Raw genomic sequence first — 141277 nt, forward strand, 5'->3', positions numbered from 1 at the left:
CTTATATGCTGCTTTTCCCTACCCGAAGGAGGCTCAAAGCGGCTTACAGTCGCCTTCCCTTTCCTCTCCCCACAACAGACACCCTGTGAGGGAGGTGAGGCTGAGAGAGCCCTGAGATTACTGAAGAAGAAGAAGAGTTGGTTCTTATATGCCACTTTTCTCTACCCAAAGGAGTCTCACAATGGCTTACATTCACCTTCCCTTTCTTCTCTCCACAACAGACACCCTGTGAGGTGGGTGAGGCAGAGAGAGCTCTGAGATTCCTGCTCGGTCAGAACAGCTTTATCAGTGCCGTGGCGAGCCCAAAGTCACCCAGCTGGCTGCACATCGGGGAGTGTGGGACCAAACCCAGTTTACCAGATTAGCAGTCTGCACTCCTAACCACTACACCAAGCTGGCTCTCTCTCTAATAAGATGACAGTTATTTTTTGAGAAATAATTTCTTATAATACACTTTCAATGCACTTTAACAGTTGTGGGCAGACTCACAATCCTGTTTCACACAGGAAAGTCCAATTGCAAAAGATCACTGGTATATTGAAAGTGTATTATTCTAAACTTCCTTTTCTACAATACTGTTTTAAGAATTCCTAAGAGAACAAACAGTGTTTCATCAAGGGTCTCCAGCAGGAAATGGTGTTTTTGACTTCCTCCTGCCTTTCCTTGAATAGAAAGGCAGGACGGGGCCGTCTTTCGCTGGAGCTACCTGCTGAATTTTCTGTACGGCCTTTTGGGACACTTAAACAATACCGTACACTCAGTCTCCTGAAAAGCGGAAAAGACCAGGAACGTATTCTCGAGGAAGGACCCCAAGAAAGGAAGAAAGAACAACAGATTGAAGCCAGAAAGATGACCTCGCTGACCCAGCATGGGAGAGCGAACTCTTTTTCCCTCTCTCTGCCTCTGTTTCTCTCCCCCCCAGAGGGAAAGCCACCTTGTTACGCAGAGCTGCTAATCATCTGGCGTCCAGGGTGATTATCTGGGATGGGTCATGTGATTCCGCCCCCCAGCTGCCCCCCCCCCCTCCCTGGACCAGCTTGGCCAATCTGACTCAATCAGATATTCCTGCTCTGACAAGCCAGAGACCTCAGCAAAACATCAGAGCGACCCGGGCAGCACAGAAAGGGAGACGGGGAAAACTCTGCAGCCCCGCTTTTCCGGACCTTCTGCGCGAAGCCGCTACATGACGGGACCCTTCCGGAGAACCCAGGTGGTCCTGACACACAGACGCACCTGCGGACCTAGGAACCTAGACATTCTGGCCTTCTGACCCCAGATTTTCACTGTGACTCAAACGAAGGCCACTGTCTCAGGCTTTCTCCGCTGCTCACTGCTTCTTGAATTCATTGCCCTGCCAAGGAATCCCTGCTCCCCCATCGCAGTGCCCTCCCAAGGAGTCCAGGTGGCTCTCCGAGCCCGGCTTCTAATGAGTGCTGTACTGGCTGCCCCGCCCCGTCCCCCCAACCCAGAGGACCCGTCTCCGGCTCGTGCCACCCGCCTGCCGCGTCCTTTTCTCCGCAGCCTCCGAACCCTCTTTGAAATCTTGGACGACCAACGGAGTGGGACCATCCACATCTCAGAAATCGAGAGCCGCTGGGGTCGCGGGGGCTCCGGCGTGAGCCCCCAGGGAGACAAAGAGAGATGCCAGCTTCCTCCCGGGGTCCTCCAAGCCCTACAGCAAGTGGCCGAGCCCTGCAGGGGCTACTTGAGTTTCCCCCGCTTGGTGGCCGGGTTGAGAATTGCCCTCCTCCGAGCTGAAGAAGAGGAAGAGAAGGCCAGAGGGGGCACCAGTGCCCGGCAGGGGGAAAGCGGACGGAGTTCGTCACAGTCAATGAAGAACTTGAGCCGGATACGTAAGTGACAAGGGAGGCCTTGGCTTGGTGTGAGGGCGGTGACTCTGGGAGGGGTGGAGACAGGATTTCTCAGTTCTCTGAGGAGCCAGGGCATCTTTGGGACATCTTTGGGCTCTGGGTGGGGAAATTCTTAGAGATCTGGGGATGGGGCCTGGAGAGGGCACGGTTTAGGGAAGGGAGGTGCCTCGACCCCGTATAGTACCATAGAGTCTACCTTCCTAAACAGCCATTTTCTCCAGAGGAGACAGATCTGTGTCATCTGGAGATCACTTGTAATTCCAGAAGATCTTCAGGACCTACCTGGAAGTTGCTCCCTCCCCCAGTTTGGTCTTGACAGCTTTGCCTGGGAGAGAACTGAAGTGAAACAGTAGAAGGGATGGAACTCATAGAGAGTACGCAGAAATAGTTTGTGGTTTTGTAAGCTGTCTGGGAAAGAGATTTGCAGCGTTGCTAAATAACCATTGGGGGGGGGAGGCCTGGATGGCTTCCTGTGTCTTTAACAGCCCTTTGCTCTGCAGAAACCAACTGGAGGAAGGGAGAACTTCTGTGGGGGTGAGGGTTGCCAGCTGGCCAGGAATAATGTCCTTTTAATAGACGTTTAATGTGTGCAAATGCTTAGTTGAGGTTTTTCATGGCGTGGAGGTAAACCGTACTATCATCTGCTGCAGATCAAATTGCCATCAGAATGACAGACCAGTTTATAACTTGTCAGGCCTCTGTGTCAGCTATGGCTTTCTGGGGGACTACCTCACTGAGGAATGCTGGTAGGGAAGTCAAGGGCTCCAATGGCTCAAGGGAGAGGTTGTGGCTCCGTGTGCCATACAGAAGGTCCCAGGTTCAATCCCTGGCACCTCCAGTTAAAAAGATCAGGTGAAAGACTTCCGTCACAGACCCTGGGGAGCTATTGCCAGTCTGAGGGGACTATCCTTACTGTGATGGATCAATAGTCTTATTAAGCATGGGGAAGCTTCATGTGTTAATGTGGCTCCTCTTTATGAAAATCTCTCCCTGGGCTGCTAACTTTCTACAGGCAGAGAAACTTGAGTGTCAGGGAGCATTCAAGGAAGACATCAGCTGGAATCTAGATCTGCCTTTTGGTTGCTTCAGTGTATATACATATATATTTAAATGATCAAGGTGCATTTTGCCATGGGGAGTTTTGTTCTTCTTTTTCTATGAGCAGGACCCCGCCAGGCCGACCACTCGGTCAGGGCAGCATAAGGCCAGGGGTTTAGCGCTCCTGACCCCGTCTCCCCAGCCATAGAGACGACCAATCCTCTTAGCCGGCTGCTCTGATCTGCGCTCCCCCTGGTAAGGAGCTTTGGTTAATGGGACAAAGGATAGAGGTGGGGAAGGGGAGACGGATTAGACTGCATAAATAACCATCCGGTCTATCCCTGCAGTCTCTTCCCGTGTGCATTTGCCCCTTCTTCTCTTTCCCTGTCTCTCTCTTGCCCCACGCTTTCGGGTTTTGTCGCTTTTAAAAATTCTGTTTCGTTTCTTGGAGAAGCATACATCCCCAAAGCTTTTAAAAGAGTTCACGGCAAGTAAATAATGACAATAAAGCAAAAACCTGATGCAAAAACCACCCTAAAATGGAGAATTGGAGCAGAGGCTTTAGAGACAAGCTACAGGAAGTGGTTTATGACTTACTAAATGAGCCTCTTGTGGCGCAGAGTGGTAAGGCAACGACATACTGTCTGAAGCTCTCTGCCCATGAGGTTGGGAGTTCGATCCCAGCAGCCGGCTCAAGGTTGACTCAGCCTTCCATCCTTCCAAGATCGGTAAAATGAGTACCCAGCTTGCTGGGGGGTAAACGGTAATGACTGGGGAAGGCACTGGTATTGAGTCTGCCATGAAAACGATAGAGGGCATCACCCCAAGGGTCAGACATGACCCGGTGCTTGCACAGGGGATACCTTTACCTTTACTTACCTGAAATAGAGTTATCAGCTTTAATTGGGAAATCCCTGGAGATTTGGGAGGGCAGTGCCTAGGGAGGGAAGGGACTTCAGCCAGGAATCATGTAATGGGGTCCACCCTCCAAAGCAGCCAATTTCTGGAGGGAAATCATCAAAAACCGCTGTCATGTGGAGATCACTTGCATACAGGGAGATCTTCAGGCCTCACCTGGAGGGTTGGCAACCTTAACCGGAAAACTGATGGTCAGGGGAAGACCACACCGTTGCCCTCTCTCACAAAAGGTGAGCATCATGGTAGTATGTGGAGTTCCACAGTTATCACGATGATGTCAGAGATGTCACTCTTGGAAGAAAGCCACCTTGCTCCCGCATGAAACGGGGTTTTTGATCAGGACTTCAGTGGGAGGACTTGGAAAGGGCAGGAAGATGCATAGAGTAGCAGGTATCTTGCCTCAAGTATCTTGACTCCACACTATATATGGGTGTTATGTGCCATTAATTGGCTCCCGATTTACAACAGTCCCCTGTTCTCTAAAACATCATATTGTGGACAGCCTTTTGTTATGTTCTTGCAGGTATTTGCATACATGCTGTGAAGAATAACAGGACAGGGAAATGAGGTTGATGTTTGATGAGAGAGGACTCCTCCATGGCTCTAACCTCTGGCTTGTTTCACACCTCCTGGTTCTTGGCTTGCTTGCTTGCATGCAAATGTGTGTTTTTGCCTACTGCTCCTTTGGTCTCCTGCCCTGTGGTCCTGACCTGGATACTAATGCGGTTACAGCACTGCCTACCTATTCCTGTTACATGGTCCCAATGTCATTTTACTGCCTGTTGTGTGTTTGCAGCTTATTATTATTTAGTTTTAATATGTGGACAACATGTTCTTCCAACTCAGTGGGAGGAAACCCAGAGACAGAGGGAGAGAGGTAGATTTCATGGAGTGCTAGTTTGTTCTGGTCTCAACCAAAGGCCTGGCAGAAGAGGGATGTTTTGCAGGCTCTGCAGAACTTAGGTAGTTCTGTCAGGGGCAGGGTCTTGACTGGCAGCTCATTCCACAAGGCTGGGGCCATGGCCAAGAAGGCCCTGGCCCTGGTTGAGGCAAGACGTACAAAAGAGTTCTGAAGATACAAGGAAGCCAGCAGCAGAATAAGGGGAAAATATAAGGTAAAGGTATCCCCTGTGCAAGCACCGAGTCATGTCTGACCTTTGGGGTGACGCCCTCCAGCGTTTTCATGGCAGACTCAATACGGGGTGGTTTGCCAGTGCCTTCCCCAGTCATTACCATTTTACCCCCCAGCAAGCTCATTTTACCAACCTCGGAAGGATGGAAGGCTGAGTCAACCTTGAGCCGGCTGCTGGGATCGAACCCCCCAGCCTCATGGTCAGAGCTTCAGACAGCAAGTCAGCTGCCTTACCACCCTGCGCCACAAGAGGCTCCCAGAAAAAATATAAACGTACTTAAAATAGCGGAAGGAGATCAGGGTATAAATCAGCCTTCCTCAACTTTTTTTTACCGTTATGAAACCCCAGAAAGTGGTCATCATGCAGAATAGGGTGGGGAAGCAGAGCCCACCTGTGCCACCCCCCTCTTCCCACCCTCTCCAAGGCATAGCATTGGCCACTTTGGGAGGGAGGGGCAGAAACCTTTCACGAAACCCTGATTGAGAAAGCCTGGTAGAAATAACTAAAACTCTTGTCTGTAGTCCCACACCCAAATAATTGTTGTGTCTATCATTCGGCCTGGTGGATTTACACTCCGGCGCACCTGGTGAAGTCAGCTCTGAGTCACTAAAGCTAATATTGAAATACACCCCGTTAGGCTTGAAGGTACTGCCGGGCTCCTTGTTTATGTCACCAGAACGAGCCGATGCTCAGCCGTGGGAATGAGGGAAAGGCAACATGCTGGACAGAAGCAAGCCTCCTGCAAAATAAGCACCTACCGCCGCCCTCTCCATCGACCTTTTTGTCCGCCCTTCTCCCCTGCACCTGCTGTAGACAGCAGGATTTGCAGGTGAGGCTTTGAATAAGCAGTGGGGGGGGGGCAGGCGGAATGGAGTATTTTCTTCTGCTTAGGTGGTAATTCCGAGGGACAAAGTGAAGCTCCAGGTTGCAGCCTGGCCACCCAAGGTGTGTCTGGTTTCCATTTGAGTGATGCATGAGGGCCCAGCTGGGCGGGCAAATTTCCTTACCTGTGTGAGGTTCATTTGCATGGCCTGCTTGGATATATTTGCATGCGCTGCTCTGTCTGTTTATCATTTCTTATCTCCTTTCTTTGCCAGAGAGCTGGCCTTTTGCGTGTCAGGCCTGTAATCGTCACATCTGCATTCCCAACGGCTGACACGTAGAACCATATTCTTCCCACTTCTAGCTCTGGCAACTTTACAAAATGTTTATTTACACCATTTGTGACAGAAACTATCATTTGGTGATGCTGTATTTTATTTATGCGCTTATTTATCTGTGTATCTGACAGGGTTACACACGGGGAGCATATAATAATAGAACTTGAACATAATGAGGGAGATTTGGTTTTTATAACCCACTTTTCATTACTCAAAGGAGTTCTCAAAGCGACTTGCAGTTGCCTTCGCTTCCTTTCCCCACAACAGACACTCTTTGAGGTAGGTGGGGCTGAGAGTGCTCTGACAGAACTGTTCTGTGAGAGCAGCTTTAACAGGACTGTGGCTGGCCCAAGGTCCCCCAGCTGACTGCACGTGGAGAAGAAGAGAATCAAATATGGCTCTCCAGGTTAGAGGCTGCCACTGCCACTGCTGTAGCCAAGTAGGTATGATTGATTGATTGATTGATTGATTGGCTGATTGATTGATTGATTGATGGTATACCCTCAATATTCAGTCAATCAAATAGTCCTTTTCAGGATATGGCATCCGAATCTGCCAGATGAATCTAGCAATACAGATGGGTTTACATTCGGACAAGTGACGGAGTGTCCACGCAGGAAGGTTGTGTGCACCTAGTTGAGTGCAAGGAGAGAGGGCTGTGGCTGACGTTTTCCCATCTCTTACCTTGACTGTTGCCAGTTTACGTTCTCTTCTGTAATTATTAGGAAAAGGTTTGTCTCCAGTGTTGCCGACGACTTTCATTCACTGTGCTTAAGTTTAACCAACTATTAAATCCTACTTTTCTTTTAAATGCTGAAATTTCATTTTTAATACCTTGTATATGATATATGATACATGCTGCTGGGTGTTCATGTTGTTTGTTTTTATGGCTGGTATAGCCTTTGGCTTCAACATTATACCTGTACCACACTGATGCACTTTATGGTGCACAGCAGGGCCAACCGCAAGAAAATTGATGTAGCGTCTGATGAAACGTGCACAAGAATTAAAGCTGGTTTTCAAAGGGGCCACTGGACTCAAGTATCTACAAGGCAGTCTTCATATGGTAAGCTTGGCCCATGTTGGTCAACGGCAGAGCCAGCCTAACATCCTTGCAGTTTTTAAGTTACTAATCTGGCAAATGCCGCTTTCTTTGGGAAGGGTGTGGAAAGTGCCGCGGTGAACTCTTTACTTACTTTGGGAGGGCGGGAGGGCTTTTTAAAAAGTGTTGCACTGGTTTTTATTGTTTTAATTAACATTGTAAGCTGATGCACGCTAGCAGGTTTAGGAGAGGCGGCATAAAAGATTAATAATGAACAAATAAATTAAACTTAGACCTTGTTGTGTATGCAGCCCTGCCGAGGTCCAAACTTGGGGTCTGAGGCAGGATGGAGATTCGCAGCTGCTGTTTGGCTCTTGGCTAGATGGCTTCCCCGCAGGGGTCAGTGGATTCAAATGGACTAGCCGCAGCCAACTTGGCCAGCTCATGGTAGGATCCCCCTGGGATCCAGTCGGTTTAAACCATAGCATGTCTAATCACTTACAGTCATGGGTCCATCCATTGTCCTCAAATTGTATGTATGGGGGGTGGGGTTGTTGAGGGGGGGGTTTCATGGAAGTCTTAGTGCTACTTGTATCGTGAGTCTTCACCAATGAAGAGCTGCAACAATTCCCGTGTCTGTGTGTCCTTGACCCACGGATATAACAGACCTTACAGGGAAAACCCCAAAATGTGAGATCACAGGTCAAATGAGTTTGGCATGGGACGAATGGACACCTGGATTGGCAGGCATCTTTAAAGGGAAGAGGAAGGGACTGTAGAGTTCATGGTCAGAAAGCAGCCGGGGGGTGCCGGTCAGGAAAGAAAGATTCAGAAGTGAGTGTTGATTGGCAGCTGCTGCCCCAGCTGGGATCTGTGGAACAGGGAGAATTGGCAGCTCTCGGTGTTGGGCGCCGTGCCATGGGCATCCCTCCATCTGCTGAGCTGGCCCAGAGCGGTCTCATTGTCTGGACAGCTGCCAATTGATCCAGGGCTATCGGCTGGCACCGCACCATCCTGCCCTCTGTAGATTTTGCACATCAGCTGTGACTTGGGTAGCGTTCCTGGGAGATTTCTGCATTGCCCACAGCCTCTTCCTCCCCACAGCTGACCAACCAGTTCGGACACACTTTACTTCCTGCACTCCCCATGTAACGTCTGCTTCTGTAGTTCTGTTTGCAGATTGAAAACTCTGATTAAAAAGCAGGGGAGAAAAGCAGAAGAGAGTTATCAGCCATCATAGGACAGCAATAGGAGCACAGGAGGAAAGAATTTGGAATCACCAGGTATATTGGAGACCAGGGCAGTTATGTTTCGTTAGATATTTATGTCCCACTTTTCTCCCCAGTGATAACTCTGAGCGGTTGATGACATCATCAGCCTGTGTGGTTTAGTGGTTAAGAGTAGCAACCTCTAATCTGGAGAACTGGGTTTGATTCCCCACTCCTCTTCCACATGCAGCCAGCTGGGTGACCTTGGGCTAGCCAGTTCTCTCAGAGCTCTCTTGGCCTTACCTACCTCACAAGGTGTCTGTTCTGAAATCCACTTTGAGACTCCTTTGGGTAGTGAAAAGCAGGGTGCCAAAATAAAAACAGCTCTTCTTTCATGTATTTGTTTATCATGTTTTTATAGCGCTTCTCCGCCCGATCAGGGTTCCCACGGTGGCAAACATAAAAACAACAGCCAGAACCATAAACGTTACTGGGGAGGGGCCAGTTCTCAAGGTTATGAGGCCCTGGGCAGATCATTTCTGGGGGCAAAGCACTCACAAATGAGCAGAGAAATAGCGTGGGGTGGGGTGGGGAAGTGCTAGCGGTTGGTAGAATTTAAATATGCAAGAGCTATTGATGGCAACACTAATAGAAGGAGGCAGCTGAATCTCTGAGGGAGAGAATCCCCAAAATTTTCGTGCCGTGACTTTCCGGAGTCCTTATCTGGCTAGCCTCAGCTGATGGGAGCAACTGAAATGAGGTATCTAAAGGTGACCAGCAGGTATTGTCTGTTTTATCACCAACTACTGAACTCAAATGGACTGATTGTTTTAGTAAAGAATTGTCATTTTGCATAGGTAAAGGTAAAGGTCTCCCCTGTGCAAGCACCGGGTCATGTCTGACCCTTGGGGTGACGCCCTCCAGCGTTTTCATGGTGTTTCGGGGGTTTCTCAATGGTAAAAAAGTTGAGAAAGGTTGACTTAATCATACTTAGCTAACCCCATTACGTTTTGATGGTAAGGTAAAGGTAAGAGTATCCCCTGTGCAAGCACTGGGCCATGTCTGACCCTTGGGGTGACGCCCTCCAGCGTTTTCATGGCAGACTCAATACGGGGTGGTTTGCCAGGGCCTTCCCCAGTCATTACCGTTTACCCCCCAGCAAGCTGGGTACTCATTTTACCGACCTTGGAAGGATGGAAGGCTGAGTCAACCTTGAGCCGGCTGCTGGGATCGAACTCCCGGCCTCATGGGCAGAGCTTTCAGACTGCATGTCTGCTGCCTTACCACTCTGCACCACAAGAGGCTCATGTCATTTTGCATAGTATGGCAAAATTTGGATACTATGACACAGTTTACTAATTTGCCACTAATTTACCTTTTCTATATATCTGTACTCCCGTGATCCTTGTTCCATTTTGTCTGAGGAAGTGTGCATGCACTCGAAAGCTCGCGCCTTGAATAAATCTTTGTTGGCCTTAAAGGTCCCTTTGTACTCAATTTTCATTGTGCTACTGCAGACCCACACGGCGACCCACTTAACCCCTGTGAGGCAGGCTAAGTTGAAAATGTGTCACCCAACTTCCATAGCCGAGTGAGGAGTTGAACCAGAGTCTTCCAGAGGCTCTAACTACTACAACACCCTTTTCTTTCAACGTAAGGAAGAAGATAAAAGCAGCATTTCTCACCGCTGCATTCCAAACAGACCTGCTGAAATTCCCAGTGCTACCTAACTATTAAGAGTACGCAAATCTGCATCCTTCTTTGTGTCTGGCCGCTGCCAGAGAGGAACATCACGTCAGAATTGGCAGAATGGAGAGGCATAGACTCAGGAAAGGGGGAAAGGTCCCCTGGGCCTTTCATTTTCTTTCCTCATGTGCGGTTGGTTCTTCATTAATTCTGTCTCCAGGCCATCAGCAGGGGCGATCAATCTCACGGGATCAGAGCCAAGCCGGGCCTGGTTAATCAATGAGGGCCAGTAATTAGTGGCTTTAATTACAGCATGATTCGTGCAACAAGGAAGAAATCTATGAAGCTGAGGAGCTGAGGTCAGGCCCAGAGAGATGAGAATCTGTGGCAAGCGGGATTTTCGCCCTGCGACTGACCCCCCACTCCTGTGCCTTTGACAGTATAAATAGGAAACGTGGCTGGCAGACAGTAACGAAGCACGTGATGCTGTTCCTTCTTGCTGTTTCTCTCTGAGGCAGGAAAAGCTTCACCCGCTGCCTTTTTGAGGCACTGGGAGCAAGGCCAGGGGAAACCACACAGCTGTTCTGGTCAGGCTGTGGGCAGATGGAGGAGATCTGAGGCTTGGCTCACAATGCTGCGTTTTCCCGCCAAAAGTATTTGCGGGGAGAGTGGTCATGTCCCTGTTCTTTGTCCCATCCCTAGTATTACAACATGACCTTTCTGACACTGTGGGTGGGTGTTAAGTGCTGTCACTTCCAAACTATGACGACCCTGGGAACCAGTGAGTTCCAAAATGGATTCTCAAGTCTTGTGAACTTTGGGCTTTTATAAAGTCAACCCAGCATCTCCTGTTGGCTCTTCCTCTTTTCCTGCTGCCTTCAAGAACCCTTGCACTGTTGTCTTTTCCACTGTTGTCTTCTCATGACGTGCCCAGAGTATGATAGCCTCAATTTAGTCATTTTTGCTTGTAGGGAGAGTTCAGGCTTGATTTGGTCAAAAAACCCACCTCTATCTTTTGAGCAGTCCATGGTATCTGTAAAACTCTCATCCGATATTATATTTCAAAGGAATCTTCTTTCTCCTTGTCAGCTTTCTTTGTTGCCCAACTTTTACAGCCATACATAGTAATGGGTAATGCTCTGGCGTGAATTAACTTGAATTTGGTCACCAGGGACACATCCTTACCCTTAAGGATCTTTTAAAAACCCTTCATGGCTGCCCAGTGACACGGAGAAAATTATCTTCTGCTTCTACTCCCCAGAACTTAAGAGATGTCAGCTATATTCATAGCCTGAGAACCTTAACAGCATTTTTAACAAATGGGCAGGTATTTAATGGCTAAAAAGGCATGGAAGATATATGTTTACTGTAATTTGGGGGGGCATTTAGAATGGTCAGCATCCATGTTGACCCAAGGGGAAAGGAAGGGATAGAATTTTTTTAGCATCCTGGTTGTTAGGGTGTGGCTTTTCATATTTGGATTCCCTACCCCCAGGTGACCTAAAAGATATAAGGCATTGTGAAATGTGGAATATTTTGGGATGGGGTGATTTTATAACGACTGGAAGGACTGAGGAAGGTGAAAGGAGCTGTGGCTGTATAGTAGAATATCTCAGATTCCACTGAGCTGAACGCATGGCCTTCTATTGAGCCATCTCACTGGTGTGTCAAGATCAGTATGGGCTACTATGAATGACAACAGCTGTCCAAAATCTCAGTCGGAGGTCTTCCATCATCTCCTCCTTGATTCACATTAAGCGGCTGGGGATCGAATCTGGAATGTTCCGCATGGAAAGCAGGTGTTCTCATTGAAAAGTTGCTTCTGCCTATGTTAACTTTTTGGGATTGAAATTTCAAATCCCATTGGGTTCTGGAAGATGTGTTTCCATTTTGAAAAGATTCTTGTAAATGGACATTCAAGGAAAGACGTTTACAAACATGGTAGATGCGTGTAGCTTTTCATTTTGTTTTGTTTTTTCCCTCAGGAGAATATGATGGGAAAGGAGTCACTCGGTCCCGTAGCATCAACAGCTCTCTCTGCCAAGCTGGGCGACATCGGAGCATCCGGATGCCCAAGGAGCCACGCAGACACACAATTTCCAATGCCATTGAATACGACGTGGTGAGTGCATTTGGAGGAGTATCCCTTAAGGAGCCCCCTGCAGGGAATTGTAGTCCATGGACATCTGGAGGGCCGCAGTTTGACTACCCCTGCCTTAAGGTCAACAAATTGCCAAAATGTTCAGTTCAACCAGGAGGCCCTTACCCTTAGCAGTGACAATAACTTATATTTCCTAATAATGATGTGCAGTATCCTTCCACTCTTGTGCATGGAATGCCTCATATTTCTGCCTGCGTCTCTGCTTTTTCAGCCTCTTCTGAGCTCTGGAAAAGTCATTCCCAGACTAGTTAGAGGTAAAGCCAACCAGATGGGAGGAGCCAAAATGCGGAGAAGGAAGGGTTTACTTCTCCTTCCTCTTCCACGAGAGGAAAGGGGTCTCTTGTCCCTCCTCACTTCAGCCCATTGATCTTCAACCTGTTTTTCTGCATGGATCCTGCAACCTCAGGAATGATAAAGAATCAAGGAAAGGAACATGTGCCTGTTGTCCATGGTTGATAGGAGGCTGCCCAGTATCTCTCAGGAGACTTGAAGTGGAAGAAGGGAGGTATCCATTCAACTAGAGCGTTGCAGTGGTTAAGAGCAGCAGCTTCTAATCTAGAGAGCTGGGTTTGATTCCCCGCTCCTCCACATGCAGCCAGCTGGATGACCTTGGGCCAGTCACAGTCCTCTTAGAGCTCGCTCAGTCCCACCTGCCTCAAAGGGTGCTTATTGTAGGAAGAGGAAGGGAATGGTGTTTGTAAGCCACTTTGGGTAGTGAATACTAAATACTAAAACAAGTTTATTTACTTCCTTTATAGTCTGCTTTTCTTGCTGAGCCTCATGGTGAAATACAATTTTTTAAAAAGTGGAGTCAAAAAGCACAAGGCATCCAGTGAACAATGCAGAAAGGATAGGATTAGAAAACATGAACATAAAAGGGTCTAAAGTTTCCGGGATCTGACAGGATTGGGCTTGCAGTTAGGGGAAAGAGCTCAGTCAAACTACAGGCTCCACCCTCCAAAGCAGCCATTTTGTCAGGGGAACTAATCCCTGGAGTCTGGAGTTGAAATTCTGAGAGGTCTCTAGGCCCTACTGGAAGCTCAGCATCCCTGTTTTATTATGTTTTGCTCTGTGGGCTGACATAGAGGATGGGAGTTATTTCAGCTGGTTCCAAATGGTAGGGGGGAAATGTGGATTGAGAGATGAAAGAAATCTCTAGCCAGGGTCTAGCAGACCTAGTAGGGTTACCGGGACCCCCTGGTGACCGACGGGATGGGGGGGAGACCAGAAACTATGGGACAAGAGAGCTCTGAGACCAAAGGGGTTAATCCCATGGCAAAGTGGACCCTCTGCTTGCTTCTCTCCATTCTCTCAATCTCATTCGGCCAGCCGGAAAGGCAGGGATTAGGGCAGCCATTGTCCAAGGGAACTCAGGCTTTAACATGTATCCCAGGATGCTTTGGGAGGTGCTGAGTTCAGCAAATTGGGGCAAATAGGGAAGGGGGGAACAGTTTCAGACCCAGTGTCCGTTTGCCTCAGGGCAGGGGAGGGCCTGGGAGGGGTCGGGGAAGCAGTTGAGGAGAAAGGTTTTAGCAAGGGCTGACGGAAAAGGGAACAGCGCAACGTGACCGGCCGGAATGAGAAACGAGGAGAGGGGTCTGAAGGAATTTGGGTCAGACGTTTTTGGGGCAGGGCCTGGAAGCCTTTTGGGGGATGCGGAAGTGAAAGAAACGTGAGGAGGCAAGGAAGAGGCCATTGGCGGGCGGTGTGGTAAGGAAGGCATCGGCAGCTGGTCAAAAAGCCCCTTCAGACACCCTCCCTCGGCTGAAGGGTTCCATCAGAGTGGGGGTCCCCTTTGCCGTGTTGGAATGCCGGGCTGGCCCCCGCCTCTTTTCCTCTTGGCGCTGCTGTCCTCCTGCCACCCCAGTGCCTCAATGGCGGTGCAGAAAGGCTACACCATCCTCATCGTCCCTCTGGGGACAGCCCTCGGGAGCCTGGAGGCTCTACGAGTCTTCTTCTGGGTGAGTGATTTTGAGGCATGTGTATTTCACCTCGAGGAAAGAGAGAGGAATGGGAAGGCGATTGTAAGCCGCTTTGAGCCTCCTTCGGGTAGGGAAAAGCGGCATATAAGAACCAACTCTTCTCCTTCTTTAGTAATATCAGGGCTCCCTCAGCCTCACCCACCCCACAGGGTGTCTGTTGTGGGGAGAGGAAAGGGAAGGCGACTGTAAGCCGCTTTGAGCCTCCTTCGGGTAGGGAAAAGCGGCATATAAGAACCAACTCTTCTCCTTCTTTAGTAATATCAGGGCTCCCTCAGCCTCACCCACCCCACAGGGTGTCTGTTGTGGGGAGAGGAAAGGGAAGGCGACTGTAAGCCGCTTTGAGCCTCCTTCGGGTAGGGAAAAGCGGCATATAAGAACCAACTCTTCTCCTTCTTTAGTAATATCAGGGCTCCCTCAGCCTCACCCACCCCACAGGGTGTCTGTTGTGGGGAGAGGAAAGGGAAGGTGACTGTAAGCCGATTTGAGCCTCCTTCGGGTAGGGAAAAGCGGCATATAAGAACCAACTCTTCTCCTTCTTTAGTAATGTCAGGGCTCTCTCAGCCTCACCCACCCCACAGGGTGTCTGTTGTGGGGAGAGGAAAGGGAAGGTGACTGTAAGCCGATTTGAGCCTCCTTCGGGTAGGGAAAAGCGGCATATAAGAACCAACTCTTCTCCTTCTTTAGTAATGTCAGGGCTCTCTCAGCCTCACCCACCCCACAGGGTGTCTGTTGTGGGGAGAGGAAAGGGAAGGTGACTGTAAGCCGATTTGAGCCTCCTTCGGGTAGGGAAAAGCGGCATATAAGAACCAACTCTTCTTCTTCTTTTAGCCATTATCGGGTACGTACGGGCTCTGAGCCACTGGCCTTAGGAGGGAGCCAGCACTTAACTCCCAAGGGAATAGAACTTGCTAACCATTGAGGTCTGTTGCAGGGGCTCTGGTTAGGGTTGCCAGCTCCAGGTTAGGGAATTCCTGGAGACTTCGGGAGTGAAGCAGGGAGGGACCTCAGCGGAGAATAATGCTGTGCAGCTCACCTTCTAATAATAATATTATATATTTTTTTATTTTTAACCGCCCTTCCAAAACAGGGTGGGAAACAACAGTAGAATCATAGAGTTGGAAGGGAACTCCTGGGTCATCTAGTCCAACCCCCTGCACTATGCAGGACACTCACAACCCTATCGCTCATCCACTGTAACCAGCCACCCACTTGAACCTTCACAGAATCAGACTCTCTATCAGATGGCTATCTTGCCTCTGTTTAAAAATCTCCAATGATGGAGAACCCACCACCTCCCGAGGAAGCCTGTTCCACTGAGAAACTGTCAGGGACTTCTTCCGGATGTTTAGACAGAATTTCTTTTGAATTAATTTCATCCCCTTGGTTCTGGTCCGCCCTTCCGTGGCAAGAGAGAAAAACTCTGCTCCATCCTCTACAAGGCAGCCTTTTAGATACTTGAAGATGGTTATCAGATCCCCTCTCAGTCATCTCCTCTAAAAAGACCCACATACCTGTTTAAAACATTGGATGCACACTTTTTTTGGATGCTTTAGGATGCTTTGGGCTGATCCTGTGTTGAGCAGGGAGTTGGACTAGATGGCCTGTGTGGCCCCTTCCAACTCTATGATTCTGTGATTCTGTGATGTAAAATCACTACAGTATACAAATACCCCCCTCTAAAATTTTCAGGCACAGAAGTGCTCTAGCAGGGAGCTGTTCTCCCAACTTCTTCTCCTCCCCCTAGTGGCGAAGCCAACTGTTTGGTGGCCTCAACCATAAGCTCGGTAGATCAGATCCATCTGACAGGCCCTGCGGAACTGATTAAGGTCCGTCAAGGTGCTGATCTCTCCCAGGAGCTAAGCAGCCATATTCTCCAGGGGAAATGATCTCTGACGCCTGGAGATGAGCTATAATTCCAGAGGATTTCCCCTCCCAGGTTCCACCTAGAGGCTGGCATCTCTACCCCTGGACGTGTGTCCAGGCCACAGCTGCTGTTCAGGGAAAGAGCTTAGGGATGCCAACCTCCAGGTGGGACCTTGGGATCCCCAGGAGTGACAGCTCATCTCCAGACTACAGAGATTCCTTTCCATGGTCAAAATCGCTTCTTTGGAGGGGGGAGGCCCTGGCCTCTCCAGGCTCTCCTCCATAATCACTCAATGTTTCCCCCAACCTGGACCTGGTAACCCTTCCCGTCCCCACACTAGGCCAGTGGCCAGGGGATACCTGGCAGCCCTAGAAGGACTTCTCCGTGACGATGCCTTGCTTTGAAATTCTGTTCCAGAGATGCCACCCTGCAGTGATTGCATGCTGCTCTTGCAATAATGTGAGGCATATTTCATTTCGGAAGGGTCTGTGCGTGTGTGAGAAAAGTGCTGTTGCTACTGACTCCTAGTGCTCCTGCAGGGAAGGGGTTCCCCATGGGCACCATCATGCCCAGCAATGCTTCTGGTTAACTATTGATTGGCTGTGCAGATTTTGTAAAATTTTGCTTCAGCAGCAGCTGCCAGCACAGCGCAAGGAACTAGCCCAGGGATTCCCAACCAGGGGTCCGTGGGAGCTCCAGAAGGTGTCCGTGGCCTTCTTCCTCCTGCCTAAATTGACTTGGGCACAAACCAGGGAACTGTCTGCCTCCAGGCAATGTCCCTTCTTTGCTACTCAGACTGTCCTGAAAAGTTGATGTGCTTTGTTTCCGGTCAAGGCATCCCTCACTCATTTAGGAAGCTTCTGCCCATCTTAAAGTTTCAGGGTATTGCAAACTGGGGCTTAACATAGAATCCTAGAATCATAGAGTTGGAAGGGGCCATACAGGCCATCTAGTCCAACTCCCTGCTCAATGCAGGATCAGCCAAAAGCATCCTAAAGCATCCAAGAAAAGTTTGTATCCAACCTTTGCTTGAAGACTGCCAGTGAGGGGCGCTCACCACCTCCTTAGGCAGCCTATTCCACTGCTGAACTACTCTGACTGTGAAAATTTTTTTCCAGAAATCTAGCCTATATCGTTGTACTTGTAGTTTAAACCCATTACTGCGTGTCCTCTCCTCTGAAGCCAACGAAAACAGCATCCTGCCCTCCTCCAAATGACAACCTTTCAAATACTTAAAGATGAATATAATTTTATTTGGCACCGTACATCAATGTTGTGTTTGATTAAAATAAACCCACACAATTTTATAAGCAGTAAATGTGTTGAATGTGAAATGCCCAAGTTCCCACTTTCTACTGTCTTTCTCAGATCCAAAATTTTGACTGAAATTGAATCCAGCTGCACCTTTAAGAACCATAAACTTTTATTATAGGATCATATTGTTATGTCATTAAAGGCCATCTGTATCTGAATCATAGAGTTGGGAGGGGCCATCTAGTCCAACCCCCTGGCCAATGCAGGATCAGCCTATTCCGGGTATAAGCTGTTTTTTATATTCCACCCGAAGGAGTCTCCAAGCGGCTTACGGTCATCTTTCCTTCCTCTCCCCACAACATATACCCTATGTGGAGTGCTCTGTGAGAACAGCTCTAACAGGACTATGACTGGCCCAAGGTCACCCAGCTGGCTGCATGTGGAGGAGCGGGGAATCAAACCCAGCACCTCAGATTAGAAGCTGCCGCTCTTAACCACGACACCATGCTGCATGCAGGCTCAGCGTCTATGTTATGGTCAGCAAGTGCTGTTGTTTCTGGCTTCCTAATCTCAGTAACTATGAACTGAAGAAGGCAAGGGCGGAACAGAGCCCTCTCTACAAATCCGGATTCTCTGCCCTGTCTTGCAGCTGAAGCGGATGCAGGAGCTGGAACGGGAGCGAGATGCTTTGTTGCAAGGCTTGGAGATGGTCAACCAGGTGCGGGACTGGTTCCAGCACCACCTCCTGGAAGCCCAGAGGCGTCAGAAGCAGATGGGGACTGACACAGTGAGTACTGGCCCTGGGAGCAACGTGGAGGAACAGATCTGCCTCTCGTGGAATCTGCGCTTCCTCTGTTTGCTTTTTGGGTGGGGTTTGTCAAGTGCCAAGGGCTTCCCAGGAACCAAAGAGAAGGCCAGTTCTATGTCCCAAGGCCCATCTTCAGCCTGGGCTAATTGCAAAGATCCCTGAGCAACAGCATGACCCACAATTTCAGGAGTGTTTTTGAAGGATGGGCATTTGTTTCCCTTTAAAATGCCAAACTACTAGAGCCTCTTGTGGCGCAGAGTGGTAAGGCAGCAGAAATGCAGTCTGAATGCTCTGCAGCAGGGGTAGTCAACCTGTGGTCCTCCAGATGTCCATGGACTACAATTCCCATGAGCCCCTGCCAGCAAATGCTGGCAGGGGCTCATGGGAATTGTAGTCCATGGACATCTGGAGGACCACAGGTTGACTACCCCTGCTCTGCAGTACCTTCAAGCCTAACGGAGTGTATTTCAATATTAGCTTTAGTGACTCAGAGCTGACTTCACCAGGTGCGCCGGAGTGTAAATACATCAGGCCAATTGATAGACACAACAATGATCTGGGTGAGGGACTACAGACAGAGTTTTAGTTATTTCTACCAGGCTTTCTCATCCAGGGTTTCGTGAAAGGTTTCTGCCCCTCCCTTCCAAAGTGGCCAATGATAGGCCTTGGAGAGGGTGGGAAGGGGAGGGGGTGGCGCAGGTGGGCTCTGCTTCCCCACCCTATTCTGCATGATGACCACTTTCTGGGGTTTCTCAATGGTAAAAAAGTTGAGGAAGGCTGATTTATACCCTGATCTCCTTCCCCTATTTTAAGTATGTTTATATTTTTTCTGGGAGCCTCTTGTGGTAAGGCAGCCGACATGCTGCCTGAAGCTCTGACGAGGCTGGGAGTTTGATCCCAGCAGCCGGCTCAAGGTTGACTCAGCCTTCCATCCTTCCGAGGTCGGTAAAATGAGTACCCAGCTTGGTGCTTGGGGGTAAACGGTAATGACTGGGGAAGGCACTGGCAAACCACCCCGTATTGAGTCTGCCATGAAAACGCTGGAGGGTGTCACCCCAAGGGTCAGACATGACTCTGTGCTTACACAGGGGATACCTTTACCTTTACCTTTAAAAAACCAACAGCACAGCAGGAAGCCGTTTTCCAGGGCCAAAAGACCAGCTAGAACATATAACTGCTTTGTTTGATTTAAATAAACCCATGCAGTTTTGTAGAGCCTCTTGTGGCGCAGAGTGGTAAGGCAGCGATATGCTATCTGAATCTGTCTGCCCATGAGGTTGGGAGTTCAATCCCAGCAGCCGGCTCAAGGTTGACTCAGCCTTCCATCCTTCCGAGGTCGGTAAAATGAGTACCCAGCTTGCTGGGGGGTAAACGGTGATGACTGGGGAAGGCACTGGCAAACCACCCCGTATTGAGTCTGCCAAGAAAACGCTAGAGGGCGTCACCCCAAGGGTCAGACATGACTCGGTGCTTGCACAGGGGATACCTTTACCTTTACCTTATGCAGTTTTGTAAGCAATGAATGTGTTCTATATGAAACACCCAAGCTCCCCCTTTCTATCATCTTCCTCAACCCCAAAACTTTGGCTAGAATTGGATCTGAGTTCTAGATTTCTCTACCTCTGTTTCGCACCTTCACAGAACTATTTTCCAGAATCCTACTCCAACCAAAGCTGCCTGCTGCTCGCTAAGATCCAGGAAGTGAATATGTGCTTGAAAAACTTGCTCACCTCTCCTGGAAAGGTGAGGAGGACTCAGAAAGATATCACCAAAATATGGGAAGAGGGCAAAAAAAGTAGACCTAGAAGACAAAGGTCATCTTAGTGTAGACAGATCCAGGCGGGTAGCTGTGTTGATCTAAAGCAGGGGTAGTCAAACTGTGTCCCTCCAGATGTCCATGGACTACAATTCCCAGGAGCCCCTGCCAGCATTCGCTGGCAGGGGCTCCTGGGAATTGTAGTCCATGGACATCTGAAGGGCCGCAGTTTGACTACCCCTGATCTAAAGCAGCAGAACAGTGGAACAGGCTTCCTCGGGAGGTGGTGGGTTCTCCATCTTTGGCGATAGCCATCTGACAGAGAGCCTGATTCTGTGAAGGTTCAAGGGGGCGGCAGATTACAGTAGATGAGCGATTGGGATGTGAGTGTCCTGCATAGTGCAGGGGGTAGGACTAGATGACCCAGGAGGTCCCTTCCAACTCTGTGATTCTATGACATGGATGCAGAGGGCATCCGTATGGAAGTAACCCATGAGGAGTGGCAAGGAGTCATGGGGATGAGACGAGCCAGAATCAACGTGTTCATGTGCCATTCCAAGGCTGCGTAAGTAGTGCCGAAGGGAGGCTAGGTGCAATGACAGCCCCACCTGTCAAGGTCAGCTCTGAAAGTCCGCTTGACCCGAGCATCTTACGTAAGAACCAGGGTTGGTCAAAGTGATGGACTAGGACAACTGAGGTTCGAATCTCGAACCCTCTGGGAAGCACCCTGAATGATCTGGGCTTATTCCCGTTCAGATAAGTCATTTAGGTTTTCTTCTTCTCTAGCCAGAGGCCCCGCCCAGCGGGTTTGGTGTCCCGCTTTATCCGCCAGGAAAGGAGTTTCACCACCAGGCAGTCCATGTCCTTAAGGAACAGAACCACCTGTTGATCAAGGTAAACACGACCTGGCCTTTCTTTTTATGGAAAAACTGGTAAGTGCTTCATCGCGTTGTTAATAGGCAAGATCAGAACCAGCCCCAAGGGGTCCCATGGGGCTAGCCTGATTGGGAGGCAACCTCTTAGAGCCTTGACCTAGGGCGTCATTTGAAGGAACCAGACTGACCCTCGGAAACGTAGCCCACATTTACCTCTCGTGGTGTCATGGTTAAGAATGGTGGCCTCTAATCTGAATGGCCGAGTTTCATTCTCCACTCCTTCCCCACATGCAGCCAACTGGGTGATCTTGGGCTAGTCACAGTCCTGTTAAACCTGTTCTCACAGAGCAGTCCTGTCAGAGCTTTCCACCAACAGAGCAAGACACCCCGTGAGGTAGGTGAAGCTGAGAGTGCTCTGAGAACTGTGAAGAGCCCAAGGCAGCATGCGGAGAAGTCAGGGATCAAACACCAGATTTGAGGTCACCGCTCTTAACCACTACTAGCTAGCTTTCTGATGTAATATGTTTGGGGTTCAGTCTGGGTGGGCTGAGAGAGGTCAGGAGGGGTTCTCTTGGGACGGGTGGGGCTGTGATGACTCCCAGTGCTCCTGACCACAATCCTTGATGTCTGCCTGGTCCACAGGAAGTGTCTGAGAAAAGCGACCGCATTGCCCAGCTGGAGCAAGAGAAAGCAGCCCTCTGCAAGCAGCTGAAAGAGATCCGGGGCTACCGCCTCCCCAGCCACAAGGAATCCACCTTTATCTGACCATCGAGGTCACTTCCTCCTGGAGCTGAACATGAAGCCCCCACCCCCACTTGATATTTATCAAACACTATCTCCCCTGGCTACGCCTCCTGTGAGGTCATTTCCTCGGCAGAATCTGGGGCCAAAAGGACAATCGGTATTTCTAGCATCTCTTTTCCATGCAAGCAGTTTGCTATCATCATCTCTTTTACGCCAGCGTCCCGTCGCTATACTGGATTTGTGGACAGGGATTTGATTCCCTGTCTTGTGCCCTCCCTCTCCCCCCATCCTAATTTTGCAAGAGCACAAATTGAAATTGTGCATGTTCAGAAAACAAGATATACCTAAAAGAAAACATGTAGAATTGTTCTCAGGTGGCATAGCTGCCTAAACTATTTGGAGGCTGGGCTGAAGATTTTCTCGGACACCGGATTGCTCTGTAGATTTATAACCAGAGGGTATCTGTCCTACTCCTGATCTGCTCAGAATCTGTCCTACTCCTGATCTGCCAACACAGCTAGAAATTTCTCCCAAGCTTGGAAGGGCCTAGAACACCAATTTTAACAGTTTAGGATTTGGTATTAAGGTGTAGAAGACTCTTGGGAGTCCCTTGGACTGCAAGGCGAACGAACCGGTCAGTCCTAGAGGAGATCAGCCCTGCCTGCTCCTTAGAAGGCCAGATCCTGAAGATGAAACTCAAATACTTTGGCCACCTCATGAGAAGGAAGGACTCCCTGGAGAAGAGCCTAATGCTGGGAGCGATTGAGGGCAAAAGAAGATGGGGACGACAGAGAATGAGGTGGCTGGATGGAGTCACTGAAGCAGTAGGTGCAAACTTAAATGGACTCTGGGGAATGGTGGAGGACAGGAAGGCCTGGAGGATCATTGTCCATGGGGTCGCGATGGGTCGGACATGACTTCGCACCTAACAACAACAACATTAAGGTGTAAAATTTGAAACACAGCCACACAATTGCACTCTTGCAGTCTTCCGGGACCCACACCGTGGCATCTCATCGGCTGACATCACTTCCCCCTGTGTCCTTAACTGCACACTGCCCCCTAGAGGTTGTGTGATATTAGTTCCTTCATGCCGCCAAAATAAGACCTTCCTGCAGGGACTACACCTGCCTGTAGACCGCCTCCGTCTAGGCCTCGTCGCTGCTGTTTTTACAGCATTTTTAATAAGCAGCCATTTCAGTCATCTTGTTCTTCAGCCGTGCTTCCAGGCACTGCTGTCAGTCCCATTCTAGTCCAGGGAACGGAAGTTGCCAGAGCATTCTTTGTGCAGGAGCAAGGATACTAGTGCATCTCCATGTTCTCAGGCCGCTCAGCTGGTTTTGAATCCTTTTCCTAGCTGTAGGGGGACATTTCCCTTTTCCGAAGGCCCATTACATCGAGGTGTCCTTTATTCTTCAAAAGTTATGATTTTCTAGGTACGAGTTTGAAAGTCCCTCGATTGGGCTTTAGCTCTTCAAACCTCATACCCTGAAAAGTCTTAGATTTAGGTGGGTCGCCATGTTGGTCTGAAGCAGCAGAACAAAATCTGAGTCCAGCAGTACCTTTAAGACTTTCCAAGTTTTATTCAAAGTGTGCGCTTTCATGTGCAGGCACACTTCCTGCATATGAAAGCGCATACCTTGAATAAAATTTGGTTGGTCCTAAAGGTGCCATTGGACTCAAATTTTGTCCTGAAAAATCTGGTTGGGCTTTTAGGTCAATCTCATTTTTGACCCCAGTGACTCTTTCCGGTTTGGGTTTTCTCTGAAATGGTCATGATCTTCTAGCTGTTTCCACAACAGGCATGAATTAGGGACAGCCTGCCCCTTTTTGGGTTCCATTTGAAATCCATCTGGTAACAAACTGGAAGCAGTTCAGTAAAATTATCAGCTATCAAAAAGAAAAAAATACCAAATGAGCAACTATTTTTGTGACCATGGACAGCGCTGAAAGGCGAGAAGTAGCACCTCTATTGCCAAACAGTATTTTTAGATTTGATCTCTGGTATGGTGTTGAATAAACCTGGGGATTTTCGCTGGATTTTTTTTCCTTTTTATGGATTCCTTCCTTCTCTCGCTAATAGCAGAAACAATCCACTTCCATGAGTCACTGGCTCCCTCTACTGGCTAGCAGGAGCATAACAAGAGGCCCCAACAGTTGAGCATCCTTTATGAAAACTTACAGCAGCCCTTTTCTACCTAGGAGGCAGATTTTTTTTTTAATGTTTAAAAATCTTTCCGTTTCCTCTTCGCTTAGAGCCATAAACAGGAGGTACAGGGTGGGAGGACTCTTCCCAGCCATCATTTATTTAAAAAAAACACATTGCAATACCATTGAGGGGGTCTTCTCAGTTCTACAGTATCATGGTTGGGAAACTCTGCCTTACAGATTAGTAAGATTTATCAAAGAACACCGCCTTGGGAGCTGCAGCCTTCAAAAGTTTAATTCAGCACATTCAAACTTTGGCAGGTTAGACAAATCTGCCTTTAAGGTCTTACAGCCTTTCATTTGTGCTGCACCAGTCTCATAGGGCTACCCTCATTGAAAATGTTAAGAGACACCGAAACTATATGCATTGGGTTGCCAACTCTGTTCCAAAATCCCTGAGGATTTGGGAGAGGGGGCGAGGGGAAGATCTCAGCAGGGCATTTTCGCCAGGGGAACTGATCTCTGTGGTCCAAGGGAGATCAATTGTAATATCAGGCCCCACCTGGAAGTTGGCTGTCTTATATTTTAACTACATGTTCATCTCTTGAGTTTTTCCTCTTCAATTGCACTCGTAGTCCTCCTCCCCATTTGAAAGACTGAGTGCTTAATTCTACTTTTATTCACATAGCAAATGGTTCAAAGCTAAATGCAAGATTAAAGGACAGAGTTATTTACGTGCAATTATTTTAACATACTAACCTCCTTCCAAAGCTCGCCGGCCCTCAACAAAAGAGAAACAATACTTTGGTGCGGTAATGAAAAAAACAAGCATTTCATTTCAGATTTTGACTTTATTAATTGAAATGTGCTTTAAAAAATGTTTGCTTGCCATTAAGAGACATTCACCTTTTAAACTCCAGGGGGAAACAACTTTCTCATATAGCAAAAAGGTAAGGTCAGGAGATAAAAAAATAATTTGTATAAAAGCAGCGAGTTTTAGATCAGTAGGCCAAAGGTACAGATCAGTTTGATTTTCAAGAAACTGGACCAAAAGGATTTACTGGGCGGAGGCTGGGGAGGGCGGTTCCCATGCAAATAAGGCCCAGGTACTCAAGAAGAATACTGTTGTTTAGAATGCCTTGGAGGAACTGAGCTCTGAAATAAATTTTGTTAGTCTTTAACAAAAGTCCCTGAGCACCTGCGTAGTTTTGTCTAGACGACGGTGGTAGATGTTGTCTATTCCCCATTCGTAGCCAAGTTACAGAGATTATTGCTCTCTCTTTGCAGCAGGTGCAAATACACATTTTCACAGGATTCTGGCTGCCAACTACTTTTATACATATAGTAAAAATTCAAGTTCTAAACTGCATCCCCTGCCCGAGACTGGAATTCATTAACCAGTTCTAGAGCATGCGCACACAGGGATCTCTGGAGGTGCCAAAACTCCTGTCTGGCCTTTGGACCTGGCCCATATTGAGAGAAAACTCTTTACCACAATCAAATACCTCCTTGAAGTCGTAAAAATTCTTGATTTTTCTTTTTTTGGGGGGGGGGGGAGTCTACTGTGCATAAAATAGCTCCTCTGAATTCAGAAGCAAAACAGCGGTTCTCCTGGGACATTCAGGATTACAGGTTGAGCAGGACATCTACATTCCAGGCCATTTGCACCCTTGGGGTTGCCAACTCTGGGTTGGGGAAATACCCGGAGACCTTGGGGGTGAAGCTGGGAGTGGGTGGGATCTGGGGCGGGGGGGACCTCAGTGGAGCATATTACTTTAGAGTCCAAAGCAGCTGTTTTCTCCAGGGGAGCTCTCTCGCCTGGAGATGAGCTATAATTCCAGGGGAACTCCAGGGCCCACCTGGGGACTGGCATCCCAACATACCTTAAGAGATTTTTCAGGGTATAAGCTTTTGAGAAGCAAAGCTCCCTTCTTCAGATCTTAGAATTATAGAACCATAGAGTTGGAAGGGGCCATACAGGCCATCTAGTCCAACCCCCTGCTCAACGCAGGATCAGCCCAAAGCATCCTAAAGCATCCAAGAAAAGTGTGTATCCAGCCTTTGCTTGAAGACTGCCAGTGAGGGGGAGCTCACCACCTCCTTAGGCAGCCTATTCCACTGCTGAACTACTCTGACTGTGAAAATTTATTTCCTGATATCTAGCCTATATCGTTGTACTTGTAGTTTAAACCCATTACTTTCTTGTGACAAAGGGAGCCGACTCTTGAAAAGCTTATACTCTGAAATTTTTTTTGTCGCTATTAGACTCAATCTCTCTGTCCCCAAAATCTGTGACTGTGAGAATCTGCTGGTTAATTTACTCCTCTCAGCCCGATGTTCCAGCAAGCAGCTCGGAGCCAAAATTATAAGGCAGCCAACCTGGATTGTTTCACACACACACACATGCACACACGCTCTCCAAATACCTGTGTATTTAATGGAGCTGCAGCCACATGTTCAAAGCGCAATGCTCATTCCTGCCCATCCCCTAATTGTCCATTCAGCAACAAGACAGTTCACTGACTGCATGAGCTGACTCCAAGGAAAATGCGTTCCCCTCGAGGTGAGGCAATGAGACATGAAATTTACCACCGGCAGGCCATTTATACACAAACCACAGAATGAAAGCCGGTGTGCATCCTGAGCCTGCCTTCTTGCAGGATGTGCACGTTTCCAAATGTGCGCCTCATGTGTACCTTCCCTTCTCACTCTTACGATGTCTTGGATCAAGTGGATTCCCACCGGTCTCCCATCCCTTTGCTGACCAGACTGAGGGATGGTGGTACCTTCAGGTCATTTTTAATAGAGGACAGGCAAGTGGCCGCCTTTTCCTTGTACTGTTGACTTTTTTAGAGCGACGTAACTAATTCCCTTAGTAAGGCCTTATTCGGCTTCCTGGCCGACATACGTGCAGGAGGAGGAATCTTCCTCGCCAGCCGAGGCTCCTGGAGGCCACAGAAAGGTGTCTCCCCACCTGCATTGGCTGGCCAAGGAAAGAGGCACCTTGCAGGGAGGCTAAAGGGGGCTCCTGGAGTCACAGGGAGGAGGGGAGGAGTCAAGCAAACAGGCGCGGCTCACGCTGCAGGAATCAAATGACGCTTATGCCGCACACCACGGGCACTGCACTTTCAATGTGCTTTTGCAGCTGGGTTTTCCTGTGCGGAACAGGAAAATCGACTCCTAACATGCATCAAAAGAGTATTATCCAGCATGTGCGGAATAAACACAGACAAAATACATGGAGGATAAGGCAGGTGGGGGTGGGTGAGGTTGCACAAAATACAGCTGGCATTATGCAAGGGGTTCGACTAGAAACCCCTTCCAACTCGATGATTCCAAGCTCAGCTGGTCAGAAAATGGGGAAAGTAATGCTGCAGCTGTGAGTTCAAGTCCTGCAGCTGTCACTGCCCTGCCCTGCCTTGCTCCTGGAGCCACCAACGTTCCAACTGGTTTGCAGAAAAGACCAGCCCCCCAACCCCCAGCAGGACCTTGGACAGCAGAAGAGACAACAGACGGAGGAGAGCAGGCGGTTCTGGTTTGGCTCAAAGTAACAGCAGTTTTATCTCCTCGGCAAAGACGTAAGATCAGTCAGCTGGTTGAGACACCTGGTCCAGACCGGAAAGCAGCTGGAGAGCCGGACAAGAGGGTGGAGCCCTCACTATCTTGCCCGTAGGCCCTCAGTGGCCTGGCCCATCACCACAATTCCGCTCGGAATTCAGGGACTCTCCCCCCCCCCACTTTGCATTTCTGTCAAGCCTACTGGTTTAGCCCGCAATTTGCTGAAATGCCACATTCTCAGGGCCGAGGGCAGCTTCCACCACAAGCGCCCCTCCCCTGTGCTGTAGCACACCTGTCCTCTGAAGCATTACAGCGCTAAACAGGCTACCAGGAAAGGCACCAACACCCTCCACCAGGGGGCGATAACAGCAGCAGCAGCAGTCCCCCCGCTAGTTGAGCCCACCACTTTCCCAGGGACTGCTGGGGGCGCTTCCACTCGGCACCGATACTTCTCCCCGAGCCGGTTGGTGACCACCAGCGTGGCCTCCCGCGAGCAGCAGTCCGAGGTGTAGCTGACCGACTCGGCCGGCCCGTCGGCTTGGTGGGGGACCACGGCCCCTCCCTCCGCCTGCACGGAGCGGACCCCGGCTTTGTCCCAGATGTGCAGAGTGGCCGTCCAGTGGCCTGTGTGACACGGGAGCTGAGGGGGACCGCAGGAGCCGTGTGCCCAAGAGGCGTTGCAGAACGGCCGCGAGAGATTCCGCACCTGAGGGGAAGCAGCAATGAGAAGGCGTTACAAGACATTCCCCAAGCAGAAAGGGAGTGGGGTCCAAAGTTCGGTTGCCAGTCTCCAGGTGGTAGCCGGAGATCTCCTGGGGTTGCAACTGACCTCCGGGTGACAGATCAGTTTCCCCTGGAGAAAATGGCCACTTTGGAATGTGGATTCTGTGGTAGCGAAAGCCAACTTAGTGTCGTGGTTAAGAGTGTCAGACTCTAATCTGGTGAGCCGGGTTGGATTCCCCACTCCTCCTCCATGTGCAGCCAGCTGGATGACCTTGGGTCGGTCACAGTTCTCTTAGAGCTGTCCTTAGAGCAGTTCTCTCAGAGCTCTCTCAGCCCCACCTGCCTCACAGGGGGTCTTGTTGTGAGGAAAGGAAGGAAACGGCAATTATAATCTGCCTTGGTAAACCAGACCCAAGGAGACCATCCTGCAAAGATGGCTTCTTGTCAGTAAAGAACTCTTTCACAATCTCTACAAGTGGTCCTGCACCCGGGGGCCCTCAGTGTGGTGCTCAAGGGACCTGCCAACACCTTTTCTGGTGCTCCCCAGTGATGTCAGAAATGGGCGGGGCACTTGCACAGCTGGGCTTCTGATTGGCTGGGCAAATGTAAAGGCCTCCTATCAAAACTGAGTTTTTGCCTGAATTGTGGAGGAGTTACCGTTAAAGTTCTACAGAGTTTCACTCCCTGGCATTTTGAAGTTGGTTCCGCCTTGGCGAGCAGCCATTTCTTTGCTGTTGCACTGGGATCCTAAAGGGGCCTGCAGGCTCCAAAAGGCTGGAGACCCCAGCTCCCTACTCAGACTTACTGGAGGGGACGGCATCACCAGCAAGTGGATGTGGGCAAAGGTCGGGTCCTCCACCGGGTGCAGAGGTCTGGCTTGCAGGGTTACGGTGATCACCGAACCAGGATCCGCGGCGCTGGGCACGTGGAGAGCGATCTGCCCGGTCGCTGTTTGGTTCAGGCCTAACTGCAGCCTGCGGAGAACAGGAAAGGAAATCACAGAGGGCCATGAGGACGGACAGCGGCAATGCAGGGGTTATGCATGGGGTGGGGTCCTCACCACGCATGCGTCCAGGGTCCTGCTCAGTTCCCATGCATGAGGTACCCAGTTTGGATTGGGACCACAATATGCATAGAAGAGACTTCGGCCTCGTGCTCCTGAGCTGTTTTCCTGATCTGATTGGGTTCCTGAGAGGGTGGGGGTTTGGTCCATTAGGAAGGGCAAAGATCCATTCGAAGCCTGTCTGGTGTGGGTGCAGAGCAATTAACAGCCAATCGGGGCCATGGTTGGCTGAGGAAGCCAAATGGAAGGGGGGGGGGAGTGACAAAGAAGAACCCTGTCCGTTGATTCCAGAAAATCCTTTTTCACTATGTAAGTTTTGCCTCTGAGTGAGCCTCCTCCCATCCCACTGGGGGCTTCCCACCCTCCGCCATTGTGCTTGAGGTCAGGCCACCTCCCCTGAGGCCCCCAACTGGAAAGAAGAGGGGCTGACACCAGGGGTAGTCAACCTGTGGTCCTCCAGATGTCCATGGACTACAATTCTGATGAGCCCTTGCCGCAAACGCTGGCAGGGGCTCATGGGAATTGTAGTCCATGGACATCTGGAGGACCACAGGTTGACTACCCTGGCTTACACCACCCAAATCCTCTTCTTTCCCAGGACTGGCTTCCTCTCCCCCACCCAAGTCCTTCTGTTCCTCCAGGTGCAGTGCCTTCCCTTTTATGGGATGCCCTGGCCCCGCCCCACCTGGCCTATATCCAAAGCGAGGTACAAAAAAAACAGCTCTTCTTCTCCATGCGTGGTGCAACCCCAATCCAAACTGGGCATGCCATGGACCCTGAGGAGACCCCCCAACCGACTGCTACTCAAGGAGCGAACTCCAGAACCAAAGTCTCCTCAGCATTTGAATTGGCAGGTAGGTCATGTCATCATGCAAGAAACGGGCTTCTTCCCAGGCAGGCTGACTCCCCAGGCCTACCTGGAGCTGGAGACGTTCAGAGGGAGCTGGGGGGCGCTGCTCGCTTGCAGACCATACTGCTTGAGTGAGCCCGGATTCGTCAGCTTCCAGGCGATGGAAACCGGCCTCCCTGGGAACACAGGAGTGTCTCTGCTCAGCTAGAACAAACCAGGGTGCAGGAGGTTATAAAACTTTGGCTGGAGCCACAGCTCTCAAAGAGGGAGGGAAGAGCAGGGGTCCCCCAAAGGAGCTCATGGCCACCACAGCGCCTGCCAAGTGTTTTTAGATTGGGAAGTGGGCAGGGCTAGGTGGGGCTTTGGCCCAGCAAGGCTTCTGATTGGCCGTCGGAAATCTGATTGGCTCTGCCAACAGGACACAAGGATCCTCACTGTGGGACTGAGGGCAAACTGTGGCGGCCATTTTGCAGCCGGTTCTGCCTCCTGCAGGAGCCATTTTCCGGCTGCACCCACAATGCTCTGCAAGAATCCCAAAAAAAAGAAGAATGGTTGGGACATCCTGGTTCATGTGAGATCTGCTGTTGGCAGGTCAGTGCTCCAGCTTGCCACACTGTACATTGAAGAGGAATGTGTGCGGATTTTTTTATGTCCGATGTGGGAAGAGTGTGTGAGCCCCTCCCATGCCAGGAAAATTAAGTAGTGTTAGTGTGAGGAGAAAGACCATGAATTACTCCTAGAGTCATTCTTTGATATTTTAATGGGATTTTATTGGGGTTTTAATTATGGACAATTGTAACCTGCCATGAGCTGGTTCCGGGAGTGGTGGGATTATTATTATTAATTATTATTAACAACAACAAATAATAGTACTAGTACTAGTACTAGTACTAGTAGTAGTAGTAGTAGTAGTAGTAGTAGTAGTAGTAGTAGTAGTAGTAGTAGTAGAGAATGAAAGTCAAGAGAGAAAATAGAATAATCAAGCGAAATCCAAAAGGGACTTATTAAAGAAGGTGGGAATATGGATTAATTCAGATCACTTAAGCCCCACCAAGTAGGGAGAGGAAACACACTGAATGATTTTGAGAATGAGAAAGCCTGGGGAGAAGCTGGGCTTAAAATTCCCATCCCCTCCCTCACTTAGGGATCCAGTTCCAGCACCATGTGGAGGTGAGGCACGCTTTATTCCGCTGGCATCCCCCCATCAGGTGTGCCCCCAGGGGTCATGCCAGCACACAGACAGCAAGAGTTTGTGCTTATCAGGAGCCTGGCTGCCATGGAGCCAAACTCCTCAAATCCCACACAGGGCCGAAACCCAAAGGCATGCAGGGAAAGGAGAAATGGACTGAACCCCGTTCCTTCTCCGTTCACCACCCCCTCCCCCCCTTACCTCCAGCAGGGACCCTGCAACCGTGGCCACTTGAGGAGCTGCTCTCTCCACCTTCCTCCCCTCGCTGTCCACACCCTGCAGTATTATGGTGAAGCCGCCCTTGGCCGGCAGGGAGGGTGGCAGCTCGGCCACGAACAGATCCGTCCGGTTGGCGTCTCGCTGCAAGCGTATCTTCCCGAGGCTGCCCGTCTTCCCTGCCAAGTTCACGGCCTCCAGCTGAACCGAGCCAGACTCTGGCGGACTCAGGCCCGTTGCCGTAACAACCAAGTACACAGGAACCCCTGTTTAAAAGGAAGGTGAATGGCGTGTCTGCTGGGGAGGCGCCATCCCTGGGTGTTTGATTCCATGGAGAGCCAGTTTGGTGTAGTGGTTGGGAGTGTGGACGTCTAATCTGGCATGCCAGGTTCGATTCTGCGCTCCCCCACATGCAGCCAGCTGGGTGACCTTGGGCTCGCCACGGCACTGATAAAACTGTTCTGACCGAGCAGGAATATCAGGGCTCTCTCAGCCTCACCCACCCCACAGGGTGTCTGTTGTGGGGAGAGAAATGGGAAGGCGACTGTAAGCCGCTTTGAGCCTCCTTTGGGTAGGGAAAAGAGGCATATAAGAACCAACTCCTCTTCTTCTTCTTCTTCTAAACAGCATGGCCAGATTCCTGCATCCCTCTGAGGCAGCCCCAGTCCCCCGTAACAAAGACTCCGATATAGATCAGGGTTTATACAAATATGACGCTGGCCCAATGCAGCGACACAGACCAGAGCCCGCTCCCCTGCAGGTGAAAGACCCCACCCCATACCTTCTATGGGGCTGCTGTCCATTTTTAAAAGCCCGGGGTGTCGTCCATCCATCTGAACGGCAAAGTAATGCAGGAAGTCCAGGGTGCTCTGACCTGCGAGCAAATGAGGAGAGAGCTGTTAACGCGGACAGGAGACACTCCTTCCATTTAGTTATTTACTCGCCTGATTTTTGTACCATCCCTCCCCGCAAGTGGGATTTACGACAATACGCAAAGATAAAAACACTGTTAAAGCATAGTTAAAAATCCTCCCCCTTTCCCTGCTCTCTTTAGTCTCATCTGCTGGCTAACTGTATTTGATAGTATTCAGGAGGGGCCAAACGGTGGCTCTCCAGAGCAGCCTGTCCAGGCTTAACGTAAGGCAATGGGCAGCTGACACATTTCATGGTGCTGAGGTAAATACCGCCTCCTGGCACTTAACATGCCATTAAACCTCTATCAAAGAGGCATTGCTTTCCTCCCTCCAGGCTTTGGCAGCCGCAGCTTAAGAGGAGACACTCATTTTAAAGATTTCACTCACCCTGGATGTGTACAGAGTAGTTGCCTTTGGAACGAAGCATCAAAGTCCATTCTCCAGGGTGGACAGGGGAGAAAAGGGAGAGTCTGTAGATACTTCCAATGGACTGGATCTCAGCTAAGGGGCCATGAGACACTGTGGAATTCTGGGTGGAACCTGCCGGAAAAGGTCAAACAAGGGCTGGTTTAACTCCTTGGCTAACTATACGAGGATCTGTTCAAAGCTGCCACCATTCCAGTTTTTAGTGAGAGACTCTTAGTCCAGCATGTTTTCGTCCAAGAGGTTCTTGCGGTGTGGCGTAGCAGTTTAGAACATGGGATTTTACTTGGGAGAACCGAGTTTGAGTCCCTTTTCCTCCTCCACATGCAGCCAGCTGGATGATCTGGGGCCATACACAGTTCTCTTAGGGCTTTCTCAGCCTTACCTACCTCCCAGGAGATCTGTTGTGAGGAGCGGAAGGGGAAGGGATTGTAAGCCGCTTCAAGACTCCTTCAGGGCAGTGAAAAGCGGGGTATAAGAACTAGCTCCTCCTCCTCTTATTCTTCCTTCAAAGAGTTTGACAACCATCACTGCCCTCTAAAAAAGCTTGGGCTAAGGTCTGATCTGTGCATCAGTGTGTATGTACAATCTGTTTGAGCCTCTTGTGGTGCAGAGTGGTAATGCAGCAGACATGCAGTCTGAAAGCTCTGCCCATGAGGCTGGGAGTTGGATCCCAGCAGCCGGCTCAAGGTTGACTCAGACTTCCATCCTTCCAAGGTCGGTGAAATGAGTACCCAGCTTGCTGGGGGGTAAACGGTAATGACTGGGGAAGGCACTGGCAAACCACCCCGTATTGAGTCTGCCATGAAAACGCTAGAGGGCGTCACCCCAAGCGTCAGACATGACTCGGTGCATGCACAGGGGATACCTTTACCTTTATCTTACAACAAACAGGCAACCAGAACTCTGGAATCTTAGAGTTGGAAGGGGCCATCCAGGCCATCTAGTCCAACCCCCTGCTCAATGCAGGATCAGCCTAAAGCATCCAGGATAAGGATCTGTCCAGCTGCTGATTGAAGACTGCCAGTGAGGGGGAGCTCCTTTCCTCCATGTTTTCTTCAAAATAATTTTGTGAGGTAGGCCAGGCTGACAGCATGTGAGAGGCCCAAGGTTCTCCATAGTTCCCGTGGTAGTCAATTCTCCATGTACTCCCCTTATCCACCCCCCAGGTTGTCATTATGAGGCTCGGAAAGATCCCCCACATTCCACAAAGAACTCCAGGTGGGGCCTACAGATCGCCCAGAATTAAAACTGATCTGATTTACCAGCAACAGAGACAAGTTCAACCAGAGAAAAAGGCTGCTTTACAGCATTACACTAGAGGTAGGAGCCTGACCCCCAAATCACCAAGAATTTCCCAGGCCAGAGTCAGCAACCCTACCAAGAACTGGCCCCAGCCTCTTACGAAAGAGCTCTGTTGTGTATGTGGACAATTTGATGCTAGCTTGAACCACCATGCAAAGTGAGGGTTTGTAAAAAGAACCAATCAGAGACTTCAATTCTTGGGCTTTATGGACCAATCTGTGGGCTACGTTAAGGGCCAATCAGGGCTCTTGGCGGGCTCCCTAAACTGTATATAAGTCCGTGTTTTTCCCCAGTTGTTGTTTGGTGTTTGATTGGTCTTTGGATTGACTGCGTTTTCGAAGAACTACTGCGTCCGTGTTTGCCGAAGCCAGATTTATTAAACTCAACATATTATTTACGTATATCACACAATTTGGAGCGAGAGGGTGTGAAGGCATCTTCCAAAACCTACTTCCTGGCCCTTCCTCCCACACTCCCCCAGGGGTCAAACAGCCAAAACTATAATCTATAATCTCCTTTTTATAAACTCTATATCAGGGGTAGTCAACCTGTGGTCCTCTGGATGTCCATGGACTACAATTCCCATAAGCCCCTGCCAGAAAACGCTGGCAGGGGCTCATGGGAATTGTAGTCCATGGGCATCCGGAGGACCACAGGTTGACTACCTCTGCTCTATACCATCCATAGTAATGAAATGTCGGTGGGAAAACCCTTAGACCAATGAGATGCCCCCATTTGAGGAAGCTGATGGGAGTGATGGAGTTTTAAACCTGCAGGATCCTGGATGGTGAAGTCCCGAATGGCTCCTTGGAGAGTCATGACCACTTTGTCAACCAAGCTGTCAATCCAAAATGGGTGGACCTCCCGCTTTGCAGCTTGCCTTCTAGTCCTCCTGTGAGAGTCCTCCAGGCTGAAGGTGGCTCCTTTCTGGTGATAGAAGAGGGTCACCTGGAAAGAGACACCCCCCCCCCGGAAAAAAAAGTCAATATGAATCAGTGCATTTACATTTAGGCAACTTTCAATCCTAAAATCATCTTAAAGTTTTCGGGGAGAAACCGTGGCTCCGTGATAGAGCACTGGATCTGCATGCCGAAATTGCTAGATTCGATCCCTGGTATTGAGGATTGCCCGATCTCTCCTGTTCACTAGTGGGGGAATATGGGGATGACTTACTACGAAAAACTTTCTCCCTCCAGGCCAGACAGGAACTAGAGAAAGAGCTAGTCCACAGCAAGTTTGGAAGGACTGAGATCACCGCCATGCAAGTTCCCATCAGTTGGAGTTCTGTGATAGTTCTGTGTGTTTTTCCCACAAAAAAAAACTTTCCTCAGCCAACCTCCAAGAGACACCAGCCCTTTGTGTGGGGCTCAGAAGCACACTGGCGGCGAATGCCACAGGTTCAAGACTGGCACAACAATCTGGAAGCTACCTAGCCACCCTGTTCTGGGTTGAAGGATACATAGTGAGTTGTGGCACACCCGCAAAGAAGCACCTTTATAATGCGGGTTTTGTATGTGTATTTTTTTTGTTTGGCTCTTTATGTAATACCCCAACTCAATCCAAGCCCTCCCCCCCTTTGCAGTGCCCAGGTGCAACTAGAGGTACCAGGAGAGGCAAGGGGGAGTTTGATCTTCCTTTGTATCTCCTCCCCACCATGCCTGGCCACAACCAAACACCTGGTGGAAGAGGTCTTACAGGTCTGTCTTAAAGGTCTTGCAGAACTGATTTTATAGGGCATTTTCAAATTCCAAGTATCCTTTTCCCCTTCTTTACCGAAGATATGCTGGATTCGCCGATGATTTTAGCCACCTGTCGTATGTTCTCATTGTTCGTAAATATGATTTGACCGCCCGAGCTGTGAGCTAGGTCCACGTAGAGGTTGAATCGGTCCGGGGCAAGAGTCTCCCGTTTCACCCGGGACCTGGAGGGATCTTCCGTGATGAGGAAAGTCACCTGAGGTGAGGGAGAGGAAAGAACATGATGTCCTCTTTTGGGAGTTTGTACTCTCGAAGAGAAGTGTTGAGAGGTCTTCTTACAGAAAGATTCATTTTGATTTTTAGACCACCCTCCCAGCAAGCCAATTCAGGGTGGTGTACAGAACTATAGATATAATACAGTACGTGAACAAGTAAAAAATGTAGATTGAAGATTAATTTTAATTTGAAATAGGTATCAACAGATTAAAATAACAGATTAAAAATTAGCAGCGACAACTTCGCCACGATTTCTTTATCATTATGCTCCAAAATCAGGCTGGTCTGGGATTTTACTGATGGAGAGATAAATGGACAATGAATGGGATGGGCAGAGCCATGGACGGTAGCCGAGTAGGTGATAATTTTTGCCCCAACCAAAAGCCCTGCAGAAGAGCTCCGTCTTACAGGATCTGCAGAATTGCCCCAATTCTAGCAGGGCCTGGATGTTCCTTGGCATTTATTAAAAACCAGACGAATGTCTGAAACTCATGTCCCATCGAAAGGAGAATCCTGAGCCAACCTTGCACTTCTGCTCCTGGATAAGGGCTTCCACGCTGTTCTTGAGGTGAGCGTCTTTAGCTGACGCATCGGTAAAGACAAAGATCTCGGAGTACGGGGGTGAGTTCTGGAGGGCCAGCTGGAAACAAGGACAAAGACCTCTCAGTGACACACTGGCCTTGACCACCATGGAATCCAAAGGGACAGGTAAGGGCAAGCTTACTTTTGAGTGCTGTGGAAGCCTCCTTCATTTTCCTAGATGAAACAAGCCTCATACATTGCATGACTCCAGCCTCCCATCTCATAATTTCCACAAGATATACTGATGTTTCAGCTTATTTATAAACACAGACCACAAGGCTAACGACAGGAAGGATAGCCCCTTGCAGCAAAGAGCTGACAGAAAGAATTTTAAAAAGGCAAGAACCAATCTGGTATTTTCCCCTTTGCAGGGGCCTAATATCTACATGGATAGATTCCGGGAGTGAATTTATTGGTCATACCTGGCCCCAGGGAAATGCACTTGGCCTCGGCCAGGGCCATTTCGGTCTTGGCCCCTACCTGGTGGAATGAGCTCCCGGAAAAGCTGCGGGCCCTGCGGGAACTTTCAGTGTTCTGCAGGGCCTGCAAGATGGAGCTCTTCTGCCAGGTCTATGGTTGAGGCCAGCACGCTAAGGAAGATCTGGACACCCCCCCCCCCTTGGATAACTCTCCTGGAGGCTGGAGATCAGTTCTCCCATGTCCACCCCTGGAGGTGTTAATCGGGGGGTGGGGGGGTTAGTCCTTTTTACTTCACCATGTTATATCTGGGATTTTCGTATATGTAACTGTGGATTGTATACTGTTTTTATTGATAATTTTATTGGGGGATTTTTTATGTTTGCAATCTGCCACGAGCCTTGTTGGGAGTGGCAGGCTAAAAATCGAATAAATAAATAAATAAAATTTGTCAAATTAAGACCGGGCTGATAGGAATGTGTGAAGAACGGTGGTCGTAGAAGAGGTATTATTCCCCCTTGATCTTACCCCTTCATTTGGTCCTTCTACGTATATTAAGGACATACGGGTCTTATTTTTTTGAGATTGTGTTTTTAGAAAAAATGGCAGAAATATTATTGATGACAGAGACATCACGATAAATAAAAAGCATCAGTTTTGGCAGGAGCGGAGCCAACTTCCTATATATATATTTGTGCTACATGCTGCCATATTGTACGTGCAGCAGACGGCGTTCTTGAAGAAGGTTTTTCGGATCAGAACAGACCCAACTTCATGGGGAAATCTATTGAATCCTGTTCACGACTTGGATATTTCTGCACTGAATTATTGCATGCCCAGCCCTTGGACTTACGGCTTGACAGTTCTATATTATTATATAGGATAATATAGGGCATCATCTGGACATGGAACTGGGGTTACTGTGGGTGGGCAGGTGGGTGGGAATTTCCTGCAATCTGCAGGGGGTTGGACTAGATGACCCTGGAGGTAGGGGGACCCACACTGGTCATACCTCGAGTGCAGAAAGACACATTTCTGGCTCATCTTTGCCACCCAAAGGGTGGATGGTGTCGAGGAATTCCCAGAACTTTTCTGGGTCACTCGTCTTAAGGATCGGGCCGTAATCTGGAAGCAACAAGAGGAAGACAGAGATCAGAATCAATCCACTCAACAGCATGTCCATCACAAGCAAACTTGTAGCTGGATGTGGGCCCTGACTCAGACTGAGGGCTTGTAGACATTCTCACTTCCCCTGTTTGTCTGTTCCTGACACTCCATTGTTGTTCTCTTTTGTTCCTCATTCATTTTCCTTCCTCTAATAGTCGATTCAATAGTACACTGCTTTTATGTCCAGCATAAAAATGTAAAGGGTGAGATGCCAGACATACCTCTATGTAGTATTAAACTGGCCACTAGGGGGGAGCAAAACACATGAGGAACAGAACACCCCCCCCCCCACACACAAACACACAAACCACCACCAAAGCAACAGGAACACACATGCAAGGAAAATATCCAAACAAACAAACAAATAAATAAAATCCAAATAAATAAATAAATAAAATCCAAATAAATAAATAAAATCCAAATAAATAAATAAAATCCAAATAAATAAATAAAATGATGGATGGATGGATGGATGGATGGATGGATGGATGGATGGATGGATGGATGGATGGATGGATGGATGGATGGATGGATGGATGTGTGGAAAACCACCGGAATCATGTTGACATATGATGGAGTGGTGATAAAGGAAATGATTATAACCTAACTGATAACTGAGTTACTGGAAATTGGCGATAGTTCCACATGGGAGACCAAGATCCGATCTCTTTTTCTATATTAAGAAATGCTGTTTGCTTTGTAACCTTTTACCTGCAATGGAACATAGGGGAATTGGTTTATAGCTATCCTAAGAAATTACGTTTTGACTAAGATTCTAGGTTGCTGTACCTTTACATCCTTGACAGAACAATGTCTGATAGCTTGATTCAAGCGTGTACCAGGAGTTTGTCTAGATAATATGCTCTCTTTAGTATAAGCTTGAAGTGATAAGTGACCCTACGCCAAGCCAGGGGCTCCAGGATTGGCCTGGATACTTTGGGGTAGTCCTGGCGATGACTCTGGAGAATATTTCAGGGGTTTCTCAGTGGTAAAAAATTTGAGAAAGGCGGATGTAGACATGTAAAAATATGTATAACCCTGTATTCTTTGCACAAGTTTTGGATGAACATGAGTTCACAGTGATTTTTGCTTTCTTCTATAGCTAAAAATATTTTTTTTAATCCTAAAAAGGTTTTCCAGTCTGGCATGTATTTGGGTAATGAACGTTAAGCAAAGACCCTTGGCCCAGGGCCAACACACTACTGTCAAAAGCTCTCTCCCTGGCAACTGATCTGTGTGCATTCACACACTCCAACTACTGCTTGATGCTGCAGTCACCCAGTGACAAACAGGCATGTTGAGATTGTTCTCAGCAGACTAACTTTTCTATCCTGCCTTTTTGTGGGTACAATTCGAATTCAAATGTCCTTTAGGATGTGGGAGAACAGGAGGAGGAGGAGGGTGGCAATGGTGCCATTCGAAATTCACAGGGGACACGTCACATGCTGAAACCTTCCCCCCCCCCACTACATCCAGGTGCCTCTCACCAGGGTCATTGAACGGCACTAAGAGGTAGAAATCCGGCTCGTGGAGAGAGCCACGGCGTGAGTCGATGATCTTCCGTGCCTGGGATTTGGCCGCGTTGATCTCTTCTCCCATGCTACCTGTGGTGTCCACAACGAAACTCAGACCTGTGGCCGGACTGATATCCAGTAACCTGGCAACAAAGTCAGAACTGATGGATGCTCTTCTTACCACGCCAAAGACTTTCCCCTCCCCCCTCCCCCAAATTGGCCCCTTGACTGACACCCCCGGCTCCCGATTGGCCCCTTCGAGTTTTTATCACGGACTCGGTCCGCCCCTTTCTCCTCCCATAATGCTGTTACTGAACTATTTTTACCGCTCTGCGGAGCGGTTTACAGATAGTTGAGCTTTTGCTGTTCCCCCTCTGCAAAGTCTTCTTATCTCTGTCTGTGCTCCAGTCCCTGAGCAGTTTCTCTATCAATATTTATTTACTTATGGCAGGAACAAGGTTGGACACACATTCCCTGTTGCTTAAATCTCATACAATGCCTGTCACCTGTCTTGGCAGCAAGCCCTCCTTTTGGATGAGCTGCTGCAACCTATGGAATGTTCATAAACATTCTCTCCTCTCTTGGGAGAAAGTGTCAGCAATAGAACTTTGGCCATCAGTTTCTCTAAGGAAATGGTTAAGCAGTTTTTTTTTTTTAAAGGTCCAACATAGTCTAGGCTGCATTATGCTGACAGGAAGGCAGGAACTGAGCAGGTGGTGGAAACTTAATTTTGGTGCAGGGAGGGAAGAAGAAGAGGAGTAGGTTTTTATATCCCACTTTTCACTACCCCCAAAGAGTCCCAAAGCAGCTTGCAATAACCTTCCCTTCCTCTGTCCACAAAAGACACCCTGTGGGGTAGGTGAGGCTGAGAGAGCTCTGACAGAACTGCTCTGCAAGAACAGCTCTAACAGAACTATGACTTGTTCAAGATCACCCAGCTGCAGGTGGCTGCAGGTGGAGGAGCGGGGAATTAAACCTGACTCTCCAGATTAGATGCCACCGCTCCTAACCGCTATACTAAGCGGGCTGTCACACAGAGGCAAAACAATCAATAGACCCAGAATAGCAGCTTGGGAAGGGAGATGCCAAGGAAGTGGTTGAAGAGAACAGTAGGAAGGGAAGGCTGGGGCAGAAAACTCACACAACTCTTGAGACTAAAGAAAATTTGTTTTCTGGGGAGAGGGAGACTTGCCCGCAAACTTCATGTCGCTTGGGGGCAGGCTGGGGGCCCAAATAAAAAGAGAGGCCCAAGCAAAACGTCAAAACAAGACAGCATTATCCGTCCAGCCTAATTAATCAAGGCTTCCCTAATTCAATCTAGCACACACAGAACCCTGCTTGTCAGCGAGAGGCAGGAGGGCCTTGAAATATTACAGAACACCCTGAGAGGATGCTATTAACTCAGAGCGGGGAAATGTCAGGAGTGTGACCCACGTACGGGAGTAGAACAAAGAGGAGGGGAGGACTCCAGAGCCAAATATTACCTCATGAACTGCTTTTTCCCGATCTCCCGCTGCAGGAATTTCAGGAAGTCTGTCGTGGCCTCCTGGGCCAGCGCAGCGGCTTCGTTGTGCAGATAGTGGTGGGGCGAGAAGAACAAGGAGGAACTATCCTTGTTGATGCCGCCGTGAGGGTCTCTGTGACGGCTGTCGTCAAACTTCCCGCCGTGACTGCACTTCCCTGCGAAAGAGGGAGATTACACAGGAGAGGCGGGAAATGGACTCCGATGGCTTGCTGGGTGATCGTGGGCTAGTCAGTCACTTTCTATCTTAGCCTCACCTTTCCCGCAGGGTTGGCGTGTGACAATAATGAGGGAGGGAAAAGAGTCTGGGTTTCTTAGAGGAAGAACAAGAAAAAAACGGGTAGATGGACAAAACTTTAGAAGCCCTGTCAGAAAGCAAGTTCTGTGAGATGCTCTCCAAGAAAGTCCAAAAACAACAAAAACAGTAACACCTTTTGCTGAATAATATTCTACATAGCTTCAGAGCAGAGTTGCCAGCTGTGGGTTGGGAAATTTCTGGAGATTTTGGAGGTGGGGCCTGGAGAGGGCAGCGGGTTCTGTACAATGCTGTACATCCCACCCTCCAGGGGAACTGATCTCTGTAGTCTGGAGACAAATTGTAATTCCACATCTCCAGTTCCTACTGAGACATTGGCAGAGGAATCCTGTCCTTTCTTTGTAAAGCTGGATCCTGAGAAGAAAATGAACTTTGTGTATGCCCATAGGCCAATAGACGCTGGCTTCCATATGCAAACACCAGAATGTTTGTGGCTGTAACCCTGCTTACAGACAAGCTGTTAGAATGAACATTTCAGTTTTGCAAAATTTGGCTCAGGGGGGGAAGTGCTTCTCTACACTGTGGTAAAACCCTTCTGAACCTTCTGATTTTTCAGATGAGATGACACACGGACAATATAAATATGAAAAACAAACCTACCAAAAGACACAGCCTTCACATCAAAATCAGAGCCATGCCTGACTTTGCCCTGGCAAAAACCTACCTTTTGGTTTTTCAGGCCTGGTGCCATAGTAACCAGTGGTCAAAAGTCCTTTAGTCACAAGGCTCTCTAAGAGGTTTCCTTCACATGTCCAGTAAGAACAGCTGCTGCATGTCTGGATGTCAGCTGTGGGCATAGGAGAGACACAATAAGAGAACAGACACGCCTGGATTCAGCTACCAGACTTGGGCAACGTACACAACTCAGCAAGGGCTTCAGTTCCCCTTCCACCTTTTCCTCGTTTGGCCAATGAACGGTCAGGGCCCCTTCTGGCAAGAAGATTTCAAAATGAACATCTCTTCTTGGACATTATTGGGCTGCACTATGAGCAGGCCGAGGTGTGGTTCCTTTCTCTCTCTCCCTTCCTCCTCCTTCTGCTGCAGGAGGCACTGCGAGGGTACCAGAGTGCAGGTAGCATATGGCATGAATGAACCCTCACACACACAATGTCTAAAAGAATTTCTCATGTTAAGATAGCTAGCATTTCACCCAGAACATGAAAAGTGTCCCTGGTATCAAAAGTTCCGAAATTTCAGCCCAGCAAAACTCTTGCCCCAAAACCAAAATTAAAATAATGTTTCTCTGACCGTTTACGCACTGGAGGTTTCATGCCAGGCTGCAGGCTGGAGTTTTAGTCGTGGCAGGTTGCCCCACCTCTTCCTGCACCCACACGGGGGAGCATTTGGCCAGGTGTACCTCATCTGCCCCCGATTTGTGCTCCTGCACGGGAGCTGGGGCAGTCAAGTTCCCAGTGCGTAAACGGTCTTTGAAGCACACATCCAACCCCTCCCAGAGAAAGTATGCTCAGGAAGGGGCAGGGGGACCAATGGAAGCAGCCAGATCCCTAACGTGGCCGAGTCCATTAAGAAGGGAGAGGAAATGCTGTGGACGCCCTCTGGAGCTCCCACGAGCTCCATGTACCCCTGGCTGGAAACTGCAGGTTTACGTTAATCTGAAGGAACATCTTCTCTCCTATGAATCTGCTTATTCTCCATGATCTCTCAGATCCCACATGATCCCATGTGTAGCCTTTTCTGTGGTGAATCGGCTGAACTGTCTTCATTTCTCTTCCTTTTAAAATCAGATTTTGTACATTTTTTTAAAAAAAAATTGAGCTTACTAGCCATGAACTGAAATATCTAGGAAAGTGCCGACAGTCAGTTACCTCCTGCAATGGACTTGATTTCCCGGCCTGGTCTGAGCAGGTGTGGGTGAATGTGCCGGTGCCCGAGTTCTACCCAGTTGCTGTGGCTATAAAAATCCTGGCCAAAGATAATTAGGCGGGTGAGAATCAAAGCACTTTCATTAACAGAACAAAGCACATCAGGAATGGGCACAGATCACTGCTGTAGATCCTCACTACCATGTAATCTGCTGAAATAAATCAGATCACGGGTAAACAGAAAGAGATAAAATAGAGATTAACAGACGGCAGAGTAAAGCGGTAGAAGGGGCATCCGCTGGCACACAATTCGCTAGCGTTATTTAAGTAGATGCAGTGGGAACACAGAATTCGGTCTTTGAGGGGCTCAAAGCCTCTTTATTATGCAAATAGGGTTTCCTAGGCTCAGAGGCACTGAATGCCTTTTCCCCCATCGCTTAGTAACCGCAAATCAGCAAATATACAGGAGATGAATTGTTCCCAAGTAGCAACAGACCGGTGGGCCTCAGCCCCTCTCACAGTAGAAAACCTCAGGGGAAGGGATAAGTCGAGCAGGTGAGCAGGGGGAAAGATGCACGCAGGAGAATCAGACCTCCTCCCCCCCCCCATCTCTTGTTTGCTGTATTTCCCTTGGGACCATCCACAAAGTTCATCACGATTTTTAAAACCTCTAAGGTAGGCTTTCTCAGCCAGAGTTTCATGAAACGCTGGAGTTTCTTGACAGCCCCAAAAGGATTCCCTGAATGAAATTAAAAACATTTTAATATGTTCTTTTAATTAGTTAAACATCTACTGGATGATATACCGTATATAGTCATGTCCACCTGCTTCCCCCCCCTCCCAAAATGGCCAATGATGGGCCTGGAGACAGTGGGAAGGGGAAGGGCCCCAAGTACGTGTGTCCACAGCTCTGCTTCCCAACCTTATTCCGCACAATCGCACCTGGGGTTTCCTGAAGTCTGATGAATGTTTCAGGGGTTTTCTCAACAGTAAAAAGTTTGTGAAAGGCTGCTTTAAAGCCACATCTGGATCCCACCGTACTTCCAAGGAGCCATGGGCTGCATACATGCCTCAATGTAATGCTTCAATATGGATTTGAGTTGAGTCTTCTAGATCATAGTCAGACACTCTGCCCATGATCTCACACTCCACTGCATTCCTACCCCTCCAAAACCATGAATTTCCATTTACATAGATCTAAACCAGGGGTAGTCAAACTGCAGCCCTCCAGATGTCCATGGACTACAATTCCCATGAGCCCCTGCCAGCAAACGCTGGCAGGGGCTCATGGGAATTGTAGTCCATGGACATCTGGAGGGCCGCAGTTTGACTCCCCCTGATCTAAACCATAGAAGTTTCAGATCAACCCCACTAGGGATGCCAGCCTCCAGGTGGGACCTGGGTATCTCCTGGAATTACAGTGATCAGTTCCTCTGGAGAAAATGACCACTTTATGGTATCACACCCCACTGAAGTCCTTCCCTTTCCTAAACCCTGCAGGCTCCACCCCCAAAGTCTCCAGGTTTTTCCCAACCTGGAGTTGGCAACCCTAAACTCCATGGCTGTATATCATCTTATCTAAGTCATGGATGGTTTCTTAAAGACCAACATAACCCACTCGCCCACCGGGATTGTTTAAAATTATAGAATAATTTACACACATCTAAAAAATATATTCAAGGGACCTGCTCTAATATACTGACCAAAGACTAGGGGAACAAGTTATATAGCCTTCCGTTCAAAAACACACATTTCGCCCAACTTGGGGTTCCCTAACAGCTAGACTGGTGTAGAGCCAGGCTAGAATCTGGTAGACTCAAGTCTGAAACTCCACACTGCCGTGGAAACCTGCAGGGTGGCTTTGAGCCAGTCACACACACTCAGCCTAACCTACCTCACAGGGTTGGTGTGAGGATGAAATGGCAGCGAGAACAATGTCAGCCACTTTGGGTCCCCATGGGGGGGAAAAGAAGAAGCCTAAACGAAGTAAACAACAATAGCTACAGAAACAATAAAAACAACCAGATTCAAGTGGGTAGGCGTGTTGGTCTGAAAGAGCGCAACAAAATAAGAGGCCAATAAGACCCATTTTTGTTGGTTTTAAAAGTGCTATTGGACTCTTATTTTGTTGTAACAATAAAACAAGTAATAAATATAACGTGCAACTTACCTGTAACGTATGCAGCAGCTGCCCCAACTTCTCCCGGGCAATGGCATACTGCTCCGAGCGCACGGCTTGCAGGACCTCCTTGTGCGCCTGCAACAGCCAGGCATTGGCGGAGTGGATGAGCTCTGAATCGAAGTGAAGCACAGGGTCGTCCCGCGTGGTGTTCAGGAAGTCCATGGCGGCATTGGCGTTGGCCACCTGGGCAATCGCCCCTCGAAAGCGCTTGGCGGACACCTTGGGGCCAAAGAAAGCTGCAAAGAGGTCGTCAGCCAGGAGGGTCCTGTCCTAGGTGAGAGAGGGGGAGGGGGGAAACAGGTGAGGGAAGTGTGGCATTCTTAGGCAGAGCCGTGGTTACAGGCTGGATGTCCCAGGCTAATCTGATCTTGCCCAAATTTGAAGCTAAACAGGGTTGATCCTGGTTGGTACTTGGTGGGGAACCCTCCAAGGAAGTCCAGAATCGGCCCACAGAGGCAGGCCACAGTCCCCTGCCTTGAAAAAACACAATCGGCCTGCTGCAAGTGGTCTGAGACTTGACAGCACTTCCTACCACAAACAACAGAGTTGGAAGGAAACACTGCCTGCTGCAATATTCACTGCACTATCCCAAGCGGAACTGGCCCGTTCTAAGCCCACTGAAGGCAGTGCACTGAAGAGGTGGAACTCTGTTTAAGAGTTCCCACCCTCTTCTGGGTCCAGTCCCAAATCTTCAGAAATCACCTAACCTAGAGTTGGCAACCCAAGCCACAGTTTTTCAAGACGGCCACAGTTTAAGTCGGAGTGGAACTACATGTTGCTCTCTTCACAATGGCAACTGGCAGTCACTACTTCTCAGGATCTTGAGAGGGAGCAATTTGCAGGACTCAAAAAAGAAGCAATGGGAGGAAAGGTGCTGAGGAGAGCCATCTCACGGGTGATGTCCTTTTTCGGCAGCTTTCCCACAGTCACCTTTCTCCCAAATGGGATTCCAAATCCGCCTTAATGATGGAAACATGGGCACAGAACCTTCAGCTGAGTCACAAGGAGAAAAGCAGGCCGCTGAGAGAAAGGTGAGGCATGCTTCCTTCTGCTGTTCGTATCTTCTCCCCTGAAGAACTAGCCTTGCCCAGCATTTGCTCGGCAGAGAAACAGGAGCCCCATTTCAAGCTACAGAGGAACCAATGAGATTAGAAAACAGCAGACTACAAATGATTTAAAAATGCTATCCTGCAGTTAACAGAGTCCCTCCGAGCTCATGAACGTATAATGCCACCCGCAGAATTATTAGCATGATGCACTCTGGCTTAGGATCTTAGAATCATAGAGTTGGAGGGGACCTACAGGTTCATCTAGTCCAAATCCCTGCACAATACAGGAACTCACAACTCTGTATGATCGTCAATTTGTTTGCAGCTTTTATATATTCTGGCTGGCCTGCCTTTCTCCTACAAGGAAGTTCCTTGAAGTTAATAGTCCATGGTTCAATTTTTCACTTTTTGTACTTTGTTTACAATTTTCGTATGCTTTCTTTATACTAGTTCATGTCAGCAGTATGTTTATTTCACATATAACTTTAAAAAAAAATGCTTGTAGACGTTTATTCCTTTTGAGCAGGTACCTCTTTTCTTGCTCATCTTTCTTTTGTAGCGAGGTTCCCTTTCTCCCTGGCTTACCGTTTAAGAGACGCAGACCCGTTTCTTCTCACCTTGAAGTCCTCCTCTCGGATGCGCTTCCCCTTGGGATGAGGCCCCTCTGTGAAAAGCCGCAGGGTGACCCTGAGAATGGCCTCCTCGGTCATGTCTTGGTGTGTGAAGGAGCCCCAGGCCAAAGCCATGGTGCGGGACCAGAAGTTGGGGAAGAACCCCTGGACTCCTTGCAGCGGCAAACGCAACAGCGCCAGGGCCCACAGGAGAGCCCAGAAGCTGCCCAGGGCGTGGTCCATATCGGAGACATTTATCTGCACAGAAAACAAAACGGGCATTGGGATCTGGCAACTGCTCGCTGTTTTGCAATGTTTTAGCACAGACCTCTGTCAAAGACTGGCGGGCTCCATTCCAAATTCTTCTGGCACAGGTCTACCTTATCTATGCCCATCAGGCATGCCGAGCACAGAAAGAACAGGATGACCCTTAGTATATTCCTCCATTGGCCTTATTCAGAGCCTATAACAGCACTGGGGACAGGGGCAGATTATTAGCATACAAGAGGAACACGGTAACTATCCCTGAAAAAATTTTGGACAAGCGCGCGCATGTGCACAGTCCTTTCACCGGAGATATCTGTGAAGCTACGTATGAGAAGGAAGCCCGGAGGGCAGAACATTTTGTACCACAGCATTGCGAGTGGGAGAAGCCATTTTGAAGGCTCACGGATATAAAATACTGCCTCCAGACAAATAAAAGAAAGGCCCTCTTTGTTTTGCTTTGTCCCACTAGGGTCGCCAGGCGGGATCTGGAGTTCTCCCAGAATTACAGCAAAGGTTGCCAGCTCTAAGTTGGGAATACTAGGAGATTTGGGGGGTGGAGCCAGTAGGGAGCAGGGAGGGACCTCAGTGGAGGATAATCCTATGGAGGCCGCCCTTCAAAGCAGCCATTTTCTCCAGGGAAACGAATCTCTTTTGTCTGGAGACGATGTGGCCTCCCAGCATAGGTGTTCAAAGGTTGACTGCCTTTGAATGTGGAGGTTCCCTTCAGTCATCATGACTAGTAGCCACTAATGAACCCCACATGCAGCCAGCTGGGTGACCCTGGACTTGCCACTGCACTGATAAAAGTACTCTGACCGAGCAGGATTCCCTCAGCCTCACCCACCTCACAGGGTGTCTGTTATGGGGAGAGGAATGGGAAGGCGACTGTAAGCCGCTTTGAGACTCCTTTGGGTAGGGAAAAGCGGCATATAAGAACCAACTCTTCTTCTTCTTCTTCTAAAAACCAAACAGACAAGTGACTTGCTGGCTGGAAAAGCTCTCTATTAAGACAAGGTTGTGTCTGCCGGAATCTTTTCACCACACTCTTCGGTGTCACATGAGGCAGACTAGCCACCGAACAGTCGAGGATTCATACAGCCCCGCATAATAGCTCTGGGCTTGCCTCTCCCATCCATTGGGTGGTCTTCTTCCTTTCCCTCCCCACAAACCCTGCACGCTGACAGCCGAGCTCTGCCCTTGGCAGTTTCTTAGAACTTGGCTGATGAAGCGGGCAGCTTGGCCAGAAAGATAACAGCTCCGGCATAAACACACACGCCAAAGCGAAAAAACGGCACAGATAAACTGACAATGTGCATTGAGGAAAGCGTGTGGATCGGCTCTGGCACTGCTTCCTCCATGAGAATATGCCCCAGAATGCCCTGCAACTCTGAACATGTCAAGTGCCATCAACTTGCAGTTGACTAACAAAGGAAGTTGGCTCATTGCTTGGCTCTGCACAGCGACCCTAGAATTCCTCAGTGGTCTGCCCTCCAAATACTAACCAGGATTGACTCAGCTTAGCTTCCAAGGTCTAACAAGATGAGCCTAGCTGGGGCCATCCAGGACCTAGTCTGCACACAACAGATAATGCACTTTCAATGCACTTTTGAAGGAGATTTTCTTGTTCCGTGCAGGAAAATCCAGCTGCCAAAGCACATTGAAAGTGCATTATCCTGTGTGTGCAGACTAGGCCCAGGAAAGGGCCCTGCAATTTGGGGTCAGGGAGAGGAGTTCTGGGGTACATTTTCCCTTCACGCCAGCTGTGCCAAAAAGCAGCGGCCGAATGAGGGTCTGGATTCCCGCAGTGCTTCAGGAATGACTGACAAGCTTGAAATGTGCCTCAAAGACTGCTGTCCAGATCCCATCAAGCCAGACGATTCGTTTTTCATTACACTTCTGAACACGTAGTCAGGAAAGCAGAAGAATCGACTCGCTGGGTGAGATCCGAGTCCGTCTCGTCCAGCATTCGGTTTCCAATGGCAACCACAGTGATGCTGCTAAGGACTCCCAAGCTCAGAAGGACGCTGGCGGCTTTCCTCTGTTGGGCTCCATTATGCTCGGGGCTGAGAGGGCCCCTTCCCTTCAGCTTCCCAATCCCATCAATTAGGCCCTCAGAGAAAGCCGTTGGGTACCTTCCCGCTGACAACTGCTTCCTCAAGGAACCTCTTTGTACTGAACTCCCCCCCAACCCCCCCAAAAAAATCTACCCTCGAATGGTAAGGTTCCCACGAGTCACTTGAAGAGTCAATTTTTTTGGCTGAAAAGTACAATACAAACAACAGATTTCCTGTGCAGGGATATACTGCCTTTGTACACGGAGGATCCATTCAGCAAAGAGTTTTAAGAAACGCATGGCTAACTTCCAGATCGTGCCACTAAGGTGTTCCTCAATTACGTATTGTGGGAAGAAGAGTTCCTATGCAAGGGAGGTGTGCCACTGGCAGGTCCCCTCTATTCCGAATTTCCTTTTTATCAGTATCATCAGGTAACCCCAAATTCAAGTAGTACAAAGCTTCCTCCCGCAGAATCCAAAGACTCTTTTCATCCTTTCCTCCCAGAAAAGTACTCTGATAAAAAAAAAGCTAGAGAACCATAAGAATATACAACTTGTGAGAGAAAACCTTTTCTCCACAGAATTTCAGCATTCTTCCCATCCATGCTCTAATACAGTGGTTCTCAACCTTCCTAATGCCACAACCCTTTAATACAGTTCCTCCTGTTGTGGTGACCCCCAACCATAAAATTAGGCAAGTGCTCTTTCACAGAAATTAAACCCAAACTGACCAATGGCATTTTTTCCGGGGTTTCTCGGTTCAGTTCTGCCTCTTGTCCCACCATGCCGATCTCGCTCTTTTCCGCTGCTCCAGACAGCCGAAGGCTCTATCTCGGTCTACCCCGCAAGGCTGTTGTGTGGCACCTGCAGGAGGAGCGGCAACAGTGGCGGCACCCCCCCAGCCAAGCTGCTTGCCCTGCCACAACCCCTGTGAAAGGGTAATTCAACCCCCAAAGGGGTCTTGACCCCCAAGTTGAAAAACACTGCTCTAATACAAGACGTATTAGAGACCATAAGAATATAGACTGAATGGACTGAGGGATCTACTGTTGGTTCTGTACTAGAGCGCCTTCCCATGATGAAAGACTTTTGTTGTTGTTAGGTGCGAAGTCATAGAATCATAGAACCATAGAGTTGGAAGGGGCGATACAGGCCATCTAGTCCAACCCCCTGCTCAACGCAGGATCAGCCCAAAGCATCCTAAAGCATCCAAGAAAAGTGTGCATCCAACCTTTGCTTGAAGACTGCCAGTGAGGGGGAGCTCACCACCTCCTTAGGCAGCCTATTCCACTGCTGAACTACTCTGACTGTGAATTTTTTTTTCCTGATATCTAGCCTATATCGTTGTACTTGAAGTTTAAATCCATTACTGCGTGTCCTCTCCTCTGCAGCCAACGGAAACAGCATCCTGCCCTCCTCCAAGTGACAACCTTTCAAATACTTAAAGAGGGCTATCATGTCCCCTCTCAACCTCCTTTTCTCCAGGCTGAACATTCCCAAGTCCCTCAACCTATCTTCATAGGGCTTGGTCCCTTCATAGGGCTTGGTGTCCGACAATGATCCTCCAGGCCTTCCTGTCCTGAGGAAAGACTAAACTAGACTTAAGGTTAAAAGACCAATTATACAATAGAAAGAGTGACACTGCGTACTCTTGAAACAGGGAAACTGTCTCAGTCTTATCTAGAAACCTACACAGTAAATTGCTTTAGTGATAAAGTTCCACAGCTGTATCATGCTTGTTTCTTTTTCTACCGGTGCTTTATTACGACTTTTATGAGTAGGACGGCCATTTCTTTACTCTGCATCTGAAACGCTTTGTTAGGGTCAAGACAAACAAAAGACTTGAGATTAAGAAGGCACACGTGCTGGGTATATTTTGTGGAAGCTACACACATGGTCAAAGTTACAGGAACAAGGGCATTCTTAAGTACATTATGCCATTTGATTATATACTTATTTTATTTATTTATTTTATTAGGTTTGTTTCCCACTGCGGGTTACAATCATAGAGCATAAAACCCCCACAAAGAAATGTAGTCCCCCAGCCCAATTAAAACCCACAATTAGTAAAACACACATAAAAACTCTCCTCCACCCCCCCCCCAACCCTCACACACCCAGTGCCTTAAGGGTAATATCGGGTGCCTGACACAGATAAACTGACATATATATAAACTAGGGCATTTGATTTTTTTTTGGGGGGGGGGGTGGAAGAACTCCGTCCCCCCAGGGCCTGGAAAGGCTGCAGGTAGCTGTTAGGACACCCACCGGCAGGGGAAGCTCTCACCTTGCAGGGATCTGCAGCCTCTGAGCCTCAGAGGGAAGTGGAAGGAGGAGGGGGTGTTCAGGGGTGGGGGACGGAAGGTGATTGGCTGGCTGCTGGACAGACAGGCAAGCCAGTTGGAGGAGGAGGCACTCAGGGGTGGGACAGCCACCCTGAGTACGTGTTAAGCACTGAGAGGCACTTAAGCCATGAGACACCCTCTTCCCCAAAGGCCTTACCAAAAATATTAAGTGGAATAGATATGAGGGTATATGGAGGGGCCCTCTGATCTTCCATGCCCTGGCCTCAACCAATTTATCGTCTGCCTTTCTCGCAGGGGCTCAAATCAAGGCAGATTACAATTAGTGAGGCAGTACAATTCACAAAATGGAACATTCCAAACCCAGCATGTTATGTATGAATTCTGTTATCGATTCTACTGAGTACTGAGCTTGAAGTCCAGGGCAGGATTGGAGTAGGCAATGTAACTGACCAATGCACTGCTAGATCCCCTTCTTGGGATCCAGTCATTTTAAACCAAAACTGATCAATAGCACACAATGGTGAGAAAATCCATTGTTCATGTGTGTAGATATGTGGATACACACTTTTCTTGGATGCTTTAGGATGCTCTGGGCTGATCCTGCGTTGAGCAGGGGGTTGGACTAGATGGCCTGTGTGGCCCCTTCCAACTCTATGATTCTATGATTCTATGATTCTATGATATGTCGGGGCTCTTTTGAGGTTTCTTGCTTCAGGTTTGCCTCTTGTAACACCATGCCGAGATCCTAATAAAGAGCTGATTGCATTGGGCCCATTCCGCACACATTGGATAGTGCACTTTCAATGTGCTTTTGCATCTGGATTTCCCAGTGCAGAACAGGATAATCTCCTTCAAAAGTGCATTGAAAGTGCGCTATCCAACATGTGCGGAATGAGCCCGGGTCTGCCTAGCTTCTTTTGAACCCACCAATTTAACACAGCACATTAGGATATTAGAAGTCTGGAACCACCGGAAAGAACGGAAGCGCAGCATACTGATACGACACATTACATGGTACAAAAATTATACCATCGGAACTTGTTTACAATAAGCTATGCACGGCAGTACAGGCCACGGTCTCCAGTCATTTACCCAAATAAGTCTGAGAGCCATTTTGTACAGGGTCACCCTTTTACCTGCACAGAAAAGCCCATTGTTCCTCATAGTTTTCAACAGCAAGACAGAAAGAATAATGCATATATTTCACTGTTATATTGTGGTCACTACACACACACACACACACACACACACACACACACACACACTACCCATACAGTACAGAATATTGTGTTTCTATTTGAGGTAGGATTTCCCAATGCTTTTGTCCAGACTGATACATTATTCTGAACGTCTAGATGGACGAGAGTGCCTGGAACCATGCGCTAAAAGCTTTTTTTCTAACCACCGTAAGCCTTTTAGAATTTTTTTTAGACAGTAAGTAACGTTATGCCACAGCACAATCTGGGTGAACCCTAATTGTGCATGGAACCTCATAAAATGAAAGCTTACTCAGGGGGCAAGCCCTGTATAATTCCGTGGGGCTTAGTGATTATTTATTTAATCGTAAATACGCACGCCGAGAAAACAAGAAGCTTCACCACAACAGTGCATCTGCCTCACGGGTGCAGACGGACTTGCATGCACACGATCACACCAGTTTAAGTAACAGAGCTACCAGTGAAGCCCCATGTTTCATGATCAGTCATTAAGGAGGTTTAGAAGAACCCTCCTTTCAGTGCGAGCTAACCAGGTGGGTAGCCCTGTTGGCCTGAATCAATAGAGCAACATTTGAATCCAGTAGCTGGCATCTTTAAGACCAATGAAGTTTCACTCTGGGCATAAGCTTTCATGTGCATGTGAAGAAGCGTGCAGAAAAGCGTATGCCCAGAATTAAGTTCTGTCGAACTTCAAGGTGCCACTGGACTGAAAGTTTGTTCTAGACCAATTTTATGTTAACCCTACTTTACTTTATAAGTCAACAATTCCTCACTGATTCCCAATGGATCAATTATTCTTTCGATTCGGTATTGTCTGAAAGCGGCCGCTCTACATAACATTCCCACTTGCTGTGCTAGGCAGTTTTGAATATCAATGCCCTTCATATATTTGACAAAACCCATTTAAAAAATAAGTTTTTGGGTCTAAGGTGACAATGGTCTCCTACTTTATTAGGAAATGGCACAGCACTCCCAAGAGACTGGCTACTTCATTTGGTTTCGGGGAAGAGAAAGAAAGAGACAGAAGGATAGAAGGATTCTGAAAATAGAACCTTTCCTATGGGAGAACCTTCTAGTTTCTGGAGTATGTAACATCCCTGCAATTATGCAGTTGTGCGGAAAACGCACTCTGCAGCAGCTCAGGAACTATCCGTTCCTAGTTCATATGGCTCAGGGTCACGCCCTGGCACCAAATAAAGAGATGCCCCAACTGAACTCCAGGAAGCCGAGCCACCAATGAAAGCTGCTAGGGTATAAAAATAACAGGGAGGTGGAACAATTTTCATCAATCCACAGTACAAGATCTGGAGCACATGTACTGCCAGGCAGAAGTGCAGCAAAGTTATTTTTATATACATAAATAACAAGGGTAATAAATACTCGATATTTCTTTTAGACGCAATCTACTTTCCCTGCATCCTGCTGCTTTTGTGTGCCTGACCCTAAGGCGCACCAAGTTGCAGGACACAGAAAACGTATTGTGACTATACCGAATGCTGAATTATTATTACTTTTATTTATGTGTCTACCTCTTTACAAAAATAAATACTGTGAGCATACACGGGGGCGCAATTTTACGTTCCCGCCTGGGGCATAAAATCAGCTTAGTATGGCTCTGCTGAGAAGCATTCGGACAGTAGCAAACACAAAACCCTGCCGTGTGGCTCCTGATGGCGGGTCTCCTCCCAATCTCCCCCCCCCCCTAAGGTGGCCGGATTTTAACATTGGTAAGGCGGGACACCATTGACCGAGGGGGGGGGGGGTCCTGATGAAAAATTTGGTCTATATGGAGCCACAATTATTTTCATAGAACGCATAGAATGCAAAAAATAGTATTGTAACATATATATATATATATATATATATATATATATATATATATTACTAGCAACATAAGTACAATTTGCCAGGTGCCCCCAGATGTCCCTCCAAAAGTGGGACAATTTAGTCACCTTACCCCCCCCTCCAAAAAATATATACCCCACCCCAGACAGCCAGCTCCTTTCGGCCCGCTCTTGAAGCACCCAGGGGGTAGTCAACCTGTGGCCCTCCAGATGTTCATGGACTACAATTCCCATGAGCCCCTGCCAGCGTTGCTGGCAGGGGCTCATGGGAATTGTAGTCCATGAACATCTGGAGGGCCACAGGTTGACTAAAAAAGGTAAAGGTATCCCCTGTGCAAGCACTGAGTCATGTCTGACCCTTGGGGTGACGCCCTCCTGCGTTTTGATGGCAGACTCAATACGGGGTGGTTTTGCCAGTGCCTTCCCCAGTCATGACCATTTACCCCCCAGCAAGCTGGGTACTCATTTTACCGACCTCGGAAGGATGGAAGGCTGAGTCAACCTACCCCTGAGCTAAGCAGGTGCCCAGGTAAAGCAAGCAGCCGCGGAGGCTTTCAACAGGTGCCGCTTTCTGGCTCCCGGAAGACAAACGCCGCACCTGCGCCGCTCCCCCGCCTCCTCCTCCCGCCGCCCTCCTTCCCAGCTGGCCGCCGAGGGCTCATGCCCCCTCGGCCCCCAAAGGCGCGCCCGCCTTCCCGAAAGCCCCCCAAAGGCGGGGGTGGCGCGGGGGCCAGCCCGCACGGCCAAGCGCACCGGCGGCTTCTCCCCCGCGTTTGCACCGCCCGCTATGGAGCGGAGACGGCCCGAGGCGAGGAGAGGGCGCCGGACCCCAAACCGCGAGGTTTCTAGTTGCAGGTTGGAGCCCGCCGCCCAATCCGGAGCAGAACAGGAGTCGAGCCCCCTGCTGCGCCCGCGGCTGCGCGGCACCCCATTGGGAGCAAACCCTGCAGGCTTCTCGCCCCGCGCGGCGACCTACCGGGCAGCCGAATTGGCGCGAGCGTGACTCAGGGCGCCTTCGCCTCCAGCCTCCCTCAGGCGGCACCTTGCAGAGCCCTGGGTGGAGGGAACCGGCCAGCCCCTAGGAATAAGCCGTGCGAGGCCAGCGCTGCAGTCACGGCCTATAATTACAGCCGCACGTGAAGGGAGGGCGCTGGCAGAGCGGCGCGAGAGAGAGAGGCGGGCAGGCGGGAGGGTGCCGAGCTGACCCGCCCCTCAGTGTGGCTCCTGCCTGGAGGAATGCCAGAGACCGGGATGGTGGCGGTGGTGGCTGCTGCTGCTGCACCTGCAAGCCCCCCCCCCTCTCCAGCAGCGACCTGCCGCCTCTGTGTAGTGGTTAAGAGCGGGATTTGATGCCCCCCCCCACACACCCACGCACACCACTCCTCTGTATGCAGGCCGCCTCGGTGACCTTGGGCGAGCCGGGGTCCTGTTGGAGCTGAGAGCCCCCCTGTCAGAGCCCTCTCAGCCCCACTTCCCTCACAGCGCGGCTGCTGTGGGGGAGAGGAAGGGAAAGGTGTTTCTCAGCTGCTTGGGGACTCCTGGCAGTTAAAAGTGGAGCCTAAAAAACCAACTCTTCTTCAGGAGTGAAGAGAAATCTCTCTCACAGGCACACACACACACAAAATCACCTTTGTTTCCTGGCAGGGAACACGGGCCGCACCTGCTGTCGTTCCATTCAGGGAGGCTGGCCCAGGGGCACAGGAGCGAGGCCGGTTCCAAAAGAAATAGAAGTCGGGCTGTGGCCAGGTTCGCCAGCGAGTGCCCTCGCTCGATCGAGGGATGCCCGCCGCCAGGTGGGGCCTGGGGAGCCCTCAGATTTACAGCTCATCTGCAGGCTACAGCAATCTGAAACCTTAATCTGGATATCCCAGGAAAATCTGATCTGATCTGAAACCTTAATCTGGATATCCCAGGAAAATCTGATCTGTCAGATCTTGGAAGCTTAAGCAGGAACGGTTCTCTCTAATGGTCAGATGAGAAACCTCCAAGGAATACAAGGGTTCTGATGCAGGGGTATAGGCCACAGCAAGCCGCCTCACAGACTGGCAGGGTGATAATAATGTGTTTTGTTTTATTTGTTTGTTTGTTTTGTTTATTTATTTATTATATTTAGTTTGAGTTGAATGTTAAGGTTTTAAAGCTTTTATTGTAAAATTATGTTGTAAACTGCCCGGAGATCTTTTCAGAGGGGCCGCCTAGAAATCTGAGGAAATAAATTCTGTGAAGATTTGAACGGACGGCAGGTTATAGCGGATGAGCGATAGGGTTGTGAGTGTCCTGCATAGGGCAGGGGGATGGACTTGATGACCCAGAAGGCCCCTTCCAACTCTATGATTCTAAATAAATAATCAAAGTAAGTCTCTTGTCTGGCAGTCAGACAATCATAGGATCTCCTTGCTATACTAAAAAGGTAAAGGTATCCCCTGTGCAAGGACCGAGTCAAGTCTGACCCTTGGGGTGACGCCTCTAGCGTTTTCTTGGCAGACTCAATACGGGGTGGTTTGTCAGTGCCTTCCCCACCTTGCTATACTACACGTATGCTATTAATAGTTGAACTTTGTGACCTTGTACCCCACTGAGGACCCTGTCCTCCCCTGGCTCCATCCCCAAATCTCCTAGAGTTTTCCAACCTGGATCTGACAACCCTAACCCCCACCTCTACCCCCTGCCAGCACCCTGGGGTTACCTGGCAGTTCTCATTCTAGCCCATCCTCTGCTCTCCATCTTATGGATAATTGGGTGCCCCCACTCTCTTCCTGGGGAGATCAGGGCCCTTTTTCTCACCTCAAGAATCATAGAACCATAGAGTTGGAAGGGGCCATACAGGCCATCTAGTCCAACCTCCTGCTCAATGCAAGATTAGCCCAAAGCATCCTAAATCAAAGAACACAAGAGACACTGGTCAGGGCTGGCTGAAGAGTTGGGGGGGGGAGACACTTGGTCTCAAATCCCCACTTCAGCCACTGAAGATAAGAAACCTTCAGGTAAGCCAATGTTTTGTTCTCCTTCGGAGGGGGAAGTCTTCCAAGACTGCTTATGTAAACCAGCTAAATACACAGTGAGTCTGAATAACTTTTTGTTTTTACAGTGCTAATCTAACACCTGCTTCAAAACACGTCTGCCAAAAGCAACGTTTCTGCTTCCAGGGTTTCAATTTTATAATGACAAACAAAGCTCGCGAAAGGGAACCAAGTAGCTGTCCTGCAGATTTCTTCAATTGAAGTCCTAGTTCTGAATGCTGCGGAAGTAGCTGCTGCCCTGGTAGAATTTTACTGACGTGTCTCAGCCCTTGAGATTCATAAGTCTGTCTGATTCACATTCTAATCCAGTTTGCAATTGTGGACTTAAAAACCTTCCTTCCTGAGGTCAGTGTCCTGTGCACCACAAATAAAGCATCCGACAACCTAAATGGTTGAGTTCTTTCAATATAGATCCTCAAAGCCCTTCTCACATACAATGTGTCTTCCTTCCTTCCTTCCTTCCTTCCTTCCTTCCTTCCTTCCTTCCTTCCTTCCTTCCTTCCTTCCTTCCTTCCTTCCTTCCTTCCTTCCTTCCTTCCTTTCTTCCTTTCTTCCTTAGATCAATTTTACAATTTCTTGCCCACTTTTTAAAAGCTAGCCAGGTATAATTATATATTCTCCTGGGCTCCTAGCCTGGAACATCACAACCCCAATATCTCTAGGAATACCAGATTGACTCAGTGTTTCCTGCTCCATTTCCATGCTGTCAATTTTAGCCACTGAAGATCTGGGTGCCAAACTGGACCTTGAGTCAGAAGGTCTGGTATTACAAGTAGCACCCAAGACTCCTCCACATTCAGTTGTACTAGGTCTGAAAGCCAAGGCCTTCTCGGCCAATATGGAGCTAATAGAATGAGATCTGCTTCAGTTTTTCACACGTTGGTTAACACTCTGCTCAGTAGTTGAGTTGGGGGAGAAAGCATACAAGAATCTGGGTGGCCAGGGACTTGGGAATATTTAGCCTGGAGAAGAGATGCTAGAGAGGGGACATGATTGCTGTCTTTAAGTATTTGTAAGGTTGTCACTTGGCATAGGGCAGGGAATGGATCCTGTTGGCATCAGAGGATAGGATCTGCAATAGTGGCTTTAAACTATGTGTAGAGCGGTACGGGCTAGATAACGGGGATGGGGGTGGAGAGAGAGGAATTTTCATAGAGCAGTTTGGCAGTGGAATAGGCCACCAAGGAAAGTGGTGAGCTTCCCCTCACTGGCAGTCTTCAGGTAGTAACTGGACAGATACTTATCAAAGATGCTTTAGGCTGATCCTGCATTGAGCAGGCTGTTGGACTAGATGGCCTATATGGCCCTTTTCAACTCTGTGGTTCTATGACAAGTCAGAAGGGTTTTTCCCTCATGGATTCTGATGGAGAGGCTGATTCTGTGAAGGCAAAGGGGTGGCAGGTTACACTAGATGAGCGATTGGGATGTGAGTGTCCTGCATAGTGCTGGGGGTTGGACTAGATGACCCATGAGGTCCCTTCCAACTCTATGATTCTATGATTCCCCGGCATCTCCAGTTATAAGAATCTGATAGATACATTCAGGTGGGTGGCCATTTTGGTCTGAAGCAGCAGGTCAAAGTTTGAGTCCAGGAGCACCTTTAAGACCAACAAAGTTTTATTCAAGATAATATGCAAGAACGCTTCTACAGATCTGAAGAAGTGTGCTTGTACACAAAAAAATAAAACTTTTAAAAAGGTGCCACTGGACTCGAAGAATGTGTTAGTAGGTTATGTGAAAAGACCTCTCCCCCTGAGATCTTAAGAGGGCCGCTGCCAGCCTGTGTAGACGATACTTCGGTGGACCCACGGCCTGATTCACTAGAAGGCAGTTTTGTGTGGTCAAGACCCAGGAGCAAGAAGCCATAGGCTGAAGTCAGAAACACCAGGCTCTCTGGAAACAGAATCTGATCCTATCTAGAAAGTGACAAATGGAAATGCTCCCGCATGATCTCAGCTATGCATCTGCACTGCGACTCAACCCACAAGAGAGAAACGGTAGGTAGCCCTTGGGGAGGAAAAAGAGCCTCCGCTAATAAGATAAAGTGAATTCTTGGCACAGAAAGCAGCCCTGAGTCATGACAGGAGATTGTGGAGTACCTCAGTTGAGTTATAGAGGGGATGGAGGGAGAGCTAGGATCCCTGGGTTCTTTCGGATGGAAACAGAGTGAGGACTCCCACACTCCCTAGAAATAGCTTTAAATTTAGCAGTGAGTTAGAAAACCAGGCAGGAGAGGGGTATGCCAGACCTGCCTGTATGCCAGTGATGATTCAGACTTCTGACTCAGCTGTCCCTTTAATAGCAGCTGGCTCCACAGCCATCCGAAAGTGATGAGGTTTTATCTCCATAGTACTGCAGAATTCCTGCCTAACGCAACTCCTGTTAAAGGCCTGTTTGTGGAGGAAGATTGAAAAGTTGGCAGAGTTCAAGAGCCTGCATGGTGCTGGGAGTCTAGGACTGGGAAACTCTGGCATGGAAGCTTGCAGAGTCATTCTCTCTTAGACTAAGCTACCTCACAGGGCTGTTGTTGGGAAGATCAAATGGAACCACTTGGGGTCCATGACTGGGGAATAAAAGAACAACAAAACGAAACAACAGCCAGCAACCTTTAAGGACACCAGTCATTGCAAAAGAATCCAGGACCCTGTTTGAAGTTATGGGTGTAAGGGGGTGGGGAGCATTTAAAAGACTTTCAGCTAGTTAAAGCACTTTAGTTGACAGAGTCGGGTGATTTAACTCCCAGGATTTTTGAGGAATTAGGAATTCCAAGATGGATAAGCTGATCACATGTCCCCGGTACAGGATGGGGACAGGAGCTAACTTTTGGTCATAATCCAGGAACACTGTACATTGTTAAGTGTTAGAATATGCAAGATCTGTAGTATGCATGATTTAACAGCATAAGAATATCCTTCAGCGGGCATTAGTGGAAATACGCAGTTAGCATATTTAGATTGAGAACTTCCTTGTATATCAGGTGGTAGTAAACAAAAGAGCTAGATTCGAGTCCGGAAGCGCCTCAGAGACCAGAGAATTTGTGTCACTTACCGTGAACCTTCTTGGTAGTCCAGGGTGGGGTCAGCCCTCCATCTCTGAGAGAAGCTCCTCCTGTAGACAGGAAGGCAATTCCTGATTCTGGATTCTCCCATAATCTAGTTAGGTCTGAAAGCAGTACCACTTCCACTTATGGCTTAATAGCAACCCAAAACAAAGACACTTCCAGCCAGCAGAGAATAATAAAACTTTTAATGTTTAACCTTGAATCTTGCTGGACAACATGAAAGAGGAGAAAGAGAGCGAGAAATCTCACCAGGAAAGGAAGGATAGCAAAGTAGTAAAGTAGGACCGGTTCTAATAGCATGCCTGCCTCCTCCGGGTGGGATTAAGACTGCCTCAACCATGGACCACTGAGAAGAAAACTCCATGGTGAAACGAATCTTCCATTCTTCAGAGAACCAGCTTGGTGTAGTAGTGAAGAATGGCAGCCTCTAATCTGGGTTTGATTCCCTACTCCTCCTTCAAGAGCAGCTAGCTGGGTGACCTTGGGCCAGTTACAGTTTCCTCAGGGCTCTCTCAGCCCCACCTACCTCTCTGTTGGGCGGAAAGGAAGGGAAGGCGATTGTAAGAGACTCCTTCAGTTAATGAAAAGCGGGGTCTAAAAACCAGCTGTTGTTCTTCTTCCTCCATGTTTTGGTGGGAGGGAAGACCCGGCTCCTAGGAAGGCAGAGCATGCTGCAGAAACCTGCCTTTCAAAGGCTGCCTCAGCGGAGGCTAACTTGTCAATTCTATAATGCCTGGTGAAGGAGTAGACTGCTTTATGTATCACCTCAACAGAAGGGAAGGCCCCATAGGCCGCTGAGGTTGCCGTTCCTCTACCACAGGTGTAGTCAAACCCTTCAGATGTCCGTGGACTACAATTCCCATGAGCCCCTGACAGCAATGCTGGAAGGGGCTCATGGGAATTGTAGTCCACGGACATCTGGAGGGCCGCAGTTTGACTACCCCTGCTCTAACGGAATTTGCCATGATGCTGGGGGGGGGAGGGGGGTTCAGCCACCATAATGCAGCCCCTTATCCACCTACTGATGGTGGATGTAGAAATTCTTTGACATATGGAAGCCTTTCTGAAAGAAGCAAATAGTGAGTTTTACAAAAGAATTTGGTTCTATCCAAATAAAAACTCAGCACCCTTCTAACATCTTGGCAGCACCACGGCTAGGGCAGAAAGATGGCAAAACCAGGGGTAGTCAACCTGTGATCCTCCAGATGTCCATGGACTAGTCCATGGACATCTAGAGGACCACAGGTTGACTGCTCCTGTTCAGAACAATAGGGCAGGCCTGGGAACCTTGTGAAAAACATAACGCTCTATTTCTGCTGACAGAGCTCAGATACCCATCTAGCTGATGTGATCCCAACTAGGAAAATGGTCTTAAACATTCTTGTAAGAGCCTTGAGAACCATCCGCAGGCTCCAGGTTGGAAACCAGTAAACCTGAAATAAGCTGATTAGGGATGTGACCCTAAGGAACCTTGTAACATGTGGGTGATTAGATAAAAGTCTTCCCTTCAGGGTGCCTCTCACCGCTGAAATAGCTGCCATAATGTGGTGCTCAGATGACGGTCCAAACCTTCTTGTAGGAAGGACAGACGTTCCCAAGGGTAGCTTTAAGAGGATCTACACTATGTAGAGCAACAGGAATGAAACACTTGCCATGAATAGACTCTATTGGTGGAAACCTTCCTAGATGCTACTTCTGTATCTCTATTGTTATCTGGGTATCCTATTGAGTTGACCCTGCCCAACTTCCAGGCTGTGAGGATTTGGCCACAAGACTGACCATTCCTTGTGGGAGTAGATCCTTTCTGATTGGAAGGCACCACAGTTCCCTGGTCAACCATCACATCTTGGAACCAGGGCCTTCTTAGCCTGTATGGTGCCACTAGCACCACTTCTCTTTGCCGGTCCATAATTCCCTGGTTCCTTTTTGGATCAGCTGGGTCAGTAAAAAAGGTATACAGAAGCTGATCTGGCCATTGGCAGCTTTAGGCATCTATTCCAAGCTCTTGCAGACCTTGTTCTGGATGTGAACTTTAGAACTTGGAAGTTCTGTTCTCTCTCAAAGAAACCCACACCCAGTTGGTGCGCTGATTAAAAGTAGTTGCTTCTAATGTGGTGAGCTGGATTTGATTCCCCACTCCTCCACGTGCAACCAGTTGGGTGACCTTGGGCTAGTCACAGCCCTAATAGTGCTGTTTTCACAGAGCAGTGCTGTCAGAGCTTTCTTTCACTGTGTGCCTGTTGTGGGGAGAGGAAGGGAAACAGATAAGCCGCTTTGAGACTCCTAAGGGTAGTGAAAAGCAGGGTATAAAAACCGACTCTTCTTCTTTTCCAAAACTTTGGCTGATTTGATGAAATAGCATTCTGTTCAGCATCCACTCTGTTTGGTCCACCACAATGTTGGCCCAACAGGGCACATGAACCACCCTCAGGAATTTCAAGTGCATCTTTGCCCACTGCATGGAGAGCTCAGCTTCTCTGGGAAGAGACTTAAATCCCACCCCCCCCCCCCACCCCGATGATCGACATATCCCTTTGCTGTCATGTTCTCCATACGGACTAACACACGTCAATCTGACAGAAGGTCCAGAAAGGATAATAGGCCCAGTCTTATCACTCTGAGTTCTAGGAAGTTTAGACTTGAGTCAGTTCCTCCCCCTCAACCACTTTCCTTATGCCATCCTCCCAAGTTAGCCCCCCAAGAGGCTGGCATTGGTTGCCATCAGCAGCCTTGGTGGACCCCTCAGTAGAAACCCCTCCTGGAACCTGGAATGCCAGAACCACAATGTAGCTCTTGAATGAGGGACCTGGGTGTAGTCTGCATGGGGCTTTTTACCCACTTCCCAGTTCTAGTGAATCCCTCCCCATCTAGACTGAATTCAATTTCCATTTTGATTTTGGGCGCTTTAAATTTTCCCTCTGCAACATGCATGATTGATCCGGACTGACATTACTTTTCCCTCGCGATATCCAGAAGTGGATATAAACCTTGATATTTGAAAAACCAGCATCAGTAAGTATGCAGGTTTTTGCTTTTTGCAAATTAACTGCCTTCTCCATGCCTCATAGCAAAACAATCTTCCCTAATTGGCCAGGGTGTCAGTTCAAAGACTTCCTGGTTCCCAGGCACCAGGCTTATCTTAAAGTGACTGGAAGGAAAGCTGCAGTCTTGTGTATATATGAGCCCCCTGCGATGTGATAGACAGTCAACAAATATGGACCTGCGGACCTGGTCAAGAGACCCAAAGGATAATGCATTCCCTACTGTTGTCTATCTCCTCCCATCTGGGCATCCATGACAATTCAGACTTCTAACTCAGCAAAATATTTTAATGTCTCTGCAGAAAATAGAATAAACCAAGAAACGCTTCAACTAAAGAAACAGGCTCTTTCTTTAAAAGGCTCCCTCCCCCCCCCAGCCCCTGCCTCCCCACCCTCAGAGTGTTTTAACAGCCCCATGGATCCTTCTTCTGGTGTCACATCATCTTCTTGAAATTCTCAATAGCTTCTTCCGCCTTCTGCAATTCAGTCTCGCTTTGCTTCAACTGGGGAAAGAATAACATTCGCATTGGTAAATGCAGCACCTGTTCTGACAGTATGCCCCTGAAGCATGGGCCACGAGAAGCCCACCACTAGGTGTGTCAAAGACCCATTGCAGGGAACACGGAAGCATATTTGAGTTTTATCAGCGGTGACTGTTACCTTAGCAGCATCTGCCTCCTGGACTTTGGGGGGCACCTTAGCGGAGTAGTCTGGGCTGTCCATGCGCTCCCGTAACCGCAGGATTTGCTTCTGCAACTCGGCCTTTTTGCCTGCCAGTTTGGAGACTTCCTTCTCAGCATCGATCAAGCCCTGGCAGGGGGTGGGATGGAAAGAGCATAGTGCGTTAATGAGTGGGGACAATCCTTCTGCCACCAGTGCAACGCATGTGTCTCTTTGCTCCAAAGAATAAGGCAGGGGTAGTCAAACTGCGGCCCTCCAGATGTCCGTGGACTACAATTCCCAGGAGCCCCTGCCAGCATTTGCTGGGAATTGTAGTCCACGGACATCTGGAGGGACGCAGTTGGACTACCCCTGGAATAAGGCATAGCTGGAGGTGGTAGCTGGAGATTTCCTGATATTACAACTCATGATCTCCAGGCGACAAAGATCAGCTTACCTAGAGAAAACGGCCATTCTGGAAGGTGGGCTCTATGGTGTGGTACCTCCATTTAAGTCCCTCGCCTCCTGATACTCCACCCCATGCCGGTTACTCCCCTCCTGATACTCCACCCCATGCCAGTTCCACCCCCAAAATCTCCAGGTATTTCCCAACCCGTAGCTGGCAAGCCTAAAATGATTGTACCTTGGTACTGCTCAAAAGAATATTTGCCATTTTACTATCTGATCTCTGTTATCTAAAGGTAAAGGTAAAGGTATCCCCTGTGCAAGCACCGAGTCATGTCTGACCCTTGGGGTGATGCCCTCTAGCGTTTTCATGGCAGACGCAATACGGGGTGGTTTGCCAGTGCCTTCCCCAGTCATTACCGTTTACCCCCCAGCAAGCTGGGTACTCATTTTACCGACCTCGGAAGGATGGAAGGCTGAGTCAACCTTGAGCCGGCTGCTGGGATTGAACTCCCAACCTCATGGGCAAAGCTTTCAGGCAGCTGCCTTACCACTCTGCGCCACAAGAGGCTCTCTCTGTTATCTACTATGGTGTAAAAAAAAAGAAATGGGGGGACAGTTCTGGGAGGGGGAAATGTGATAGGGAGTATTGGCAGACATCAGCACTCAAGTGATTTTGGCTCTGAAAGTGTTTTTGGTGTGTCCTTCAAACTACAAATCCAGATTTTCTACACATTCTGCCTTTTCCCTTGACCGGAGAGAGAGAGAGAGAAGCACTGCCTGTCGGTTTATTATCAAATCAGTCGGCATAACGGAACCCTTTTGTGCATCTTAATGCCACTCGTCGAAACTTCTATGTAACCTTGAGGTCTAGAAGCTGGGGTTTCTTGAGATGTCACACTGTGAGGCAGAAACCAGATATACATGAAAACTTTGGGTAGGGAGACAGCACATGCAGCCACTTGGGTAGGGAGACAGCACATTACAAGAACAATTTGAGAAAGCCCAAGCATATGGTTATGTTAGAATGGCCTGCTCCGCACAAAAACACAGTCCAAATTGAAAGGAGAGCCACTCCACTCCTACAATTCGGAGATTTTACTGGCTCTCAGCTCCTGGACAGGCCACTGAACATGACCCTCAGTGGAGCAGGATTCCTCGGGAGGTGGTGGGTTCTCCTACTTTGGAGGTTTTCAAGCAGAGGCTAGGTAATCATCTGACAGAAATGCTAATTTTATGAACTCAGGCAGATTGTGAGTGGGTGGGCAGGAAGGGATGTGCCAGTGTTTGTCTCTTGTGGTCCTTCCTTGCATACCCAAAAAATTGCTAATTGCCACTGTGGGATGGTAGGTGAATTTCCTCCAAGCCAGGCAGGATTCTGGAGATTTTTTGGTGAAGAGGGGATCACTTGGCCATGAAACTGGGGTCACTATGGGCAGGCAGGTAGTTGTGAGTTTCTGCATTGTGCAGGGGGTTGGACACGATGACCCTGCAGGTCCCTTCCAACTCTCTGATTCTACTGATTCCACTATGTGTCTCTAGTCACCTTGAGCAGAAGGTGGACGGTGCATCTGTCAGACGCAATGGCCACTGCGCAGCCAGGAGGGGGCGCTTGTCCAGGCTCGAGAACCAGCACTTGCTTGGAGGACGAGAGGGTGCAGATGTAATCGGAGCAGCAAGTGACTGCCTCTGTGGTTTCCGAGTCCAGGCACTGCAAGTAACCTACAGAGAGGAAGAAAAGAGGAAGAGTTCGTTTCCTTCAGTTGGCTTGAGTTCAGGACCATTCCGGCCAACTGAAGCACCATCTTGAATTATTCCACCTCTGTGCTGCTTTGAGAATAACCCTCAGTGACCAGTTAGTTCCTACAGACTTCCCTCCCTCTGAAGATCTTCCAAAACTGGAGATAAATTGTTTCACAGTCCCCTGTGGCGGTGGCAGGAATTACTCACAAGTCACAGCGGACTTATGATGACCCTGTGCGTTTTTTTCAAGGCAGGAGAGGTTCAGATGTGTTTGGGCATTGCCTTTCTCCGGATCACGTCCCTGGGATTCCTTGGAGGTCTCCCATCCAAATATTAGCCAGGGCCGACCCTGCTTTGCTTCAAGGAGGTGAGAAGATCGGGTTAGTCTGCTTTGCCAGAACAAGGTGTTTCTCCCCTCCGCTGCCCCTGTACTAGCAAAACTCTACTTGCTTGCCTGCTTCTTGGTTTCTCTCTCAAGTTCCAGTTTCCTGTTTCGGCACACAAAACATGTAAACTGGAATCGGAGACATCATTTGAAAAGCAAGCTTCTAGCCCTGGAGACTGCACAGATGGCCATGGAAGTATGCAGGAGGACTGGATGGGATTTCAAGTGTTTGAAGGATAAGATTAGGTCTATTCTGTTACTTAATTATTCAGAGTATTCCCCCCACATCCACACACACACATGCAGCAAGAAGCCAAGAAGGTATACTTGATTCCTCCATTTCTCAGGAGAGGGTAGAATAAAGTGGCAAAAAGCATAAGGAACTCTTGCCTCTTCAAAAAACTTACTAGATGGCAACAGGCCATAGGCAAGTCATATCTGTGAGATAGGGCTCACGATACTGGCCTGCTCTGCAGGGCTGTCTTAAGGGCTGAGCACCACATCAGCTGTCTTTAAAATCCTACATAGCTCTCGGTCTTCCCCCCAAACTAGCTGAAGCAAATTAAGTTATGCGCAACAATGCTAGCACATCCGTTATGGAGTTTGCCAAATTCAGTTTTTCATGGCTCAGAACTTACGTTATCTTGGCAGGTAGTTTTTGACTTTTGATTTTTTTTTTTGTGTTACTAGCACAAAATACCAGGGTGATTCAAAAAGCTTAAACAAATATGAATGTGTGTGAGTTAGATATCTTTTAAAAAATATATATATTTATTTCTTCATTTTGCAGCTTCTGTACCGCTCCCTTGCAAATAAGATGCCTCGGGGCGGTGAAGTACACGGGCATCAAGAACAATCAGTATAAAAGCCAAGGCATACAACTGCAGTAGAAGCCATGTAAAATTTACCATTAAATTAGATTAAAATAAGTTAAAATTAAACCGCTAGCCCCATAATGGGGGACGGGGGAGAGGGGAGGGAGGGTGCTATGAGGGGCGCCCTGATCAGATGTAATCCCAGATTTCGCAGGCCATAATTGTAAGCCTGGCAAAAGAGCTCCATCTTACAGGCTCTACATTTATTTTTGCCCCAAATGAATATTTATGGCACAAGATTAAAGGCTTTGGGGGGAAAGTGGATGTTTCATATAGTGTTTGGTTTAGTAATCTCTGTACAAGCTAATCTTTTTAAAAAAAAGACTCTTAATAGCTCATTCCTAACCAGTTTATACAATAAATTTTGGGATTTCTTCCTTTAAAGCAGGGGTAGTCAACCTGTGGTCCTCCAGATATCCACGGACTACAATTCCCATGAGAATTGTAGTCCGTGGACATCTGGAGGACCACAGGTTGACTACCCCTGCTTTAAAGCATCTCCCTCCCCCTAATTTCAGCAAAAGTATCATTTCTGCTCTCCACATTAAGAGGGGGAAATCACCCTGTTCCCGAAGGGTTTGCTGTACTAATCTGGTGCAGCAAATTAAAACTGGATAACTTGCAGACTACAGAATGCTTAAGCTAGAAGAAAAACCTGTTAATCTTTAGGGTGCCCTGAGGCTGTAATATAAGAAGAATTGCAGAGCAGCCAGAGAGAGAGAGAGAGAGAGACGGAGAATTCGACTCTTGCACCAAGAAAGTTCACTCTCCCACCACATCCTCCACCAGGAAGCTCATGAGAGCGAGATCTTGAGGGAGCCGTTCTCTACCAAGGTCTTTTCAAAAAGAGGCTTTCCCTAGAATTGGGTGCTGAACGGCAGCAGTTTCTCTCTGAGCTTCCCCCATTTCCCCTTTGTCACCTTTCTGTGGCTTCTTCGCCATTCCGCCACACTCGCTCGGTTTGAATCAAACGTGGTTTGAGAAAGCGCAGAGCCGAGGAGGGAAAACGCAGACAAGCAATAAACAGAGACCACGGAAGAGAGGAAGTTCGGCAACCATGAGAACCTTCCACGGCGAACGGTCCCTCAGTCACGACATTGAAATTAACTGAAAAAAATTCAGCTCACGCCAAGAAATGATTGTCCCTAGGCCGAGCAGCATTTCAGATGGAGGCGGTTCGATACCTACTTTTCTATAATCTACAAGGGTCAATGTTCTCTTCTCTCCCCCATGCTTCTCACACTCTGTACTCACAGTCAGCTTTGGTCTTGGTGAGGTTATAGTCTGCCCGGAGGGAACGCACGGCCCTCACAATACTCAGCATAAAGTCAACGTTGCAGTCCAAACCCTCGTTCCTCCAGCGGTACTGAAAAAGGACAGGAACGGGAGTGAGGACAGCCTGCTTGAACGATATTCACTACAGTAGTCCGCATGGCGTGTGAGCACCCTGAACAGTGATATCCCTCCCTTTGACAATAAACCCACGTGCATGTTCTCCACATGTGGGGCGGGCACATGATTTAAACTGAGTTTACAATGCTTGTAAAATAAAATGTAATGCATGTTAGTTAAATGCACTAGTGAACAAATAGAATTTACAATTTTGCTGTTTGTTTCACGTTGGCTTGTAATAGACCTCCCAGAGCATGCCTTTATGGCCCCCCTCCCTGGGCTCTCTAAGATGCTTCTGGCTACAAGCCTGGGCGTTTCTTTCCCGATACCTGATTCGTAGCAGGGTAAGAGGTGACACAGATGCTGGGGGGGTCGGAGGCAGGCGACCGTCGAGGCAACCGCTGGAATAGCTCCTCCGTGACAAACGGCATGAAGGGGCTGAGGAGACGAAGGCCGGCGTCCAAGCAGGTGTAGAGGACGTTGCGGGCTGTCTTGATGGCAGCTTCATCTGGACCGGCAAAGACTGGCTTCAGGCACTCCTAGGTGTGAAATTAAAGGGGAAATGATAAAATAAAAATAAGGAAATCAGGTGCCCTCTTTCGAACCATAGAATCATAGAGTTGGAAGGGGCCAGACAGTCCAACCTCCTGCTCAGAGCGGGAACAGCCTAAAGCAGGGGAAGTCAAACTGCGGCCCTCCAGATGTCCATGGACTACAATTCCCAGGAGCCCCTGCCAGCGTTTGCTCCTGGGAATTGTAGTCCATGGACATCTGGAGGGACGCAGTTTGACTACCCTTGGCCTAAAGCATCCAGGATCAACCTCCGGCATCTCCAGTGGAAAGGGTGAGGTATCAGGCAACGGGAAAGCCCTCTGCCGGAGACCCTGGAGAGCTGCTGCCTGCCTCGGTAGACAGTACTGATCTTGATGAGCCACTGGACTGATTCAGCATCTTGTTAATGAATCAAAGGTGAGGCAATTCCACTCACCAGGTAGACGTCACAAAGCTCGTACAGCCAGAAGTTATAGATGGCTGTCGTGATGCCAGGGAAGTCGTAGGCTTGGAATCCAGTGCCACACAGCTCCACGGCGTGGCTCAGGCGGCTCAAGATCCACAGGTCAACAAGGCTTTCTGCACCGCTGGGCTGCAAGAAAACAGACCCTGTTAGCAAGGCAGTATTTCTGGGGGAGGATGCAAGAGGCCTGTGGGACATAGGGAGGCTGGGGGGAAGAAGAGTCCACCTTCCACAGCTTGGGCTGATCAGAACAGGGCAGGGCTGTGGCGGGGGAAAGGAAACAGGGCCAAGAACTATTAGGAAATGATCCCACCTCCGGGCTGGGCCGCGGCTGGAAGCCCTCCCCGAGACCACGGATGGCAAACTTGGTGGCGTTCCACAGCTTGTTGCAGAAATGGCGGTAGCCCAAGATCCGGTTCACGTCCAGGTTGATATCCCGGCCTGAGGCGAGGGCGGGAGGAAAAGGGACGTCAGACACGAGCCATTGGGAGACAGAAGAAGAGATCGAGGGATGTGCAGGCAGTTAGGGAAATTACCTTGCGATGTGTATGCGCAGAGAGCAAATCGGAGTGCGTCGGTGCCGCATTCCGGGATCCCACTGGGGTAATCCGATTTCTGCAGAGCAACCAGAGAAACGGTCAAGCCCACCTTCCTCTCCTAGCTAATTGGGTGTTTTCCCCTGAAAACATGCAACCGCTCTTTAAACAATTCTGAGAAGCCAGAAGTAAGTGGCTTGGATCAAGCTACCCAGTAAGTGAGTGGAGGATTAAAACTGCATCCTGTTTCTCCTCTCAACCCAGAGAATAGCCTGAGGGTGCAGGTGGGAGCTATACGTGAGCCACCAGGTCAGGGGTAACTATAGAAACAAAGGGACTGGGAAAACAGGCCTGTGATGGGGTGCACTGATGTACTGAGAGAGAACTAGGGCCTAGCCGGAAAGGATGCTGCCTGCTGTATCTCTGTATGATTCACTGCTACAGAGCTGCCAACTCCTCATGATTTGGAGGTCCAGGCTGGAGTCGACAGGGTTTGGGAAGGAACCAGACCTCAGCAAGGCAGAGGGTCACAGAGTTCACCTTCCAAAGAAACCACTTTCTCCAAGGGAACAGATTTATGTATTACAGAGATTAGCTGTAATTCTGGGACACCTCTGGGTGAATCACTATTATGATGTATTCTAAAATATTCTAAATATTCTAAAATATTTCCCAGCCTCGGAGGACTGTGCCTGTTATGTCCTGTCTCTGAATGTCTACAAAGCATGAGGCATACTCAGAACAGCGGTTCATGCATGTAAGAGATGAGGGCCTCTGAGCCCAGTGATTCTTGCTCTTAAGCATCTTTCCGTAAATATTTTTCAGTGCAAAAGTGTACCTCCAATTTCAACAAGACAAAAAGAAAGAAAAAGAAGAAGAAGAAGAAGAGTTGGTTCTTATATGCCGCTTTTCCCTACCCGAAGGAGGCTCAAGAATATATGAGTCACCCCTTCACACATTAGCTAAGATTAATCAAAGGGTTACAGGTGATGGTTGGATTTGCGGAACGGCTGAAGCAAGTTTTATTCACCTGTGTTAGAGATGCAGGAGAGCCAAAGAATATCAAGAGCTATTTCTCAAGGGAGACATAAAGAGACCCCTCGATCTCTCCCCTAAATGCTTCTTGATGAATTACGTAGATTTACTTTCCAAAGATAGGGAAGAATTTGTTTTAAATGCCATAACCTTGGTGAGATTTGTCTTTACTCGATTCTGGAAAAGGAACGCAACTCCAAACCAAAAAGGAGTGGCTGGGGAAAGTGAAGGAATGCGTCCAGCCAAGTAAACCAACCGGCATGTTATGCGATAAAAACGCTAGATAAGTTTGATAAATGGAATGTTACTCTGGCTGGGATGGTGAACTGAAGTTTATAAAGTCTGTGTTACTTGTTTATAGACTCGAAGATTAACTTGTAAAGCTGTGTATCCAACTTACATTTTACTGTTTGTGCGTGTATACATACTCATACAGAGAGAGAGAGAGAGAATACCTGAGCTATTAGAAATCTGGGAACACTGTCACAACAACACAATTATGTGGGCACACAAACACAAAGTGACCAGCATGTAGTCAAGACTGTACTAAAGTCTACACTGCCTTAAACAAAAATCTGGCCCAAAGGCAGCTGTGGGGAGGGGCTATGGCTCAGTGGAAGAACCTCTGCTTGGCCTGTAGAACAGTGGTCCCCAACCTTTTTTAGGCTGGGGACCGGCAGGGCAACTGCCCAGCCCTCGCATCACGCATGCTCGGGCGCACCCACGCATCACGCATTTGCGGCCGCCCGCGAATGCGCACACACGCCATGCACGGTCGAAATCGCACATGCGCGGCACTTCCGCGCATGTGCAAAAGTGCCTCGCATGCGCGATTTCAGCCGCGCATGGCACGTGTGCACATGCGCGGCCCGGGCGTGCATGCGCAATGCGTGGGCGTGGCCCTGATTTCCTTTCCCCACCTCCTGCAGTAAGAAGTTTCCCGGGCCGCAAGCTTGCGGCCTGGGAAGTTTTTTACTGCAGGGGGGGGGGAGAGGGAACCTTGGCCCGGTGCCATGGCCTTCGCGGCCCGGCACCGGGCCGTGGGCCGAGGTTGGGGACCACTTCTGTAGAAGGTCCCAGGTTCAATCCCCAGCATCTCCAGTTAAAAGGATCAAGAGATAGGTGGCATCGAAAACCTCTCCCTGAGGGGTCATCTGAGCACGGAATTGGGGTCACTGTAGGTGGGCAGGTAGTTGTGAGTTTCCTGCATAGTATAGGGGGTTGGACTAGATGACTCTGGAGTTCCCTTACAACTCTATGATATTATGATTCTATGACTCTATGTGTCCGTGTGACAGAGTAATGCAGTCTTTCTCAACCAGGGTTTCATGAAACCCCAGGGTTTCTTGACAGCCCTGGAAGGGTTCCCTGAATGGGTGGTAGTTAACTTTTTAATATGTTTTTTAAATTTGTTAAACAGTTATGCCATGGTCCTCCATTCTCCATGGTCAAATGATCCAAAAAGGCTGGTATAACCTGCCTTGTTGGTCTCCCCCTTGCTAGAACCCAGGGCTTGTGCTGCTGTGACCAATATAGCAGGGGCAAGCAATGTGTCATGTGGGCCTTTCCCTGCACAAGAGGATGTGGGTGTGGACTAGAAGAAGGTCTTTTTCAGTGGTGGCCCCTCACCTTTGAAATGCTTGAGGAGTGGTTTTATGAATGTCTGTCACAGGCCGCTGGAAGCTGTTTTATGGCTAGTTTTGAGAAACCATCATTCTTCCGTTGCCGTTTTCAAGACTTTGTGGTGTGGTTTTTACTTCAAACAGGTCCCTGTAGAAGCAGCTCGGAAATGTTCTGGATAAATAAACAAAGCAACTAACCTGCCCTTGCTTTGCTCGCTCTATTTCTGCGGCGTCCAAATTGCTGTCTAGCAATTGAGCATGCAAACCCTGCGAAGGCAAGGGGAAAAAGTTTATGCCATTACGGTGTTGTGGCAAACCTTTGTTGTTGTTGTTTTTAATCCTGAATTTTTATGGTCGAGGCCTCAAATAACATTCACCAAGAAAGGCTGGCTTCATTGCAGGAAGGAGGAGGAGAGTTGGAAGAGAAACTCCTTGCCCAAAATCCCATCTGGGAATTTTTGTAGGGGAGGCGGGGCATTAGCAATAATTGCAAATGTTTTTAACATTGTATGTTGCTTTATTGTTGCCACCCGCCCTGAGCAATATAGATGGTTGGGATAGAAATAAAAAACGTATTATATTCTGATTCTCTGAAGGTTCAAGGGGGTGGCAGGTGACAGTGGATGAGCGATACGGTTGTGAGTGTCCTGCTTTGTGCACGGGGTTGGACTAGATGACCCAGGAGGTCCCTTCCAACTCTATGATTCCATGATTCTATTATTATATGATTATTGTGCATGGCTTATGGGCTACCGAATCTTGATAATAAACTGAAACAGAATACCTCCAGCGTAATGCCAGTAATCACATCCAAGGGTTGTGAGTGTCCTGCTTTGTTCACGGGGTTGGACTAGATGACCCAGGAGGTCCCTTCCAACTCTATGATTCTATCATTATATGATTATTGTGCATGGCTTATGGGCTACCGAATCTTAATAATAAACTGAAACGGAATACCTCCAGGGTAATGCCAGTAATCACATCCAACGGATCGATGACGTTTCCCAGCGATTTGCTCATCTTCCTGCCATGGGCGTCCCGGACAACCGCATGAAGGTAAACCTGGAAGGGAGACCACAGAAAGGGGGATACAGAAGTGTCCGCAAAGGGACACCGTGCTTGGGTACCGTGATTGAGCCCCTCTCTCACCTCTCTGAACGGCAGCTTCCCAGTAAGCTTGAGGCCCAACATGACCATGCGGGCCACCCAGAAGAAGAGAATGTCGTGCCCGGTCTCCAGGAGTGTGCCGGGGTAAAAAACCTGAAGGTCTTCGCTCTGGGAGAGAAGAAAAAAGGAACTAGAGTAAAGTAGAAGCGCCATCCACATACCCTTCGTTACCCATCCTCTCCTCCTTGCTTGACAGCCTGACTTACAGGGTTTGGCCACCCAAAGATGGAGAAAGGAAACAGGCCAGAGGAGAACCAGGTGTCCAGGACATCCTCATCTGGAAACAGGACATGAGAATCAGGGACAGAATCAAGGGCAGAAAAGAAATGCTTCAGTTCTCATGCACCACACCCCCAAAAGATCATTAAAACAGAGTAATCAAAATCTGCTCAGGGTCCCTGGCACCAAAGAAGGAAAACGCCTCAACCAGGGTCAGGGCCTTTTCAGTCCTGGCCCCAGCCTGGTGGGACTGTCTCCCTAGTGAGATCAGGGCCCTCTGAGGCCTTAGAACAGTTCTGGAGGGCCTGTTAAGTCAGAGCTGTTCCACCAGGCCTTTGGTTGAGGCCAGGAAATGAGGCAGGGCTGGCCTCTCTGCTCGAAAGCCCACCTAACCTCCACAGGTTAAACATCAGCTAAGCCAAGTGATATCCAGGGCCAACCCTGCTCAGCTCCTGAGACCTGATGGGATCAGGATTGCCTGGCCTGTCCAGGTCAGGAGTCTGGGTGGGAAGCTGCTGTTGCAGTCATCTTATTTGCAGCCTTCCAAGAGGCTGCTGGGTAGCCACCATGCTGGACTTGGCCTTTGAGCCAGCATGAGCCTACTGTATTCTTAATTGGAGAAAGCTTGAGAGCCAGTTTGGTGTAGTGGTTAGGAGTGCGGACTTCTAATCTGGCATGCTGGGTTCGATTCTGCGCTCCCCCACATGCAACCAGCTGGGTGACCTTGGGCTCGCCACGGCACTGATAAAACTGTTCTGACCGGGCAGTGATATCAGCGCTCTCTCAGCCTCACCCACCCCACAGGGTGTCTGTTGTGGGGAGAGGAATGGGAAGGCGACTGTAAGCCGCTTTGAGCCTCCTTTGGGTAGGGAAAAGCGGCATATAAGAACCAACTCTTCTTCTTCTTCTTGAGAAAACTAGGGCAGGGGTACGACACATGGCAGGGGTGGCCAAACTGTGGCTCTCTGGATGCCCGTGGACTACAATTCCCATGAGCCCCTGCCAGCACTGGCAGGGGCTCATGGGTATTGTAGTCCATGGACATCCGGAGAGCCACAGTTTGGCCACCCCTGCATTCCAGTACCTGAACAGGGCAAGGCATGGAAAGAGCCCGAGGAGGGCCTGTGGATCACAGAAGATCCCCAGTATCTCTAGGCGAAAGGATCAGGGACTGGATGGCATCAAAAGCCCTCAACCTGGAACCTGGGAGAGCTGCTGCCAGTCAGAGCAGGAAAGATTGATCTTGAGGGACTGGCGTTCTGACTCAGCGCCAAGAAGCTTTGCGTGTTCAACAAGAGCCGTAACCCCCTCGCTGATTCCCTTCCTGCAGACCCCAGTCCTCCGTACCTTGCCGGAGCGAGATCTTATCTGGTGTCACCTTGAAAACTTTGGCGGCCTTCTCTTTTGCTTCTCGTTCGCTTCTGCCGCTCACCCAGTACTTGCCGTCCGTATCCTGAGAAGAAGGCGACAGATTTATTCGTCACGGTGCGCTATTGTGGAGTCAGGTCAGAGACTCCATCTTGTCTGCTAATGCTTGTATGGGGTAACCGCCCTGAGACCTATTGGGAGAAGGGCGGTCTAAAAATTAAATAATAATAATAATAATAATAATAATAATAATAATAATAATAATAATAATAATAATAATAATAATAATTGGATGGAAGCTAGAAGACTGGCTATGTTACATTTCAGTAAGTGTGCTGGTCATAACAACACCAACGATAGTGCTTTTCTGTGGATGTGAAACATGAGGGTATCATTCCTCTGACATCTGAGATGCCACATGGAATAAATGTGGAATAAACACCCATGTGGAATAAACTCTGGCAACCATGTGGAATAAACATTTTTAGAAAATGGGGAAAGCCACATACGGTTTTTACTCAGCATGGTTTCTGAAAGGCTGATCAAGTTTTTTTTTGTTTTAATTTGACTGCAGCTGCCCCCACAGCAAAAGAATCTTCCATGAGACTGAAGGCAAACTGTGGCAGCCATTTTGTCACTGTCTCCATCTTCTGTGGCAGCCATTTTGTGGCTGTGCTCACCACTGAGAATTCCAAGCTCCTGCAAGTTAGAGATCCTTTGGATATTCCAGTTGCAGATTTTATTGCGTTACAACCCGGGCCTGTCCAATTTAATTTAGAAAAGTAAAAGCAGCAGCAAAAGTTGCACCCGCAATTCCATGTGCTTTGTCTTCTCCTTACTATCTTGTCTTTAGCCACAGGCTCTGGGAGCACATGAAGGAAACTGCATATCTGCTTGTATCTCCCAGATGTTTCCTCCCACCATCACCCGTTCTACAACGGCTCAGTAGTTTATCTTACCTCCCCTGGAGGGACTGAGGGGTCGTCAACGGTCACAAAATATGCTGGTATACGATGGCCCCACCACAGTTGTCGAGAAATGCACCAATCCCTAGAGTTGGAGGATGAACAGACAGATTAATTAAAGGGGAAATGGTGGGGAAATAGTAGATTTACAAAATTTATACCACACCTTTCTGCCCTCATCACAAAGTTTCTAGAGCATCTGAAGACTCACACACAAATCCCTCTTTCAGGAAAAGAAAAATAAATGGAGGGGAAGGAGGCTGAGGAAAGAAAGAAAGAAAGAAAGAAAGAAAGAAAGAAAGAAAGAAAGAAAGAAAGAAAGAAAGAAAGAAAGAAAGGAAAGAAAGGAAAGAAAGAAAGAAAGAAAGAAATGCTACAAGTAGGAGTGGGCACAAACTGGCTGACAAACTAAAGTTTGTCATTAATTTAGTTCAGTTTGTGGTTAGTGAAGCAACATTCACAAACTGGAGAACCACCGCAAACTTTCATGAATTTTGATGCGGTTTGTGAAGGGCAGTTTCTTAAACACCTGCTTTCTACTCTTCACAAAAACAGGAGTGGTGAGAAGAAAGCAGGGGATGAAATGGTGTCGGGAACCCGCTTGCTAACTGAAAAAACAGGGTGCCCCTTTGAAGAAAACGTCACGCCAGGCCTGGTGAACGATACAACAGGAACAAGCTTTATTTCAGCAACGTGGAGTCCGCTGGTATGGAGTAAGAGCTTCCACCGAACTCCAGGTGGAAGCTCCCTTTTATACAAAACCCACCTCCTTAGGCTGTATTGCCCCACCCAGTACTTGCGGAGGGAACATGCTGATACAATCATGACTCATGCACATATGCGAGGTTTTCCGGGGTTCCTGATGGCCCATTTTCCTGGAACAAAGGGCCATCTCCGGGCCCTTGTCAAAAGGTGGAGGGGGACATTGAGGTTCTTTAGCGGCCATTGCCACCTCAACGATCGGGTGGGGCGCCCAGCTGCCGGCTTGCCTATGATCACCATGCCCTACCTCCGTGATCGCGGGCGCCTCTGATGGCGGGGTTCGGTCCCGTTCCCAAGCCACCAAGGACCGAACCACGACATTCTGCCCCCCCAAAGGTCCATTCTCCAACCCCCCGGGACGGCCAGGATACCGCTTGTGGAAACGTTCAGTGAGTCGGGGCGCAAGGACGTCCGCTGCCCAGACCCATTCCCGGTCCCCCAAAGCGAAGTCCTTCCATTCCACGAGGTACTGCAACTTCCCCCTGTGGAGTCTAGAGTCCAGGATATCCGCCACCTCGTGGTGCTCCCCCCCCGGCAGGACCTCGGGCGCTGGCGGGGAAAACACGGGGTGCCAAACGTCACCGTCCGGAGTTTTTTTTAGAAGGCTCACGTGAAAGACGGGATGGATGTGCCGGAGGTTCTTGGGGAGCTTGAGCTTGACCGAAACTTCGTTGATCGGGGCCAAGACCTCGAAAGGCCCCAAAAACCGAGGGCCTAGCTTCTTGCTGGGCAAATTCAACCGTAGGTTCCGGGTGGAAAGGTAAACTCGATCCCCCGGTCGGATCTCCTCAGCTGGTCGTCTCTTCCGGTCGGCGTCCTCTTTCTGCGCTGCCTTGACTTTGTGGAGCTGCTCCTGCAGCGACTTCCAGCAGCTCCCGGCACGCTTCCCCCACTCGCGAAGGTCGGCCGATTCCCGGGCGGGGACCTCTCCAAGCTCCGGGAAGTGTCTCAGGTCTGTCCCGTAGACGACGGCAAAAGGCGACATCTCCGTGCTGCTGTGGTCTGCGTTGTTGTACGCGAACTCGGCCAGGGGGAGCAGGGGCACCCAGGTGTCTTGATGATAGGAACCGAAACACCGCAAGTACTGCTCCAGTACTTGATTAACCCGCTCGGTCTGCCCGTCCGTCTGGGGGTGGTAAGCGGAGCTCAGCCCTTGCTCGATGTCTAACAGGCGCAGGAAAGCTTGCCAAAACCGGGACACGAATTGTGAGCCCCGATCGGAAATCACCTTGTCCGGCAGCCCGTGCAGTCGGAACACGTGATCCAGGAACATCCGAGCCAACTGTGAAGCACTGGGGACACTGGCGCAAGGAATGAAATGGGCCTGTTTGGAAAATAGATCTACCACCACCCAGATCACCGTTTTCCCCTTGCTGGGAGGCAAGTCTGTTATAAAGTCCATGGAGATCACTGACCACGGCCGGGTCGGGACCTCGAGCGGGTGCAGCAGACCTTTCGGCTTGCCAACCCCCGGCTTGCAGGTCAGGCAGACAGGACAACCACTGACGTAAGCTTTTGTGTCCCGCCGCAGACTGGGCCACCAAAACCGCCGCCGGGCCAACTTCCAGGATTTTACGAAACCGAAGTGCCCGGCGGTCTTAGCATCGTGGCAGAGGCTGAGGGCTTCCCGTCGTAGCCCTTCCGGGACGTAGACAGCCTCCCCCCTCCGCCAGAGACCGGAGTCCAAAATCAAAGAGTCCCGGAGCTCAGCCAGCTCCTCGTCTGTCCCGTAGGCTGCCACTAGGCGGTCTCGGAGCGGGGCGGTCGCCGGGTCGGGCTCCCATTCCTCCCTGGCCCGCCGCCTAGTGACGACCCCCCGTCCCAGCTGCTCCTCACCAAACACGGACCTGGTGCAGGGAGCGTACCCCTCCCCATAATGCGGCAGACGGGAGAGGGCGTCCGCGAGGAAATTCTCTTTGCCGGGGATGTGACCAAGCTTGAAATTGTACCGCGAAAAGAACTCCGCCCACCTCATCTGCTTGGCGTTCAGGGATCGCGGTTGCCGGAGCGCCTCCAGATTCTTGTGATCTGTCCAGACCTCGAACGGCTCCTCTGTTTCCTCCAGCCAATGCCGCCATTCGGTGAGGGCGAACTTAATCGCAAACGCCTCCTTCTCCCAGGTAGACCAGTTCCGCTCCGTTTCGGCGAATTTTCGTGAGAGGTAGGCCGCCGGCCTCAGCTGTCCCGCCTTGTCTCGCTGCAGGAGAACCGCCCCGGCTGCTGCGTCGCTGGCGTCGACTTGTACCACCATCGGCTGGGTTGGGTCGACGTGCAGTAGCGTGGGCTCAGACGCGAAAGCTTGCTTGAGGGCCAGGAACGCTGCCTCCGATTTCTCATTCCAGCCGAGCGCTGCGCTGGGCCGCGTGGCGCGAGAGCCTCTCCCCTTGGTACCTAGCAAGTCCGTGAGGGGAGCCACTACGGAGGAGTATCTGGGGATGAAGCCTCTAAAAAAGTTAGCAAACCCCAGGAAGCTTTGTAGCTGTTTCCGGGTGCGGGGCCTTTCCCAGGCCAGCACCGCCTGCACCTTCTCGGGGTCCATAGCTATGCCCTGGGCTGAGATGCGGTAGCCCAAATAGTCCAGGGAGGGACGGTGGAATTCGCACTTAGCCAGCTTCACGTATAGGTGGTTTGCCAGCAGGCGCTTTAACACCTCCCTCACCAGGGTCACGTGCTCTTGGGGATCTTGGCTGTAGATCAGGACGTCATCCAAATAAACCACCACCCCCTGAAACAGAAGGTCCTGCAACACCTCATTAATTAGACTCATGAAAACCCCAGGTGCCCCGCTTAAGCCGAACGGCATCACTTTAAATTCGAATTGTCCCAATTGACAGTTAAACGCTGTTTTCCACTCATCCCCCTCCCGGATGCGTACCCGGTAGTACGCCTCCCTTAGGTCCAGCTTAGTGAACAGAGTCCCTTTGCCCAGCCGGGCCAGCAAATCCGGGATCAGCGGGAGGGGGTAAGCGTTCCCCGCTGCGATGGCGTTGAGGCCCCGGTAGTCCTGGCACAGCCGTCGGGACCCATCCTTTTTCCGGACGAACAAGACTGGAGCTCCCATGGGACTGGAAGCGGGCCGGATGAAACCTCGGGCCAGATTTTTATCCAAAAACTCCCGGAGGTCCTTGAGCTCACCCTCACTCATCTTGTAGATGCGCCCTTTGGGTAGTACCGCCCCCTCTGGGATGTTGATAGCGCAGTCCGTGCGGCGGTGTGGGGGTAGCTCGTCCGCTTCCCGCTCGCTGAAAACGGCTGCGAGGTCTCGGTACTCTGGCGGGACCTCGGGCTCTGGTTTCTCCTGCTGCGCCGCCGCCGCTCCCCTGGGACGCGCCGCCGTCCTCTTGTGGCTGGAATTCTCGTGGGGGACCCGATGCCGTGCACCCACCGTCAAGTCGAACTTCAGGGTCCCCGCCCGCCAGTCCACCACGGGGTTGTGTTCCTTCAGCCAATCCAGGCCCAACACCGCCCGATATCCCGCTACGGGGACCTGGATCAGCCACCGCAGCTCTTGGTGGTCCCCTATGTGGATGGCGATAGGACCCACCTCCTCCCCGAAAGGTCCCCCCTGAATCGGGCTGCCGTCCATCTGGACGAAAACCAGGGGAACCTTCCGAATGCGCTTCGGTAGCCCCAAAGCCCGGGCTATCTGGGGGTGGACCATGCTGTGGTCGCATCCAGAGTCCAAAAGAGCCTCCCCCACCCAACTTAGTCCGTTCTCCGGGTTCCGGAGCTCTAAAATTACCACGTTCGGAGGTCGCGCCTCATGCTGCAGGGGTTTTCCCTCGCACCGCGGGACCTGCTGCCCGGCGCCGTCTACAGCAGGTCCTGGCCGTTTCCCGTCGCCTGGGCGCTTCCCGGTTCGTTGCGGAGGTCCTCCGCCCGGCGTGCCTGCTGGGGGCGTGTCGCACCTCCCCCCTGGGAGAGCCCGCGGTCCTCCCCCCCTTGCCGTTGGCACGCTGCTGCGAAATGTCCTGACCCCCCGCATTTCAGGCACAGACCTTCCCGGCGTCTCCTTTCCCGCTCGGGGTTCGGGGGTCGTTTGGGGCGAGAGTTGTCGGGGCCCGGTCTCGGCGCCTCGGCTGACCCGCCTTTGGCCTCCCGGGGGGGGTGCGGCGGCCCAACCCAGGCTGGCTTCCAGCTTGGCGACCACAAAACACCACCCCTCCAGTGTAGACAGATCTTCTTCCGTCCCCTTGATCACGGCCCATTCCCTGAGCTTCGGGTTAAGGCCCTCCCGGAAGTACTCGATTTGGGTCTCCTCGTTCCAGGAGAACACCTTGCCTGCTTCCCTCCGGAAAATGTCTATATAGTCCATAACCCCCCTAGTACCCTGTCGAAGTCCCTTGATCCGACTCTTTGCCTTGTCCTCAGCCTGGGGGTCCTGGAATCGTCGGCGGAGCGCGACCACGAAGTCCTGCAGGTCCCGAGTTGCCGGGTCGCCGCGCTCGGCCAACCCTAGGTACCACTGACCCGCCTTGCCCTGGAGACACGAGGCCACCCCCCAGACCAAGTCCTCGGAGTCCTCATACCGGTCTCCATACCTCCGGGCATGCGTCAGCGCGTGGAGGAGGAACTGCGGGAGGTCGTCCGGCGTCCCGTCGAAACGCGCCTTAAGCTCTGGGGGGGAACGTTTTGGAGAGTAGTCCGACCCCCTCCGGATCCGGGATTCTCGGCGTCCGCCGTCTCGTCCTGCTCCGCTCCACCGGCTACCAACTTGCCCAACGACGCCGTGCCGCTCCCTGCCTTGCACGTCGCTCCTGCGTTGGTCCGGCTCTCGCCGCCCCGTCGGCTCACCCGCTCCCCCGAGATCCTCTGCTATCTCGCCTCTCCGCTGGCCGTCTCGCCTACTCGGGACTGAAAACTGCTCCGGGTCGGGGTCCGGGGCCCGCTCACCAGTACCGGGCTCGTCCTCGTCGCTGGAGACGTCCTCACTCGACGCGATCCCCTCCGCCGTTGTATTACCAGTCCCCCCGGGCCCGGCCCGAGCTTGCTCACGGGCTTCAGCTGCCTGCAAGCGCCTGGCCAAGTCCGCCATGGCCCGCCGCAGGTCCTCTAGGGATTCCTCAGGTCCTACCGGGCGAAGCGCCTGCCTCAGCTGGGTGTCCCAGGTTGGGGCCAACCCCCCAGACCTCGGCGCGCTCCCCGCCGTGCTTGGGAAACCCATGGCCCGGCGCCTTCCCTTGGCCGCCGCTGCCGAGGGTCTCGGGGTCCCGGACAGCTGCTCCTGGCCCCCCGATTTTCGGAGGAAATCTCCCGGGGACATTAAACTCATGTTCCCGGGGTTCGTGGGGGTCGAGACCGCCCCGTTGCTTGAAAACGCCATCTCTGGATCCGTCCCGATAAGCGCTCGGATGCGATGCCGACCCTGGAGTTCGGTGGGAAGCTCTTACGATGTCGGGAACCCGCTTGCTAACTGAAAAAACAGGGTGCCCCTTTGAAGAAAACGTCACGCCAGGCCTGGTGAACGATACAACAGGAACAAGCTTTATTTCAGCAACGTGGAGTCCGCTGGTATGGAGTAAGAGCTTCCACCGAACTCCAGGTGGAAGCTCCCTTTTATACAAAACCCACCTCCTTAGGCTGTATTGCCCCACCCAGTACTTGCGGAGGGAACATGCTGATACAATCATGACTCATGCACATATGCGAGGTTTTCCGGGGTTCCTGATGGCCCATTTTCCTGGAACAAAGGGCCATCTCCGGGCCCTTGTCAAAAGGTGGAGGGGGACATTGAGGTTCTTTAGCGGCCATTGCCACCTCAACGATCGGGTGGGGCGCCCAGCTGCCGGCTTGCCTATGATCACCATGCCCTACCTCCGTGATCGCGGGCGCCTCTGATGGCGGGGTTCGGTCCCGTTCCCAAGCCACCAAGGACCGAACCACGACAAATGGCCCCCTGCTTTCTGCTCTCCGCAAAAAGCCACAGGATGCAGAAAGTAGGGGTTTAAACTGTAAAAGGCTCACAAACTGAAATAAACTGGGTCAGTTTCCAAAACAACCTCCTGGTTCTCCTGGGTTCAGCCATGAACCAAAATAACTAGCATCAAAACGAAGTTATATCACTGCTTCATTCTGGCTCAGAGCCACATAAACTAAATTCATCCCAGCAATAATTGTGAAGAAGCTGGGAAGTTTTCTGGAAGAAAACGGGAGGAATAATCTGCCAAACTTTGTGAGAAAGCAAAGGATGGACCAAGGAAAAGGCTCACAAGTTTTGCCGATGGGGCAGACAAATGTATGGAGACATGAAGCATTTGATTTTCTTCATTCCACCCAGTTCCCAAAAGGATGTCTTACGCACCCTCATTCTTACAGATCGGGCCACAACCTTACCTGATATTATCCATCCAGTTGAACCAGGTTTTGAGGTGGAAGTCCGGCACAATGCGGAGGTCACCTCGGCGCACTGCCTCAGCAGCTCCCCGGGCCATAGTGTCGCAGCGCACGTACCACTGGGGTTTCAGGAGCGGCTCCACCACATCTTTGGAGCGACTAGAGTGATGGGGGTGAGGGAGAGAGAAAAATGGAATCGACCACAGGCTCATGGATACTGCTGGTCCAGCAGCTCACAGAATGACTTTCCGTTAACCATTCATGTAACCAAATAAAGTGTCCTGGATGTCTTCTTCTCTCCCACATACCCAGATATTCTTCCACCAGTTCATATAGTCCCTGTTTCCCTCAGATGCAGCACTCTTTGGCCTTCACATTCTCTCTCAAGAAGCTAAACCCACTCTTTGTTATCATCTCCTCTTTCGCTTTGTATTCTGAAGTGATGCAAATCTTGGCAGCACTAGGCTTAAAGCTCTGAGTCCTGACCATCTTAAGAAGCTTTGGCAAAAGAGCTTAAAGCAAGAAAGCAGCAAAGATGAAGAGAAACTGGGAGAAAGGCTCAACCTCCTGAATACTTTCAGTGGGGATTTATTAATGCTTATTTTATGTGAATGAAGAGTTCAGACAGATCAAGGATATGGGCTGTTTTTGTAACACAGTAACTACACACGTCTTTCCCTCCACCCACCACCACCATGCCACATGACATGTTATTAATCTAAAAACTGGCCTCTAAAGCGATTTAATATGCCCCCTACTACATTTTAGTCAAAGCGCAGTTAAGGGCAGTTCCACAGGGTAGCCATTTTGGCCTGCAATAGAACCAGCCAGATTTGAGTCCACTAGCTCCTTAGAGGTCAACGGGATTTTCAGGGTACAACTTTTGAGGGACAAACTGCCATCAGTCAGATATGCTTTCCTCACCTTTTCCCTCATAAGTTGAAAAACAAACTATTTCATGGCATTCGTGTGTTTCTTCATGGTGTCCCAGTTTTGCCCAATCACACATAAGAACATAAGAGAAGCCATGTTGGATCAGGCCAAAGGCCCATCCAATCCAACTCTCAGTGCTACACAATGGCCCCAAACCCAGGTGCCATCAGGAGGTCCTCCAGCAGGGCCAGAACTCTAGAAGCCCTCCCACTGTAGCCGCCTCCCCAAGCCCCAAGAATACAGAGTGCCACTGTCCCAGAGAGTGTTCCCTCTGTACCTGGTGACTAATAGCCACTGATGGCTCTCTGCTCCAGATGTTTATCCAATCCCCTCTTGACATTCTCTGAGCTTTTAGCTGCCACCACTTCTTGCATAATCCATCGTTGTGAAGTTAACCATTTGTTTAACAAAAGGCTACTGAACTTGGCAAAATCACTTTCAGCCTCAGGCCTCTCATTCAAGAATGCAGAAATGAGCCGTTCAAACCTGCATTATTCACGGGCAGCACAACATCTCCTCACCTGCAGACGGGTACCACCATGGGGTTGTCCTTCACCTCCCGAAAATGCCTCTTTTCCTTCAGAGCTTCCAATACCGCACGACGAGCATCAAACCGCTTCATGCCCTGGTGGGAGGGGCAAGCGGGGGTGAGAATTAGGTAACTGCATGGCTGCAATGCATATATGGGTCACGTAAACTCATCACCTTATCACCCTGCAGTTATAATTTCCTGATGTTATACACTCCTAATTAGGTAAGGCCTAGCTAACACCATCCCACATGAACAGGATCTAGACCAGGGGTAGTCAAATTGTGACCCTCCAGATGTCCACGGACTACAATTCCCATGAGCTCCTGCCAGCAAATGCTGGCAGGGGCTCATGGGAATTGTAGTCGATGGATATCTGGAGGGCCACAGTTTAACTACCCCTGGTCTAGACCAAATGTGGCCAAACTGTGGCTCTCCGGATGTGCATGGGCTACAATTCCCATGAGCCCCTGACAGCTGTCAAAGGCTCATGGGAATTGTAGTCCATGGGCACCTGGAGAGCCAGCTTGGCTACACATGCCTAGACCTAAAGGGATTCTCTGAACTCTGCCTCTGAACCCTGCCCATCCCTGCTGGTACCAAGAAAGGAGGGGGCACGTTGACAAGATAGCCGTTCTCATCGATGATGGTGATGAATTCGAGTCCGTGACGCAGGCCGACCTCGTAGTCGTTCGGATCATGAGCCGGAGTGATCTTCACAGCACCTGAGAGGGAAAGCAGAAAAACCTAGGTTGCACATACCTGTAACTATTGTTCACCCAGTGGTGTTCTGTGCAGGCCACATAAGTATCTTAAGCACTCTTTTTTGTACTTGAATATTTCTCTTTTTGTATTAATTCAACATTTTAATTGTGTACCTAAACTTTGGTCTGAATGACCATAAATAAAATTTGACTTTGACAGACCCACATGAGGATTGAACTTTCACACGTCAGCCAGACAGAGAGGCTAAGAAGCTACTTAAGAACTTTCTGGAGTCCAAGCGTGCTCCCAGTTCCGTCTCTCTTTAGTGTAGCTTTCCTGCCCAAAGGGTCATGTGGTGTGGGAGGGGCAAGCCCTTTTCCCTCAGTTCTCTCCTTGCTGCCTTAAGAAGAGGACATACCTCTACAAGCTTCAGTAATATTTATTTATTTATAAATTGGCTTTTATACCGTCCCTCCACACAAATGGGCTTGGGGCGGTTTACACAGTGAGCAATAAAACATTACAATATTAAAAATTCAATAGACACACTGAAAACATAATAAAATCCAACACAACTCCCCCCATTCCCAGCAGCAGCACCACACCTGCCAACCAAGATATGACCCCCTCCCAGAAGAAGAAGAAGAAGAAGAAGAAGAAGAAGAAGAAGAAGAAGAAGAAGAAGAAGAAGAAAGGTAAACATGGAGAGGAGAAGGATGTAGGCCAACATGGCCTCAGCCATAGGCCTGGCAGAAGAGCACCGTTTTACAGGCCTAGCAGAACTTTGACAGTTCTGTCAGTGCCCCCATCTCAGTTGGCCTCATTCCACCAGGGTGGAACCAAGGACAGAAAGGATATATATATATATTTTTTTAATTCATTCAATTTATATACCACCCGTCACTATGATCTTTGGGGCCAGGGATCAATAGCGAGTTGGTATTCACTGAGCGTATTGCTCTTCAGTGGACATACTGAGTGAGGTCTGTATTGATACTGAGGAGTTTATGTCAACAAAAACAGGTCAGAATGGCACTTCTCAAAAAGAGCACAAGGCATGCTTATTATGTTCCGTGAAGATCACAGAACCATCTCATGCCCTGCCTGCTGTCGATCGACCCCTAAAAAGCTAGGGAAGGGAGGGTGGCAAGCCTGAGAGCGGCTCTTGGGGAAAAGGCCTTCAAAGCCCCAAACCCAAACAAAAATAAAGGTTTCCATGAGGGTGATGGCCCACACAGATCAGGAAGGATCGCCTCTACCGCAACCTGATCCTTGAGTTCATTCCCCGACTGCTCCTTTTGCACCTGAAGCACAAGTAGTAACAGGAGGCTGGATGGATGCTCCTTCTAGCCTCCCATCAGGAATGGCTGACCACTGATACAGGGGTGCTTCTCCAAAAACAAAAGAGCTAGTGACACTTGGAAGAAGTCTGAGGAAGAGTGCTTGCACTCGAAAGCTCACGCCTTGAATAAATCTTTGTTGGTCTTAAAGGTGCTTCTGGCCTCTGATTTTGTTGTACAACTGGAAGTGTTTTGTAAACATGCTCCCTTATATGGAATCAGACCATTGGTCTGCTGAGATTGGCAGACGATCTCCCGGGTCTCCCACGGAGATCTTCCACATCATCAGCTGCCCGGTCCTTGTGCCCGGAGGTGCTGGGGACTGAACCTGGGACCTTCTGCATGCCAAGCAGAGGTCCTACCACTGAGCCACAGCCCCTCCCCTAACACGCCGAGGCAAAAGACTGCCCAGGAATGCGCCTTCATGTTCAATGATCTCAAGGCACCCTCCCTAGTAGGAGGTACAAACAACATATCCGGAGTCGTTGCTTGGCAACTAAGGATGCAAAGCTGCACACATTCCGGTCTATGAGCCCCACACGTACCCGTTCCAAACTCCATGTCCACAAAGTCATCACAAACGATAGGCAAGAGCCGTCCGGTAAAGGGGTGACGGACACTCCGGCCACGCAGATGCTATGAACAAAATCGGGAAAGATCAGAAGGTTGATGCATTCACTGTAGCTAATTTTCCAGACTCTCAATATGTCCTAGCTCAGCCATTGTCAACCTTTTGTGGCCATGGTCCTATTAGGAGCTTTTCTCAGATTCCAGGGGCTCCTGTGGTAGGCCGGCCGCTTACACAATGAGCCAGATGAAAAAAGGCCTGAGCTAAGATTGAATGAACTGTATACGCCAGACAGATTTCGAGAACGTTCGACCAAGAAAAGCACGTGTGTGCAGTTTTTCTTGAATGCATTCATGCAAGCACAAACGAAGGGATTACATGATTTCTCTTTCTTTCCGTTCACGAAGGCCAAACGTCTTAACCATTATGACTTCATATGTGACAAAAAGGATATTTCATTGGCTCAGTGACCAGCCCTCCCCCAAGCCTTTTGGCCTCCCCTTCTCTGTGGACAGCTTCAAAAGTGCTAGAGCCCCCCCCCCCCCAGGGTCACATGGCCCCGATTGAGAATGGCTACTCTAGTGCACTGCTGCCTATTAGGAAATGCCTCCCTGCTCTCCCCCCATTTTAAAGAAGCACCCTGTTCCAGAAGTCTTGGATCCCACCCATGCATTTTCATCACTATCAGTCCGGTCCCATATCTGAATTTCCCTTTTGATGTTCTCCCAGATATCCTAAGCAGCCCATCCATTCTGCTGGGCAAAACAAACTGGGGGGCATCTGCTCATCCTCCGAGGACCTTCTTCCGGCCTAAAGAACCTGCAATGGAAGAGCCTCTGAAGTCAAAGAAGAGCATCTCTAGCTGGAGGAAGGCTTCCGGCTTTGTGAAGGTTCAAGGGGGTGGCAGGTGAGAGTGGATGAGCGATAAGGTTGTGAGTGCCCTGCATAGTGCGGGGGGCTGGACTAGATGACCCAGGAGGTCCCTTCCAATTCTATGATTTGCTTGGTGGATTGGCAGGGTCTTTCCAGAGATTAGTTCTCCCAAACAAGCCTTTCTAGCAGTGCCCATCTCACTGAGGCAATTGCAAGTTCTCCCCCATAACTTTGAGCAGGGTGACCTCCCATCTGGGAATGGGAGAGGAAAGTGGGGAGTGGAAATGGCAAGGGAATCAGCCTGAACCGAGAGTCCCCAGACCCTTGATGGTGCCAGGGGGGACACAGGTTCCCTGCTTCCGAGGCTCTTCTAAGTCCAACCCAAACCACCTTCTCCTGCCCTGTTGTTATTAGCGTTCTGTACCCGATACCGGGGATCCTCGGGGTGGACTGCGACCGCTGTATCTCCCAGCATGGTCTCAATGCGGGTCGTGGCCACCACCACTTCGTCATCTAGGGAGGGAAAGAGAAGAAGAACAGCTGTTTTTCTTACATCCTGTTTCTCACTAACCGAAGGAGTCCAAAGCTGCTTAGAAGAAGAAGAGTTGCGTTTTATACTCCCACTTTTCCCTCCCCGAAGGAATCTCAAAGCGGCTCACAAACACCTTTCCCGTTGTCTCCCCACAACAGAGACCCTGCGAGGTAGGTGGGGCTGAGAGGTCTCTGACAGGACTGCTCGGCGAGAACAGCTCTACCAAGACTGTGATTAGGCCAAGGTTACCCAGCGGAGGAGCGGGGAAACTCCTCCAGATTAGAGGCCGCCACCCTTAACCACTACACCACGCTGTCTTTCAGCCAGTCACTCCCAGAACAGATCCCGCAACCAATCGGCAGGGAAGCCCAGTTGCTCACCCGAGCCCTCGATCTTGTACGCGAAGGAGACCAGCACCCCAAATTCAACCTTCTCTTTGTAGCCAGGCACGGGCAGGAGCGTTCGGCCGGCCAGCTCCTTCTTATCCACCTGGGAAGGGAAGAAGGAAGCCGAGGCTCAAGACATCCGGCTCGCTTCTAGCTTCCTGCCGGAGCAACGCGCAGCTCGCGCCTGTTCCGGGACTCCCGGTTCACCTCTATGTCGGAGATGGCCGAGTTGAGGGTGCAGGACCAGTTGACGAGCCGCTTGCTACGGTAAATGACCCCTTCCTCGTGCAGCCGGACAAAAGCCTCTTGGACAGCGTAAGAGAGTTTCTGGGGGGGGGGGGAGAAGAAGAGCACTGAGCAATGCCACGCGGTTGCTTTTGTTATCTGCAGTTCACCCCCCCCCACACACACACACACAGACATACTTCAGTGGGAATTGGGGTTCCCTTTCTCCAGGAATGTGACTTGTTTATTGCAACATAATGCATGGCGGTATCTGTTTTGTTCCGGGAGCTTGTTCCACCAAGTGGCAGCCAGGAGTGAAAATGACTGGGCCCTGGTTGAGGCCAGATAGAATCATAGAATCATAGAGTTGGAAGGGGCCATACAGGCCATCTAGTCCAACCCCCTGCTCAACGCAGGATCAGCCCTAAGCATCCTAGAATCATAGAGTTGGAAGGGGCCATACAGGCCATCTAGTCCAACCCCCTGCTCAACGCAGGATCAGCCCTAAGCATCCTAAAGCATCCAAGAAAAGTGTGTATCCAACCTTTGCTTGAAGACTGCCAGCGAGGGATGTACTTCCTTGGGGATGTACTTCCTTGGGGCTAGGGACCACCAACTGGTGGGTGTTTGCACAGCAGAGTGTTTTTCTCAGCAAGGACCGAACTCTTGAGCCCACAATCTAATACAAGATGACTGATGGAGTTGCAGCGTGAGCCAGAAATCCCTCTACTAGCTGTGAACTGACTGAGCGATTGTGGGCAAAACAACCTGCTTTAGGATGCTGATCCTGCGTTGAGCAGGGGGTTGGACTAGATGGCCTGTATGGCCCCTTCCAACTCTATGATTCTATGATTCTATGGTTCTATGATTCTAACCCTCTCAGAAAATCAGCCTCTGTCGCTTCTCTACTCCTGGACTGTGAAGAAGAGCTGTTTTTTATACCCCGCTTTTCACTACCCAGAGGAGTCTCAAAGCGGTTTACAATCGCCTTCCCTTCCTCTCTTCACAACAGACACCCTGTGAGGGAAGTGGGCCTGAGAGAGTTCTAAGAGAACTGCTCTGTGAGAACTGCCCTAAGAGAACTGTGACTGGCCCAAAGTCACCCAGCCAGCTGCATGTGGAGGAGTGGAGAATCAAACCCAGTTCTCCAGATGAGAGTCTGTCACTCTTAACCACTATATCATGCTGGGTCTTTAGAAAGAAAGAGGTTCCCCACCAATAGCTCTGCAGGCATAATCAACAAGATTCAAATTCATAAATAGCTGCTAATACATTTCAATATTTTTGTTAAGGGGGAACAAAGACTGTTCAATACTCAGTGGACTCCAGGTTGCATATCTTCTCCTAGACCAGGGGTGGCTAAACCATGATTCTTCACGTGTCCATGGACTCCAATTACCATGAGACCCTACCAACATGGGCTCATTGTAACTGGAGCCCATGGACACTTAGAGAACTACAGTTTGGCCACCCCTGTCGTAGACTGACCTCCTGCCTTGACTTTGCTGGCTTTATTCTCCTAGTGGAAGTTGCCCCGTTGGCAGAACGTTAATTTCACACAATCGTGCACACAAACACATTCTCCTTCTCCACTGATCTTACCGGGTCCATGGTGAAACAAGCTCTATCCCAATCCATCGAAGCCCCAAGCTTCTTCAGCTGGTGGTAGATTCGATCGCCTTTTCTGCAGTTAAAGAGGCAGAGAGAAAAAGTACACTCATTGAAACATGTCACCGGGCACGCTCCATGACGTGAAACAGGCCCTACGGACGGCTCAGAAAAGGTGCTTACGAAGCCACTCACTCGCTTTTCCACTTCCAGACAGCCTCGATGAACGCCTCGCGCCCGAGGTCGTGCCGCGTCTTGCCTCCCTCCTTCCACAGCTTCTTCTCCACCACCACCTGAGTGGCAATACCCGCGTGGTCGCAGCCCGGGTTCCACAGGGTGATCTCCCCTCGCATCCGGTGCCTGCAAGATCCCGGGCATTTCCCGAACAGTTAGTTTCGCTCCGTGCTTTCGGAGGTCTAAAACGCATTTTCCCTTGGCAATGTCGTTAAAAGGAAAAAGAAAGGAAATTGGGAAACTGAATTTTTGGGAAACTGGATTTTTGGGAAATTGAATTCTGCACCCAGCCTTGTTTTCCTGGAAGTTTGCTGCATGTCATCAGGATCACGACACTGAAAACGGTTAAAGAAATATGAATGTGGGGCCTATTATTATAAGTGCAATGCACAGACAAATATAACGTTGTAATATGTGAAAAAGAGCCTCTTGTGGCGCAGAGTGTTAAGGCAGCAGAAATGTTGTCTGAAAGCTCTGCCCATGAGGCTGGGAGTTCGATCCCAGCAGCTGGCTCAAGGTTGACTCAGCCTTTCATCCTTCCGAGGTAGGTAAAATGAGTACCCAGCTTGCTGGGGGGTAAACGGTAATGACTGGGGAAGGCACTGGCAAACCACCCCGTATTGAGTCTGCCATGAAAACACTAGAGGGTGTCACCCCAAGGGTCAGACATGACCCAGTGCTTGCACAGGGGATACCTTTACCTTTTACCTAATATGTGAAAATACCTGTATTTGTCGACAAAGAAAGTTAAAGACGCTGTAAGGCCTCGAGGATAGCCTCACTACAAAATCAAATCTAAAAATCATCAACAGGGACCAAATAGCGCCATTGACTTTAATGGCCGAAGCACTTTGGAGACGTCCGAAGCCCTTTGGCCGAAGCCAGATCCAGAGCAGCTGCTTTGGACGGCCTTTTAACAGTCTGAAGCAGGTTCTTCCAAATCCGAAGCAGTCCAGATTTTTTTGTTAGTACACATGCCTAGTACATATTATCAAATAATGAAAACAGCAGAGTAGAAATGGAGGTCATGTACACCATGACACAGGATAGGTTTGAATTATAGGGGCCTCTAATATCTATCGCTATAGGTACTCTTGTACTAAGATGGTGCCTCTATCTAAGATGCACCTTCATTGCAGAGTCCTGATCAATAGTCAAATACACATGGCACTTATAATATCAGGCTGCACATTCACACTGCTTTTAACCTCTTTTGGTTTCTTGATTCAGTTTACTGGGTTAAGTATTTTCTCCTCTTTTTCTCTGGCCTACAGGATCCCATCATAAATGGGGCCTCTGAATCACGGCTCTGAGGATAGAATCATAGAATCATAGAATCACAGAATCACAGAATCACAGAATCACAGAATCACAGAATCATAGAATCACAGAATCATAGAATCACAGAATCATAGAGTTGGAAGGGGCCATCCAGGCCATCTAGTCCAACCCCCTGTTCAACGCAGGATCAGCCCTAAGCATCCTAAAGATGATTGCATAAAAGCTGCAATCGGGGGGAGGGGAGACAAATTTGGATCCAGCCATTTGGGCAAACCCACAAGCAGGACGAAGACCAAGGAGAGTAAAGAAAGCTAACAAACAGATCACATTATGGGTAGCGGACGGGACAGCCAAGCGGTGAGTCCATGTTGACAAAGTGGCCCAGGGAGGGCTGGGAAATCCAGCGGAAGAATGAGGGGCTGTGGTGGAAGGAGGGAGTAGCTCCTCACCATCGCGTCAAGGAGTCCTGGATGGCGTTGGTGAGAGCATGTCCGAGATGAAGAGACCCCGTGACGTTGGGTGGAGGGATGCACATCATGAAGAGGCCTTTGGGGTTCGGCTCAGCGACGCTGCGACGCTGGGCAAGAGGAGAAAAAAGACGGTGTGAGGAACGCGGGTGGTTCTGAGGGGGCCGCTACACTTCCTTCGCCCTGAGGTAACAGGAGGGCCTGCCATGTTGGGAATGGTAGGCCATGAGGATACGCGCGGCAGCCCTAAGCTGCGGGCTAAATACTCGTGACACCGCCCCTCTTGCCGACCCACACTCACTCCATACTCTGGTTTGAAAAACCCTTGGCTCTCCCACCAGGGGTACCAGGCGGCCTCGACGTACTGCGGGCTGTAGGAGTCAGGCATCGGGCTTGTGACGTCTGGAAGGAACAAAGCAGAGAGACTGGTTAGCGGGAGAAGATGCACAAGGAAGGGAAAAGCTCGTGGGGGCTGGCGTGCCATAAGAGGGGAGAACCAAGTTGAGGACACCTTCAGCACGCACAAGGGCCTGGGCCTGGCCTTTGGCAACTCCAGCTGAAAAAGGATCTTGGAAAGCAAAGTGGAGAAAGACCATCTGTTGGGAGCAAATAGGGCTGGGCGAGACTGTGACCACACAGGACTCCAAAGCCCCATCAGGCTCGTCCCAGAAAGGAAGGGATGAGAATGCTTCATAGAATCATAGAGTTGGAAGGGACTTCCAGGGTCCCTTGTGAGTCTGTCTGGAGCAGTAGAAAAGGGCCAGAGCCCACCAGCACCAAATTTGTGGCAGGAGATGAGCTTTTGTGCGAATCACATCTGAAGAAGTGAGCAGTGACTCACGAAAGCTCCTACCCTGCCACAAATTTAGTTAGTCTTTAAGGTCCTACTGGACGGTGGCTCTTTTCTCCAAATGCACACGCGCGTCCTTATTTCTCATTTTCCCGCGTCTCACTCAGTACTAAGCAGCTTCTTCTGTCTGTTGTTGGGAGGGGCAGGAAGCTGCAGAAGACCAAGGGGTAGCCACTAGGAACCGGAGGAATTTGCATCCACCAGATCAGCTATGAGCTGTAAGAGCTAGGTTGAACCTCCATATTCTGAGGCAGCGTACCTCTTAATGCTATCAAGAGGCCAGAGCAAAAGAATGTTGCTGCTTTCAAGCCCTCCTTATTTTATTTGTAAATTTATTATTTGCCATAAGTTCCAAAGGGCGCTCTACCACCAGGCTAGAATAAGCGAATATAACCAATAAAGTCTATGGGCCTCCCTCCATTCGTCTCCAGGTTATTCCCTCTGGGGCATTTTATCCAACTATAAACTCCTACCAACTTATCTCTCTCAAATGGACTCTCATTTGGCAAAGAGGGCTTTCCTCCTTGCCACAGTCAACTTCTTTCCCTCAAGTGTGTCCTGGGGAAGATCCCGGACACAGAAGGAGAAGGAGAAGGAGATGGAGAAGGAGAAGGAGAAGGAGAAGGAGGAAGAAGGAAGAAGGAGAAGGAGGAAGGAGGAAGGAAGAAGGAAGAAGGAAGAAGGAAGAAGGAGAAGGAGAAGGAGAAGAAGAAGAAGAGTTGGTTCTTATATGCCGCTTTTCTCTACCCGAAGGAGGCTCAAAGTGGCTTACAGTCACCTTCCCTTTCCTCTCCCCACAACAGACACCCTGAGAGGGGGGTAAGGCTGAGAGAGCCCTGAGATTACTGCTCAGTCAGAACAATTTTAACAGATTTAACAGTGCCGTGGCGAGCCCAGCTGGCTGCATGTGGGGGAGTGCAGAACCGAACCCGCCATGGCAGATTAAAAGTCCGCACTCCTAACCACGACACCAAACTACCACACATTGTCTTGGAGTGTCCAGTCTTCTCTCCCCAAAGAGCTTCAATCCAGTCATATTTGATGGATTTAAATTCCAAAGCCAATTCTAAATCCCTCATCATCCAATTAACACTTTCAGAAAAGGGTACCGTTAAACTTGCCAGGGTAGCCGATGCCCTTGGAAGCATGCTCCAAATAAATAGCTTATGTTTGCAAGAGCGGGAACGTAATATTGTTTAACCTATTTTGTTTCCTTGGATTGGGTTTTGTGTATGGCGCCAATAAAGGTTTTCTGAGTCCCTCCACTAAACTAGAAACTGAATAATAGCATTATATATTGTCCGAAAAGTGGATCAACTGAGCCGGAAAAATGGAGCTCTACAAGGTTTCAATGGCATTTTACCTATGATTTTATAATACGATGTATGAAAGGTGTGTTGTGAACCTCCCCGAGCCTGCTTGCAGGGAGGGGCGGTGTATAAAACTAATAAATAAAATAAAACAAATACATTTCCCAATTTACATGCCGCCATTCCCCAAAGGCTCAGGGTGGCTTCCCAGTGGAGTGCTCTAAGCCACTCTGGGAAACAGGGATGCTGGCCCAGATGTAGCCTTTCTCTGATCCAGAACCACCTGCCTTCTGTTCCCATGAGCTCCAGCCCATTCCATCTGTCTCCATCATTGACAGTACCTTTTTTCTCCCAGGGTTTGGTTGGGATGTCGTAGGTTATAACTCCGAGATCCTTTTTCTCCTTCTTTTCCGCTTTCGGTTTCTTCTGCAAAGACCCAAGGCGGCGGGCCAGCAAGGAGAGAAAGAGAACTGGCTTCAAATACAGGGGAAATGCCCATTTCCCAAAACCAGGCAAGTCTGTTCCGTTCTTTTAAATCCTAGCCCGCTCTTTACCCACTTAACGTGACTCAATATTGAGGGTCCCCAGAAGATACAAGCTTGGTATGTCAAGCAAGGATTATCCCTAACATGTTTGCTTTTCGCATGTGCATGGATGAGGCGTCTGTCTTGGGGGGGAAAACTGGATGAAAGCAAACTCTGTCCCATCCACTCCCACCCTGACGTCATGCAACCCTGCTTTTTTTCTGAATCTGCTCTTAGGATTGCCAGCTTCAGGTTGCAAAAGACCTGGAGCTTTTGAGGGTGGAGCCTGAGGAGGGCGGAGACTTCAATGGAATGTAGTCTATTTTCTCCAGAGGAACTGATCTCTCTTATCTGGAGATCAACTGTAATCCCAGGAGATTTCCTTCCCCCTCCTGGGGTTAACCTGTGTAGCAGGCACAAAGCAGAAATATAATCCAACACACAGTATTATGCAATGTATAACTAAGCATAAAAAGGTAAAGGTAAAGGTATCCCTTGTGCAAATACTGGGTCATGTCTGACCCTTGGGGTGACGCCCTCCAGTGTTTTCATGGCAAACTCAAAACGGGGTGGCTTGCCAGTGCCTTCCCCAGTCATTACCGTTTACCCCCTAGCAAGCTGGGTACTCATTTTACCGACCTCGGAAGGATGGAAGGCTGAGTCAACCTTGAGCCGGCTGTTGGGATCGAACTCCCAGCCTCATGGGCAGAGCTTCAGACAGCATCTGCTGCCTTACCACTCTGCACCACAAGAGGCTCTTACATAACTAAGCATATAGTTGCTTAAATCCTTCATTGGTCAAGATATGAGCTTCCAATACACATTCTAAGCACCTTCCGCGTGAATTTACTCTGATGTTCTCTAATGCATGGGCACAGAATGGTACTACTGAAGTGATTTAATCAGCCCTGAATACAACTGGACTCTGTTAGTTCACACAAAAAGATACTGAATTTCGAGGCGTGAGGAAGCTGGGTGAAATGGGACTGATATTAGCCGGCATCCCACAGCATGAACATCTGGGCTTCTCTCCTCTGGAGGCCTGGATGATCTAGTGTAAGCAGGAGGACTGTTCTTTTTTTTTACAATAGAATGACTATATTCTTATAGATTTTATATCATATTGCATTTCTATGCCTGTTAACCTGCATAGTTGTGCATTGTGAAACACTGCGTGCTAGATTATATTTCTGCTTGGTCCCTGCTACACAGGTTAGCCTTGGCTTTTTGGGGTGGCTGGTTTGCATACTGTGTACCCCAGCCCTCTTTCGTACTGTATTCACCACCTGGAGGTTGGAACCCCACTGACGACGCAATCCTGACCTCCCCCTGCTGCTGCTGCTGGCTCTTCTCCTTCTTCTGCTGAAACTTCTCCAGTTTCTCTTTCTTCTTGGCCTCCTTCTTCAGCTGGGAGGCGCTTTTGGGGGGCTGCTCCGTTTGTTGCCTCTGCTCTGACCGTTCTGCTGAGGGACATGCTGCACGATCTGAAGAGGGAGGAGGGAGTACACAAATACCAATGACGCCACCCAGCTGTATTCATACACCACGAGACCTTGAATGGACTGGAAGGGAAAGAACGTGTTCTGCCAAGAGCCAGGTCCACAAGGAGGCCAACCAAGACGCTCCCAACCAGCCGTGCCCAGACTCTCCTCCCGCCCATCTCTGTCCTCCACTATCTTGACCCCACCTCACCTTCTTCTCTCGTTGCTTCTGCAGGTAAGCCATAGCAACTAATCTCCTTGGCTCTCTCACTCCCCCCAAGTCTCTTTTTAAAAAGGCATGACAGGCCTCACATAGCTGACAGGCCTTGCCAAAGTCTCCCCAAGTTCCTTCTTCTCATCAGAGTTGAGCTGCCATTTTGGTTGCCCTGGCAACAGGTACCTACAATAAAAAATGGCAGCCAAACGCTTGGCAGAGGAAAGAATCTAGCACGAAAGCTCAACAGGAATCCTGCTTCCTTCCTAGGGGTGTCACATGATCCCAGACCAGAATTCATTCACTTGAGGGGCTTTATCAATTATCTGCATACATTTACATACATGTAATGCTGAAGGCAGGAGGAATGGGACACATACGCTGGTCTTGTACATGTAGCAACCAACTGCATCTTAGCAGAGGCATTCCCTCCCCGTAAGAGAAAGAGTACAGAAAGCCTCTTCTAACAGGAAGCCTATCAACCAGGAATATTTGCATTAAAATAACATTTTCTTGAATACCTGATTAAGCAGAGAGTATTTTAAAACTAATTTACCGGTTACGATAAATAGATGAAATTTAGGAGACATATTCTTTGTCCTTTCTCCATCCCGCACTGAACTCAAGAGGACTGCAGGAAGGGGTAGGAGGGAAACGACTGGTGCATCTTACCTTTGAACTCTAAGTTCAGGGATCCCCCACCAGGTGACTGGCCACACAGCTTCACTGGACCGAGAACAGCTTTGAATTCGGGTTGGTTGATGCACGTCAGGAACCAACGAGTGACGTTGGTGTAGGAAGTGCGAAGATCTTGGTCCAGAATCTAGAAGAAGCAGGTAAAAGGGAGGAGAAAAAGCACAGCAACTTAACAGGAGAGTCAGACAGGAGAGATGAAAAAGGACTAACAACGAGAGGAGGGAAATGCAAGATCCCTGGCCCAAAAGAAGTACACCTGGCCTCAACCAGGGTTAGGCCCTTTTCTGCCCTGGCCCCAACCTGGTGCAATGAGCTCCTGGAAGAGCTGAGGGCCCTCACAGAACTGGCCCGGTTCTACAGGGCCTACAAGACGGAGCTCTTCTGCCAGGAATTTGGTTGGGGACAATGAACTTCTGACAACTTGATTAGACACTGTCCAAGCTTCCCGTAACCCCCCCCCAAAAAAACCCCCTAAACACTCTCACTGATCTAGTCTGTCAATACAGCTGTTTGATTGTTGATTGATGCATTGTTTTAGATGATTTTAAATGTTAATTGTTTATAACTTATTTACTGTATCTGTTTTTATGCTTATGTTGAAGTCCCCCTTCCCGGGGGTGTGTGGGATATGAATGAATGAATGAATGAATGAATGAATGAATGAATGAATGAATGAATGAATGAATGAATGAATGAATGAATGAATGAATGAATCTGAGGGGAGGGGAGAAAAGGGAGGCGAACTTTTGCCAATTAAAAATAAAAATTCCAATTTTCCACCCTTCTCACAATTTTAAAATACTCTTGCCTGCCGGTATCTGCAACTGACAAGTCACCCTAAGAAAAAGCTAGTCTCAAAGGAGGGCCAGTCTAGGAACTGCTACGAACTGCAGCTACGGGCTACAAGGAGACTCACATATTTATAAGGCAGCAGCAGACAGCAGGCCACTGTCACATCAGCCAGAGTCACGGCCTCCCCGACCAGGTACGTCCGCAGTTTCAGGTGACCGTCCAACACCGCAAGGAGCTTCTGGAGTTCTGCCACAGCACGATCCAACACCTGGGCAAAAGGGGAGAGAACTTGCATGTGTCAGTGGACGTAGGAAGCTATCCAGCTCAAGGCTGCAATGCTTAAGGCAAGAGGAGATCGGACTGGATCAGACCGGTGGTCCATCTAGTCCAGCTCCATCTCATGCAGTTGTGTTAGGGAGACAGCTAACAGGGCATGCTTCCCAACCATATTGTGCACCATCGTGCCACTTCTGGGGTTTTTTTAAGCCTGAAGAATGTTTCAGGGGGTTCTCACCAGTAAAAAAGTTCACAAACCACCGCCCCACTTCATTCTAACTGAATACAACATTGTTCCAGCAAGAGTTCAGCATTAGAACAGGATGAGGCCTAATCTTGTCAGATCATGGAAACTAAGCAGCATTGAGACTTGAAGGGGGGTGGGATCCACAAGGGGAAAGCAATGGAAAACCATTTCTGCTTCCCAGTTGCCTACAAAGTCCTTTGTTGGTATCACCGTAAGTCAGCTGTAACTCAACCCCACATATGTAGAGTTAGGATACTGAATTAGCAACTTCCCCCAATCCTAACCTAAATCACAAGGGAGGTTGTGAAGAGAAAATGGAACAGGGAAAAATGACGTGCGTCTCTCAGCACTCCTGAAAGGAAGAATGGGCTAAAAGTTGATCAGTGAAGGCTCTCTCACATGTTAGCTCAGCAATATTCAGCAGCATGGAAATAAAGTTGAATAACAAGATCACCTCCTGCAGATGGGGGAGGGGGGAACTGAACTTGGGAGACAGTTTACGCAAAAGTAGCTATTAAGCTTGCAGCAGAAGTAAGATTGGAGAAGAGGGTCAGGCTACATCAAATAAAATAACAACCAATTAAATGTTTATTACATGGGTATGTAGGCCAGATTTAAAACATAAGCACCTGAATGTCAGACCACAAGTTTTACATAAACTGTAAACATTTCTTATACAAAGTTGATGAACGTGTCAAATGACTAACGGAAGTCCTTCTACATTTCACCCTCTACAGCCTTCCTCAGGGGTCAAATCTACAAACTAATTCAGAAAAACACACATTCAGAGAATATTAAGTAAGATTGGGCCAGGGGTTTTGCTGGATCTCAGGAAGAGGTTCGCTACACCTAGCTACGACATAACACAGTACAGAGCTCCAGCAGTAACCCCAGCGATTGGCTTCTCACCTGCTTATTTTGCTTGGAGATCCCCAACACAGAGAAGGCCGCCGTGCAGGCCGCAGGGGCAATTTCTAAATCCGCATAATGGACCCACTGCTGAACCAAAGCACTCGCTTTCGGCCCTTGCCCTCTCATGTTATCTGGGGACAGCAGGTAAGAAACGGCGGCCGGCCCAGATATGCAGACACCTGCTTGGGTTTCCAGAGCCGGGAGTTTGGGCAGAGAGAAGGAAGGGCTCCACAGCTCTCTGTCAGGAGGCAATTCGACCACCTTGGGCTCCTGTCGGCCATAACGGCCTGCAACGAGCACACGGAGATTCTGGAAGTTATCCGGATGCGGGGAAAGATAGAGAGTGGGCATGGTAGGAGGCAGTGTGACCTGGAAAGGAAGAAACAAAAGCACTGAAGGTAGGGCTAACACATGCGGTAAAGTCATCCCCAGCAGTATGTTGCTGCACCTTGAAGATTAACCTTGGGTCTGCTTGCTTTTTTTTAATCCCCCTGGGATAAGACTTTACAACTATTCTCTGATCGCCTTGCAATTAGATGACAGCATCTTCCTTCCTTCCTTCCTTCCTTCCTTCCTTCCTTCCTTCCTTCCCTCCCTCCCTCCCTCCCTCCCTCTTTGTCTGTGCTATCTTGTCTGAACCTTCGGGGACAGGCGGGAAATAAATCGATAATAATAATAATAATAATAATAATAATAATAATAATAATAATAATAATAATAATAATAATAATAATAATATTTCTCTAGATAAGATAACCAAGTCAGCCTAGGAAGCCCAGAAGCAAGACAGGAAGCAATAGATTCCTCCACACCTGTCAGCTGCCAGAAGTCAAAGGCACAATGTCTCCGAACACGGCGGCTCCGTTTTACTATCATGGTAGATATTTGTCAGTAGAATTATCTTCCATTAATTTGTCTACCTCTTTAAAAAAAACAAAAACCTTAAACTGTCAACTATCACCACACCCTCTAACAGCGATTTCCACAAATCCATTATTCACAACCTGAATCGATTGCTCATTGTTTTTATCACAAGAAACTTAGTTCTAAAGTCACAACAGACCGGGAAATTTCTGTTTGCTTTCCCCTTTGTGCGCCACGCACCAATTTTACACCACTCAGGAGGATGGAAGTGACTCATGAACTATGGGATCCCTGCCTTTTAGGTTCCAGCAGGCTCCACGCAGCCCTGACGCATGTAAAAGTGGTGTTTAAATGATGCAATCTGCAGCAATTCTTCAGTAACTCGTTGGTTTCCTTTTCAGAATGAAATGTCAACACAAGAGGCAAATGCAAAAGACTCCTTCCTCCCCTCAGCTCTCCGCCATACAAACACATACATGACTGAATATGGAAGTGCTTTGTTGCCTTTATGTAACTTTTAATGCCCTCTTGTACGGGGAAAACATGTTTTATTTGCAAAGAATGCAGAAGTCTCATCCTTCTGCTCCCTCCCCTGCCCTACACTCCCTATTCTAGTCAAGCCAGAAATCATGCCTTTCATTGGATACCAGTTTCTCTACATTGTTATTACTGCTACTTCCCACCCAGATAACCCAGAGGTCTGGCTCTTCAATCTAGATATCTTAGTACCCAAACTCTACCCCACCTTGGCACCAGAATGGGAGAAGGATCTAAAAGCAGACAATAAAAAGATTGTTCAAAGCACACAGATACTACCAGTTTTTAAATACTGTGTACTGTACTGTATCTGACAAATGGGGGGGAGGGGGGCTTTAAAATCTCCTCCATGAAATCTGACAGAAGAAAAGCTAAATACACACCTTACCTTCCCCACCCCCGCCCTGGGAGATCATCACTCCTAAGTAGGGAAATGGTTAACACTATCCAAAAATCATCCTTTTAACACAGACATGAAATCCTAGCAGGCTATCAGGTGGAATCTGGGGTTCCTCTAGAATCACAGCACATCTCCAGGCTACAAAGGTCACTTCTTCTGGAGAAAATGTGTTTTGACAGATGGACTCTATTGACACCGTACTCCACTGAGGTCCCTCCCTCTCCTCCAACCTAAATCTCCCGGAGTTTCCCCAATCTGGAACTAACAGCTCTAGCCCCCACCCCCGCCCTACTGTCACCCCAAAGCAGCCTGCAGTTTTACCAAAGGGGGGAGAAAAGAACAGACTGCTTTCAGGCTGGAGAAAGCAACGCTTGAGGGGCTGGCGGTGGGTGGGATTCGTGGAGAGGGAAGATACAAGATGGGTGCAGCCGCGTTAAGGAGCAACGGAGGGGTCTGGGAACCTGGGGTGCTGGTTCCTGGGGGAAGAAGTGGGAGCTCCGCCAGGGGAGCCCGGAAAACGGCTGGAAGCCGGAACCCGAGACCAAGAGGCCATGTGTTTTCTGGAAGGGAAGGGGGATCCTGCGGGTTTGGGGGCAGGCGATCAGGAGCCAGGACTCCAGGTCCTCTGGAAGAAAAAGGGGGGAGCGAAAAAGGAAGAGAACCCGAGCAACGGGGGGAATTGCCTGGCAAAGAGAGAGGAGGTTTTTTTGGGGGGTTGGGGGGGGAGGGGACCTTCCCCCTTACCTGCACCGCCAGCCGGTAGCAGCTCTGTCCACACGTGCTACTTTCCCTTTGCAGAAGGACCCCGCCTGTAGGCGCCTACAGCACCGCCTGCAGCTGGCGAAGCTTGAATGCGGAGCCATCAAGACGGTGCTTAACGCATTTCCAGAAGGAAAGCAGTTCTGTGCTTAGGGGGACCAAGAGTCCTGGGTCCCCTAAGCCAGGGGTAGTCAACCTGTGGTCCTCCAGATGTTCATGGACTACAATTCCCATGAGCCCCTGCCAGCTGGCAGGGGCTCATGGGAATTGTAGTCCATGAACATCTGGAGGACTACAGGTTGACTACCCCTGCCCTAAGCGCAGGAGGAATTGGGGTGGCCAAACCGTGGCTCTCCAGATGCCCGTGGACTACAATTACCATGAGTCCCTTTCAGCATGATGCTGACAGGGGCTCATGGTAATTGTAGTCCATAGACACCTGGAGAGTCACAATTTGGCCACCCCTAGGTGATCGAGCGCCAAGTTTTATTTCTACCTTAGACCGCACTGTCTGTCAGTGTATCCATCTAATTCTTCTTTTAAAAGTGTTGCTAAAACGAGCTAGCTTTTTGGGGGGAGGGAATATTCTTGCTTATGACAAGGTATTCAAATGTGGAGTCAGAAACCTGATTTAAAAAAAAAAAAAAAGGTTTGCCCCCAAATATATGTTGGGACTTTTTATTGTACATTCTTGCATGCACATTCACAGATACTGAAGTGTTGCATGATGGGAGAATTCTGATGCTCTTAGCTTTGACAGTTACTGATTGTTTTATGTGTTGAGGATGGGAGAGCGAGTCTCTCTGGTCATGTTTATAAGTCAGGAAGAAAATGTAAAATAATTTCTGATTCTGTGTTGCAAATATCAGTAAAATGTATCTCTGAAAATCAGTTTTACTTCCGTTGCTGCTGAAGCTTTTGTTTAGTTCAAGTTGCTGTTGAAGCTTTATGTTTGAATGTTTTACTAGTGTGCAACTGACGAATATAGCTTATTTTCAAATAAGAAAATAGCCACAGAAGAGCTGGTGTCACCTGCAGTTATAATACACAATTTCCCTGAATAAACTCTGTCTGGGAGGTTAATGCAAGTTAACCAACTTTCACAAGGTTTTGTCATATTTTTACAATTCAGATATTGCTAGAAATCCTAGTATCACCCTCAATATTTACTTTTATATAAGAATATAAAACGGGGGGGGGTCAATGTATTCGGTGACTATCTTAGAACCTCTTCCCAGTGGGAGGATAAAGTCATGGGGCATTTTCAGACAGGCACATCCACGGACAACCCTGAACTGACTGCGCTGGGACCTCGCCCATTCATAGAGGAAGAAAGAAACCAGAGCGATGGGCCTCCTAGACCGTCTTCGGCGGCTTTGGTCCTTACTCGCACTGTGCGACTACGGCGCGGTACGAGTTCGATTTGCGACCGGAAGTGCCGATAAGGGCGCTTGCGTGCCGCTCTAGTATTTTGACCGTCTATGGACGTGGCCTCCATAGGCTGTTCCAGAGCGTGCGGGACAAGCTGGCTGGAGAAGTGCTGGTGGCCAGAAACAGATGCTCCCGGAGGGGGGGTGACGGGCGCCACCTAGCGATGGAAAGGACTCCTTGCGTGTCGGACGATGCCTTGCTCCTACTTAAGAAGATCCAAGAGAGCAAGAGGGGATTGTCCTGCTCAGCTGAGCAACGCGATCTTCTTTATCCTTTGTTGCTTTCCTCTCCAGCGCTCCTATCTAAAGGGTTATATTTCCACCTTGATGACAGATGTGTTCATGAATTCCAAGTTTTGGCTTCAATTTTCCTTTGGCTGCTGAATCCTCAAATCTAGGGGCTGCTCTTCTGAGCTGTGGGAACTAACTGAGGAGGCAGAAGACTCTGCGCTCTCTGCCACATTTTTCTGTACTAAGAGAGTGTAGAGGTTAAGAGTGGTGGCCTCTAGTCTGGAGAGCCAGGTTTGATTCCCCGTTCCCCCACAGGCAGCCAGCTGGGTGACCTTGGGCTAGTCACAGCCCTGTTAGAGCTGTTTTGTCAGAGTTCTCTCAGCCCCACCTACCTCACAGGGTGTCTGTTGTAGGGAGAGGAAGGGATGGCGATTGTAAGCTGCTTTGAGACTCCTTCGGGTAGTAAACAGCAGGATATAAAAACCTATTTTTTCCTCTTCCAAAACAAATAAAATAGTTGCCTAATATGTTCAACAACGCAGTGGTGAGCAGGTGCGAGAGAGGTGAACTCTGAGTCAGGGTATTACCATATAAACTGTGGAAAGGAGGATGAAAGTAAAGGAAGTGCTAGGCTGCTACACACAAAAGTGAGGAGCTGTCGGAGGGGTAGTCAACCTGTGGTCCTCCAGATGTTAATGAACTACAATTCCCATGAGCCCCTTCCATCATTTGCTGGCAGGGGCTCATGGGAATTGTAGCCCATGAACATCTGGAGGACCACAGGTTGACTATCCCTTGAAGGAGTTTCTGAGAATTATTTTAGTGAAGCTGCCTTCTACTGAATCAGGCCTTCTGGTTCATTAGGTCAGTACTGTCTACTCAAACTGGCAGCAGCTCTCCAGTGTCTCTGGCAGAGGCCCTTCACACCCCCTGCCCCCTGATCCCTTTAGCTCAGCCTTTTCCAAACTTTTGACCATGTATGCCCTACTGAAAAGAATTTCAGGCTTTGAGACACATCCCTCAGCTACCCCCTCCAAGCCTGGGGTTCACCAGGGGCCTGGCTCTCAGCCCCTCTAGGCCCATTTGGTCACTTTGGGAGGGGATGGATCGGCCTGTCCATATAAGGGCAAAAATCCTAATTAGAATTTTAAATTATATATATTTAAAAATCCCACCCTCACCCGCTGGGGCACACTGGTTGAAAATCCCTGCTTTAACTGTATAAGCCAAGGATTGACCTAGGACCTTCTGCAGACCCAAGAGATGCTCCACGAGCAAACAACAGAACATGTGTGTGGAAAAGGTATTCTTTCAGAAAATGAGACGGTTGTTTCTTTTCATTGTTATGCTGTGGAGAATAAGCCTTTCGTATCATCTGTTTCTATTGTAGGTAATGATACAACGCCCAGAGATCAGAATTTAAAAAAAGATCCAAGACACTTCCTATTCATAGGTAAAGGTATCCCCTGTGCAAGCACCGAATCATGTCTGACCCTTGGGGTGACGCCCTCTAGCGTTTTCATGGCAGACTCAATACGGGGTGGTTTGCCAGTGCCTTCCCCAGTCATTACCGTTTACCCCCCAGCAAGCTGGGTACTCATTTTACCGACCTCGGAAGGATGGAAGGCTGAGTCAATCTTGAGCTGGCTGCTGGGATCGAACGCCCAGTCTCATGGGCAGAGCTTTCAGACTGCATGTCTGCTGCCTTACCACTCTGCGCCAAAAGAGGCTATTCATAGAAGACTGTAAAAATAGAACAACTGTACCATCCTCTTTGTACAAGAGACATGAAGTCTACTTTTCTGCGATTAAGCCCCACTAGAGAGGCCTCAACAGAATTCTGAATACTCCAGGTAGGAGTTACACTCCAAGTCACAAACTTTCAACAAATTCAACATTTTATTTATTATAACTTTTTACACAAAGTTTTAAAGAGACCTTCTAAAAAAAACAAAAATAGCCACATATTCTTGTAATGGTAACAAAAGATCAGAAACACGAAAATGAATACATCTCATTCTTCATTACTTCAAAATCACTGAACATCCAGAACGCCAGGGGGTGTGTGGGGGGTGGATCATTTTGACAGGTAGATAAACTGACTGTACAGCAATCTCTAATGGCCAAAAATAACATCAAAATAGGATTATTAGTCCTTAATACCCCTTGAAGAGCCCAGAGTTAGACAAAGTGGAATTTTGTCACAGGACAAAAATAATTGGCATACAAGGCTCTTGGGAGTTTTCAGGTCTTTTTCGGTAATTGCTGAACTTGACCAAATGCAAGATTTGTGCTGGTCAAATACATAAGACCCCAAAATACACATCTACATGGAGAATCCTAGAAAAGGTCAGTGGCAAATGGACAGATCGCATATTCTGAAGTTTGTGAGCACAGTACAGAAAACTGAATACCAGACACTACCCAGGAAGTCTCTCTGACCATTTAAGATTGGAATGGGGAGATCTAGGAAAACAAATTGTATCCCTCGTGCTTTTTATAAAAAATAAAGTTACTGCCATTTTCCAGAGAGGGTTCCCAGCGCTTTTTATAAAAAATAATTTCCCTGTGATTTTCTAGCCATGGGATCCATGCACCTAGCAGAGCCACAGGACTGGAGAAAGTAAGCTAGCAAATCTGATTCTTCTGGCAGGTCCAAAAAACAGGCTGACAAGCACACTACACACCAGCTGTGTGCACACTTGCTCTTTTCCAGACAGACACAAAATACTGCAGGATCCCCTCCAGAAGAGGTTTCCCCACACCCACCCTCATTCTATTCCAAGAAAACACAGTGACACACCATCGGGCAATACAGAAAAAAACGGAAAACCATCATCACTGCTTCTGCTGAAGAGCTTCCTTCCGCGCGGCATCCTGTAACAGTTGCGTGTCAACCTCGTCGGCCGGAAGCTGCACGTAGCGGACGACTGAGCCACGAATAAAGCAGTTCTTGACGGACAACTGGGGGGTGGGGGGAGAAAGAGCATTAGAGCCAGGGAGGCAAGCTGAAGGGTTGTGAAGTAGAAGCATTAAGATTATCCCGAACCAGGTACTAGTGTATAGTTTATAGCCAGCAGAGTGTAGAGGGTAAAGCATCAAGAGTAGGAACCAGGAAGCCCAGTTTCAAATCCCTGTTCTACTCTGGAAGCTTCCTGGATGACCTGAAGCCATTCATTTTCTGCCTTGGCCCAACCTACTCCCAGGGTGGCTGCTATGAAAATAAAACCAAGAGAGCGAGAAAAGACAATGTGAACTGCTTTTGGGCTTCTGCAGTGGAGGCCCAAACAGATATTAAGGAAAGGTTGCGTTGGATACATTCACAACGAAAGACTCAAAATAGTGGGGCGATACGAGGGATAGGGTAAGGGAAGGCAGCCTCGTATCTAGCCCAATTACAGAAGCTAAGCAGAATCAGTAATTGGATGGAGGAAAGCAACAGCAGAGGAAGGCAACAGCAAACCTCTGCCAAGCAGAGGAACTGTGGGAGACAGGACACTGGACTGGATATACTATTGGTCTGATCCAGCAAGGCTCCTCTTATGTTCTTAAGGTCCCTAAGCTGGGATCACTGTAAGTTGGTTGCAACTTGATGTCACAAGCATATGTACCCAGGAAAGGCAGCAAGGGCCTCAAGACAGGTTTGCAGCATCTCCAACTCTTGGTCCCTAAGTAGCACATTCAGTGTTTTCAAAATGAGCACAGAGGAGGGGCCAAAGATAAGTCCCAAAGGCTGGCATACTTCATCCCAGATGGCCCTAGGTGAATGACTATATTCTTTTATTTATAGCCTGTCTTCCTCATGGATGCTCCAGGCAGATGGCAAAGAACCAGAGAGTTGGAAGGGACCTCCAGGAAAATGCATGGTGTACAAACAATGCAGTCAAAGAGCACAGAATGCCTAATAATGCAATGCAAAAGGACTAGGAATACAAAAATCAGAAATGGTGCAATTACTGTTTTCTTTATGGAATATATAAACCACCCTCCCAGGTTGGCTCAGGGCAGTGTACATCAATAATAGCAACAATGGTGGAATAAATTAAATAATAAACCTTTAGAAATATCTTTCTGGCCTAGTCTATTCACATCTTCTTTGTGAGGGGTTTTCCACTATAGGAAGCCAGCCTACATGACAGGACTGTTGTGCGGATAAAACCGGAGCTGGGAATAGCCATGCATCTCCAAGCTTCTTAGGGGAACGGTGGGCTGAGCATGTGACAGATACTCACCATATGGGGATATTTCTCTGGGTCTGTCACACTGATGTCGGTGAGCTTGATGTTCAGATACTGCAAAGCGAAAAGGGAAAGCTACGTGACAAAAGATTCAAAGGGCAAGTAAGTTTTGTTCCGAGGCTTGTTCATACGCTCCCAGGATACTGGTCACCCAGTTGCTACTGCCCAGGAAAATGGGCAGCTACTAGAAACAGGTTGGGATTTGAAGGAGCTCAACCGTTGGGGAACAAATTTCACTGTCCAGGGTAAAGAAACAGATGTTGCTGTTCATACCTGATCCACAGAATGCAGGGTCCCACAAATACTGTAGAAGAGAGAGGAAGAAAAACCAATCAAAATACATCTTCAATTGGGAGTGTAAGATCTAGACCATTAGAGAAGGGAGATAGGAGCCTTTGGGTTTTCAGTGAAAGTGGAGGACAAAGGGGTTAGGCCCTAGGACAGCCTTTCTCAACTATTTGACCGTGGAGAAACCCCCAAAACATTCTTCAGGCTTTGAGAAACCCCAGAAGTGGCAGGATCGTACAGAATATGGTTGGGAAGCATAGCTGTGTCTGTGCCCACCTGGGGCCCCTCCCCTTCCCACCCCCTGCAGGCCCATAATTGGCCATTTGGGGGGGGGAGGTCGGCGTGAACATATATATTAATGTTTAACAATTTTATAAATATATAAAAATTTAATTAACTTCAGGAAACCCTTCCAGTAGCTTCAAAAAAACCCTAGGAACTGGGGTTCCTGTTCTTCATGCAATAAACGATTCTAAATCAAGCCATACCTCAAGTCGTTCTTCAGCTCAACTACCACGTCCTTCCCTACCAGGGATTTGAAGAAGGAATAGAAGAGCTACACAGGGAAAATGAATAAACCATCAGCCAAGGAAACAATACTCCAGCATCACAAATTCCCAACTCTCTCTTCAATATACTGGAAGAGCACCATTTTATTTTTAATTACCTGTACTATAGGATGCATAGCCTCTTGTGGCAAGGCAGCAGTGGCAAGGTAAGGCAGCAGACATGCACTCTGAAAGCTCTGCCCACGAGGCTGGGAGTTTAATCCCAGCAGCTGGCTCAAGGATGACTCAGCCTTCCATCCTTCCGAGGTCGGTAAAATGAGTGCCCAGCTTGCTGGGGGGTAAACGGTAATGACTGGGGAAGGCACTGGCAAACCACCCCGTATTGAGTCTGCCATGAAAACGCTAGAGGGCGTCACCCCAAGGGTCAGACATGACCCGGTGCTTGCACAGGGGATACCTTTACCTTACTGTAGGTTGCAGACCTGTGCTATAGTGAGCAGTACAAATTCTTTGGTAGTCATTAAATGTGCCCACACTGACCTCGATGGTCCAGGTTAGAGACCAATCTTGTCAGCCCTGGTGGATACTTGGAGAGGAGATGACCAAGGAATACCAGGGCTGTGATGCAGAAGCAGCCAACAGAAGAAGAGCTGTTATTTTTTTACATGCCGCTTTTCACAACCCAAAGCAGCTTACAAACAGCTCTCCTCACCACAGACACCCTGCCAGATAAGTGGGGCCAAGCGAGTTCCAAGAGAACTGCTCTGCTAGAACAGCTCTAAGAGAACTGTGACCGCCTCAAGGTCACCCAGCTGGCTCCATGCGGAAGAGCCAGGAACCAAACCCGGCTCTCCAGATCAGAGTCCAAAGCTATGATACAGCGAACCACCACTGCATATCTGTCTCAGGGTTGTCCGAACTGTGGCTCTCGGGATGTCTATGGACTACCAGCAGGGCGCATGGTAACGGTAGTCCAGGGGTAGTCAAACTGCGGCCCTCCAGATGTCCATGGACTACAATTCCCATGAGCCCCTGCCAAGTGGCAGGGGCTCATGGGAATTGTAGTCCATGGACATCTGGAGGGCCGCAGTTTGACTACCCCTGCGATAGTCCATAGACATCCGGAGAGCCACCGTTCGGCCACGCCTGCTTGACGGCCAAATAACCCAGCAATGACTTTCAAAGAGAAAAGCCCGCCCGGCTCCTTCTCTCTCTCCCACACAAACCGGAGCGGAATCATCCGCTGCACGGCAGCCAGGCGTGCGAGTGGCTTCCCCACCACCGACAGGGCCAGCCTAGTAAGCGCGTCCAACCCCGAAGGCTGCCCACCCGGCATAAACCAACCCAACTTTTGCGCCCCCGCCTTAAAACAATTGCCCCCCACCCCCAAAGGCGTGACGTCAGACCTCACCATTGCCGGCACTGCCGCTCACAGCAGCAAAGGAGCCGCGTGGAGAGAAAGAACCCTGGAAAGAAGTTCCCGGGCTCGAGCGACGTCGCGAGCGCGTCCAGGGAGAGGAAGGGCGGGACCGAGCCGCTCTCCCCCGTCACGTGAGGAGGGAGGGAGACCCTCGCGCGCGCTAGGAGACAAAGGGGAAGAGCCGGAGATTCTTAAAGGGCCCGCTGCCTGGCTTTGCCGTATTGCCTTAGCAGCTGTGTGGTTGCGGGTCGCGACTGGTAAATGGAGCCTCCAGGTGCAGAGGCAGCGTGCTTCTTTGATTTTGAACCCTAGTGGTCCTCCAGATGTTCGTGGACTGCAATTCCCATGAGCCCCTGCCAGTGTTTGCTGGCAGGGGCTCATGGGAATTGTAGTCCACGAACATCTGGAGGACCACAGGTTGACTTCCCCATTTCCAGCAATGCGGTACTTAGGAAGGTCTTTTAAAGGTTCCCCATTTGGGGTTGCCAGCTCTGGGTGGGGAAATACCTGGAGACTTTGGGGGTGGAGCCAGGAATGGGTGGGATTTCGGGCGGGAAGCAAGCTCAGTGGAGTCCCAAAGCACCCCCAAAAGCAGCCATTTACCCCAGGGAAGCTGACCTCTGTCGCCTGGAGATGAGCTGTAATTCCAGGGGATCCCCAGCTCCCACCTGTGGACTGGTATCCCTATTCCCACTAGAATCATAGAGTTGGAAGGGACCTCCAGAGTCATCTAGTCCAACCCCCTGCATAACGCATGAGCTCACAACTACATGAGCGATCGGTTTCTCTGTCTCTCTCAGCGGGTTACAATGTTTTTTCTTTGCAGCAAAGTACTTTTTCTTCCTCTCTTCTTTTTTTTCTGCTGCTGCTGCTTCCCGGCTATCCTTCTGGAATTACCTTTTACACAGCAGGCAGAAATTTAACTGGTGGAGTCTTCCATGAATTAGGTGGGGAAAGATAAGACTGCAAAAGCTCTTCACATCAGAGTGGGTAAAGAGATGATGTTGGTGGAGAAGGAGCGTGTCTCGGGAAAGCAGCTCAGCTTGCCATGGAAGAGTACCAGAATCTCAGGGGCAATAATTGTTATCGTCCTACCAGCATGATGACAGAATGGCATTTCGGTAGAACACCTCGCTGCACTGAATAGCACAAAACAAACCCAAACTCTTCCCAAGGAGCAGTGACTGATACATAAGGGAACAGCAGAAATCAAAATTCAAAATACAATAAATAAAATGTCACTTTTTCTTTTTTACAAAGGCCTACAAGTTATAAGAGCCTCTTGTGGTGCAGAGTGGTAAGGCAGCTGACATGCTGTCTGAAGCTCTGACCATGAGGCTGGGAGTTCGATCCCAGCAGCCGGCTCAAGGTTGACTCAGCCTTCCATCTTTCCGAGGTCGGTACAATGAGTACCCAGCTTGCTGGGGGTAAATGGTAATGACTGGGGAAGGCACTGGCAAACCACCCCATATTGAGTCTGCCATGAAAATGCTAGAGGGTGTCACCCCAAGGGTCAGACATGACTCAATGCTTGCACAGGGGATACCTTTACAAGTTATATCAGTTCAGTGATTATGAAATATTTGTGTCCGTTGTCAGCACTAAAACCTATATCAGGGTTTCCCAACATGATGCTGCCAGCACTTTGGCACCTGCCAGTCATTTCCGAAAAGTGGGGAGGACTTGTTACTGGCTGTCCTTGTATAAATGAAAGGGTTTTCCACTGGGGGATCAGGAGGACAGGTAAGCACCTGGACTTTCCTTAGTCAGTGTGTGGTTCCATTTCCCTTCAGGCTTTCCTTCTTCCCAGGAGGCTTAAGGACAGAGATATTCCATTGAGCCCCACCTCCTGCCATTTTGGTGTGCTGATCACCACCTGCTCTCTTGTGAAATTCCAAATATACCCATAGGACAAAAAATATTGGCCTAGAGATACCCTAGAATAAAGTCTCATCTTCAGACTACGCAGATCAGTTCCCCTAGAGAAAATGGAGGCTTTTGAGGATGGACTAAGGCCTCACTCCCAAGCTCCAAACCCCAAACGAAGTTCGCTTGGCCTTGGTCAGGGCCTTTTTGGTCCCAGCCCAACCTCCTTGGAGCCTTAGAGCCCAGTTTTGCAGGGCCTGCAAGATGGAGCTCTTCTGCCAGGTCTTTGGTTGAAGCCAGAGCAAGTAAGATCATGGGCCCAATGAAGGCCCCAACAAATGACATACATCTTAGAAGAAGTCTTCATAACTGCGTCTTCTCAGGCATAATCTGGGGTGAAATTATCCCAGAGTTGTCTTGATTTATACAGCAGTTTTTTTGCTTGTCCTGTCATTCAACAGCAGCCACCTTGCACAACAAGCGTGTAGTGGTGAAAATTTCAGATTAGGAACTGCTGTTCGAACCTTCATTCAGCTGTGGAAGTTCACACCCACTGGACTATTAGGAGAGGAGACCTCTGCAAGCTGCTTTGGGTCCCCAATTGTAGAGAAATTATATAAATACATCTAGTTGAAGAGGGTGGGAGGAAAGTTGGTTGTGGGGGTTGGAAAGCAGAGAAGGAAGCCAGGGAGGTTAAGAAAATAGGGGCTGCCTGGAGGAAGGGAAGAGGAAATAGTGTGGGAAAGAGGATACTGGGGAAAGTGAGGCCTTCGTTTCAAGGACTTGCAGTTCCCCACCTTGCAACTGGGCCCAGCCCAGCTACCACTGTGCATCTGGACCTGACGCAGCAGCTGGCACCAGGGGCAGACTGCCAGGATGTGGGAAGCAAGGAGGGATGAAGAGAGGGGAAGGCAGGTAAAGGGGAGATTGTTGGGTGTCAAAGAAAGAAGGAAGAAAGTAAAAGGGAGAACCTACGGGGGGCCTTTGAAAGAAGGGAAAGAGGAAATCATGAGGGAAGGAAAAATGAGGTCCCCATCCACAAGTTCTTGCAGGTCACCCCCCCCCCATTGGTATAAGTGTCTTTCTAGTCCTTTGTCTTCCTTCCAAATGACTTGGCACATTCATTTCATGGTACCAGAGATCTGTGAGGACTCGGCAGCCCCCAGATTCCTTTCACGCACATCCTTTCACCAGCACGGTGATTCAACAATGCTGTTGAAATTATTTTTAGTACCCCAGTCTGTTTTGCGTGAACAAAGCTCTGCCATTCCATCCCTTTATCTCCTCTCACCATGCCCTTGCCTCGGGTCTCTCCTCTATTGGTGAGAAGTCCGTCATAATGGCAAGAGAATAATAGCAGAATGGAACCGTCTGCACGCACACAATCGCAGCGGGGAAGCCTCTCCCCAAATGTTTAGAGAGATAAGCCGAAAGGCGTAGGAAAACCCCAGGATGTCAATGAACTCACTAAGTATGACAATCATCCAGCGCAGAGACTGGGAACTAGAATGACTGCTTCCTGTAGGGTTGCCAACCTCTGTGCAGTAGCTGGAGATCTCCCTCGGTGACAACTTGTCTCCAGGCAACAGAGGTCAGTTCACCTAGGGAAACTGGTCACTTTGGAAGGTGGGCTGTGTTGCATTATATCCCATTGAAGCCCCTCCCCTAATCAGACCCTGCCTTCTTCAGGCTTCACCCCCAAAATCTGTAAGTATTTCCCAATCTGGAGTTGGCAGTCCTAGAAGAAGAAGAAGAGTTGGTTCTTATATGCTGGTTTTCTCTCCCAGAAGGAGTCTCGAAGCAGCTTACAGTCGCCTTCCCTTTCCTCTCCCCACAACAGACACCCTGTGAGGTGGGTGAGGCTGAGAGAGCCCTGATATTCCTGCTCAGTCAGAACAGTTTTATCAGTGCCGTGGCAAGCCCAAGGTCACCCAATTGGCTTCATATGGGGGAGTGCAGAATCGAACCCGGCATGCCAGATTAGAAGTCCGCACTCCTAACCACTACACCAACCTAGCCTCCTCCCATACTGGTGGGCTTACCCAGCCTTCCAGCGCCTTTTCTCTTGTGCCTCCACTTGCCAAGGTGAGACAGGTAGCAACAAGAGACAGGGATTTTCCAGTGGTGGCACCTCAATGTTGGAACGTCTTTCCCTTTGACTGCCTTACTACCTTTTAGACACCATTTTGTTTTGTTTAGGTTTTTTACTGTGGGCATTGGATCTGTTTAGATGTTTTATGAGGTGCTCCTAACCAGAGGACTATTTTATAGGTTTTATGATGTTTTTAAACAATGGCTTGTTTTTAATATCAATCGTTGCTGTCGCTGTTTCTATTTTATGGCCTTGCTTTTACTTGCGAGCCACTCCACGCACGTCTCTGAAAAGGTGACGTATAAATTAAATAAATCATTAGACTGCAAGGTTTTCTTTTGTACACCTTGAGATGTCTCCATTTAGAGCCCGCTTAGCTTCTGACATCCGATGAGATTGGGCTAACCTGAGCTGGCCAGGTTTGGGCCTGTAAATTTTAGGGTTGTGGAAGCGAATGTGAGAAGAAAGCTGCTGGAATGAGTCTGTGCTCAACACACCATCCACGCTCATGAGAAGAAGCCCTAAAGCCAGAAATCACTTTATTGCTACTGTTATTGTCCTGAGATGGAAGTAAACAGAGATCACAGACAGCTGTTGCTGTGTCAGTCGGATGTTTTCATCGCTTCCGCAAGGGGCCAGTGGAGTACAAAGCTCTTTCCTTGCCTTCATGGGTTCTGACTGGTCAGATACTGGGGAAAGTGCAAATAAATAACTTCCAGCAGTTGACTCACTTGCCTTATCTCTCCTTTCCAAGATAAACGAACACGCACCCCCACACAAATTCTTCATCCCACTCAAAGTCAATCCAGGCAAAGGGTGAACTGAGTCAGAGCGTATGTTAGGCTATATAAACATCAGGAGGGTCCCCCCCTGGAACAGATCACTAATCTCCGCAGCCCGGCATCCTCTCTCCAACATTGGTCCGTTGAGTCATGCAAAGAAGCCTACAAGCAGAGCGACAGTCCTCTGACAGATGGGGAGGGTTTTTTTTTCTGTTTTTACCCCTGGAGACCACAGTTCAGTCATCATGGCTAACAGGTGCCTGTAAACCTATAGTCCATCCTTTTGACTGTGGAGGTGCGCCCCTGCGATAAATTTTCAGGCTTAGAGGATCCCCAGAAGTTATGTCAGCTGGCCACACCTCCCGGCCACATCCCCCAGAAGGGCCATGGCACCTGAAGTGACATCACCACTCGCTCCCTTCCTTCACTGCTACTGTGGTGGATCTGCCCCCATGTTGGCTTGAAAGAATGGCAGGGACTGAGACGACAGCCCTGACCACCCAGACTACAACCCACCTGACTCCCCTCCTTTGATTTTAACACCCGCAGGCGGAAGCCTAGCTTGTGGCCAAGTCCATTAAGGTTGGAGGGGAAAGACCACAAACCCCCAGGGTCTATGGACCCCTGGTTGAGAATCCCTGCTACAGTCTATACCAGGGGTAGTCAACCTGTGGTCCTCCAGATGTCTATGGACTACAATTCCCATGAGCCCCTGCCAGCATTTTCTGGCAGGGACTCATGGGAATTGTAGTCCATGGACATCTGGAGGGCCGCAGTTTAACTACCACATTTCTCCAAAGCTTCTGTTAGGGTTGCCAGCTGCAAGTTGGAAAATACCTGAGGACTTGGGGGTGAAGCTTGAGGTCAGGGTTTGGGCAGGCACAGACTTCAGTGGAGTATAATTAGGGTTGCCAGCTCCGGGATGGGGAAAACCTGGAGACTTTGGGGGTGGAGCCTGCAGAGGGCAGGGTTTGGAGGGGGAGAGGGACTTCAGTGGGGCATGATGCCATGCAATCTACCCTCTAAGTGGTCATTTTCTCCAGGGGAACTGATCTCTGTTGTCTGGAGGTGACCTGTAATTTTGGGGGATCCCCAGGTCTCACCTCCCTTGGTATAATGCCACAGAATCCATCTTCCAAGGCAGCCAGTTCCTCCAGGTAAGCTGATCTCTATCACCTGAAGATCAGTTGTAACAGTGGGAGATCTCCAGCTACCACCTGGAGGGTGGTCAATCTTACCGTCTGCAAATCCATCGTTACATCCCTTGACACTAAGTTCAACTTCCCATTGCAGGGCCAGCATCAGAGTAGCCCAAGATGGGGCAGTGGCCAAGGCCTGGGGCTGCCCCACAACTGCCCACACATTTTCCTGCTGCCCACCGTTTGCCCATACAAGGATAGTATTATACAAGGACAGTCACATGGGCAATGGTGCAGACACGTCACAGTATTTGGATGGGCTTCCCTGCTGTTCCTTGTAAGTCCCATCCCCATCTACTGTAGGTTGTCAGGAAAGACCTGGCCACCCTAAAATCTGCAGGTTATAATACCAGAGTTCATCCTACCAAGCAGCCCTTTTCTCCAGGCGAACTGATCTCTGTCGTCTGGAGATGAGCGGTAATTCCAGGAGATCCCCACGCCCCACCTGGAGGCTGGCATCCCTAGCCTGGCAACTGTGAGAGGTGGGGGGAGGCAGGGTTTTTTCAATCATTACTCATGACCAGGACGGCTGCATGATGGCGTCAGTTGCTGCATGACCTTGAAAAGCCAGCATTGTTCCAGGGTGACTGTTTAGCAAGTGTCTAAAAGCTCTATGGGAACCATAGAGTTGGCGACTGCCAGTATCACCCTGGCCCAATGCCAGCACTTCTGGGTTGCACCAGAAGTGACATCATTTTGTGTGGATGATGATCGCTCCCCACACAACCAAATTTCAGCAGCTTCAGCCTTCTGGCTTAGGGTAGGCACTGTGACCCTCCCAGGGAGACAGTGGCTGCAGAGGTGCTATCAAACATGGCATTCCTGGAGAAAGTCACCTGTCCCTTATAGCCTCCAGGTATTTATTGCCTCCATATTGTGAGGCTTTCCATTCCACGTTCCTGGCAATCGCAGAGCAGTGGGCAAAGATCCATCACCCAAATCCAAGGGACGAGGAGTGTTTTGTTTTTGCCACGTACACGAGAGCCCGTGTGGTGTGGTGGTTAAGCCTGTCGGACTAGTGTCTGGGTGACCCAGGTTTGAATCCTGTCTTGGGCCATGAGAGCTCGCTGGGCCAGTCACACTCCCTCAACCTAACCTGCTTCACATGGTGCTGTGAGGAGAAAAATGGAGAATGGTGTAAGCTGATTGGTCCCCACTGGGGAGCATGGCGGGTCTAAAGGAAGTAAATAAAGAGATAAATTTAGGTGGGTAAACCATGGGGGTGACGGGAAAAGACTCCCTTTGCCAGCATGCGGTGAATGCCAAGTGGTTTCGACATATGAAACAGGCTCCATTAAAAGCCAAGGATCATTATTTTAATATAAGAAATATTCCAGTGGGTGGCTTGCACCATCCATGATAGTAGCCAATATTGGCCACCCACGTACAAGGTAGGAGTGTCAGCGTACTCTGGAGACACCCTCCTTTTTCAAGAAATATGGCTTTTTAAATTAACCAAATAAAAGGGGGAGGGGAATTCCCATACACTGGCCTGGTTAAGACTGTGGATACTTCATGAGACAGAGGTTGAGAGTCAACGAAAGGGGAAAAACTGAGGGAGCCAAAGGAAAAAATGACTTGCTCAAGACCTTCAGGGCAAACAGGATCCTGGGAGGAGAGATCTGAGCATGGCTGTGTTTGTGTGCATAAAATCCAACTCTTTTCTTCCTCTTCCGGCCAGCCCTGAATTTTCTGGTACGAGGCAAGAATGGCATGTAATACCCTTCCCCCAAAAGACTCGAGTTGGCATTTTAGCATGGAGAATGGAGTAAGCCAGTTCTCCTATTAGGAATCAGGTTTAGGGGCAGCGTCGCCATTAAACGTGACTGAACACAAACACCCACTGCTTCAGCTCACAATGAGTGGCCGGTTTTTCAGAGGACTGTTCCTCTGTTCATTCATGGCTGTTGAGCAGACTTTCAATATATTGCTTTCTAATAATAGTACAAGGGTTCTCAACCGGAGAGTTGGGACCCCTTTGGGGGTCGAAGGACCCTTTCAAAGGGGTCGCAGCAGGGCAAGCCGCTTGGCTGGCGGGGGGGGGCATCTACACAACAGCCTGGCGGGGTAGATCGAGATACAGCGTTCGCCTGTCTGGAACAGCGGAAAAGAGCGAGATCAGCATGGTGGGACAAGAGGCGGAACTGAATTGAGAAACCCCAGGGGGAAAAAAACAATTTATACACAATCATGAACAATGGCTCTTCATGCCATTGTTCAGTTTCGGTTTAATTTCTATGAAAGAACATTTGCATAATTTTATGGTTGGGGTCACCACAATATGAGGAACTGTATTAAAGGGTTGCGGCATTAGGAAGGTTGAGAACCACTGCAATAGTAGAAGAACCACATTTTACCGGCTGGGCTAAAACACCCTTCCCTTCCTCTCCCCACAACTTGTGAAGCAAGTGGGGCTGAGAGAGCTCTGTGAGAACTCCTCTGTGAAAAAGCTCTGGAAGAACTGTGACTGGCCCAAGGTCCCCCAACTGGCTGCATGGGGAAGAGCAGGGAATCAAACCCCGTTCTACAGAGGCCACTGCTCTTTGACCACTACGCCAAACTGGGGGGAGAGGACAATTCTTTTATACACATCTATGTTCTCATAAAGCTCTGCTTCCTAGCCTGCCTGGCTGTACTGCTGCCCTTGTGTTGTGGTGTTAGCTCCCTAAACCAGTCTACAGATCATATCAGTCAATGACAAATGCTGTTTGTTGCGAGAGATCATGGCTCAATGGCAGAGCATCTGCTTTGCATGCAGAAGGTCCAGGTTCCTCCCCTGGTATCTCCAGCTGAAAGATCAGGCACTAGATGATGTAGAAGACCTTCACTGGACAGCCGCTACCAGTCTGACCATACTGGCCTTGATGGACCAGTGATTTCATGAATTATGAGGCAGCTTAAACATGTAGTCTTAAGTGCGGTTAATGGCCACTGGTCTATTTGGATTGGCAGCATTTCCGCACATGCACACCGTTGCAAAAACCCAAGACGATCCTGTTAGGCACAGGATTCATTCAGCGTTGAAAGCAAACAGGCACGGTGATAAGTGCAGATCTGATTGCCACGGCTGAACACGGCATGTTCAACTGCTGTACATGTTCACTGCGCAGTTCACACTATCCTCAGCCACTAACCTCCTATCACCACTTTGGAGAAAATGACAAGCTCACGTGAAAACAGCAAGCTGCCTTTGAGTGAGACCCTAAGCCCATCAGAGTCAGTATTGCTTACTCTGGCTGACAGCAACTCTCCAGAACCTCAGGGCCGAGGTCTTTCACATTGCCTACCATTAATCAGCTTGGTTAAGCGGTTAAAAGTGGTGACCTCTAATCTGGAGAACCGGGTTTGATTCCCCGCTCCTCCACGTGCAGCCAGCTGGGTGACCTTGGGCCAGTCACTGTTCTCTCAGAGCATTATCAGTCTCACCTACCTCAAAGGTTGTCTGTTGTGGGAAGAGGAAGGGAAGGTGATTGTAAGCCGCTTTGGGGATTCTTCAGGTAGTAAAAAATGGGGTAAACTCCCCCCCCCCCAGCTCTTCTCTCTCTTTTAACTGGAGATGTCAGAGCGTAGAACCTGGAACCTTCTACATGCAAAGCAGATTCTTCACCAGCGGGCCATGGACTCTCCAAAGACATCTGCGTCCCTCAACAGGTCTTGTGCTGGCCTTAAGTTATTGTTATTATCAAAATGTTAAGGAGGAGAGAGAGATTAAATTTAACACTGGGCTGAAAAAGTCGTGCAATAGAGGTTTTCTTCTATGTTCAGTTCCCCATGCTCTGTACACTTGCCAGTTCTAGGTTGAGAAATACCTGGAGACTTCAGGGGTGGAGCTGGGAGTGGGCGGGATTTGAGGCATGATGCTATGGAGGCTATCCTCCACGGCAGCCATTTTCTCCAGAGGGAACTGATATTCATCGCCTGGAGATGAGCTGTAAAACTGGGGGGAATCCCCAGGTCCCACCTGGGGATTGGCATCCCTGATTCTCTGCCATACAGTGCCTTTCCCTGTGAGTCTAGCATGGAGCACTGAAAGTGGCAACTTCCATTTCAGTGTGTCAACATAAAAAAAAAATGTAATGAAATGTTGATGGGACATTGATTGGAACACCGAGTAGGTGTATGATTGTACGGTTGGCTGGGCATGTGGTTGGATGTGTCATGCACTTGATTATTGCCGGAGTCCACAGGATTGATTTACATAGCTATCTGGAGCTGTAAACCTACAGAAAGAAACTTCAGCAGCAGGTGACTCATGTGCACATCAGTGGAAGAATACTGAGCAAAGTGAATGCATTTGGGAAGCCCTCTCCTCCACCCCTGGCCACCTGTATGAGCTTTCAGGCGAAGGGATTACTGTCTCCATGTTATGCAGGGGGCCCCGGTGCCAAAGGGCCCCACTCCCAGAGTATCTAAACCCCACTTATCAAACTGGAAACAAAGGGTCGCATACCATGTTCTCCTATATCAGGGGTAGTCAAACTGCGGCCCTCCAGATGTCCATGGACTACAATTCCCACGAGCCCCCTGCCAGCAAATGCTGGCAGGGGGCTCCTGGGAATTGTAGTCCATGGACATCTGGAGGGCCGCAGTTTGACTACCCCTGTCCTATATCATATTAAAGGTGTTTATTTATTTATCTTTATATTTATATACCACTACTCCCAGTGGTGCTGGCTCGTGACGGTTTACATATATAATTAATTTTTTTAAACCATGCATCGTAAAACAAATAAAAACAATCTAACAATAGAGCCCTTAGCCCTAATTAATTAATCAATAATAAAATGTTATATGGGAGCATGTCAGCAAAGCCAGCTCGAAGTTAACACAGGCATTTCCCCTTTTTATACCTTTTCCAGGGCCACATTTCCTCCCCCCTCCTCCCCTTGTCTGAGAGACAGGGGCTTACAGACTATGCAACCACCTTAGAAGTTAATGCCTTAAAAAAAAAAAAGTTACAGGATAATAGTTTAACAAAGGCAAGAAGACACATTTTCACATCTCTTTGTGGTGAGCGTTTATCTGCCTGTTCAGTCACCTGTTTGTGGTGATTGTTTAGCCTCCGGTCTACTCTTAGCTTATGAAGTGTGAGATCTGAAGTATTTCAGAGAAATGATTGGGTTGAACAATTGACCCGTCTCCTGAAAATGAACTTTTGCTTTTAAGAGACATCTCTGTGTTGTGGGTTTTGAGTTATTTCACTTCTTAGGTTTAAACAATGTTGCATGACCATCTGTTTTATGGTCTAGTTCCCAAGCAAGCCTTCCTTGTGCTACTTCAGACCAACACGGCTACTCATTTGAATCTATTAATTACAGTTGTCACAGAGATCTCACCCTCCCCAGTGTGGAATGAGACCAGTCTCTATAGGTGCTACAAAAGGCTTTCCGTTCTCCATTTGTAAAAAGATATTCTGGGAATTCACCTCCTTATTGTAACCACAAGCAAAGTGAATTTTTATAATTTTCTAATTCTCATCATCTGTCTTTCACTAGCAAACACCATGTGGGTATGTTGGACCAAACTGTACCCATGCAGGTTTCCATGTGGCCACTGACTAAATATACAACTGCCATAACTGGGTGTGTGACGTTGGCATGCCAGGACAGCATATTCCCAGACTATGAATCCCTGGTATGCTAGAACTGCTTGTCCTGTCACTGATGCAATTGTTTTAAAGCAACATGCTCAGGGAGGGCCTGGAAAACTATGCACATTCCATTTCATCTGGCAATGTGTGAATTGACCCCAGACAAAACATCCAGGGATATAGAATCATAGAATCATAGAACCATAGAGTTGGAAAGGGCCATGCAGGCCATCTAGTCCAACCCCCTGCTCAACGCAGGATCAGCCCTAAGCATCCTAAAGCATCCAAGAAAAGTGTGTATCCAACCTTTGCTTGAAGACTGCCATATCTGGGCATATATACAACTAGCCTTGTTCTATGAGGACAGTGTTATACGAGGACAACGTTTTGGGCCACTTTGACTTTTAGAACAGATCAGAGTATTAAAATTTGTGGGTTCGATAAGACACAGACGATCAGCTTCAACAACCAACAACTTTACTGGAACTAGAAATGCTGAACGACAGACAAGCAAAACAGTGGAACTTAAAGACATGTTCGGAACTCCTGCCAAGATGCGCAAACGTTCCTTAATTGGAGGCCTGTGGTTGGATCTCAAGTCCAATGGAACCCCAAATGTTAGGCCCATATTGTACCTTTGGCTACCATAATAACTCCTAAATGACCAATGCCAATATCTTTTCTATCTATCACAATTTTACATTACTCTTCCTCCTTGGGAAGTCAATGTACATGGTTCTCCTTTCGTCTGTTTTATCCTTACAAAAACCTTGTAAAGTAATTTAATCTCAGAGAACGTGACTGGCCCAAGGTAAACCCAAACAAGCTGTGTGTCCAAACAGCAACTTGAATTCAGGTCTCCCCAGGTAGGGCTGCCAAACTTCAGGTGGAACCTGGAAATCTCCCATTATTACAATTCAGGGGTAGTCAACCTGTGGTCCTCCAGATGTTAACAGACTACCATTCCCATGAGCCCCCTCATGTAGAAGGTTTCGGGGTTAACACTGAAAGTCATAGAATGGCCAGTTCTTCTGTTTATCATCATATCTAACCACTAAAGCAGATATGACATGGCTGTTTTACCTCAGGCACCAGCATATCTTGTGCCATCGCTTAGGGCCAGGCAAACAGTCTTAAAATGCTCCAGATAACGTCGATGCCTGATGCCAAGTCCAGTAGCTCCTCCACTCCTCCCAGTTAGCCCAAAAGGAACAATTTGCATGATATCTGCTCTTGGCATTGTGGAGTCAGGTGCCTCACACAGACCATTTATGCACTGGGAATTTCACAGCCCCAGCTTCCATACAAGAACACAAATCAAGGGCGGATGAGGTGCACTGGGCCAAATGCTCCCCTATAAGGGTGCAGGAAGAGGTGGGTCAACCTGCCATGACTAAAACTCCAGCCTGCAGCCTGGCATGAAACCTCCAGTGCGTAAGTGGTCACACAGGCACTATTGAAATGAACATTAATTGATAGCAGTGGCATGATTTGATCTGGGACGGAAGTTTCTTTGTGACTTATGTAATCTTGATGTAGGTGTTTTTTATTGTTCCACAAGGTGATCTAACACAAGAATGGTACGCAAGAATGAGGAGTCGGGCCTTCTCTGTGTTAAAGTTTCTTGTGGGAAAAACTTTCAGTTGGCTACCGATGGAAGATATTGTTTTGTTTTATGTAATCTTAAATGTTACTAGTTGACTTGTTGGCAAGGCTGAAATTTTAAAATAAGAAACAGAATAAAAGCCATCCAAACTGAGATTATATAACTCACAAAGACACTTTTGGAAGCTGAGCATCTAAGTATTGAAGCAGATGCACCAAGTTGTACCACATAATTTTTGGAGAATGTTGTTTTGCACATGTGTTTTCTCTGCAACATTGGTAAGATGGTGTTTTTAGCTGAAGGTCACGTCCAGAGTAATGCCAAGATACTTAAGTGTATGATTTTGTCTAAGTTAGGTGCCATTAAGGTAGACATTCAATCCATGGTTGGCAAAATTATTATTAAGATAGAAACGGGAACCTTTTTTTCTGGACTTGGGATAAGCTGCCATTTACAGTAGCAAGCCAAAATTTCGAGGTCTCTAGTTAGTATTTCCTCATTTTTTTCAATTGACCTGTGCCTTACTGCAATCACCATGTCATCGACATAAGGAAGCATCCTGAATATCATCTCAGGAACATCAGAGATGTATAGATTAAAAAGAACTGGTGCAAGGATTGAGCTCTAGGGTAGATCATTATTCAGTTTCTTTTGCTGACTGATTGATTGATCTATAATTACTTGGAAGGTTCAATTGGCCAGCAGAAAAAAAAAACTGTAAAAATTAGTACAGCAGACCATTCCTCCAGAGTGTGTCATAAGTGGCAGTCAGATTGACAAAAACTGCTGATATCTTAAAACACTTTTGATACCTTGTCTCAATTGTCTCAATTCAAGTTGTTAAACTAAGAACCTGGTCTTCACAACTATGGTGGGTCTGAAAGCCTGCTTGATCTATAGCAGCGGTTCTCAAGCTGGGGGTCGTGACTCCTAGGGGTGTCGATCAACCCTTTCCCCAGGGGTCGCCGAAGATGCTGCCGTACCACTGCCGCCATACCACCACTGCTGCCACCAGCACCACCATGCCCACACCGTCTTCCTAATGGCTCTGACTGGCTGCATGTGGAAGAGGGGCAGGGAATCAAACCCATCTGGCCAGATTAAAAGCCCACACTCCTAACCACTATACGAAGCTGATTCTGTAGTCCTGAGAAGGAATGTTTGATTGGTTGATTGTGTCGAATCACAGAATCATAGAGTCATAGGGTTGGAAGGGTCTATACAGGCCATCTAGTCCAACTCCCCTGGTCAATGCAGGATCAGCATAAAGAATCCATTAAAAGTATCTGTCCAGCTGCTGCTTGAAGACTGTCAGTGAGGGGGAACTCACCACCAACATGAACCACTCCCTGCCCTGTATTTTCAAAAGCTTCCCCCCATACGCACACACAAGAAGCTGGACTACTATGCTACTGGAAAACCTGCCACTGTGTTTTGCTTATTATCATGCTTATTTTAACATCATTTATTACTTGTTTTGACGTTGGTTGTTGGTTGCTATTTCTTTATACTGCGATTTTAATGGTACTGTTATGGCTTGCTGAGCCAGAAGTGGCCAAACTGTGGCTTTCCAAATACCCGTGGACTACAATTACCATGAGCCCCTGCCAGCTGGACATCTATGTCTATGGACATCTGGAGAGGCACAATTTGACCTCCCCTGATCTAAAAGGATCAGGTAGCAGGTGACATGGAAGACTTCACCCTGAGACCGTGGAGTGCCACTTGCAGGTCAGAGAGTAGTTAAGACTCTACAGAGCTGTCAAAGTAGGCCATGTTGACCATGCTAGCAGCCTGCTTCAGTATAAGGTGGCTTCATGTACATCCCATGCCCAGCTTGTCTTGAAACAGTAAGGCAGAGTTTAAATTCTCGAAATAAATCTCTCTGGCTTAAGTCTCTCCATCTTATCTCTGTGGCTTAATTTTTCTCAATCAAAAGAACAGGACGGAAGATTCTCTGGAGTTTTCGAAGTCCACTTTATTCTGTGTATATGTCTGTGGTGTCAGCCCCTTCCCTGCATGCACCTTCGAGCTCTTTATTGCTAGTCAGTCACTACTGACGATCACGCTTGTGTCAAGCCCCTTCTCTGTGCTTTGTTGGCTCCCTGTTAAAAAAGACCCAAACAAAAACCACCAAAATCCAGTTTAACAATGTCTGGCTAACAGCTTCATCATTGAACCGACTTTGTTAAATAACCTCTGATTCTGTGCGCCTTTCTCCCAACACAATCAAGAAAATCTCTCAGCTGGAAATACTGAAGCCATAAAACTGACTCACCCCTCAACGATCAAATTTTTCTTCTTTCTATCGTATTTTTATCCTGCCCTTCCTCCAAGGAGCTAAATTCCGGATACTTCGTTCTCCTTTCTGTTTTTTTAATCTTTGCAACAGCCCTGTAATTGGGGGAGGGGGGCAGGCGCGAAATGACGGCCCATCATCACCAGACATTAATGGATAAACATCATTTTCAACCCATGTCTCTTTAATCAAACCCTATGGCCACTTACCAAGACATTCTCAGCTAAGCTCACAGGCTTCACAAATGCCTGGAAGCTGAGGGCTAGTTTATAACATGCGAGTTTTGGGTTTGGAGGGGCCTTTAATTATTTAATTAACTCTGCGTACAAAACTAGAGCTACTGCATTAGCTGGCCATTATCTGAAAGTTGCAAATATGATACCAAGATTGGACATTACAATACCAGTATATTTAGCATGGTGAAATTACATCACTGTGCATTAAAAAAATGTTACAAGATAAGAAGAACGCTATGCAGTGATGTCAATGGGATGCTTTATGTAACTCATTCCTCCTGCCTGTCTCACTTTTATCCTTTCTGAAAGGAGCTCAAGGTGCATATCTATCTCTCCCTTGTTTTAGTCCAAGAGAATGGCCCAATACGGGCCAGTAAACATAATAGCCAATTGCAAGGGCCTTTTCGCACAGGGATCTTTGTTGCAAATTGTTTGCGGAATGAAAAATCGCCATTTAAAATAGTGGAATTCGTCGTTATGCATAACTGCCTTTGTAGTGGAATCAGTTGCGTTTTTTAGCGTTTCCCACAGGCTTCCGGTCTCGGCAGAAATCGCTAGAAAGGAAGCGCTATTGCCAAGCTCGTCCCGCCCCTGGCCGTCAAGCAGCCAATGGGCAGCCGTTAGCATGCTCCCAAACAGCCCCTTTCCCTTTAAGAAAGGTTTTAAAAAAAAAAAACCACCCATAGCAACGAATCTAGGTAGATTCGTTGCTACGGAGAGACCCATCCAGCTGCCTAATGTGAGCTGTCGCTTGATTGTATGATCGTTTGCACGCTGCCTCGAGTGATAAAAAAAAAATCCCCCCCCCCTCTCACGGGCCCGATTTTCGGCTGAATTTATTTGTAAAAAATAAAGGGACTTTATTTCAGCAAACAGGCTTTTCAGTGGTTTGTGCTTAGTGACTAAAGGTGAAGGACTGAAGCCAGGGAAGCCTCTAAACAGAAAGAGGCTCGCCGGTGCGTTTATCCCCGCTCGCTCGGAGAAAAAAAAATGGCGATCGCTTCGCCGGAAGTTTGGAGGAGAGAGCCAGGGGGAGGGACTTTGAAGAACCAGCAACAATGGTAACGCACAGGTCTTTAGCGCTACTGTTGCAGATTGGTTGCAGGAGTGTATCGCTATCCGGAGGGAGAATCCACTTTCTGGATTCCCCTGAAAGCGCCACAACGAAGCGCTTTTTGCTGATTGGTTTCAGGATTGTTGCAGATTGTCTACGACGTCGTGGGTTATGGCAAATTAGTAGCGTTATGGCAAATTAGTAGCGTTTCCAAATAGCAACCATTGTGCTACTTTGAAGCCGTGCGAAATGGCCCCAAGAATTTGAACTCAGGTCTCCCCAGCCCAATCACTATGCATCTCCTCAAACAAGTTCTTATATCTATTTCAACAGAGGGAACATATCAAAACTGCAAGATGTTACAGTCCCATTATATACCACATTGGTCAGATCAAACCTGTGCAGTTATGGAGGCCTCAATTCAAAAAGGACGTGGACAAAATGGAGAAGGTACAGAGAACGATGAGGATGATCCAGGGCCTGGGGACCAAGTCCTGCAAGGAAAGGCTGGGGGACTTGGGAATGTTCAGCCTGGAGAAGAGGAGGTGGAGAGGGGATATCAGGGAGGGAAATTTCACAGTCAGAGTAGTTCAGCGGTGAAATAGGCTGCCTAAGGAGGTGGTGAGCACCCCCTGACTGGTAGTCTTCAAGCAGCAGCTGGACAGATACTTATCATGGAGGCTTTAGTCTGACCTTGCATTGAGTAGGGGGTTGGATAAGATGGCCCCCTTCCAACTCTTCAATTCTATTCTAGGATTCTATTTCACACCTTCAGTGTTTTTCAGAGTTCTGATAGTGGACAGTCAAATTATTTGAACATCAACTCATACAGAGATGCAGTGGGAAGCCTCCACTAAAGGCAAACAATTCCCTCTACAGTCCTAATTCAACAACCACTATCTGTTCATATATTTAATATTATTCTAAACGTGTATTATGGGGCTCAAGGCAGCTTATAGCATCGATGAGATACATAACATAGAATCCTAGAATCATAGAGTTGGAAGGGGCCATACAGGCCATCTAGTCCAACCTCCTGCTCAACGCAGGATCAGCCCAAAGCATCCTAAAGCATCCACCCAATTTATGTGATCGATGGGCCAGTGATTACAGCATTCTATTACTTGGGCCTAGGGATGCCAGTCCCCATAAACTGCATACAAATCAAACTTTAGAATCACCATTCAGGACTGCAAAGAAGAAGGAAGAAGAAAGAAGAAAGAAGAAAGAAGAAAGAAGAAAGAAGAAAGAAGAAAGAAGAAAGAAGAAAGAAGAAGAGTCTCAAAGCGGCTTACAATTGCCTTCCCTTTCCTCTCCCCACAAGGTAGAGGCAGATGAGCCTGAGAGTACCCAGAACAGCTTTATCAGTGCTGTGGCGAGCCCAAGGTCACTCAGCTGTGGAGGAATACGGAATCAAACCTGGCTCGCCAGATTAGAAGTTCTTCTAACCACTACACCAAGCTGGGTCTAGGATTAACCCAACATGGTCCTAAATAAAGCTGTCTTCTTCAGCTGCCTCCTAGAGCCTGAGCTCAATGTTGTTTTATTTTAGAACTGGGGCCCTTCAGTATTCATCCGCCTCCTGGGATGCCAGAGGTACCACATAAGCAAGACTGAACACATCCCCCATTAGCATAACTATGAAAATGACATCCGTTCTTGCGACACGTGGCTATTAGGTTCCATTCAGCATCCTATCGGTTTTCCAGACCTGCCCAACAGCCCACATAAGCGATTATATTTGTAAAAGGGGAGGCCAAAACTGATACGATTTCTGCCTCTTTATTTCATTGCCCATTGTTGACATAACTGGAGAACCTCGGCAATGCTTTAGCATCCTGGGCCTTTAAGGGACGTTCCAGCAAAAGTTTTGTTGTTGTTGTTGTTCTTGAGGGGAGCAGAACAGTGGAGAGCTTTGTTTTCAGAGATGAAATGTCTAGATAACGCCATCATGAAGAGCTGCGGTGAGCCCTGAGCAGCTGATGCTGTAATGTTCTCTGGAGGAGGAGACTATCTGTAATGTTCTCTGGAGGAGGAGACTATCTGCTTAATGCCTGCTTTGACAGGGGCACGTGTTTTGGCACCTGCAGAAGTGAGCCATGACTCTGTGCCAAGGCAGAAATATTGTCAGTGTGCAGACTACTCTGCCGACGTATAAATAGGACAAATGGCATTCCTCATTTCCTCCTTCTGGTTAGAATGATCTACTCCGAATTCTCAGTCTCATTGGTAGGAACAAGGTAGCTCCCGGGCTGCATGGAATCTAGGAGGCTGCTTGGAGGAAAAAGAGAATGATGCCCTAGAGGGCCTTTTTTTTTTAAGGACACCTCATTGGTTTGTTCTGGGAGGCACCATGGCTCAGTGGTAGAGCAACTGGTTTGCAGGCAGGAAGTCACAGGTTCGATCCCTGGCATCTCCAGTTAAAATAATGGGGAGATGTGAATGTCGTGCATTCATAACCTCTGCTCGCCTGGGTTCCTGCATCTTAAAACTGAAGGCTTGGGTTGGGAGATTCTCCTAACAACAGCTACCCACAAATTAACAAACACCTCTCTCTGTATTCCAACAACTTATCTTTCTATCTAGTATGTTGTTTATTAGGCTGAGGAGCAGGATTTGGGCTGCTGAGGAACTCAGAGCAGTGTACGTGACTCTCCCATTTTAGCCTCACAGCTAGAGCTGCCATTTTCCTTGAAAGACGCACCCAGGCTGTAATTTCCCACTGCCATTTCCATGTCAGTGGGAGAAAAATAATCTTTAAAAGAAAATCATTGTGGACTAATGGCACAATATCACTTCTGGAGAAGTAATATCAGTCTGCTCTAGGGATTGCTGGGGAACTCTGTGGTTTTACCACAGAGTGGTTTTACCACAGAGTTGCCTGAGATCTCTAGAAAGTCATCATGTGGCTTCTGGGTTTCCACCCAGTTTATCAGTGATCGATGGGCCAGTGATTACAGTGTTCTACTACTTGGACCTAGGGATACCAGTCCCCAAATGGGACCTGGGGAATCCCCTGGAATGATAGCTCGTGGGTGATGGAGAAAACGGCTACTTTGGAGGGTGGACTAACATTATACTCCACTGAGGTCCCTCCCTACCCCAAATCCTGCCCATTCCCTGCTCTACTCACAAAATCACCTGGTATTTCCCAACTCAGAGCTGGTAACCCAATTTGGGCCTGGGTCTCTCCCCTGTAGGGAGCAACTTGAATACCCCCATTGTTGCTGCTGTTTCAATTACCTCTTCCTACACAAGAGGCTAAAGTTTGGGCGTATTGTTTCACCCCCAGATCCCAAGCAGAGCTTCCCCACTGTTGTAAGGATGTCACAAGCAGCCCTATCATAATAACTTTGCTCATCGGTAACTGTTACCAGAAGGTCCTGTTTATTGAGCAACTAACAAATCAGCTCTAAGCAGTTACACCCTCCTAAGCCCATTGACTTTAATGGATTTACAAGGCTATAGCTATGTTTAATGATACGTAGAAAAAGCATTATAGCCATTTACCCCTTCAAGGAAGCAACTAAAATCAAAGAGGATTTAATTCCAATGTTCAGCAGCTCAATTTCAAACATGCTCGGTGTAGAAAGTACTGATCAGTTCAAGAACCTGGCTTGTGTCTACCAGAATGCTTCCCTGGAGGGTACAATTTCCACTTATAGAGCTCAACTTTCTGGCTTCCCCTTTCGCTGTAGCTCAAAATGTTCCCTGAATAGCCAAGAAGTGGAAATCCTAAGATTTACCAATGGTTGACTCTTGGCTAGACAAACTTGCTGATCTGGCAAAAATGGCAAAACTTACATCTACGGTAAATAGAAAGTCAGATGAAGAATTTCGGGAGCAGCGGAGCTTCTATTTGGACTACCTTACTCAATGAGGTGTGAGATAAGAAAGAAAAGACTGGGGGGAAGGGGGGGCAAAGGGAAGAGGGAATATATTGTTTGAAACTTCTTTATGTTTCTTTCTGTATATTCTTACAAAATAAAAAGATATATATTTTAAAATGTTCCCTAAAATGTTGCTCCCTGCGAATACAGGATCCCAGAGGAAGCATGAAGGGGGAATTACTTGGGGTGCAGCAGGAACGGGGGTGACAAGAAAGTCACATTCCACGGGTGGAAATCCTTGCATCTGTGGAAATGCCGTGGTAGATCCAGGCCCCTGTCCCTTGGCTTGAGCACTTCAGTTAATGCAAGAATAAAAGAACCAAGAATGCCGAAGTTACTGCAAAGGGTATTCTGTACATGCCCAAAAGCAGCAAGTGTAGAAAACCGGAGTGTGTTGGATGGGCCAAGGATCTGAAGAAGAGTGCTGTGAGATGCTGCCTCAGAGCCGAAAACAGACAAGGATCAGCAATCCTGATTGTGGGTCTTCTTGAATAAATGTTAGTTTATTTTTCTTGCAATAGACTTCTTGGGAGATTATTTACTGCACTCCATATCATGCTTCTATGACTGGGCAAGCTCTGCTATGTTAACCGAATACCCCAATAACGATACCAGTTATTGGGGATATGCTCATATGTGTATCCTCCCATAAAGGTGTGCAGGGAAGGAATGTGGACAAATGTGCCCACCCACCTTGCATCTGATGCGAATGTGTGGAGGAAGCTTCCACGCTCCTTTTCCCGCATCTTGATTTGGGACACAGCTTTATGAACCTTGTGAATCACGAGGAAGGAGCATATGCGCGATACTTCTTCCACACACAGGAACCATGATCATGAGGTGGCATGAGGGTTGCCAGCTCCGGGTTGGGAAATACCTGGCAATTTTGGGCGAGGGGAGCCAAGAGTGGGCAGGATTTGAGGTGGGGAGAGACTTTGTTGTCCAAAGCAGCCATTTTCTCCAGATCTCTGTCACCTGCAGATGAGCTATAATTCCAGGGGATCTCCAGGTCCCACCCAGAGAAGGGTCCCCTAGCTGGTGTCCTTGTGTTTAGTTGACATGTGTAGAGTTTGTGGGTACAGCACTACTGTCAATCCCCACTGGGGGAGAAAGCACGAATATAATTAAAGTTAGCTCGCACCTTGTGATTAAGGCTAAGCAAAGGGTTGGGCTAGAGCACCTTTCCCCACTGCCCTCATTTCCAGTCTCCCAGGATATGGGAAGATCATTCCAAAATGGTACGTCCCACCTCGAGTGGGAATTGGTACAGTCCTTCTACCCCGTCATGCTTCCGTATGTGTTGATGCAGCCTTATTCTCAGCCTTATTCTAATCCTTCTCAGCCTGTTTACCTCTTTTGGAATGAGTCAAAACCACTGAAATGATGAATTCTGCGCAATGACTCAGCCATAATTTACAGCGTCGTTGGTCCGTGCAAATTGGTCAGCAGCAGGTGCAGGCGTTGGCCTCGCTGAAAGCAGCAACCACATCAGCAAGCGGAAGAAAGCAAAGAGCCGTCTTCCTCTGTGCTCTGTCAGCCGGGTGACCCCGGGAAGCTCAAAGGAGGGCTAGACACCCTGACTTCTCTTTTCCCAGGGCCTGGTAGCCAAAGATGTATTGTTTGTGTTCACTGTGGCTTCATTTGGCTGCCAGAATAACAGCCAAATAACCATGGGTGGACTTTTAAAGGGATCCTGTCTGAAGCTGTCTGTCCACGAGGCTGGCAGTTTGATCCCAGCAGCCGGCTCAAGGTTGACTCAGCCTTCCATCCTTCCGAGGTCGGTGAAATGAGTACCCAGCTTGCTGGGGGGTAAACGGTAATGACTGGGGAAGGCACTGGCAAACCATCCCGTATTGAGTCTGCCATGAAAACGCTAGAGGGTGTCACCCCAAGGGTCAGACATGACCCGGTGCTTGCACAGGGGATACCTTTACCTTTACCTTTTAAAGCTTGGCCATCTATTACCTTTTTGATGTGAGATGTGGTCACCACTTTGCTCCTTGAAGTAGGACTTTCTGCAGGTGGCCACCTACAAAGAGGTAAGATTGACAGCCACCTCTATATGAGCCTTCTCCATGGTAGCCCCCAAACTTGTGAAACAGCCTGCCTAAGGAAGTCAGGAAGGCTCCTGCTCACATGGCATTCCGCAAGCTCACAAAACTGAATTGTTCAAGAGGGTGTTTCTATGCAGGAAATATGGTAGCACGGTACAGAAGAAGAAGAGATGTTTTTTATGCCCCGCTTTATACCCCAGACACCCTGCGAGACTGAGAGAGCTCTGACAGAACTGCTCTGTGAGAAGACCTCCAGCAGGGCTGTGACTAGCTGAGGTCACCCAGCTGGCTGTGTGTGGAGGAGGAGTGGGGAATCAAACCCAGCTATCAAGATTAGAGCTGCCACTCTTAACTATTACACTAAGCTGCCTCTCACAAAAATAGTAGGACAAATTATTAGGGACTTGGTCTCTACTGCAATGTATAGCAGGTTTTCTCAGCCATGGTTTTGTGAAACCCTGGGGTTTCTTGACGGGTTTCCTGAATTGGTGGGAGTATAAAGGTACAGGTAAAGGTATCCCCTGTGCAAGCACTGGGTCATGTCTGACCCTTGGGGTGATGCCCTCTAGCGTTTTCATGGCAGACTCAATACGGGGTGGTTTGCCAGTGCCTTCCCCAGTCATGACCGTTTACCCCCCAGCAAGCTGGGTACTCATTTTACCGACCTCGGAAGGATGGAAGGCTGAGTCAACCTTGAGCCGGCTGCTGGGATCGAACTCCCAGCCTCATGGGCAAAGCTTTCAGACAGCTGCCTTACCACTCTGCGCCACAAGAGGCTCTTGGTGGGAGTATATAGCTTTCAAATTTGTTAATCATTTGTTAATCATTTTTTGAGTGACATGACTATATATGGTCATGTCAACCTGCTCTCTCTCTCTCTCTCTCTCTCTCTCTCTCTCTCTCTCTCTCTCTCCCCCCCTCCTTCAATGGCCAGTGATGGGCCAGGAGGGGGTGGGAAGGGGAAGGACCCTGGGTGGGCACGTATACAACCATCTTCCCAACCGTATTCTGCGTGATTATGCCATTTCTTGGGGTTTCTCAATGGTAAAAAAGTTTTTAAAAGCCTGCCTTAGAGCATAACTATAGAGGCCATTTTGAAGTAGGTCATGCCAGAAACAACATCATCACACTGGGAATATCAACTGGGCCAGGCTTCACACAGGCATTTCCTCCCACCCCCCAGCTGAGTGGCAGCTGGGGGCTGGCAATCTCCAATTTCCGGCACACAGCAGGTAGCTGACAACCCTACGTTGCCCGTCGGCATCAGCTGTCAAACGTTGCCTCGGAATTCCTTCAGGATGATGCTCGGGTAATTGTGGGAAACGACAGTTAACATTTATGCCGTCAGACGGAAGCTATGGGAGGTCCCCCCACCCTTTTGTAGCCTTCCTGGACATCATAATTCTATTAAGATTTGACATTATACTGAAGCGAGGCCATAGCTGGAGGTTGGGGAATGTTTTTAAAAAACATTCCCCATGTTTCCAGGTACTTCTGCTTTAGAAAAAGGCAAGCAAAAATGTCCTTGCCCAGAGCCCACCTATTCCTGGGTGCTTAATGATTTGAACACAATCCCCCAGAGCTGAAAATCCTCCACTGTGATTCCAGATGCTGGATTTGACCTTGCAACTCAGATCCAAAGTCTCTAAAATCCCGTCTAAAGTAAAATTAAAGTAATACATTGTTATATCTCAAGTGTGCCCAAACTATGGCTCTCCAGATGGTCATTGACTACAATGACCATGAGCCCCTGCCTGCTTCTGGCAGGGGCTCATGGTCATTGTAGTCCATGGCCATCTGAAGAGTTTGGCCACCCCTTTGATACATCATCATCATTATTACGGGCCAATGAAGCATAGTGCCTTGGATCTCACTACTCTGCTCAGAAGAGCATGGAGACGAAGAGGATCTTTCTCCAGGACCTAGTCTGCACACAATAGATAATGCACTTTCAATGCACTTTCGAAGTAGATTTTCCTGTTCCGCATAGGAAAATCCAGCTGCCAAAGCACATTGAAAGTGCATTATCCTGTGTGTGCAGACTAGGCCCAGGAGGCTCTTTGCATAAAAGGAACACTCCATATTAAGCTGCCTAGGATGTAACCTGTGAGGAAGACCACAGGTGCCCACCCATGCCAGGTGATCTCCTGCCTCTGCCCTCTGTTGACTGCAGTCGATTCAGTGAGGAGCAGAGGGGGGAATGGCTGAAGAACCATGCCATTGATTCTGTGATGTCACTTCCAGGTGAGCACCAGAAGTGACATCACAGTGCCAGGGATTGCGAGCATGGGCCTGGTTACCTAACAACCCACAGACATTAGTGGTCAGGGAGTATAGGACGATTAGCAGCAGCAAGAAAGGCTGCATCAGTGCAGCCTGAGGAAATATGTTTGTTGCCTCACAAACTGATGTAAAGTCACTGAAAAGCCCTTTGGGGGGGAAGGATAATAATAGTTATAATTGTTTTTATAGCCTGCCCTTCCCAGTTGGCTCAGGGCAAGGAACACCATAATAAATCATACAAAACAATATAGTTTATATAGTTAAAACAATTATGTGGCTTCTAATCCCTCCCTTTTGTTGCCTTGAGCTAGCTTCTAAACCAGCACTTTGGTCAAGTGACTGAGACCTATGAGTTTAGAAGTTTGGCCCAGTTTGGTCAGCACAGTTTAGAAATACACTGCAGTTGGCTGATGACAACAGGTGAGCTTTCTAACTGCTTTCCCAGCAGTTCTTGCCGGGGTAAGGATGTTTGCAATGAGTAATCACAATAATGCCTGTAATAAGGAGCAGAAAATGTTGCTTTTATGTCTGAAGAAGTGGGAGGCATATGAGAACAATCGGGATAGAATGCCTCCCATGTTTGACATTGCACAAAGAACTACTTGGGCAAATAGCAGAAATATTCTGGTTTTACGTGGGAAAGGTTTATTGAGGTTCCGGGGAGGCATTAAAAGAGAGCTGAGGAGATCCTTGTAAGAAAAACTGAGGCAGAATTAAATTTATCAGTTTGGTTAGTATCTATTGTACCCAATGTTACACTATGTGTGTGGAGGTAGTAGGCATACCTAAAACCCTTTTCAGATATTCTGTGTGGGGGTATTGAACCACACAGACCCAGAACCTTCAAATAGGCATGGTTGCCATCTTGTCTGAAATGGCTATTGCATAAGACAAAATGGCGTCCATACATATTGAGAGAAGAACAACTGGGGTTTTGTACCCAGCTTTTCACTACCCAAGGGAGTCTCAAGGTGGCTTACTATCACCTTCCCTCCCTCTCCCCACAACAGACACACTGTGACATAGGTGAGGCTGCGAGAGCTATGAGGGAGCTGGGACTGGCCCAAGGTCACCCAGCTAACTGCATGGGGAGAAGTGGGGAATCTAACCCGATTCTCCAGATTAGAGGCCACCACTCTTAACCACTACATCAAGCTGGATTGTGTTTCCATGTATTTCCAGCACATTAGTATACCATCTAAGAAGGCCTGGTGTAACAGGATTAGGCCAGTGTTTCAGACACCTTTTTAGAGGTCACCATCACAGTATGCCTACATTAAACTACCGAAAGAGACAAGATCAGTTTTAAATACCACAAATCCATCTTCATCACAACTATGCAAACAGAAGGACTAACAGAATTAAATCTACAACGTTATACTTAACTAAAAACCTGAACAGCCAAAAGCTTGGATAAACAGGGCAGCCTTCTGCCTCAACAGCATAAGGCAAACATTTCCCAAGACAGGATGATATTCAGTAGATGTTCAGAACCACAGAAAGGAGCTTATCTCTGATGAGCACACTCACTCGCCTAACTGCAACCAGAGAAGGACCTTTTCTGAAAACAATCTCCAGTGCCAGACAGATTAATATTGTATATGCCTTGTCCCTGCGTATATAGCTACATATGGGGAAAAGACAGATGCTCTATTCATTTGTACTCTTCCTACTGATGATCCACGCTGTACATCTTGGAGACATTGCTGAAGAAAAATGCATTGCAGTACACTACTGTGTGTAGTGTATTACGAAGACTAGAGTGGAATCTGCACTGGGCTTTTTATCCCTGGTGACCCCTAACTAAAAAGTGTATCTACACCTTATTCAATTTCCATTCTGATATTTTAGCACTTTAAATTGCTCTGCGGTGACATTACCTTTTTCCCGCGATATCTAGGAGCGGGTAAAACTTGTTAAATTTGATAAAAGCACTCTGAAAGCCCCAGTATTAAGTGTAGATCGTTTACACTTGTATTATTGATTGATTGATTGATTGATTGATTGATTGATTGATTGATTTACAATATGTATACGCTGTCCTTCTGCCCTCATCAGGGCTGCCAAGGTGACTGACAGATTTTAAAAGTACATAATAAGAACACATTTTATAAACCATTTAAAGGAACAAGAATTCATCATTAAAACCAAAGCTAAAATAGATACATAAACACATAAAAACAGCAATTAAAACACAGGGCAGGAAGGAGGTATCACTGAGGGTGGTCACCATGTCGAGAACCCCTGAAGCACAGGATGCTAATTTACCACCACCATCAGCCATTAAGAAGCTAAACCTGCCATTTAAAATAGGCCAATTGCTAGCGGAGATTCATAGAATCATAGAATCATAGAGTTGGAAGGGACCTCCTGGGTCATCTAGCCCAACCCCCGGCACTATGCAGGACACTCACAACCCTATCGCTCATCCACTGTAACCTGCCACCCCCTTGAACCTTCACAGAATCAGTCTCTCCGTCAGATGGCTCTCCAGCCTCGGTTTAAAAATTTCCAAAGATGGAGAACCCACCACCTCCCGAGGAAGCCTGTACCACTGGGAAACCACTCTGACTGTCAGGAACTTATTCCGGATGTTTAAACGGAATTTCTTTTGAATTAATTTCATCCCATTGGTTCTAGTCCGTCCCTCCAGGGCAAGAAAGAACAATTCTGCTCCATCCTCTATATGGCACCCTTTTAAATACTTGAAGATGGTTACCAGATCCCCTCATTGTAGCAAGGGGATTTAAATAATCTTTCGTGTAAAGTGGGTGTTTTCTTCTTTCACATGGCAACTGCAGCAAGGATGGTGATCGCAAGAAGATGAAGGCAAGAAGATATGCCAAAAATAACCAACTGGATTGAAAAGCTGGGAGACCAAAATGGCAAAGCTTACCAATTTAGTGAATATAAGACCAGTAGAAAAATTTGAAGAACGTTGGGGGTACATCTCACAGTACCCAGTTAGATAGATATCTATATATTAATAAGCTATTAAGGTGTATTGAGCTGTCATGGAACTGCAGTCCTTTGTCCTTTCTTTCCTTTTTGTTGTCTCTTTTCATAAATCTAATAAAAGCTGGAGATATCCAGCATTAAAAATAAATAAAAATAAATTTTGATCTTTGGTTATGCTATATGCTTACTGGAAGGTAAACTTCAGACAACTGCTGCTTGGCTACTCAATAAAGTAAATTAGTTGAAGGGCTTGAAAGGTGTTTCTCCGTGTGTGTGCCAATAAAGTTACAACGTGGTGTTCCGATAATTTTCTTCCTCCGCACAGGGAATTGGTGGCAGTTCAGTAAAGTCTCTAGACTTATTAAAATGGTTACTGTGCATCAGTTAAATACACAGTGATAATTAGACGTTCGCCCATTAAATTAATTGTGAGGAAAGGATTGTGTTTGTTAACTTGTCTAAGACTCATCAGGCTGTTAGTAGTGGTAAATTTAATTGGAGTCTTTGGGTTAAGAGGCGTGTTCGGCAGTGGGTGCATGCATAATTAGTATCAGTCAAACAGAAAAGTAGAGAGATGTTTCTGGGACCAATTATAAAGCTCCTATGGGATTTCATGGGGTCCGTGAAAGGGAAGCTGTGATTAGCAGACCCAGGGGATTACAGCAGAGAAGGCAATTAGGGATATGGGATCCATTTGCCTTAGACAAATACAATTTGTTATGGCAGACCTTAAAGGACGCACATGACGAAGGGGGTGGGGTTTTTATTAAAGGGTGAGTTTTAAAGTAATTAGGATAATGTCATAGCCTTTGGACCCAGCCACTGGATCTTCCACATGGTGTTTTTAAATCATTACAGACCAACAAATATTGATCTTCACCTTGGGTTGCCAGCCTACTGGTGGTACAACAAGCTAATCTGTGGTACACCGTAAATGGAAACTGCCAGAACAAAAAGAGAGCTGTGCAATTGTGACTCTGAAACTAGAGTAAATAATGCTTCCAAAAATTTATGAAGTATCATAGACGAGTGTATAATAATACAACAATTCCTGGTGGTGGCTGGAGTCCTCCCCCTATTACAATTGATCTCCAGGCAACAGAAATTATTGGAGAAAAATGGCAACTTTATAAATTGGACTCTATGACATTATGCCCGAAACCTCACCTCCCTCAGGCCCCAATCCCCAAATCTCCAGTTATTTCCCAACCCTGAGATGGCAACCCTATCTCCACACATAGTTACTATAGTAACTATAGTTGCTTTAGGATGCTTTGGGCTGATCCTGCGTTGAGCAGGGGGTTGGACTAGATGGCCTGTATAGCCCCTTTCAACTCTATGATTCTAGTATAATTAGACAAGAGTTAATATTT

General features: G+C 48.6%; 4 protein-coding genes across 10 annotated transcripts; 1 reads left to right on the forward strand and 3 right to left on the reverse strand.

Moving 5' to 3' along the window:
- Nucleotides 1-855: 855 nt before the first annotated feature.
- SAPCD1 (suppressor APC domain containing 1) lies at nucleotides 856-24498 on the forward strand. Its single transcript, XM_077331160.1, has 6 exons — nucleotides 856-1853; nucleotides 12042-12178; nucleotides 17967-18104; nucleotides 19767-19868; nucleotides 20668-20775; nucleotides 21399-24498. The coding sequence occupies exons 1-6, from the start codon at nucleotides 1427-1429 to the stop codon at nucleotides 21519-21521; spliced, it is 1035 nt and encodes a 344-aa protein (XP_077187275.1). The 5' UTR covers nucleotides 856-1426; the 3' UTR covers nucleotides 21522-24498.
- VWA7 (von Willebrand factor A domain containing 7) lies at nucleotides 24480-60937 on the reverse strand. 5 transcript variants are annotated; one of them, XM_077330830.1, is made up of 17 exons: nucleotides 60801-60937; nucleotides 47020-47303; nucleotides 45374-45650; nucleotides 43207-43303; nucleotides 42045-42167; nucleotides 41027-41222; nucleotides 39516-39685; nucleotides 37874-37986; nucleotides 36386-36502; nucleotides 35663-35842; nucleotides 34660-34837; nucleotides 32549-32701; nucleotides 32029-32121; nucleotides 31233-31513; nucleotides 29910-30046; nucleotides 28735-28903; nucleotides 24480-27912 (listed from the first exon to the last, which is right to left on the reverse strand). In XM_077330830.1, the coding sequence occupies exons 2-17, from the start codon at nucleotides 47286-47288 to the stop codon at nucleotides 27514-27516; spliced, it is 2952 nt and encodes a 983-aa protein (XP_077186945.1). In that variant the 5' UTR covers nucleotides 47289-47303; nucleotides 60801-60937; the 3' UTR covers nucleotides 24480-27513. The 5 variants fall into 5 exon arrangements, with proteins under 5 accessions (XP_077186945.1, XP_077186944.1, XP_077186946.1 ...); XM_077330829.1 differs by lacking the exon at nucleotides 60801-60937 and adding an exon at nucleotides 55709-55932; XM_077330831.1 differs by lacking the exon at nucleotides 60801-60937 and adding an exon at nucleotides 55709-55930 and having other exon boundaries at nucleotides 45374-45655; nucleotides 47052-47303.
- Nucleotides 60938-64187: 3250 nt separating this feature from the next.
- On the reverse strand, nucleotides 64188-104027 carry LOC143834205 (valine--tRNA ligase-like). 3 transcript variants are annotated; one of them, XM_077330804.1, is made up of 31 exons: nucleotides 103865-104027; nucleotides 101317-101688; nucleotides 100009-100152; nucleotides 99069-99219; nucleotides 98025-98185; nucleotides 96519-96603; nucleotides 94319-94419; nucleotides 94000-94127; nucleotides 92231-92395; nucleotides 92030-92111; nucleotides 90410-90529; nucleotides 90197-90305; nucleotides 89709-89797; nucleotides 88389-88479; nucleotides 86399-86523; nucleotides 85791-85894; nucleotides 84337-84495; nucleotides 77236-77326; nucleotides 76256-76361; nucleotides 74896-74966; nucleotides 74672-74797; nucleotides 74480-74584; nucleotides 73721-73789; nucleotides 70866-70944; nucleotides 70643-70770; nucleotides 70303-70458; nucleotides 69644-69853; nucleotides 69177-69288; nucleotides 66466-66641; nucleotides 64515-64664; nucleotides 64188-64357 (listed from the first exon to the last, which is right to left on the reverse strand). In XM_077330804.1, exons 2-31 carry the CDS (start codon nucleotides 101668-101670, stop codon nucleotides 64289-64291), a joined length of 3816 nt encoding a protein of 1271 aa, XP_077186919.1. In that variant the 5' UTR covers nucleotides 101671-101688; nucleotides 103865-104027; the 3' UTR covers nucleotides 64188-64288. The 3 variants fall into 3 exon arrangements, with proteins under 3 accessions (XP_077186919.1, XP_077186920.1, XP_077186921.1); XM_077330805.1 differs by lacking the exon at nucleotides 103865-104027 and adding an exon at nucleotides 102132-102242; XM_077330806.1 differs by lacking the exons at nucleotides 99069-99219; nucleotides 100009-100152; nucleotides 101317-101688; nucleotides 103865-104027 and having other exon boundaries at nucleotides 94319-94421; nucleotides 96520-96603; nucleotides 98025-98155.
- Nucleotides 104028-107420: 3393 nt separating this feature from the next.
- LSM2 (LSM2 homolog, U6 small nuclear RNA and mRNA degradation associated) lies at nucleotides 107421-112173 on the reverse strand. Its single transcript, XM_077331265.1, has 5 exons — nucleotides 111987-112173; nucleotides 110555-110622; nucleotides 110052-110082; nucleotides 109773-109832; nucleotides 107421-108504 (listed from the first exon to the last, which is right to left on the reverse strand). The coding sequence occupies exons 1-5, from the start codon at nucleotides 111987-111989 to the stop codon at nucleotides 108379-108381; spliced, it is 288 nt and encodes a 95-aa protein (XP_077187380.1). The 5' UTR covers nucleotides 111990-112173; the 3' UTR covers nucleotides 107421-108378.
- Between the last annotated feature and the right edge of the window lie 29104 nt (nucleotides 112174-141277).

This window comes from Paroedura picta, chromosome 3 (genome assembly GCF_049243985.1).
Source record: "Paroedura picta isolate Pp20150507F chromosome 3, Ppicta_v3.0, whole genome shotgun sequence".
NCBI lineage: Eukaryota > Metazoa > Chordata > Lepidosauria > Squamata > Gekkonidae > Paroedura > Paroedura picta.

Bases quoted from the DNA above. Each gene is read 5' to 3' on its own strand.
- SAPCD1 (XM_077331160.1), top strand. From the start codon at position 1,427: ATGAGTGCTGTACTGGCTGCCCCGCCCCGTCCCCCCAACCCAGAGGAC. The intron at 1,854-12,041 runs GTAAGTGACAAG...TTTTTCCCTCAG, and splicing joins GAAGAACTTGAGCCGGATAC to GAGAATATGATGGGAAAGGA. The intron at 12,179-17,966 runs GTGAGTGCATTT...CCTGTCTTGCAG, and splicing joins ATGCCATTGAATACGACGTG to CTGAAGCGGATGCAGGAGCT.
- VWA7 (XM_077330830.1), bottom strand. From the start codon at position 47,288: ATGGACCACGCCCTGGGCAGCTTCTGGGCTCTCCTGTGGGCCCTGGCG. The intron at 36,503-37,873 runs GTATGACCAGTG...CCTTGTTTCCAG, and splicing joins TGTGTCTTTCTGCACTCGAG to CTGGCCCTCCAGAACTCACC. The intron at 31,514-32,028 runs GTATGGGGTGGG...CCTTTTAAACAG, and splicing joins GGACAGCAGCCCCATAGAAG to GGGTTCCTGTGTACTTGGTT.
- LSM2 (XM_077331265.1), bottom strand. The intron at 110,083-110,554 runs GTATGGCTTGAT...TCTCTTCTACAG, and splicing joins GAGCTGAAGAACGACTTGAG to TATTTGTGGGACCCTGCATT. The intron at 109,833-110,051 runs GTATGAACAGCA...TTCGCTTTGCAG, and splicing joins CCCTGCATTCTGTGGATCAG to TATCTGAACATCAAGCTCAC.
- LOC143834205 (XM_077330804.1), bottom strand. From the start codon at position 101,670: ATGCCCACTCTCTATCTTTCCCCGCATCCGGATAACTTCCAGAATCTC. The intron at 94,128-94,318 runs GTGAGTGTGGGT...CCTCTTGCCCAG, and splicing joins TTTTCAAACCAGAGTATGGA to CGTCGCAGCGTCGCTGAGCC. The intron at 86,524-88,388 runs GTACGTGTGGGG...TTTCCCTCTCAG, and splicing joins GGACATGGAGTTTGGAACGG to GTGCTGTGAAGATCACTCCG.